Source organism: Ceratotherium simum, chromosome 5, assembly GCF_057802395.1.
Source record: "Ceratotherium simum simum isolate JZ-2026a chromosome 5, ASM5780239v1, whole genome shotgun sequence".
NCBI lineage: Eukaryota > Metazoa > Chordata > Mammalia > Perissodactyla > Rhinocerotidae > Ceratotherium > Ceratotherium simum.
Window position 1 is genome coordinate 89,040,380 of NC_141904.1, and position 142,492 is coordinate 89,182,871.

The window sequence follows — 142,492 nt, forward strand, 5'->3', positions numbered from 1 at the left end:
CTCCGCGGCCTCCCGCAATTCCGAGAGCTACCGCCAGGTGTCGCCGCGTACACCCCGGGACTCGGAGGCGCCTCCGCAAACTCAGACCTCGCTTTGACCTTGAGCGCGCTCCGCGAGGCTCTAGGGGGCGGCGCCCAGAGTGCTCTGGCCCACCTCCTGCAACTTACCTCTGCACGCGCACCCCCACTCTGCCCTTCAGAGGGCTCCCCCACACCTCACACTTAGGTGCCTTTGTGTGTGCTGGTTCCTCTGCCTGGAATGCCCGCTCTGCTTCTCCATCTGGGGAGCTCTCGCCGGACCATCAATGCCTACTGGAGGCAACACCTCCTCCAGGAAGCCTTCCCTGATGCTAGCATAATAGCCCCTCCAAGTGTCCACTGCCCCCTGCGACTTCCTCAACATTGCAGTGACTGTCCGAATGGTCGCACCTGTTTCTATGTCCAACTCCCCACAAGACTGTGAGCTTCTGGAGGCTGGGTAGGGCAATGCAATCAGGTTTTCTGGTTGTTGTTTTTTTTTTTCAATAGACTGTTCTTCAGTGCAGTGTTAGGTTCACAGCAATATTGTGTGAAAAGTGCAGAGTTCCCATATAGCCCCTACCCCAACACATGCACAGTCTCCCCTACAATCAACATCCTCCATCACACGGGCACATTTGTTACCATCCATAAACCTACACTGACAAATCATCATCACCCAAAGTCCGTAGTTTACACAAGGGTTCACTCTGGGGGTTGTACATTCCATGGGTTTTTTGTTTTTGTTTTTTTTTAATTTATTTATTTTCCCCCCAAAGCACCAGTAGATAGTTGTGTGTCATAGCTGCGCATCCTTCTAGTTGCTGTATGTGGGACGCGGCCTCAGCATGGCCGGAGAAGCGGTGCGTCGGTGCACATCCGGGATCCGCCCGGGCCGCCAGCAGCGGAGCGCACACACTTAACCGCTAAGCCACGGGATCGGCCCCTCCATGGGTTTTGAAAGATGTATGAGGAGATGTGTCCACCATTACAGTATCATATCATACAGTCTCACTGCCCTAAGAATCCTCTGGGCTCCACCCATTCATCTCCCCTCACCCCAACCACTGATCTCTTTACTGTCTCCATAGTTTTGCCTTTTGCAGAATGTCATACAGTTGGAATAATACAGTGTGTAGCCTTTTCAGATTGCCTTGTTTCACTTAATAATGCGCATTTAAGGTTCCTCCACATCTCTTCATGGCTTCATAGCTCTTTTCTTTTGAGCACTGAACAAAATTCCATTGCCTGGCTGTACCACAGCTTATGTCTCCATTCACCCACTGAAGGACATCTTGGTTGCATCCACGTTTTGGCGATTATGAATAAAGCTGCCATAAACATCCATGTGCAGGTTTTCGTGTGGACATAAGTTTCAGCTCCTTTGGGTAAATACCAAGGAGGGTGACTGCTGGGTCATACAGTGAGAGTAAGTTTAGCTTTGTAAGAAACTGCAAACTGTCTTTTGCATTGGTGGTACCGTTTTGCATTCCCACCAGCAGTGAATGAGGGTTCCTGTTCCTCCACATCCTCCACATCCAGCATTTGCTGTTGTCAGTGTTTGAAATTTTGGCCGTTCTAATAGGTGTGTAGTGTCTCTCATTTACAATGTTTTAATTTACAGTTCCCTAGTGACATGATGTGCATCTCTGCATCTGCTTGTTTGCCTTCTATATATCTTCTTTGGTGAAGTGTCTGTTCAGATCTTTTGCCCATTTCTACATTAGGTTACTCATTTTCTTATTGTTGAGTTTTAAGAGTTCTTTGCATTTTTTGGATAATACTCCTTTATCAGCTGTCTTTCACAAATATTTTCCCCCAGTCTGTCGCGTGTCTTCTCATTCTCTTGAGCAGTGAGCTTTTGAAATCAGACACACCTGGGTTCACATCTCTGTGTGACCTTAGGCAGGTCACGTGCTGTCTATGAGCCTCAGTTTCCACCTCTGTAGAATAGAACAGAAGCCCTCCCTGCCAGGTTGCAGTGAGATGAAATGAAATCTTAGCAATGCAGAGCCCCCAAGCACAGAGGCTGAAACATGGCAGGTACTGCTTGGTAGACATTGGTGGAACCGAGTCATGTCAGTTCCCTGGGTGGTGCACTTGCACCCACAATTCCACCATTAAAGCACCTGGCTGTCAATGGTGGTCCCATCCATGGCAGGGCAGGCCAGACCAGGTCAGTAAATTTGTTTGCCAGGAAGATTCTTGTAGGTGGGAATTCTTGGTCCCACAGACAGGGCAGAGGAGCAAACCCCAGTGAAACCACAGCCTTGGGGCCAGGAACACACCTGCTGTTCAAAGGAGGGTTGGCCACTCTGCCACAGTCAGGCCACGTCCCCTTGAGGACCAGTCCTTACTCAGTATCCAATGCCCTCCATTCTGGCCTCCCCCAGCCCTCCAGCCTCTCCTCCTGGTACACCCTTCTCTCCAGCCACTCTGGGCCATGGGCAGGGCCTCTAAGGTGGCCCTTGAGTTACCATGGCTCTCCTTGCCACTAGAAACACCTTTCCCCTCTGCCCACCTGCCCAAATCCATCCCTCTCCATTGGTCACAGGCAGAGCTGCTGGGCTGGGGCTGCAGCCACGCGGGGGCACCATTGCCCCACAGATGTGCCAGAACCCGGCCAGAATGTTGGAAGGAGGTGCCTCCGCCCACTGGCTTGCTGAGCAGCAGGAGGGGAGGATGCCCATCTCACAAAATCATGGAATCTGGATGAAATGGAACTTCAAGGACCCCATCCCATGTGCAAACCTTCCAGGCCCAGCTCACACACCTCCTATGATGAGGCACACACCACCTCCAGCCAAGCTGCTTGGCCCATTACAGGACAGCCCCTGCCATGAGAAAAGAGCTTTGCAATGGTCTGAATCTATTTTACAGAGGCCACGAAGTTTTAAGGGGCCGTGGGAGCTACCAAATCAAAAAATTTTAAGAGAACAGCTTTATTTTGGGAAACCATGAAAAGGAGGATGCCTGGGGGTTCCAGAAATGCTCAAAATCTAAAAGTGTATGTGAAATTTCTTAATGTTTCCATGTTAGCTCAAAACTTTTCTAAATATTGTGCCAGCCAAGCAATGGAACATGCGGGTGCCGGGCTCGCCAGACGGGGCCCGTCTGTGGCGTTGCTCTGGCACTGTGTGTGGTAGGCAGACCCCGTCGCCTGCCCACAGGCCATCGGCATTGCACAGCCCTCAGCTTGGGGACACAGCCATCATCGATGGGGACATAGGTTACAGTCGGCTGAGCTGTGCCACCTTTCTGGAAGGTGGCCTGATAAAATGTGGCCAAAATAGGGGCGCAGATACCTGGTAACCAGCAGTCCTCTTCTGGCTACGTGTCCAGGGAAGTCCTACAACAGGCCCCAAGGGCATGAGGACATTCACTGCGGCTGAGTCTGCGGGTCGGTCCCCAGGGGCAGCCCGGGTGGCGTCACCTGGGGAAATGACGGGGCGCCCGGAGGAGGGCTCTGCAGCAGCAGACAGATGCACACAGCAACAACAGCGACAGTTTAAAATGGCGCTGAGTGCAGAGTAATTAAGAAATTGAATGACATCTGTAAACAAGACCGTTAAAGAATTAAAAATACGCGCTTAAGGGGCCTGCCCCGTGGCTTAGCGGTTAAGTGCGCGCGCTCCGCTGCTGGCGGCCCGGGTTCGGATCCCGGGCGCGCACCGATGCACTGCTTGTCTGGCCATGCTGAGGCCACGTCCCACATACAGCAACTAGAAGGATGTGCAGCTATGACATACAACTGTCTACTGGGGCTTTGGGGGAAAAAGGGGGAAAAAAAGGAGGAGGATTGGCAATAGATGTTAGCTCAGGGCCGCTCTTCCTCACACACACACACAAAATACGTGCTCAAGAGTGCACTCTGGGGAACAGAGTGACTTTACACCAGAGAAGCCTGGCAGACACGGCCGGGAGATCAAGGTCCACGTGGACAGCAACACATCACACTGTGGCATGCACCCCGCATGCACCCCTGATACGGTGGGATGCCTCTGGGGTCCTCCCGGAAACCCACTGCCCAGTCTACTCCTGAGAAAGACGCCAGACAACTTCCAGCGGAGGGTGTGTCCACTCTTCCTGACCAGGCTCCTCAACACCACCGTGGACATCAGAATCGGGGAGAGTCCGAGAAAATGCCACCGCCCAGAGGAGCTGTGACCAGCGGGGTCCTGGACGGGATCCGGGGACAGGAAACAACGGTAGGTGAGAACGAAGGCGATCTGAGTAAACTGGGGACTTTAGTTAATAATAATGTATCGATAAGGGACAAATGTATGTAATCACGAAGATGCTCATAGTAAAGGAAACACAGTGGGGGGACAGGGAGGGTGCAGGAACTCCCTGAACTATACCTTTTCTATAAATATAAAAGTGTTCTAAAATTAAAACTTTACTTTAAAAAATACACTCACACTAAACCACAGCACCCGTTTTCTAAAGCTCCTCCCAGCACAGAGATGCACACCTAAGATGCTAGGCTGGAGGCCCGCCGTGGGGGCTGGGGGGAGGATGCGGATATTGACCCAGACCCCAGGGGCAGTGGTGTATGTGACTGCGAGTGCCAGCCCTTTGCCACCAGGTCTGAAAACCAACCCAACAGAAAGGTGAGCGGCCCCAGGCGCTCCCCACACGGCCCTCTGTGCGCGGACACCTGGGCCATCCCTGTGGGTCCCAGGAGGGAGGCCCACATGCTGTGCTGGTGAGCCTCGGCCCAGACCCTCCACTGCAGGGGTGCCATCTCTAGATGGTTCCAGGCTGGCTCTGCCCAGAGAGGGCAGGCAGGCTGACCGAGGCGGGGGGCTGTGCTCCACCTGACACAGGGCCACAAACGGTGCCCTCCCCAGGCCTCGAGAGCAGAGTGCATGCAGAAGAGCAGAGAGCATGGACATTAGCATGTCGCAGTTCTGGTTAAGATGGGTCAGCGAGCTTCTCCAGTCTGATGAGTGAGTCCTTGGCTTGTCCCCAAGATGAGAAAGACCGGGGTCTGGACATGAGACGGAGCTGGAGTGATAAGACTGGTGTCCAAGGGCCCTAATCCCAAGGTGCTAAAGTCCCCAAAGGAATCAACACCTAAAGGGCCTGTCCTCCCCCTATAACCCATCCTACAGGCCTGTGCTCCCCCTATAATCCATCCTACAGGCCTGTGCTCCCCCTATAACCCATCCTACAGGCCTGTGCTCCCCCTATAATCCATCCTACAGGCCTGTGCTCCCCCTATGATCCACAGGCCTGTCCTCCCCCTATGATCCATCCTACAGGCCTGTCCTCCCCCTGTAATCAATCCTACAGGCCTGTCCTCACCCTGTAATCCGTCCTACAGGGCCTGTCCGCCCCCTATACTCCATCCTACAGGCCGGTGCTCCCTCTATAATCCATCCTACAGGCCTGTCCTCCCCCTGTAATCAATCCTACAGGCCTGTCCTCCCCCTGTAATCCATCCTACAGGCCTGTGCTCCCCCGATAATCCATCCTACAGGCCTGTCCTCCCCCTGTAATCCATCCTACAGGCCGGTGCTCCCCCTATAATCCATCCTACAGGCCGGTGCTCCCCCTATAATCCATCCTACAGGTCTGTCCTCTCCCTGTAATCCATCCTACAGGCCTGTCCTCCCCCTGTAATCCATCCTACAGGCCTGTCCTCCCCCTGTAATCCATCCTACAGGCCTGTCCTCCCCCTATGATCCATCCTACAGGCCTGTGCTCCCCCGATAATCCATCCTACAGGCCTGTCCTCCCCCTGTAATCCGTCCTACAGGCCGGTGCTCCCCCTATAATCCATCCTACAGGCCGGTGCTCCCCCTATAATCCATCCTACAGACCTGTCCTCTCCCTGTAATCCATCCTACAGGCCTGTCCTCCCCCTATAATCTATCCTACAGGCCTGTCCTCACCCTGTAATCCGTCCTACAGGGCCTGTCCTCCCCCTGTAATCCGTCCTACAGGGCCTGTCCTCCCCCTGTAATCCGTCCTACAGGCCTGTCCTCCCCCTGTAATCCGTCCTACAGGCCTGTCCTCCCCCTGTAATCCATCCTACAGGCCTGTCTTCCCCCTATAATCCATCCTACAGGCCTGTGCTCCCCCTATAACCCATCCTACAGGCCTGTGCTCCCCCTATAACCCATCCTACAGGCCTGTGCTCCCCCTATAATCCATCCTACAGGCCTGTGCTCCCCCTATGATCCATCCTACAGGCCTGTCCTCCCCCTATAACCCATTATACAGGCCTGTCCTCCCCCTATGATCCATCCTACAGGGCCTGTCCTCACCCTATGATCCATCCTACAGGCCTGTCCTCATCCTGTAATGCATACTACAGGCCTGTCCTCCCCCTGTAATCCATCCTACAGGGCCTATCCTCCCCCTATAATCCATCCTACAGGGCCTGTCCTCCCCCTATAATCCATCCTACAGGCCTGTCCTCCCCCTGTAATCCATCCTACAGGGCCTATCCTCCCCCTATAATCCATCCTACAGGGCCTGTCCTCACCCTATAATCCATTCTACAGGCCTGTCCTCACCCTATAATCCATCCTACAGGCCTTTGCTCCCCCTATAATCCATCCTACAGGCCTGTCCTCCCCCTGTAATCCATCCTACAGGGCCTATCCTCCCCCTATAATCCATCCTACAGGGCCTGTCCTCCCCCTATAATCCATCCTACAGGCCTGTCCTCCCCCTGTAATCCATCCTACAGGGCCTATCCTCCCCCTATAATCCATCCTACAGGGCCTGTCCTCACCCTATAATCCATTCTACAGGCCTGTCCTCACCCTATAATCCATCCTACAGGCCTGTGCTCCCCCTATAATCCATCCTACAGGCCTGTCCTCCCCCTGTAATCCATCCTACAGGGCCTATCCTCCCCCTATAATCCATCCTACAGGGCCTGTCCTCACCCTATAATCCATTCTACAGGCCTGTCCTCACCCTATCATCCATCCTACAGGCCTGTCCTCACCCTGTAATCTATCCTACAGGGCCAGCCCTCACTCTATAATCCATTCTCCAGTCTGCAACCAGGGGAATGTTTGTAAAATGCCAAACTGGCCTGTCACCACTCCCCAGTGCTTCAGCAGCTCCCTGGTGCCCACGGACTAGATCAGGGTCCTATGTGAGGCCACCGCACCCACCGGACCATGCCCTGCCTCCTCTCCACCCTCCAATTGCACATTCACCCCTCATCAAGTCTCCCCCCACACGTAGGCCTTCTCCCATCCCAGAAGCTTTGCACGTGCTGTTCCCTCTACCTGGCATGCCCTTCCCCACTAGCACTGCATTCTGTTGGACTTTTCTTGTTGCATTTGACAGAAAACGCAACCAAACTAGCTTACCTAGAACAGAAAGTAACGGCAGAAAATTCAAAGGTCATGTGGCCTCAGGCCTGGCAGGTTCCGGCTGGTGCTGCTGTCAGGACTGTCTGTCTCCAGCTCTCCACTCTGCCGTTAGTCTCACCGTCCACCTGCAGCAACATGGGGGCAGCAGCTCCAGGCCTGATAGCCCCACAGGTTCAAGGTCAGAGGACAAGAGTGCCACCCCCATCCCTGTATTCCCCACAGAGGTCTCACGGCACCTCATTGCCTCATATGGATCAGGGCCCGTCCTGGAACAATCGCAGGAGTCAGGAAACACTGGTGCTAACCGGCTCAGGCCCAGCAGGCGTGGGATCTGTCATGCAGGAGGGGAAATTCCCAAACAAAAGGGAGGGGCTGTGCTCAGAGACGGACACTTGTAGCTGTGCTGGCAAAACGCAGGAGTCCTCCACAGCCCACCCGTTGGCCTCCCAGCATCCCTATGCCCCTTCCTCCCACTTGTCAACTCTTAAAAACCCTTCCACACCTATCAAGGGCACTCAAAGCAAAGTTGGCCCAGTCCCAGTCTAGGGGCTCTGAGGACGTGAAATGTGGATGTAGCTCCTCACGGGTCAACTACCCTACACCCCACGTCCACGGCAGAAAGAGAAGAGAGAAGAGACACAATAGACCCCTCGTTTTTTCATCCTTGGATTCTTTCACATGAGACCAGTTTTCAAGCTAAGCTTGTCCCTTTCCTTGTAGGATCATAAGGACAGTGAATGTGGGGCCCAACACAATCCAACCTCTTTACTTTTCCTCCCAAGACCCTGGATGGTATGGTAGGCAGACCGCCCCGCTCCTTCATCACCAGGTAACAGGGAGCTCCAACTTCTCAGCCCTCACTTCTCTCTGAGACTCAGCCAGTCCACGTTTAGGATCTACCATTTCTTTTCTTTTTCTTTGTTTTTTTTTTTTTGCAGAGAAAGATTTGCCCTGAGCTAACATCTGTTGCCAATCTTCCTCTCTTTTTTTTTTCTCCCCAAAGCCTCATTGCCTGGTTGTACATCCTAGTTGTAGGTCCTTCTAGTTCTTCTGTGTGAGCCACTGCCACAGCATGGCAACTGACAGATAGGTGGTGTAGTTCCACAACCCAGAAACGAACCCGGGCGGTGGAAGCAGTGAGAGCGCTGAACATTAACCACTCGGCCATCAGGGCTGGCTCTAGGATCTACCATTTCTAACACCCCATGCCTGGTACCAATTTCCACACAGGTTGTTTAGTGGCAAGTGAGAGAAAACCCAACCTAAACTGGCTGCCGCAGTGGGGGGTGCACAGACTCACGCAATCCAAACCCCAGAGCAGACCTAGTCTCTCTCTCCTGGTCATTCCAACCTTTTCGCTTAGATTAGTTTGCAGCAGAGATGAGGTTATGGGGTAAATATCATCTCTTTGGCGTGATTCATTTGTGTGTGTGTGTTAATTCAGCTCTTTCAAAAAATGGCCACCAAGATGGGATTAAACGTGCCAGGACCTTGTTCGGGGAAATGCCCATGAGAGAGAATGGGGAGAGGTCTGGGCGAGGCTGGGAGCATTCCGACCCCGAGGGAAGGAGCCATCTGTCTAAGGAAGGTGCGGCAGGACCATCAGGAGTCCTGAATCCACAGCCAGCCATCAGAGGAGCCCCATGTCTGCCGGGAAGGGGCTGCCTCAGTCTCCCTTTGTGCTCAGTCCCTCACTGGGAGTATCCCGTGGGAAGCGTGGGCTTTCAAAGTCCTTGGTCAGGACACCCCCGTAGGTGGAGGTCTGCCAGGCCGTCCTCACAGCACCCACTTCTCCATGCAGAGTTTGGGGGGCCCACCTCTCTGAGAGGAAAACTCAGAGAAGGGAGATGAGTGGAATGACCCCCAGCTCCTGTTGTGGCAGCTGACCGAGAAGCAACCTCTAGCCCTCATCCTCTCCCTCCTGCACAGTCAGAAAGTCCCTTCGCCCTTGGCCATCACCTCTGCAGGTATTGGGGGCTCACCTGGTGGTCTGACCCCAAGCTTCATTCTGATAGCTGGATATGTGACACCTTGGCAATCGTGCCCGCCTCTGTCTGGGGTCACCACTTGTGTTTGCAGGCACAGTGGGGCAGGCACACCTGAGATCACCCGAGTTCCCCTCATATTCCTCCCCGCCCACATTGGGCCAAAGCAGCCCTGCCCTCTCTGCTGACCAGGGCAATCACCCCGTGGGTATGGGGACCCCACTCCTTACCCACTAGTCCCGGCACGAGGAGACCAGAGAGCCTGGGCAGCGGCTGTACTGTGTAGATCAATGGGACCCTTGCTGTTTTCCCTGGGAAGAGTGTGCCCCCTTTGGGGACTAGGACCTCCAACCCTGAGGAGTCCGTTGTTGCAGCGACAGGAAGAACAAAACCACCCAGTGGCTACTGGAGTGATGGCAAGTGGGGCCACTTGCTTCCATTTCTTGGATCCCAACAGCTTATCCTCCCTTTGGGACATACCTCCACGTGGGATTTAATACACGGCATCCTAAGGGTGGCGCCGCATTGTTTCAGAATGTTTCCCTCCAGCTCGCGCTCTGGCCGCACCTTTAGAAGGCCATTCCCGCGCTCTATGAGGCCAGCTGCCTCTGGGTTATGTGGTGTGTGCACAACCAGTGGGTCCCACGGTCATGGGCCAGTCAGCTCTTTCACTGTGGAGCGGGACCCCCGTCAGATCCTCTGCTGTGCTGGAGGGTTAGACACTGTAAGTCCCCAGATAGTGCTCCTTGCTAAGTGGGCATCTATCCCAGGATGGAAGGGGGCCAATGTAGTCACCTTGCTACCAAGTGGCCAGTTGATCTCCTTGAGGAGGAGTGACGTGTTGGGGCTCAATGTTCATTCTTGTTACATTCAGAGGCACCATGACCTCCATTCATGTGCTCATCTGGAGTGGCCAGTGGTGAAATCTGGCCAACGTTACCCAGCCGAACCATTTTGTCCATTTGGTTGGTCAATGCCCTTCCTTGGGAGATGCTCACTCGGGGGCATTAATGTGCAAAACAGAAATCCTCACGCTTGTGCCCACTCCCACCTCTCTACCCATGGCCTCCACCCAGAGTCCTGTCTCCAATTATCTCACCCTTTTCTTTCTAGGCATCTGAGCAGATGGCACGTCAATGGCCACTACCCAGAAACCTGCATATATTCACGTTGAGCCACTTCTTCCACACAAAGTGTATGACCAGAGCACTGCTCACGGTGCCACCCACCGGGCAGATATTCCCTCCCCACTGTCTTTCAAGGTCACTTCTGAATGTGGCTGTCATGCAGGTGCCGTCCATTTCCAACTGGCACCTGTACCAAGCTGCCCCATTCATTAGCCAAACTTGGGTGTCTTCTTCCTCTTTCCACTGGTTGTAGAGAAACCTCCACATCGCAAAGCGGACAGCTCATTTCTGTGCACCTGCTGTGGGTGACATAAGGGGCTGTGCTACCTGCTCATGGAGCCTCCTCACACCTCTGGCCCTGCTCAGGCTCGATCTGGACATACTACTTCCATCTTATGAGGGACTGCAATGGGCCCACCCAACTTTATCCCTTGGTGGGTCTGACAGACCCAGCTCCTGATGGACAGTTCCGGATGCATGGCCACTTTGTGCAGATGGTCAAGGGTTCAGTCTCCATGAGGGCCCAGTAACATGCCATATGCTGTTTCTCAAAGGGTGGATGCACGGCCTTGCTCTAGAATCCCACTGCACTGTGAGTCCTCCCCGGGGGTTTGCCATGAGCTCCTGCTGCACCTTTTCCCACCACTGACGCTTCCACAGTCAGGTCTGCGTCTGTCTGGCCCAACGGCAGGGCTGTTTGCATCTCCGCCTGGCCCTGCCACAGAGCCCTTTCCTCCTCCAGCCCCCTCAAAGCTGGCAGCCTTCTGTGACAACCTCAGAGTTGGCCATCTTTTCTGTCAGGCTCTAAAAGCCACCCTGGCCGTGAGTTTGCCCCATCCCCCGGGTTCCTTGACAGGGTGTTAAATCCTGTGTCCCAGGAAAGTTCCCCCAGGTCAGTGAAGTCGTGTCCATCCAGACTTTCATTCTGGCTCTGCTGATCAGGCACCCTCAAAATCCAAGCCCAGGAGAATTCCCTGGCTCTTGTCAGTGTCTGCCAGCTAATTCTGGCAATTTGTGGGTATGCAGTCTCCTTCTTTCCTTACCACGCCCAGCACACCTCCTGTCAGGTTGTGCTGGATTTAACCCTAGGTACCAGACCGGCAGCCAGGAGAGGCAGTGAGGGCAGCTCCTGAGGGGCGCCTGCTTCCTTGCTGGGGAGTGGCTCCTACTGCAGCATCTTCCAGCACAACAGAGCCAGCTCTTACTAGGAGAGGGCACGTCTCCCCTGCACCTCCACGGGGTCTCCTCCATTTTCAGGACCCCAGGTTTTCCACGCCAAGGCCCTTAACTTCCCATGACAGACCTTGGCTGAGCAATCAGATGTCCCTGGAGCTCTGTGACTCTCACTGTCAGGTCTTCAGCCGGCCGTTCAGCCCTGTCTGCCATTCCTCTGCAGAAGACAGGCACCTCTTTGTGAGCTGCCCTGAGGCCCTCCGCCTCTCAGCCTTAGCTGTTACCTGCCCGTTAACAGCTCCACGTCTCTCACTCTCTCTCTGCAGGTCAATACACCTTAGCGGTAACCAGCCAATTCTGCTGTCTTTGTCAGCATCATTCCCTCATATTTTTCAGATGCCTGCCTCATTGCACCTGCCACAGCATCCCCTCCACCAGGACATGCTCTCACACCACCACTGGTGAAATCTTTAGCAATTGTGCTGCCCCTTTGTTCCAGGGACTATGAGTGCCCCAGATACCAACCAGGTCCAATACAAACTGTGGACACCAAGGGCTCACATGAGCTTCCCTGGTGGACAGTCCTCCATGTGGATAACCATACATCAAGGCTGGGAGCAGGTAATGCCATCCAGGACTTCCCAGGGGCAGAGTAACCAGAAACTCCACGTTTGGACTTCTCCTGGACTCTGTGCTATATGTCTCTTCTCTTGGCTGATTTTGATTTGTATCCTTTCACTATAATAAAACTATAAAAATAAGTATAGCACTTTCTTGAGTTCTGTGAATTGTTTTAGTGAATTATCGAACCTGAGCCTGGTCAAGGGACCTCTGAATTTGCAGCCAGCTAGTCTGAAGTGAGGGTGATCTGGGAACCCCCAAACTTGTAGCTGGTGTCTGAACTAAGGTGTGATGGTTAATTTTATGTGTCAACTTGACTGGATCATGGGGTGCCAAGATATTTGGCTAAACATTATTTCTGAGTGTATCTGTGAGAGTATTTCCAGAAGAAATTAACATTTGAATTGGTGGTTTCACTACAGTGGCTGCCCTCCTTAATGTGGATGGGCATCATCCAGTCTGTTAAGGGCCTAAACAGAACAACAGGGGAGAGGAAGGAGAGTCAGGCCTTTCTGCCTGACTGTTTGAGCTGGGACATCGGTCATCTGCCCCTGGTGCTCCTTGATGTCAGATCTTCAGATTCAGACTGGAAACTACATCTTTGGCTCCCCTGGTTCTCAGGACTTCAGACTCACTCTGAATCACACCACCAGCTTTCCTGGGTCTCCAGCTTGCACACAGCAGACCGTGGGACTTCTCAGCCTCCATAATCACATGAGCCAATTCCCTATAATAAATATCTTTTATATATATATATCCTATTGGCTCTGTTTCCCTAGAGAACTCTGACTGATACGTAAGGGCAGTCTTGTGGGGATTACTCCCTCAAACTGTGCAATTTGCCAAACTTGGTGTCAGAAGTGGGATTCACTAACTGACCCTGACTCACTGAAACATGTGGTTTGGGAAGAGAAAGGATGAAAGAGTGGGGGATGAGGAGTCTTTGCTTCCCAGGCAGCCACGGGGGCACACGTGGTATAAAAAGGCAGCTGTGCTGCAAGCAGTTACTGGAGGTAAAAGTTAGCAATGGCATTTAGACATAATGTCTCCAGCTCCTGAGGAGTTAGCTCACTGGATGTGTAAGGAAATGCACAGTAACAAGAGGAAGGCAAAATATATAATCTCTTGGTTACTGTTATCTGTAATAGCTAAAATGAAAGTAAGGGAGAAGCAGATCCTGATGCTGGACCAAGATTCTAGTCAGCCGGAACTAGTCACTAGCCTCAGGGCCCCGTGCCAAAGGAACACGTTGGGGCAGATCCTGATGCTGGGCCAGGGTAGATTCTGGTTGGCCTGAGGTACAGCTCCTGGCCTCAGAGCCTCCTCCTTAGGGAAAAGGTTTACTGAGATAACAGATAGCAAAGGTTAGAATGATACATAAGAAAATGGGCAATACAAAGGGGGAAGACAGAGGAGAGAGTCAAGGGACTCACCCCAGCAGGGTGGAAATCTTTAACCAGTAATGAGGAAATGGCATAAATAAAATTGGACCCCTTGAAGAGGTCAAAACAAAGGTCTTAACACAGCAATCTCAGAAGTTGGGTGGACCAATGGAGCCCCTGCTGGTCCCCCAACATTGAAGACCCTTAAAAAGTCTGCCTCATTCACTCCAGTTTGGAGGAATTGAAAAAGCTGGAGGGCCTAAGATGACAATGAGAAATCTGACCTTGAATTGCCTGAGGTGATGGTCTAGAAATGTAATCAAGGCTGACCCAAGGCTGGGGACTCAAAGCCATATGCACACGAATGGATAAAATGGCCAGGGGCTGCAGAAGAGACTTTCCTGGGACTCCTTTTATGGGAGCCCAATGCACTGTGACCCCTGAGTGGGTGAAGTCCTAATGGGGCTACAGTTAGATTGGCAGGATATAGAAATGCAATGGCTGATGGGATTAAGGTGACCGTTTGGATGAAAACTAGAATGTTTGAACAGACTCTATGTGAAGTGGTGACATCGCCTTTACCTGAAATTATTATGAGGATGGACATTGTGTGACTGGGGAGCACTTCCCCTACCTAGCTGTAAAACAGAAAGGATGTAGATCTGTCCTTCAGGCAATATTGATTGGATATGCTAAATAAATACTTGGTGGACAAAATATGTTACAAGACCAGCATCTGGTCAGTTTGTTTGGATTTTGGAGGACATATACTCCACATCTGGAACACTGCTAGCTCCTATCCATAAAACTGCTCAAAAGAAGCCCTCGAGTCCTTATGTAGACTGGGGCTTATGGCAAAAGTCTGTGGGCACCACCCAGGAGTGACCACTGGGATTTGGGACCAGAAGTTTTCCATTTGAGAGACAATTACTGCCTGGATATTGGACTTTGATTGAGACGGCCCTTCTGACTGATGGCCATAAAGTCATCTTGAAACCTGAAATACCCATAATGTCTTGGGTGATGTCGGAGAGACACTCTAATGGGGAGGGCAGTGTCCAGAGGAGTTCCACGATAACATGGAAATGGTTGGTGCAGGAATATGCTACCAGGGGAATATTATGTGGTACTCAGCATAATCACAGGCAGGGAGATTTGTCCCCTATGGCCAATTTTGGAATCACCTGAGGGTCTACCTGAAGAGCTGTCAGATCCTACAGTCACTTGGGAGGTACCCTATAAAAGCTCTTGATTGACTAACAAAGAGCTGTTTGGTTTCTGGGCAGCAGTTTCAAGGTGTATGGACAACATCCTGTTGGAAAGGCTGCCCCCCTGATGGAAGGAGGTAAAAACAAATCAGCTCAGTGGGAGGAATTGCGTGCTATGAAAAACCTATGTTGGTTTTTCACTGACTCATGGGTGGTGGCCAACGGCCTGGCCATATGGTCAGGCAGAAGGGCAATAAAAACCTGGCCTATTAAAGGGATGCCTATATGGGCACATCCTTTGGAAACTACTATGGGGATTTGAGGTACACATGTTGATGCCCATCAGAAGAACCCCCTACCAAGATCAGAAAGTGACTGGAATTGGTCAGTAGGTATGCCGGTGATACCGGCTCAAGACAAGGTTGACATAAGGGGAGCCATATTGTAGAAAAGAAGCTCTATTGTAACTTTGAATGACCTCTGATAAACTAGCCCAGCTGGATCTGCACCCTCCAGGGGATCTGACTGCTCTGTGGATCTTACGACCCCTGCTTGTGCATGTACCTCCCAGCTGCGATAAGATGATAACTTTGTTCTTCTGAGTTCCTTAGGAATGTGATGACCCCGAGCAGAGAGTCTATGCTGATAGCCATCATCAGCTGAAAGATCTGGTGTGGCACTCCCAGTCTGTAACGCCAGAAGGTCAACATTCCTAACCCCCTCCCCAACAACCCACCGGCCTGTATAACTGCTGTAAGATTTGTGCCCCTTAAGATGGTTCTTTTGGACATGAGTTGGCCATCTTCCCTCTTGCTAGCAAGCTGTAATAAAAAGTCCTTTTTCTCCTACCACCTTGCCTCTTGACTATTGGCATGTCTTGCAGCGGGCAGACGAACCCCCTTTCGGGCAGTAACATCAGTGTGCTCCTTTGAGGTGGCCACCTGGGTTCATGAAATGGGTGGACAGTTGCGGCTACAGCAGTGCAGGGATGGTTAAATCTAGAAATACTCCTTTCAACCCTCTGAGGCACAAAATGGCAACAAGAACTCTTCTGTCAACTAGAGAGACAGAAACCGTAGATGGCTATGGGGTGGATTCCCTGGGGGGAAGGCCCTGCCCACAGCTGGCAAGAGGGACCGATTATGGAAGCCCCAGGAAGCTACAAATGGGTCCCGACAAGAAGAGACATTTACTCTGGGATGGGCTTGGCACACCCAGCCTCAGGGTAGATGGGAATGCTCAAGATACGATACGGGTGTAGGCACAGGAGAGAGTGTGCCCATCTGACCACTGAATCACATTTCTTCAGACCAAGGAACACACAGTACAGCCCACAGTGTCCAACAGTGGGCAGAGATACCCTCCTTGGAGTAACGGCTGGATAGAGAATTAGAATGGGCAATTGAAACACTGGTTGTCTAAAATGGGGAGGGGGGAGACAAAGGCATGAAGGGCTGGCCTTCACACCTTCCTGACAGTGTGTTCACACTCAATATAAGGGGGGTCAAGGGACGGTCCCCACTGGACAGATTCTTCTGCTTTTCCAGGTGATCTGGGGAATTGGGGGGAAGCTGTTAGGACTATGCAATTCTTCCCACAGGAGGAGGATGCTGATATGACTATACTTTTTTCTTTTTTTCCCACATAATCTCAACTTTCTTTTTTCCCATCCGATGCAGTGGTCCCAGGAGCAAGGCTGTGACTGTGGTGTGGGAAGCAAGGATGATTCCTAAGCCAAGAAACTGTAACTAGACTTTTATACCTTGATGTCAGAATTCCAAGGGCCTGATGGGGTGGGTGGTGTCTGGGGTGGATGGTACCTTCACCCCATCTGGAAAAATCGGGGTTGACAGTGAATGCAGCTGTACTGCCTACTGTTGAGATGGCCCACTAGTCTGTAACTGTAACCCTACCCTAGAGGAACGGGCGAGGGCTGAGGGGCAGGCACTTGCAAGACTAGTATTGCTGCCTGCAATCCAGACCAGCATAGTGACTGCAGCTTACGTCCCTTCCAAAGATGCATGAATTGGAGCCAAATAGAGAGAAAGAGAATCGTGGCTGAGGGTAGAGGAATGAAAGGGGCATGCAATGCAGGAGATCCAATATTACATTTACCCAATATTACCTTTATATCCCAAGAGAGGCTTGAAGAAAGAAATGATACTGTCTCTTAGCTCGAGTATACCAGATGCCTGAACAGACGAAGCCAAGCCCACTCCTGCTTTGGGAACCTGACAAGGTCGGATGGAAGCAGCCAACCTACGTGGTCTCACCCTGGGAGACATTCCGTCACACGACAGACGACGGGCTGGATGAAGTGCTAATGACTGCGTGGGGCTCCATGCTTATTTTCAGGTTTCACCTACCTACTCCATGTGGACTAGCACTGCCCTTGTTGGTAAGGTTATAACACTGACACCAACGGCCAAGTGTGCTGGAACACTGGCTCACAGCCTCCTCAGAAGGAAACACCAAAGGCAATGACCAGCCTGAGAAAAAACTGGAGTCAGCTAACCATTAGTTCATTTCTATGCTAAATAGTTCTGCGCACGTTTATCATAAGGTACAAAGAGCAGTAGATCAGGAGGTCAAACAAGTAATACTAAATGCAGATACCCAACTAGGATCATCCTGCTCTAAGAAAGCCTTAGCCAGAGGCCAGGGGTTAGCACTCACCTTACCTCGAGACAGGGCTGGGAAGTGAGCTCTCAGGCCCTGGTATGTCCTTGACTGAGGTGTGTCTGTGTGTCTGGGGCAGTAGACACTGGACAGTCTAACAATGTGATTTATGGCAGGGGCTTCGGGACATGCCCTATCAGTTCTGACCGCCAGGAGGGCCTGGACACTAAAGGTCAGCCATGCTGGCAGTCTGGCCAAGCTCCAATAAAAATGCTGCACACCCAAGGCTCCCTGGTTGGCAACACTGTGTGAACTGTCACCCATCACACCAGGAGAGTAACGCATCCTGAGACACACAGAAGCTGGGCGTTCGGACCCCTCCTGGACTGCCCTACACATCCCTTCCCTGAGTTTAGTTTGTGTTCTTTCGTTTTAGTAAAACTAATCGCGAGCATAGCGCTTTCCTGAGTCGTTCAGGTGAATTCACATACCTGAGGGTGGTCATGGGGACTCCAAATGTGCAGCCAGCTGGTGGGAAGTGAAGGTCATCCTGGGGATCCCCAAGCTCATGTCTGGTGTCTGAAGTGAGGGCGGTCTTGTAGGAACTGTTCCCTCAAACTGTAGCTTGCCAGACTCCTTGCCGGCATGGAATTCTAGAATCACTGAAACTTGGAAACTCTAAGGCCAGAAGGAAAATTGTTGTTTTCCAAGAGCCTCTGGGTGAGCGGGCACCAAGCTGGAAGCTTTATACGTGTTGCTCACTCTATCGGCACCGCAGCCCTGAGGGCAGAGCTGTGGGCACCCCCAGCCACCGATGAGGCAAATGAAACCCAGGGAGTGATGTCACTTGCCCAAGGTCCCACTGGGAGCAACCCGTGAGCTGCAGGGAGAATCCAGGACTGTGCAGGAGCAGAGCCAGCTGCCGCCCGCCAGGTGCTACCCCCATCCCTCGCTCATGTCCCTAACCTGCCTCTTGAGTAGAAGTCAATTCCCTGCCCAGTAAGTGATAATGCCCAACAGAGCTGCCAGCTCTGGTTTTCCTAAAAACCAGAGAAATGGAAAGAACAGAGATAGCTGGACCAGTGAGAAGCAAGTCCTTGCTTCTGCCACACACGCCTGGGGATGGAGCCAGTGAGCAGGGAGGGGAGGGAAGAAAAGGCCACAGGAGCCTGTTCACTGGGCCCTCCACGGCAGGCTTATGGCAGCAGATTTTGAGATTGGTTCACGCCTGTTGTTACGAGTTTTAAATAACCATCACATCTTAAAATTGGGAGATTTTACATCAAAATGTAGCTTGGGAACGTGTCTTGAAGAATGAGAACATTTCGCCACAGGGCCCAGGCTCCCCAAAGGCAGCAGAGGTAGAAGCTGGTAGGTATAGCCACACCCCCACACAGGGCATGCATCTGCCAGTCCCCAAGAGGCCTGCTGCTCTCCATTTCCGACCAGCACCCACAGCAGAAATATATTTTACATCACTAGCAAGAGCTGGTGGCACACACGTACGTGCACACACAGACACACGCACTCGTTTGTGAAAACAAGTCTGCACCTCACCAGGTGAAGGACTAACACTGTCTATTCTATTTCTTTTTTTTTTTTTCACTGAAGAAGATTCACCCTGAGCTAACATCTGTGCCAATCTTCCTCTATTTTGTATGTGGGTTGCTGCTACAGCATGGCTGATGAGTGTGTAGGTCCACACCTGGGATCTAAACCCTCGAACCTGGGCCACCAAAGCAGAGCGCCGAACTTAACCACTATGCCACAGGACCAGCCCGTCTATTTCATTTTTTAAATGCTGGCTGCCATCCACTACATTTAACTCAAGACCCATGGAGTCACACACTGCTCGAAGTCTGCAATCCACTGGCTTCGAGAAAGAGCTAAACGAGAGCAGTGGCAACAGTGGGTGCGCATGGGGGCCTCAGACCTGGGTCTGGAAGCCCATGTGAACCTTGGGCATGTCCCTTCCCCTCCCAGGCCTCAGTTTCCCCAGCCCTCCTTCTTTGCCCCAGCTTCAAAGCCCCAGAAACCCACAGCCGGGAAGAAAAGACGAATTCTCTCATCCTACAGGTTCCTGCCTAAGTCCACTGTGACCTGACGTTTTCAGGCCTCAGCAGCAGGGCCCAGCACTGGAGTTCCTGGAGGACGTCCAAAGAGAGAAACCAGCTGACTTCCCGGGGAAGGAGGAGGAGAGGAGAGGGGAGGGGGCTGGAGGAGAAGTAGGAGCGGCAGCAGCAAGGATCCCAGAGCCAGCCTCTGTTCACACTGCGATCCACCCACGCCCACCGTGTGGGGGAGCGCCCGAGTGAGACATCAAGGGAGGTCATAATCAGCAAAGCCCCGCCACGTCCAGGCTGGGACCCGCGACACACACACTTTGCAGAAGTAACAGGGTTTTCTTTTTTCACTTTTTTACTTAATAACCCTTTTGCACTATTTGAATATTTTTTGCAATGTATGTGTACTACTTTCATAATTAAACAAAAAAAACTATAAAATGATTTTTTTTTTAAAGTAAAGAACTAATCACAGTGGAACATGAAATGGAATATTAACTTTGGGGTCAGGTCATCCAGTTGAGTCCAAAAGCCCCAACGTGGTCGCTGTGTTTCCAGTCTTCGGTCACCGTCCGGCCTTTGGTCCTCCTACGCCATGCACAAGACGCCCGCGGGGACCCTGAAAGCTTCCACACACCTCCGGCTGCCAAGCTCCCTCTGCGGGGCGGGGCGGAGGAGAGGCCCAGGAACCGAGTCAGCAAAATTAAGTTAATTGACAGAGTTAGAGTAAAAACCGCCAGGATACCCCGGCCCCACCCACGCGGGGTTGAGCGACCGCGGAAAGCGCTGTGCGGGCGGCGGCGCCGGGACGCGACGGGCGCAGCCCCGGGAGACAGTCGGGCACCTCACACGGCAAAGGCGGTGAAGAAGATGTGCATCTTGGCCAGGAAGGTGGTGACGGAGCCCTGCCGCCAGAGCTTCATCTCCACGTCCAGGGCGAAGTCCCGGGGCTCGCGCACCGCCCGCTGCAGGTAGACGACGCCCGTGTAGGCGTTGAGCCTGCGCGTGCCGAAGTAGCCCTCCTCGTTGCCCTTGGTGATGGTCAGGGCGATGGTGTCCCCCGCGAAGGCGGGCACGGGGCTGATGCGGAAGATGTGCGCCGGCACGAGGAAGCCCGTCTGGAAGCTGAGCTGGTAGTAGGTGATGCGCGCCGGCGAGTTCTGGCACTCCACGAAGTCGTGGCACGTGGCGCGCTCGCACTTCCTGCGGAGGCACGGGGCGTGGTCAGCAGGCGCCGGGCTGGCCTCCACCCTCGCTCTCCCACCGCCGACATCGCCCATCCCAGACGCGGCGCAGGCCTCAGCAGCAGGCCAGCTGGCCTAGGCCTAACGGCCAGCTCTACCCTCAGTAGCCCGGCAGGCTCTGCTAAGTTACCGTAGTCTCTGGGCCTCAGTTTCCTCATCTGTAAGCTGGGTTAACAGCCTTGTGGTTTCATTGGGAGGATGGGGTGAGTACGTGAACACGCAGCGCTTAGCACAGCCTGGCACTGTGTGTTCACAGCTCTCAGTCACCCATGTGCTCCTTCCCTGCCTTCCTCCCTCCTCCTTACCTTCCTTCCTCCATTTTTTTTTACTGGCACACTGCCCATTTACATGGATTCCCTGGCCATGGTGTTTTTATTGTTTTAATTAGTTTTCAAATTCCTTTTCTTCCATTAATTGACTCTACTTCTGAGCCATTTGCTCTTTTGACTTGGGATGGCCTGCCCTTTCCCAGGTGGAAGCCTCTCCAAGGATCAGGGCCCTTGGCCCACCTGGAGCTCGGAGTCACGCCTGCTCCTGAGGAAGCATGGAGACTTGGCCCCACTAGATGTCAATGTCCAGAGAACCTCCGCCACACCCCACGGTGGGCCCAGGCCTCAGTTTCTAAGCACAGCGACAATCTGGTCTCCTCTTGGCGTCTGAGCCACTGTCATCTCCATCAATAAATCACTGTCTGGAAGCTCACTGCTTCCAAAATGGGACACCACTCAGGCACCAGGGCTCTGCAGCTCCAGAGATCATCTGGGCAGAGTTCCCTGAATGGTGTCCCGCAGCACCCAGCCACATGGGGGCCAGGGCAACACAAGGTCGCCCCCAACAAGTAGCACTGCTGCTGCGCGTATACCACACCGTGCACTGTGCCAAACACACACGTTTTCACTCATCTGAGGCTCACACCCATCCTCCAGGGTGACGCCACTATCATCCCATGTTGCAGACGGGGCAGCTGAGACCCAGAGAAGGGCGGTCACCTGTCCAGAGTCACCCAGACATACCCACCTAAATGTCCCAACACACGTGCACATGGACATTCCCCAGGGCAGCGTGTAATAGTGAAAAATGGCAAGTAACCAGCAGGGCAGCCAGGAAATAAATTATGGACACGTCCATGCTGGGAAATACCGTGCAGCCGTTAAAACAAGGCAGGCTTCACGCACGGACGTGAAAGAGAGCTGCAAAGTAGAGAGAGTAAGCTGTGAACACCTGTGCGTGTCCCTGTGCCACCACAGCCGTGTGCGCTTTACGCACAGATAAGAGGGCAGACAGACCCAGCCCAGCCTGTCGCGGTCCTGTGATTCGTCTGGGGGGAAGGGCAAGAACTTTTGCTTTGCGTGCTTTTATTGTCTGAATATTTTTACAAGCATGTATCACTTTTGCGATTATAAAAATTTAAATCCAGAAAATACCTTACAAAGTAAAGTGGGAAACAACTGTATTATAGAAAAAACAACAGTACTTTAAGAAAATGTACGTTTAGTAAAGAAAGGACAGGAAACACGGCAAAATGCCAAGAAGCATCAATAGGGAGTGTGGTCACCGGCCTGCAAGACGGCCCCCGTGTCCTGCCTCCTGGTGTCACACCTTGTGTGGCACTCACCCCTGCCCCAGGGAGCCCCCCAGCAGTGCTGGACTGTGCACCCAGGAGCAGAGGTGATGGTATGTCACTTCCAAGATTAGGTTATGAAGGACTGTCACTCACTCTCTCAATGATCCAAGCTGGGAGGAGCCATGTCACAAGCAGCACCATGGCGAGGCCCATGTGGTGAGGAGCTGAGAGACCTCCTGCCCAGAGCCATGTGGGTGGGCAGCCGGACCTGTGAGACCCTGAGCCAGGACCACTCAGCTAAGCTGCTCCTGGAGTCCTGTCCCTCCAAGACTGTGTGAGATCGTAACTGTTTGCCATGGTAAGGTGCTAAGTGTTGGGACGGTGTGTTGCAAAGCAACAGATAACGTGTGTGTGTGTGTGTGTGTGTGTGTGTGAGAGAGAGAGAGAGAGGGAGAGAGAGAGAGAGAGGGAGAGAGGGAGAGAGGGAGAGAGGGAGAGAGGGGGAGAGAGGGAGAGAGGGAGAGAGGGAGAGAGGGAGAGAGGGAGAGAGGGAGAGAGGGAGAGAGAGGGAGAGAGGGAGAGAGAGAGAGACTGAGAGTTTCTGCGCGTCTTCTTCCCTTCGTTCTCTCCACTCCAGACTTCCCGCAAGGTGCTTCTTGTGCACCATCTGCGGTCAGTCTGACCACACACCTGGCAGCAGGCCTGTGAAGTGCAGGAGGTGGTAGAGGCAGGGGCCACCGCTCACTTGGCCTCTCTGGGCAGCCTGGGATGGGTGCAGGGTCCCGGCCCGAGGCCGGGTGGGGCACTCACGTTTCTGAGACTCGCACGTAGTTGGGGGGACACTCAAAGCGCAGGCAGCGGAAGCCACCCTGGATGTTATAGCAGGTCTCGGCCTCGGAGCAGTTGTGGGTGCCCAGTGCGCACTCATCCAGGTCTGCAGGGAGGAGAGCGGGTGATGGGAGGGAACCCCCACGACTGGAGACCCTGGTGTGAACCACCCCAGCCCACCCTGGAGGCCTGGGTTTCGGAGCAGCTTGTCCTGACCGTGAGAACACAGTTCACAGGTCACCCTGCACCACGCACACCCCTATCCCGTCCCCTCCACCCAGGAAACGGGGACCTTGCTTTAAAATGTAAATCATCTTCTGTCATGTCCTCTGAGGGCTTCCCACACTCCCTCCCAGAAAAAAAAACCCAAGGCCCTCCCTGGACGCCAAGCCCTACAGTACTCAGCCTCTCTGCCCTTCTCTGAGCACCTCTCCTTCCACCTGGCTGCAGTCCCGCTCGACCCCTGTGGTCTGCCCCTGACGGTTACCCCACCTCAGGGTCTTTGCACATATTATTCCCACTGCTGGAACACTTCCCCACATGTTCCCATGGCTGGCTCCTTCTCATCTGTCAGGTCTCAGCCCAGGGTCACCCCTGCAGCACGCCTTCCCTCACCACTCTGCACTGGTCCTCCTCCCCCATCACCTCCCTCCCATCCCACTGCATTCACTGCTTGTCCTCCAGGGAAACACGCCTAAGACACTTCGTATGTCTGTTCTGTTCCCACCTCCCCCCCTTCAACATGAGCTCCAGGAGGGTGTGTCTCTCTCGGCCCTGAGGTGTCCCCAGCACACAGCAGAGTGCCTGGCACAGAGCAGGCGCTGCACACATATTGTTGGATGGAGGTACAAGACCTGTCACTCGCAAATACAGACTCCAAGATGCACAGCCACAAACGGCCCCCAGAAACTGCACAGACATGCTCACACTTCCTGTGCAAATTCACAGAAACAGGCGCACGGCCAAGCATATGCATGTGCACAGGCACACACACAGGTACACAGACACACAAACACACAAGGAGGTATGGATAAATATCTCTGACAAAAGCTCAGAGAAGCAAGCATGCTGGTGACAAGTGTGTGCGTGACCCACAGGATCCACAGGCAACCTGTAAGACAAGAAAGATCAAACAGATGGGCTCCACAGACCCTTTCTGCAGGACCAGCCTCTCAGCTCTGAGAGGGCTGTCCCCTGGGGAAGGGGGCAGGGGCTGTCAGGGGCTGCCCTGGAAGGCTCCGGGTTTTGTTCTCTACCCTCTATACTGGTCCAGTGTAGGGATTTCTCTTCACTCAGCCCTCACACAAGCCCTGTGGGGTGAGGGTCACTAGCCTCCCCAGACAGAGGAGGGAAGCAAGCTCAGAGAGGGGCACAGCCTTGCTCAAGGTCACACAGAGTCAGCAGGGCAGCTGGAAGCCAGGTCTGCCTGATGCCAAAATCTAGGGTCCAATCAAGATGCCAAGCGGACTCCTAACAATAGCAGCCACAATGAGAGTAATAGTAACAGCCAACCTGCATCCCAAGTTCACCATCTGACATCCATTCGATGCTCAGGCCCACTGCACTTATTAACTCATTTATCCTCACACCCCACCAGGCAGGTACGGCTGTCACCTCCAACCCACAGACGTGCCCAGGGCAACACCACGGCAACAGGACAGAGCAGGGCTCAAACCCAGCCTGCTCCAGACTCTGGGCTGTTGGCCACCACGCTCCTCAGTGGCAATATCAGCTCACATTCTTCACCTCTGCAAGCCTCACTCTCCTCCTCTGCAAAATGGGTCATGCTCCCAATCTCCTAGGGTGGAGCAAAGGCGAGTGGGAGAAAACAGGGCCAGAGGCCAGAGCCTGTGGGGCCAGGATGGGCGCGGTCCTCATCCTGCCGATGGTTCACTAACTGCATCCACAAGGAGGGAGGGCCTCCTGCTCCTCATCCTGTACCCCTGGCCGCCCACTCTAGTGAGCAGGAAGTCCTGGCCCTGGAGCCTGGGCGGGGCTGGGGCAGGACCTTGCACGCGGGAGCTGCGCTTGCCATCCACCCCAGCTGGCCCCGATGGAGACTCCCAGAAGCGGCGGGAAGGAGCGCCAACGGCCAGCAGCTGCGGCCTGGCCCCCCGAGCTCACAGGAAGCTGCTACAGGACTTCCTTCCACCCTGGGGTCCATGGGGCCCTCGACCCTGCAGCCTCCCTTGGAGAGCTAGGCCAAAGGCAGAGCCCAACAAGGCCGTACACCCAGGGAGCATCATCGCAACCTCACCGGAGACGGCACGCCGCCAGCCACAACTCAGACGTGCACAAATGGGGGGCAGCGTAGACACTAGAGAAGCAAAGAAACTCTACAGGGCGCAGCCCCCAGAAGAGAGGCTCGAGGGCTTTTGAAAGACCTGGAAAGATGCTCATAATAAGTCAACACGTAAGACTGACAGCATTGCTAAAAGCTAGCTCATATTGAGTGGAATGCTGCTAAGGGCTTTACACACGTTAAAAAAGAAAAAAGCAGGGCTCAAGACTGTTTTCAGCATGATCTATGTGTTTTCAGCACAATATTACATTGTATACATATACTGGCAAAAGGAGAGACTAGAAGGAAATACGTCGGAGAGCGGCAGGTGCCTCTCAGCGTATTCAGCTGTTCAGTCATGTTCTCGAACGTTCCCTGAGCACCTATTCTGTGCTGGGCACACTCCACGTGCCAGCATTCACGGCCCTCCACAGAATGTATGTTCCAGGAGACACGGCCAAGCCCGAATCCCTTCACGTTCTTCTGTCCCTTTTGACTACCGCAGAGGGGCAGGGTGCTACCAGGAGACACTACCCTGCTCCCCCACGGCCATCGCCCGCTCGAGCCGGGAGGGTCAGTGTTTGGCCCAAGTCAGAACAGGACCGGGAAGGCAAGGAAGGCAACTGCTTAGCTTTGAGGTCAGTGACCGCAGACGTGGGTCCTACGGTGACCCAGGAAGTGGACGTGACCAGGCAGAACTGGCATCTCACGCTCTGCCCTCGTCCACCCCACGAGAGCGCAGAGGCTCTTGCAGCAGGAGAGCCTGGACAGAAAGCAAAGGCAACATAGGTGTAGTGGGGCCTCTCCCTCGCCTGACCCCCAGACGGGGCTGGTGACGCAGCAGGGACTGGAGAGAGGGGGCCTGTGCGTCGCTCTGCATCTTGGGGGCGGGCCACAGGGTGGGCTGTGAGGGGTGGAAGGGCAGCGAGCCCCGGGAGAGGATGCCGAGAGCCAGGTGGGGGTGGGGGCTACAGCCAGTCAGCTGCAGGGTCCTGGGGCTGGAGAGTAGCGCTGGGTGTCAGATGTGCCGAGGGCCAGCACAGAGCAGGCGTGTGCCTCCGGCCCAGGGAGCCCTCTCTGGTGTCAGCACAGGCACATGAGGACGTCCGAGCATTCCTCAGACCCTGGTGCTGGCGTGGGCCGGGGAGGAGGGGTCGGGGAGAGACGCCCTCAACGTGAAGCCCCTTCAAGAGCACCAGTCACCGCAGGGGTGACTGAGCTGCGGCAGCTTTCTCAGCTGCTCTCGGGGGAACCGGGCCTCAGTCTCAAAAACGAGACCACGTTCTAGGAACAGGAAGTCATATTTCCCACACAGCTCAGTTTACGGTGGGTAAAATCCTTACCTTTTACAGAGCCCATTCTGATTACTTTTAAATTAAAAATTAGCAGAGGGCTTTGCAGCCAGGGAGACCGAGGTCAGCATCTGTGGGCCCAGCAGGCCTCCAAGTCCATGATTTACCTGGTCTCACTCAGGGCCTTTTAATTTAATTTATTATTTTTTTACATCAACCTACAGTAAGGAATCTTCTGCATTGGGAACTAAGTGCACACACATGGACTGGAACAATCCTAACAGACAACGCTCTCTGATCTACTCCATGCCCACTCCACCCTACCCAGCTGACCCTATGTTGTTGCATGCTAGTGAAAAAGAAAACTGAAACAGCTGGCAGGGATCTAAAATGATCTCAGGGTCCATTTACAGGTAGTGACCAGCAGCCCACGTGACACTGGCCTAACTCCGCCCCCTTCTGGGCGCCGGCTCTGACCCCTGGTGCCCCAGGAACACCAGGACCTGCCTTGGTGGACCAAAGCTGCACCCAGGGAACTGCCAGCTCTCGCCCTGCCATCTGGGGAAGACTCAGGCACGCAAGCCAAGGGGAGGCAGGTGGGCTGGGCTCCGAGGTGCTGAGCGGTCAGTTCTCCCAGGGGGATGCTGGTGCCCCCTCCTGCATCCTGCCCAGGTGGATTCCAGGGCCCTCCACCTTGCCCAGGTGGCTTTCCAGACCCAGAATTTGGTGGCTTTAGTAAATCCTGACGGAAATGAACTTGGGATCATGACTCTACAGCTGAGAGGAAAATTAGATGTCATAGAACCTGGTCCCCATCCAGGGAAGTAGTCCCCTCAACTGCAAATTTAACAAGGGACTACATGTCCCCAATGACAGGGAGCCCCCTTCCTCCTGCGCAGCCCTTCCCTGCCCCACACAGCTCTGACTGGGATCATGTCTTTCTGCATGTACGGCTGGGAAAAGCCTCTCTGTGACTCCTATCCCTACTCCTGGGGGTGCCACCTTACCCTCTGGGTCCACAGACCTGCCTGGCCCCCTGTCCCTGGATAGCATCACTGACACCTGGGGACAGAGACTGCGACCCCTGAGGCTGCTCTTCCTCAGGCTCCTTACTGGACAGGTCTCCTGCCTTTTAGAACCACCCCACAGGATCCCTATCCTGCTCCCAGAGCATGACTCTGAGCTGAGTCCAAGCCTGGAAGATTCTAAGCTGGGTCAAGCAGCAGAAAGACTGTCACTTTCCTCATCCCAGGCATAGACCTCAATTAACGTGGCCACCAGTGGCACTGGCCATTCTGTGCTTATGCACTTGGTGTCTCTCAGGGCCCAGCAAGCTGTGTGAGGCTTTCTGTGCCTGCTTGGAGCCTGCCTGAGGCCCTGGTGGGGCAGGGACCCCTTGCTCACCCTTGCAGGACCTCCCATTGGCCATCATGGTGTAGCCCCGCTCCGGGCATGCACACTGGTAGCTCCCTGGCACGTTGACACAGCGGAAGGTGCAGAGGATGCCGGCGCCCTGAATGCACTCATCGATGTCTGTCAGAGAGAAGGTCAGTCCCTCGTGAACCCCTCATACCCACAGGGCCCAGCCACCGACAGTCAGCCTGTCCCTGCCACAGTCATGGAGTCTACGGGCCCATTTTACAGATGAGGACAACAGGGCTCAGAGAGAGGAAGAGAGTTGCCCAAGGCCACACAGCAAAACAGGACTCCCATTCCAGTGCTCGGTCCCCGGGGCTGCTCCATAATTGTACTATCAGCTGTGGGCCAATCAGGTACCAGACATGGGCCTGGATACGGTATTTCATTTAATCCTTCATCCCGCTGAACTCAGGACAATTATCTCCACTTTACAGAGGAGAAGCCTAAGGTCAGATTTTGAAGGCATTTGCCCAAAGTCACAGAGCCATGAAATCACAGGGCTGGGGCTCGCACTCTGATTTGACGCTAGAACCTGTGTGTTCTGCGTGTCCCCAGCCTGGGAGGAGCTCTCTGGGAGCCTGGCACACGGGGCAGGGGAGACGCACCTGTGCAGGTGTGCCCGTCCTCGGCCAGCTGGTAGCCCTGGCGGCAGTAGCACTGGTAGGAGCCATAGATGTTGGCACACTCCTGGCTGCAGCGTTGGGCCTCGCACTCGTTCACGTCTGCGGGGAGACCGGCCAGAGATCAGTGCCGAGTCCTCTCGGCCCAGGGATGAGGGCCAAGGTCCTCGCCCTCTGGAGCCTGATCTGATTTGGAGAGAGCATTAGTTTCCGCCTCCCCTTGGGGCCACTGGGGAGCCGAAGGTCCAAAAAAGAGCAAGGAGCCTGCCTGGGCAGACCGCTGAGGCAGGGCCAGGGTCGGGCCTGCTGCCAGGAGGAGGCAGCTGTGGGTTGGGCTCAGAGTCCCCAGCAGGGAGCCAGATGCTACCCTCCTGAGCGTCCACAGCACCTGGCACAGACGCTCTGGGCGGGGTCACCTAGGTCCTAGCCAGGACCTCCTCAGGGCGTAGCCTCACCGGCCTGCCCTGGTCCCTGGGGACGGCACCGCAGGGGGTGGGCGGGGGCGGGGGCTGGCGTGTGTGGCCTGTGGGCTGAACACTGTGCATGTGTCACTGAAGGGCCGATTCACAGCTTGGATGGAACGCCCTCTAGACTCTGCCCCCTGCCTGCGGGGACTTGTCTTTCTTTCATCCAACCGAGAGCTGCTGAGCTCTCACAAGGTGCCAGGCCCGCACTGACTTGGGGAGGAGCCGTGAACAAGACAGACAGAAACCTCCAGCGTGGAGCTGACGGTCACGTGTGTGCTGGGAAGAAGCGGGGCACTAATTAAACGAGTGAAATAACTAGGATGTTAGAAGGTGGCAGGTGCTATGGAGAAAGCGCAGAGAAAGGGGACAGGGAGTGAGCCTGGGGGGCTGCAGTTTTGGAGCCACATGGGATCTGGGGGTAGCACTCCGGGCAGGAGGCACGGCGAGAGTGAAGGCCCTGAGGCGGGCGTGTGCCTGGGGCGCTTACTCAGGGAACAGCCAGGAGGCTGGTGTGGTCAGAGCAGAGGGGTGACTGGGGAAAGGGAAGTCACGTCACCCAGGGCCTTGTGGGCTGCTGTGTGATCCATGTCTGGATCCTCAGGACCTCACAGCATATACAGCATTCACACAAAATGATGGAACGCACGAATGAATGAATGAGTGAATGCATACATGAATGAGTGGCTGATTTCCTCTACTAGGCTCTGAGCTTCTGGGGGCCAGGAGCCACACTGGCTCCATCTCTGAGTCTCGAACGTCCACCACAGGTGGAGGAGTAGAGAAATGGCGGCAGGTAGGGAGGTGGGGATGAAGGCACAGGGCCAAGAAGAGAAGGAATGAGCTAGGACTACAGGCAAGGCCTGGGGGTAGAGGCCCCTCCCCACAGCTCTCTGCACGCAGTCCTGCGCGGAGTGGGGCTCGCAGGTGATCACAACACAGAGGGATGAATGAATGAGAGGCAGAAGGACTGCTGTGGGAGCCTGTCCAAATGCTGTCTGATGAAGCCAGGCCTGCTCCCGCTGCCCTGCCCCTAGACTGGTCCTGTCCCATGGGAGGGCTGGCTCTTCGGCCAGGCCAGGCAACTGGGGAGAGGTGCACAGCCCCCCAGGGGTCTCAGGAGACGCCCCTCCCCAGGACGGAAGTGAGGAAAGCACCTCCAGGCTGGGGAGGGCCAAGGAACTGGGAGAGACGGCGCCAGCTGAGCGGGCCTGCGCACCCCACATCCCCGTCCCTCGCCCCCTCGCCCCTTCACTGCACAGCCTCAGGACCTCCCTCCATACCAGCCCCTGGGACCTGGTCCAACCACACCATGAACACACGTGGGGACAGTGTGACAGCCCCTCACATGCCGCCCCCTCTATCAGCCACGGGTGATCCCACACAGGTGAGAACTTGGCCTCAGGTGCCAGCCATGGGCCAGGCCCAGCCTGGTCACACACTTGGTTTAACTCACCGTGTGCTTTTTAAAAGTTTAAATCCATTGGCAACATGTAAAAATCAGCAGATTTTACATAAATATCTAGATTTCTAGCATCTAGAAAACCAAGATCAGGTCACCCTGGACCGGTACTGCTGGGTGGCACCATCTGTGAGTGCTGTGTGGCTGCCACCCCCTTTTGGTGGCCATTGGGCTCTCCGGGTGGCCACGGGCCCTGTTTCAGGTTTCACTTCTGTTCCCTGCCTGGACCCCAAGGCACCAAAACTGTGACCGGGATCAGAACCTACTGAGGGGCAGAGGCTGGGCTGCCATTCCTGCCTGCAAGGAGCTCCCATATGGGGGTGCAGACAATGCAGAGACCCAGCTCCTCTGGTCTGAGATGGCCAGGGTCCCGGGCCCTCAGGGAGGACTCCTGACAGGAAACAGCAGGACCAGCTGAGGGTAGAGGTCTGCACAGGCGGAGCAGTGCCATGAGGTAGGGGTGGTGTGGGTGAAGGGATGAGGGGGTGGCTGGGCAAGGCTTTGGGCTTTACACGGTGGGCACACCTGTGTGGGGTTCAGAGGCTAAGGTCAGAGGTTAGGTCAGCGGTACCTTCGCAGTGCTTGCCGTCAGCAGCCAGCCGGAAGCCGGAGGCGCAGGAACAGCGGTAGGAGCCACGAGTGTTCTCGCAGGTGTGTTGGCACAGGCGTCCAGGCGAGGTCCAGCACTCGTTCACGTCTGCGGGCGGGCGGCAGGCACAGGGTGGGCGGCCCGCAGGGTGGGCCAGGGGGCCTGGAGGCCAACTCCCACCACCCCCAGGTAGAAGAGGGGCTGGGTGGGGAGAAGGACCCAGAAACTCAAAAGGAAAGACAAGGAGGGACCCAGACAGGGCAAGGGAGATGCAAAAAGACCACGGGCAGGGGAGAGAGACTGGAGGCAGAGACTGAAACAGGGACCGAAACAGAGACACAGCAGGGGCCGGAACAGAAGGGCGGAGGCTGAGAGAAAGAGAAGACAAGAGCAGAGTTTAGGTTGGACAGGACAGCAGGGAGGCAGGCAAGCCCAGAGAGGCCTGGGGGTGCACCCAGAGCAAGGCGGAGGGAGGGGCGGGCAGGAAGGAGGAGGGGCTTGCAGGCTGGCCAGGAGAGGGCCCAGGCAGGTGGGCACAGCTCAGCTGAGGCGCAGAGGGGGTCCTGGCCACTGGCCACCAGCCCCCACCTACCAATGCAGGCCCGGCCAAAGGCGTCCCGCTGGAAGCCGGCTTTGCAGTCGCAGCGGTAGGAGCCGGGGAGGTTGTGGCATACCTGGCCCTCGCCACAGTGGTGCACGCCAGCCTCACACTCGTTCACGTCTGCCAGAGGGAGGCAAGCGGGGCACCCTCAGGCCCGGGCTCTCCACTGCACGGGCCTCCCATTGGCTGGGGCACCAGGAAGGCCGGGGCTGGCTGGCAGGCGCAGGGGAAGTGGCTGCCTTACCCACACACTTGGTCCCATCTGGGCTGGCGTGGTAGCCATGCCCGCAGAGCAGCGGGTTCCTCTGGCACGTGTAGGAGCCCACCGTGTTGATGCAGCTGAAACCAGGCTGACACGGCTCGGACAACGACGTGCACTCATTGATGTCTACAGAGGTGGTGTGGGTGACAGGGAGCCCGGCACAGCCCCTCCCCAGGCCCCAGTATCTGGGTCCAGGGCCACACGGGGAGGCGGCTGGTCCTGGGCTCCAAACCAGCCCTGCATAGGGCTGTAGGCTCAGACTGTCCCACTCCTGTGTCCTATGACCCAAGGGCCTTCACCCCAAAACCCAGGATCATCCCACAATCTTCTCACAGCTGCCTCTGATGGAGCAGCTGGAGGCAGAGGTTCCCCTAGAACTTGAGGCTGACTTCTAGGACAACTACAGCTGGTCCCGCCCCTACTCTGCCTTCTCCAAAAGCTGCCCTCCCACCTGGCATCCAGGGTCTCTGCTATCCTCTGTTTCTCCCTCACACACCTCACCCCAGCCCCCTGGGCTTTTCACCATTCCACGTGCCTGGGCACAGCCCACTGCAGGGCCTTTGCACACGCTGCCCCCTACTATTTTCATGGTTGGCTTCCTTACTTCCTCAGGTCTCTGCCCCACTGTCACCTCATCAGGGAGGCCCCCAACCATTCCAGGCAGAGGAGCACCCCTCTAAGTTTTTATCCCCTACTTGGTATGTTATTTATCAAAGCTCCCTTAAATAACTGCCACTTTTATCAATGTGTTTGCTTGTTCAGCCTCTCCCCCTCAGAACCTCTCGTGACAGTGCCACAGCCGCCCACCGCCTGGCACCGAGGCTCACAGCAGGCACTTGGGCAACGCTGTCCGCGAACGCCTCACCGAGGAACTGTCTGCAGAGCCCCCACTTGGCCTGCCCTGGCTGAGTGTCCCAGCGCAGACCCCAGCAGCCTGCTCATGCCCATGACACTGCTGGGGTCACACAGTGAGGAGCCGTCAGGGGGGTGCCTCAGAGACAGCTCCAGCTCCCAGCCTGCCTAGAGGGACCCCCAGAGTCTTGAGAAAGCCTGGAGATAAAGTGAATCCCTCAGTGTCCTCCCTGTGAGATGGCAATGCTCATCCCACAAGCTGTCCTTGTGAGGAGAGGGTGTGTGACAGGCCACGTTCTGACACATCCCTTGTTTCTGTTCACATCTAGCGGTGGCCTTGCCCAGCGTCTGTCTTTCCCCCCTCCCTCTGTGTCATTCTCCCCCCTAGGGTGAGCAGCCTGGACCACGCACACTCAGATGCCGTCAGTCCTGCAGGGGCCTCTGGGCCGGACACGGTCAGCAGCCCTGGGAAGGTGAGGCCTCCGGCTGTAGGCCGGTGGCTTTTCGGAGGGGGTTGAAGAGAGGCGGGGAAAGTGTAAGATCTCAGACCCACGTGGGGACGATGAGGCCAGCGTCTGTCCAACTGCAGGTCTAACCCATGACTGCAGCACAGAATCAGCCTGGAAGGTCTCACGAGCATTCTTTGCAAATAGACATTTCAGTATCACGTGCAGTAAGATAACGTTTTGTGAAACCCGTGTTCCAGTTATGTGTGTCTGTGTGTGTGTGCACACGCACGTGTGTACCAGGTCAAGATATAAAATATATTCCTTACTGTTGGCTAGGTTAAAAGAATTTGATACACATTCACCCAGTCCAGTCCCACAGATGGGTAAACTGAGGCCACAAGAGAAGTAACTCGGCCAAGGTCAGACGGCTCAGGATAGCAAGAGCTTCCGTTTTGCACGTGCCTCCTGGGGCCAGGCCCTGACACGTCCATTCACAGATAGTGACACTGAGGCTGGGAGAGGGAAAAGGCAGCAAGCCAGGCCTCCCTGACCTCTAAAGCCCTCTGAGACCCCCAGGATCCCTCCCAAAGCCCCCCAGGGCTGGGTGGACCCCACTCACCCACACAGTTGCCCTCGGGGTCCTGCAGGAAGCCCTCCATGCAGCGCTGCCTCGCCTGGCAGTAGAAGGAGCCTTTGGTGTTCTGGCACGTGAAGCCCGCCTGGCAGTTGTGCGTGCCCTGCTCACACTCATCCACGTCTGCCACACAGACACTGGGGGTCAGGGGCCAGCAGGTTGGCGGTCCCCTACCCACACATCCCCGCCATGACCCTGACAGTTATGAGGGTCTTCTGTACCACGGGGAGCTGGCATGTGGCCATGGCCCATGTCCAGTAGTGACAATGACATCACCACACTGACCGAGCTCCTCCATGGTACCAGGCACTGTCTCAAGAACTCCGCAATAGATTTATTTCCTTCATGCTACGATGAGCCCCATTGTACACAGTGGGAACCGAGGCACAGACACGGTGCCACAGCAAGGCGGAGCAGTGCTGGGACCAGAACCCAGAGGGCCTGCTCCCAGGTCTGCCTTCTTAACTGCTGCCCCACACTGCCGGGTGGGCAGAAACGGGGACGCATGTTCAAATCCCTAAGGTCACATGTCCAGGCTTCTCGGGAGGTGGCGCTGGCAGCAGCAAGATTTGGAGCTTCCAACGATGGAGGTACCAGACTTGGATGGACCGCACCTGCTGTGTAGCCCTGAGCAGGTCAGTGAGGGGCCCTTACCTCTGCACAGCACTCTACAGTTTACAAAGCACCAGCCCTGCACTGTCACTCATGCTTTGTGCACAGCAGGCACATCAGGCCTTGTTTACTGATGAGGAAACTGAGGCATGGAGCGGAAAGACCACACACAAACAGTAAGTGGCACGGCCGAGACTCACTCACTTTACTGACTGCCAGACCAATGCCTGTGCACCTGTCTGTCATCCATCCATCCGTCCTCCCCTCCATCCATACCCCCACTGGCTTCCAAGGCTTCCACCACCTTCCCACAGCAGCCCAGGCTCTGGGAGGCCCTGTACCAGGTCCAGGCACCAGATGTGAACCAGGCCCAGCACCCCCTCTGAGGACCCCTGGGGGCCTGGAAGGGGACTCCTCCAAAGTCACTCTGCTCTGGTCTAAGATGGAAGCTGCCAGTGCCCTGAGATGAGAAAGGGGCAGGAGGTGCTGAGCATGTCCACAGAGGCAGCACCCCTCCCCAGGCGTCAGGGCTCTTGGAGGGGGGGCTGGCCCTAGATCTGTGTGTGTCCTGTGGGTGCATGTGTGTGTACACACACGTGTGTGCCCAGGGGGCTGGGCTCATCTCTCTTCCCAGCCCATCCCACCCCCGACTCCACAGCCAGCTCTGGGCCAACATGGAATGTGTTAATTCACCTCCCCAAACTCCAGCCCAGCCTCAGGAACACTTCTCATCAACATTTTCCAGGGCTTGCAACAGCTGAGCACTTCTGTAAGTCTCACCTCTTTGGTGACATTCTTCTGGATGTTTTTAGTTAAAAATAAAATGCTTCTCCCATCACAGGTGAAAGACTCCAAACCCTCTCCCTCATCGGGCCTGCCAATCCTGTCCCCTCCTTCCACACTCCAGGCACAGTTGCACCCAAGACTTTCCTTCTGTTCTGTGAATGTGCCAACATCTCTCCCCTCCCAAAGGGCCTCGCACTTGCTGTTCCCTCCACCTGGAACACCCTTCCCAGGAGCTTCTCATCATGTAGGTCTCCCCTCCAGCATCACCACTGCAAGGGGCCTCTTTGGAGCCCCATCTAAAGTAACACCCAGCCAAGGTTACTCCTGCCATCCCTGTTTGCCTGTGTGGCCCCGTCTTCCTCATCAGGTCAGAGACAAGGACACCACACCCCACCCAGTATCCCTGCCACCCAGAGCCCTACCAGGCACATAAAAGGAGCTCAGGAAGTATCTGTTGAAACGGTTCAATGAAAATTCTCCCTCTTCTTAGGAGGCTAGAAAGGGACAGAAGTGATCCTTCTGTGGAGCTCCACACCAGGTACAAACAGGGGAATGGAGGCACAGTGAAGGGAGTAACTGACACCCAGACACTAGCAATAGGAGCAAAGCCAGGAACATACCCTCCTCCCACCAGCCTCAGTCACCCCCTCTGCCCCAAACACCATCATCTGTGGGTTCTTCCCACAGGCAAGGCACTCAATTGCTTAGAGCTGGACAGAAAAGAGAAGGCATGCCAGAGTGGGTCAGGAGGCAGGGCAGGGGCCGGTCAGGGATGGGAGAGAAGGCGGAGGAGGGCCCGCGGGGCAGGAGGCGGGGCAGTGGGGAGAGGAGGCGGGGGCGGGGCAGGAGGCAGGGGCGGGGCAGGGGGAGAGGAGGCAGGAGGCCGGCGCCCTCACCCGCGCACTCGCCGTCCTGGAGGGCGTAGCCCTGCTCGCAGGTGAGGGCCTTGTAGCAGTGGAAGGAGCCCACCGTGTTGACGCAGTGCTCGCCGCGGCTGCACGTGTGCAGGTCCGTCACACACTCGTTGATGTCTGCGGGGAGAGCGAGGCCGTCAGAGGCCGAGGGACGGCGCCTCCCGGGACGGTGGCTCCCGGGACGGTGGCTGAGCGCAGTCTGCCCTGCCCGCAAGGCGCTCGTCACCCAGAGAGTAGCATGGGTTGATGTCCACCCGGCTGTGCATCTCTTCATTCAACAAAGATTTATTGAGCACCTGCCATGTGCCCACAAGCATTGTTCTTGGCACCAGGGGTAAATGGTGAAAAAGACAGAAATCCTTGCCATGGTGGGGACACTAGAGGGGAGGAGGCCAACAGATAAACAAACATAATAGGGAGGGTGGTCATGAGTGGGGGGGGAAGGAGGAGCGGGGAGCTGCAGCGCGGCTGTGCCATTCTAAGTAGGAGGTCAGGGAAGGATCCGCAGAGAACATCTGCCAGGCATTTGAGGAGATAAGAGAATGAGCCCGGTAGATATTTCAGGCAGAGGGGACAGCAGATACCAAGGCCCTGAGGAGGGAGCCTGCTGGGCAAGTTCAAGGGCCGGCCAGGACAGGGTGTGGCTGCAGGGAGGAGAGAAGAGTTAGGAGATGCGGAGGGAGGTGGGAGCCATAGAGGGCTCCGGCAGAGGAGGGAAGTGGTCTGACTTCTTTGTAACAGGGTCCCCTGGCTGAGTGTGAATACTCCAGGGGTGAGGTGGAGGCTGTTAGAACAGGAGATGATAGGGCTCGGACAGCCATCCATGGAGGCAAGGAGAAGCAATCAGGTTCTGGAAACATTGTGCAGGTGGAACCGACAGGGTCCACCGATGGATGAGGTGAAGGTGAACGAGAACAAGGAGCCAAGAGGTCTGCAAAGCTTTTTGGCTGAGCCGTTGGACAGCTGCGGGTGCTAGCACCTGGGGTGGGGACAGCTGGGAGGAGCAGGCTTGCAGGGGAAGGTCCGGAGCCCTGTGGCCATAATGGGTTCGGGAGTCAAGTGGCAGCCAGAGACCGCCTCTGAGTTCATGGAAGGGGCCTGAGTTGAGATACTGATTTAGGAGTGGTCAGCTGCTGAGGTCACCTAGGGGACAGGGCAGAGAGACAAGAGGCTAAGGACTGACTCAGGATGAGCAGCTGGGAATGGGGAGAAGCCGGCAAAGGAGACAGAGAAGGAGCATCGGGGAGTGAGGAGGAGAACGGGAGAGTTCCCCAACTCCGGAACTGCCCCGGGCCAGGTGCTAGGGCTGGGGGGATGGAAGACCCAGTGCTGCCGCCTCCAGGCTCCACCTGCAGGGAGGCACAGCACTCACTGGCTGATTCATTCATCCACCGGACACACAGTAACCGGCACCTGCTCTGTGCCAGGTCCAGCTGGCAAAGTGGGTGTGTCGGCCACAGCCCCTGCCCGCCCAGTAGGGGAGGCAGGACAGGCAGGGTACAGACGCTGGGGAGCAAAGCAGCACAGTCTCTGGGGCCTGGGCCAGAGCACTGCCCCCACTGGGCCCTGCACTGTCAGAGTCACTTCTCTGGAGCGGTGACAACTGAGCTCAGTCTACAAAGATGATGGGGACCAGGTGGAGAGGTGGGGTGCAGGGCTGTGCAGACAGAGACCCTGCCAAACTCACAGGTGAACCAAATGGTGTACAGGCCCACCCTGATTTGGGTGGGCATGGGGATGAGGCAAAGGGAGAGTTCTGGGCCAGCGGTTTCCCAGGAAGGCTTGGCTGGGCAAGATGAAGACTTCTGATTCACAGGCTGGAGTGACGGAGGGAGACACGCTCCCAGGACCCCAGAAGTGCCATAGCCCCGGAGCCCCCGCAGCCTGGGAGGAATCACGGTAATAAATAACAGCCCACACTAATTGAGTCTCCCTAGGGGTTGGATGGTTACAGACACTGCCCTTCCATCGTCCTGCTACACTGTTTCACAGATGAGGAAATAGGTCTCCCAGAGGGGACATGACTAGACCAAAGTCATGCAGTCACACTGCAGCAGAAGGAGGAAACTCAGAGCACCCAGCTCTGAGCCCAGCACCTGGGCCCATCTGCCCAGCAGTGGAGGGGGAGGATGGGGACATGTCCAGGCCGGGCATGGTCCCCAAGCACAAAGAAGACAGACGGGGCTCTAGAGCTGTGCCTTTCCCCACTGCTGCAGGATGGGCCCCAGAGCCGGGCCTGCTCCCCTCCCATCTTCTCACAGCCCAGCTCACCTGGAACACTTTTCCCAGGGGCCAAGATGGTCCTCAAAGGGCAGGGCACAAAAACCAAACAACAAAGCACAGGGAGTCCCCACAAAGGTCACACATCCATTAGAGGTCCTCTGGACTTGGCCCTACCCAATGTTGTCCCACTTTAGCTTACGCACCTCCAGTGATGGGGCGCTCACTACCTCTGCAGGCTGCCTCAGTATAACACATTTGTTGAATCATAATAATAACATCAAGTGCTAGCAAGTTCTTTATGTGGACCAACTCATTTAATCTCCACAGTGACCTTCTGAGGTGGGAGCTATTTCTGTCTCATTTCACAGATGAAGAAACTGAGGCTAAGAGAGGTTAACTGACTTGTCTAGGGTCTTAGAACTAGAAAGTGGCAGAGCCAGGATTTGAACCCAGGCAGTCTGGCTGCAGAGGCCATACTCTTCATCCAGGGACTGGTCTCCCATCTCACCAGCTGGGGCTAATAAACATGCCTGGAGCCAACAAATGAACCGCAGAAGACACCAGTGTACATTTGTGAATGAGTGCTCACAATGAGCAAGTGAACTCATAAGTGGGATGGAAGGACGGAGAGGAGACACTGGTAAGTCTGTGCAGGATGAACAAAGAGGGGAAGACATGAAAGAACGCGAATGGGAGCTCATAAATTTTGCTGAATGGAATGTCCCTTTGCTCTTTTAATCCCAAAACCTGTTTTCTGGCTGCCCAGCAACACTTTTAGCACAAGGTCTTCTCCCTAGGCCACCGGGGAGCCCGCACACCCGGGCATGGCAATCAGGCAGGGTGTCCCGGGAGGGGTGCACACAGGCCCTGGCAGGACCCGCCTTCCCAGACGTACATACATAGACACGACCCAGACACGAAGAGCTGCCCAGCCGGTAACAAGCAGGGTCAGGAGGGCGCATGTTGTGCCGACAGCTGGAGGTCAGGGGCAAACATGTCTGCAGCGGCCACTCAGCCCAGCACCTGGGCCCGTCTGCCCAGCAGTGGAGGGGGAGGATGGGGACATGTCCAGGCCGGGCATGGTCCCCAAGCACAAAGAAGACAGACGGGGCTCTAGTCACGTGCCCTGACTGCACTCTGCACTGTTCCTACCTCTACACCTTTGTTCAAGCTGTTCCTTCCACCTGCAAGCCCTTCCCAATTTCCAAGTCCTAGCCATTCTTGGAGATCAGGCAAAGGCCACTTCTCCAGGAAGGGCGTCCAGATACCACCAGTTGGAATGACCTCTCCCTCTGCCTGTGTCTCTGCTGTAGCATTTCCCAGTCTGCCCCAAGTCTCTGCCACTTTGGGTCTATGTCTGTTCACAAACATGATGTTCCTCTGTGAAAACACTCCTGGCCGTGGGAGAACATCGAGTCCACCCTCCCTGCTGTCCCTGAAGCACGCCTGGAGCCCCAGCCCCTGGTCCATACAGGTACCGAGAGGCAGGAGGAAGAGCCGTTACTGAGCACCGGCTCCATCCACGTGCAGGCCGGGAGCTGGGTACCGGCCCCTGCCTAGTCCTCTAGGCCCCGAGGTTAGAGGTGAAGAAACAGAGGCTCAGAGAGGAGAGCTCCGCTGCTCCGGGTCACACAGCAAATGAACGCCGAGCTGGTGCAAAGCCAGGTCTGCTGGACCCCAGCTCCACTCATTTGCCTCTGGAGGGGACTCTGGGTGCATCTAAGGACAACCGAAGCAGCTGACATCACATGCTCACTGCGCTCTGGGCTCTGTGCTATACCGTACACATATCACATCATCTCCAAAGGAGGACCAATGCCCCTTCTTACAGATGAGAAGACTGAGGCCTGGAGAAGGGAAGTCATTGGTCCAAGGCCACAGAGCTACGAGGGGGTCCTGCTTCAAACCCAGGCCTCCCTGCCTCCAGACCCCTGCCTCGTCTGCCGCCCGCATGTCTGACCTCCTTGATTCAGTGTCCTGGGCAGGTCACACATCAGTTAAAGCTTTCTGACTCTCAGGCACGTTCCCATCAGGAAAGCAGCCTCCCGATGGCATTGGTGGAGAAGCGGGACAGGACACCAGGACACGTAGGAAACAACATGGAGCACTAGGGTGCCGGCTGTGCTGGCAGTTCATATGCAAAGGGCAGGCCCTTTAGCATGTGGCCTCAGTGTGGCGCGCTTGGTGTGGAGCAGAGCAGAGAGCCGTGACGGTGGCGGCAGGCGGGGGCTCTCGCTTACCCACGCACTTCCTGTGCACGCTGAGGATAAAGCCCTCAGCACAGAGCACTGTGTGGTTGACACAGTAGAAGGATCCCAGGGTGTTCACACAGAACTGTCGCCGGCTACAATCGTGAGCACCCAGCAGGCACTCGTCTTGGTCTAGTGACAGCCGCGGGAGGAAAAACAGAAGGGCCGTTAGAGGGGCGTGGCATCCAGTGACATGTGGAGAAACTGAGACCCAGAGAGGGGCAGGGGCCTGCCCAGGGCCTCCCAGCCCATCAGTGGTACCTCTGGGCTTTGCACCCAAGTCTGAGGTTGTACAGTCAAAAGATGTCGGAGCTGGAACCCACTTCCCAGTAAGGACAGGTGGCAAGGTGAGGTGAGACGATAGGCAGTCTGCCCATGGTCACACAGCAGGGCAGGACCAGAGGCTGTCTGCCATGCACACTCTGGAGGCACTCCACTTCCACAGCCAAGGGAGCCACACAAAGGCAAGGGTTGCAAACTTAAGTATTTAAGGGGCCAGGCTGGCAACATAAATGGGAAAAGGGGCACCAGGGGCTCTATGGGCATTGTGGGACCGTGGTGCTGTCCAAAGGGGTTTGGGGGTGTGGGCTCCTTGTGGGCAGATTTTGCAAAGTTTCAAGAGAAACTTGGAATCTAGAAATTAAAAAAAAATTCTTGGGCTTTTTAAACAGGGTAGACACCAGTAGGACTCCCCTGTAGGGCAGGCTGCACCCTCAGAATGTCGGTCTGCAACCTCTGGCCTGGACCCCACAGCCTTTACTGCTGGGGGCCCTGCAGAGGAGGAAGGGACGCCTGCAGAGACATGGACACTGGCCCGTGGTCTGGCTGTGCCAGGAGCCCAACCCAGGAGAGATGCATTCCTCATGTCTTTAGGGCCCTGAGACGTGGGGAGCGAAGCCCAGAGGGCACCGGAGATCTGCCCCCACCATCTGAGAGAAAGGCCCGCCGATCACTGCCATGCTGTGTGCCCTGGGCAAGTCTCCTGCCCTCTCTGGGCACACGGATGGTTTCATCCACATCAGAACATAGTCTCAGCCAAGGGGCAGGCTGGGGGGTTTCAGCTTCTGGCAGAGCTGTGGGCATTTTCTCAATAGACTTAATTAACCCTTTTACCCCCAGACACCCACCAGGGTCACGTCTCCTGAACTTGAACCTCAACTGAAGCGTTCCCTAGACTGTCTACATGCTCCATGTCTGTCCTGCCTCAAGACATGAGGAAGTGCAGTGTCAAGGCTGCTCCTGAGGCGTCATTCACTCTGGGAACCACCCCAGCAGGAGTCGGAGCCAATGCCCCGATTCCACAGCGGGTGGTCCTGGCCCACTGAAGCCCCACTGAGACAACACCTAGACCTAGCATGGTGGCCAGTGTGAAAGGGATAAGCTTATGGACCCTCTTTGGCCCCTTCGTGAATGACAGAGTCAGCTGTCACCAGCACCCATTGTCCCCTCCTTGGTTTCAGTAACAGAACTAAGCACATGCAGTCCAGCTGGGGGCTCCCACTCCCCAGCCTCGCTCTCTCCCCATCGGAGGCAAGTGGGAGGGATGAAGGCCACTTCCAGGGGCAGCCTTACAACCATCTGGTATGCACTTCCCTCCTTCCTTTCTCACACGTGGCCGCAACAGGGACGGGTGATCACAAACCAACTTGGGCAACGCAGACAGGGGCAACCCTCAAGGACAGGGCTGGTCGGAGTGTGATCCAGGGACCTTGTGAGAAACACCAACTCTGGGGCCCCACCCAGACCTCCTGGGTCAGGATCTCGGGATTCTGTGGACTTCTCAGGATCCATGCTGTCACCAGGCCTCCTGATGACTCTGGTGCATGCTGAAGTTAGAGGAACACTGCTCTAGGGAACAGCAGAGCAACAAGATGGAAGGGGCCTGGACCCCTGCCAACCTGTGTGCCCACCCTGAACTGCATGCACACCTGTGCAGGGTGACGTGAGAGGGAACAGCTGTTTAAGCTGCTCTATGTGGGCTCCTCATCACAGCAGCCACACCTGTTCCCTCACTAACACAGTGAGTTTTAGATCCGGACCGCCTCCACCTCCTGTTTGCCCCGTCCCCACTCTGGGGCCCCCACCACAGGCCAACTCATGTTTGCAAAGGTATGAGGACAGCCTCCTGATACTCACCTTCACAGGACACGCCGTCTGCCATGATGGCATAGCCAGGAAAGCAGGAGCACATGGCTGTGTCCCCAATGACGCTGCACACCTGCTTGCAGGGCCCGTTGTCTGGGAGGAAACCACACAGAGACCACCAGGCTCGTCACCCCGTCTCCAACATATAGATGGAAGGACGGGGAGCCAAGGAACCCGACTCCTGGTCCTTTTTACAAGTTCACCTGTTATATCAGCTCATCCACTCCTGGCATGAGCACCATCAGCACCAGTCAGAAAGCAAACCCCTCCCTCGAGTAACAGTGAGGAGGAGTCAGAGAGAGAAGACAGAGGAGGAGGAAGAGAAAGGATGCGGAGAGAGGAGAAACAAGAAAGAGGGGAGGAGAAGAAGAACAAAGAGAACTTTCTACGTGGGACTGACCGCAGTCTCCATGACAGTTTGGCAAGCAAGGATTTTATTCTCTTAATTTTACAGGAACTGAGACAAAACGCTAATTGGCTTGCTTGGGGTCACACACACTCACCCCAGGCTGCCCCCATTCTCACCTCTCCTCTGGCCCCAGGCTGAGCCCCCCCATCTCACCTCCTCAGCCACCCTCTCAGCTCCTCACCCGACCCCAGACAGGCAGGCTAATCACCCCCAGAGCAGAAGCAGTGCTCGGGCAGGGGCTGTCTCGCACCGCCCAGCACTGGACAACTCCCCACCGGCCAGCAGTCCAGACCCGCCCCAGCCCCGGGTACCTTTGCACGTGTTGGGCTGTGGCAGTGGTAGCGGGATGGTGTTGGGGGCCATTTGGGAGGATTCCGGCCTCAGTGCAGACTCCTCTGCTGCCTCCGGCTGCGGGGGGTCACCTTCTGTCCCTGGCAGAGCAGACGGGGGGGGGGGTCACATCTCCAGCCAGGCCTCAGGCTCTCCCAGCACAGAGCACAACTCATACCCTGGGCACCAGGCTGGGCACTTGATGGAGACCGCCTCATTTAATCCCCTCCATTTCACAGGAGCAGAAACTGAGGCTCAGGGAACAATGGACACTGAACAAGATCAAGCCCACAGTGATTTGGGGCAAACAGGGGTGGAGGGGAAGGAGGCAAGAAAGAAGAACAGGGAAGGAGGGGAAAGAGTTTCTAGACTGAAAATGAATCTATCGCTGGAAGCTGGCAGGGAGAAAGCCGTCCCAGATCAGGTGCTGGGACAGCCTCCTGGGCAGCCTGTCAGGGTCTGACCACTACATGCCCAGCTCTGGGGACACACCCCTGTGGCCCGGGTCCTGGTGCTGCGACTGCCCTGCAGATGGAGCTCCAGGAAGGAGCCTATCTGCCCAGCCTCACAAAGCCACACCAGGAAACTCCGCCTCCTGGGTGTTCCAATGTGTGGGGTGGCGAGAGGGGAAGTGCCCCATAGTCCAAATCCCAGGAACGCCATGCTCCCCTGGCAAGATTGGCCCCAGCCCCTGCCCTGCCCCGGCTGTCCAAGCCCTTACCTGGGCGGCAGGTGCGGCCATCATCCTGCAGGGAGAAACCGGGAAAGCAGGCACAGCGGTAGGAGCCCACGGTGTTGATGCAGAGGTGCTGGCACAGCTCCCCCGGGAGGAGCAGGCACTCATCCTGGTCATCACCAGGCAGGCTGTTGGGCAGCTCGGTCTCCGTGCCCAGCGACAGGGCCTCCCGGTTCACCAACTCTGCCTCGGAAACTAGGGGAGGGTCAGAGCTCTGGCCCCAGCACGTGGCTGAGACCACAGGCCCCCAGGAAAGCAGTGCAGGTTCTCATCAGAACCCTCTGTGTGCCTAGCTGAGACAGCACAGACGGATGAAGGATGGACAGATGGATGGATGATGGATGAATGGACGGACGATGTATTTATGCAGGTATGTATGGATGGGTGGGTAGGTGAATGAATGATTGGGTGGGTGGATGAGTAGATGGATGGATGGATGGGTGGGTCAGTGAGTGGTTGGGTGGGAGGATGAGTGGATGGGGGGGATGGGTGGATGGATGGGTGGATGGATGGATGAAGGATGGATGAGTGGATGGACGGATGGGTGGATGGACAGACCCCTAGCAATAAGACTGAACCCCTCAGAGCCAGGTCCAAATCTTCATCACCTGAATCCCCTGCAATATGACAGGGCCAGGCCCACACAAGCCCTCATGAAGCTTTGGCTGAAGTGCTCAATTGGAATCATACTTCTGACTTCGTGACATCAGGGAGGACCTCCCCTAGCAACAGAAAGGGCCCCAAACCAGGGTTCCTTCAGGTCAGGAACTGTCACTCGGGCCTTCTCTAGACGTGTCACCTTGGGCAGCACTAGGTCTCTCCATGCCTCCCGGGGCTGTGGTGAGGAGCAGGTGAGAGTGGGAGAGAAGGCTCCTAGGGCTGAGCTGCCTCGGAAGGCTCTTCATATAACAGTTGTGGGACAGGAGGAGGCCCGCAGCTCCTCCACAATCCTCATCAGCCTGGGGCCTCAGCCCTGCCCACAAGCCCCAGTCAGCTGAGCCCCCCAAGGGAAGAGCTGCATGAAGTCACATCTGAGGAACGTGTTTCATAGTGAGGGCGTTTACATTAAGCTGCAGCCCTATCAGCCCTGGCCTGGTGCCTGCAGGCAGCACCGTAATGGCTGGTGGTCTGGCCCTACGGAGACCTGGCACTGCAGGTGGGCAGCAGATGGACCTGAGCCCAGAGCTCTGCTGGGCACGCTGCAGGCTGGGCAACATCTCTAGGGTTCATGCGCAGCCCAACTTCATCAGCACGTTCCCCACAATGATCCTCCCGGCAGAGGGGAAACTGAGGCTCGGAGGAACAAAGTGGTTTGCCCAAGGTCACCTGAGCAGGACTGGAATCCCTGTCAGTCTGACCCTGGCACCTGTGTCCCCCAAGGCCCAGGTTACCCATCAGTTCCTCACCGGAGGAGAGGAACATGTACCTCTGGCTCTGGACCCTGCCCAGCCCTAGGCCTACCCTCTGATCCCTGAGGCTGAACTTCCTCCCTAACTTGACCTTCTGGGCACTAATCTGGCCTTCACATCAGTGCTCAACCAACCCCCTAGAGCCAACCCCCGCAAGTGGCATTTCCTTGGACTTAAGAGTCTCTGAGCTCAACGTTGGCCTGAGGAGGCTGGCCACTTGTCAACTTGCCCTGGCCTGACCTGGCCCATCCTCCATACACTTGCCCCTGCCCCACCCTGGCGGGAGATCCAGGTATCTGTTGGGCCCACCATGGTGTCCAGGAAACTTTGTACCCATAGGATGGGAGCTCTTCTAGCAGCCCTTCACCCTAGTGCCTGTGGATAGTGGGCATCTTAATTCCCATGCACAGATTTCCACCGTCTTGCATTATGGTGACAGAGATCTGGGTGGATTCAGGCCAGGGCTGACAGGGTCTGGTCAAATCCAGGGCACCAGGAAGCCCAGGACAGAAACAGGAGTCATTAGAGCCAAAAGTCCAGTGGTGGCTGTGCCACAGACCCACTGTGTGCCTGGCGAGAGGCCCTGCCCCTCTCTGGGCCTCAGCTTCCTCCTCTGGCCTGCGAAAATATGGCTGTTGACGGTAACGGGGTGGCAACTCTGAGTGCTTTGTCAGGCACCACTGGAAGCTCTTGACGAGCACCCGTCATCCATCCTTGCGCTGAACGAGGTAAAGAGCAGGACCCCGTCGGACAGATGCAATCACAAAGGCTCCGAGAAGGGCCATGACTCTCTGAGAAGAGCAGTGGAGCTGGCATTTCAACCAGGTCTGCCGGACTCCAGAGGCTAAGAGCTAAGCTTGATAACAGGACCACATCTGTGGCTTAAATTCCCATCCATGAAGTGCCCGGGACAGGCCCACAGGAAATCCAGATGGTCCACTCGGCTGGAGAAAAGACTGGGCTGGTGGTTCCAGAACCCTCTTGGGCATCTGGTAACTTGCTGGTCAAGGCTGAACATGTGGACACCTGCAGAGGTGGCCTGCTGGGGCTTTCATGGCACTGGACCCAGGGCTGCCTGGCCCAGCTATATGAAGGACATCCGCTGACTCGCTGGGACACCCTCATCGGGCTCCAGCTGGCCCGCAGGCACAAAAAAGGCTAATGGCCAGCCCTGGCTAATGGCCTAGAGGTTGGACAGGGCAACTAGAACAGTGACCACAGCACACAGAGGGCACAGGAGGGAGGAGACCCAAGGGACACTGAGGGCTGGAAGCTCCAGGACGTGGCTCCTAACCCTCAGGTGGCAGCAAACGCAAGATCTGGGCTCCACTGGCACTGGGAGCTCCCACACACATGCCTATGGCTGCTCAGGGACAGGCTCCAGGCAGGGGCACAGAGGTGAAGGTCACAGGCCTGATCAGAACTCAAAGGTTTCATGGTCTGGTGGTGAAGGAGAGGCCGACCAACAAACCCATCATTCATTCAGTCACTGCTAGTGACTCTTCTGGGCCAAGTGCAGGGGCAGACACTGAGAATCCAGAGAGAAACGACAGTGCTGGCCTCACGGGGCTCAGCAGGCAGGCGGGCACCGTTTATGAATGCGTTCTCTGTACCAGGTATATCCTGTACCCTGAGGACACAAGAATGGCGTAGGTGAGAGGGATGGAAGACAGGTGGGCGGCAGGGTAAGCAAATGAATGGATGAGTGAAAGGTTTGCTGGCTGGGCCGGTGGGTGAACACATGAGCAGATGGACAGACGAAGGATGGATGGATGGGTGGATGGGTGGTTAGGTAGATGAATGGATGGATGGGGACGTGGGTGAGTGGGTGGGTGGGCAGATGAATAGATAGAGGGACGGATTGTGAATGGATAGATGAGGGGATGGGGGATGAATGGTGGAGTGGACAGATGGATGGATGGAAAAATGGACCGGAGGACGGAAGCATGGGTGGGAGATGGTGAAATGGATGGATGTTTAAAAGAGTGGATGGGAAGGAAGACGTATGGAGTGTAGGTGAACAGAATGGGAGGCGGTGAGTGGCGAGTGGAAGGGTGATGGGTAGCAGGTAGTCGGTAGTTCAGTGGGTGGAATGGATGATACATAGATAACGGAATGAGATCACCACCTCGGAAGTAACAGGGCAGAGTCTACCGCCGGAGGCCACAGAAGAACTCTGTCTAGAGCAGAACTCTTGCCTCAAGCCACAAATAACAGTGCACCCAGCATCCCCACAGAAGGCCAGAAGGCACCCAGCCTTGGCTGGAAGCCCCAACAGCTCTCCCCTGTCACCCAACTGACCCATATGCCCCAGCCCAGGGCAGGCAGCACCCACCTCTCTGTGGTACAGCCTCGGGCTCTGGAGGCCGGCGGACATCGGGCACAATGAGGGGGTCTTCACCCTCACAGCAGGAGAGCATGACGTGGTTGCAGGGGTAGCCCAGGTTGGGGTTAGACTCACACGACTGGCCCTCGGCCCGCACGCGGAGTCCCAGGCCACAGCAGTCACAGCATTGCTGGAGAGAGACATGCCATCACTGCCCACACCCTCACCCCTCGAGCCCACCTGCCTTCCCCACAGCCCATGAGCCTGTGGGACTCACTCAGGGCCCCCAGGAAGCAGCCTGGAGCCAGGCTCAGGGGAGGGGCTGATAAAGGGGAGTGAATTCATCCTTGTCTTGTTTCTTCTGCCCAGTATGTGCTCTCCAAGGGCAGAAGTATCATCCGTCTCCATTTCCCACATCTGGCTCAGAGTAGGGCTAATGTAAGTTTTTTGCAATAATTAACAAATGGCCTCTTGTGAAAAGAACTACAAATTAGCCCCCAGCCACATCCATTAACCCCTTCGTATTTACTAGCAGTCTCCAATTCTACTCAGGCCACCTAAAAGACAGCATTTCCCAGGGTCCCTTGATGTTAGAGATAGCATAGCAGTCATTAGGTGAAGCTTTCAGGAGAGCCTTTAAATGGGGTGACTCAACTTGGAAATACATCTCCCCACCTTCCTCCTTTTTGGAACAGAGGTGAGATCTAGCAGCTATCTTGGGTCATGAGGTGACCTTGAAGGTGGAAGCTACAAGCTAAAGATGACTGAGCAGGAAAATTGAAGCCTGGGTGCCTGCAGATGTCACACAGACCCACTCCTGTGCAGACTGCCTACCTCCAAAAACAAAATCTTTAAATTGTTTAAACTTCTGTGGGAGACTGATTGCAATAATAGCTCCATTTGTTCCCTCTGCATCGTGCCCACTGTCTTTGCAACGTGATAGTGCAGTTCCTCCTGTCAAAAGAGACGGTCTATTTCCCAGCCTCTTGATTGTGCCTCATGACTTGCTTTGGCCAATGGGATAAATAGGATGAGACAGATAGTATGCCAGTTTTGAGCCTAGGCCTCAAAAGGCCTTGCATGCTTCTACTCTCTGAGTTGGAACCCTGCCCAGCCCCTAACTGAACAAGCCCAGGCTGGCCCGCTGGAGGTTGAGAGACCGCCTGGAGCACAGAAAGGCTGTCCCAGCTGCATCCATCCTAGATCATCTAGCACCAGCAGAGCCATCCACTGGTGGCAGACATGTAAGTGAGCCCAGCCCAGATCAGCTGAGCATGGCCCAGGTCAGCAAAACCACCCTGACTCGTGAGCTAAGCCAGTCATAAGCCACTAAGTTTTGGGACGGTTTGTTACACAGCAGTAGCTCACTGACACTCCAGATCTGCATCTCCCCATGGTGAACACAGCTCTTAGTGAAGACCCACCAGGGACTTAGTGGATACTTAGTCTGCATTACCTGGGATCCTCACCACTACCTCCTAAGACATGGCTATTACCCTATTTTATAGGTGGAGAAGCTGAGGCTCAGGAAAGAGGGCTGGTGCAGGGTCAAACATCGAGACACAAATGGAATTCTAAACTTGCCTGCCACCAAAGTCCTTTCCATATACTGGTTACTTTTAGGAAAAACCAACCCCAACGTGACAAAAATCAAAGTCCAAATCTTCTCCCAAACGGCACCCTCCTCCAGAGGTCCCTGTCACAGTCATCCAGGCTTATGACGCTGTGGCTTCTTCAACTCCCTCCCCTTCTCTCCTCCCACGTCTCCTTCTGTGACATTTCCTGCAACTCTTCCACTGCCCTTGTCTGCCCCTGTCCTCTGTCACACAACAGCCCGCTGTCGGCCCCCAACATCTGTTTTCCCTTCCTCCCAGTTTTTAGTGTGCACGTGACCTCTCCAGAATAAAGACTCCGTCCCCAGCCCCCCTAGCAGATAGGTGTGGCCACTGGACTAAGTTCTAGCCAACTCGATGTAAGTGGAAGTACCATCTGTCCTCAGGAGAGGGGCTCCTCCTACACCCATGTTCATAGCAGCATTGTTCCCAACAGCCCAGAGGCAGAAGCAACACAAGTGTCCACTGACAGATAAAGAGATAAACAAAATGTGGTCTATTCTTATGATGGAATATTATTCAGCCTTGAAAAGGAAGGAAATTCTGACACATGCTACAACATGGATGAACCTTGAGGACTTGATGCTAAGTGAAATAAGCCAGCAGAAAAAGGACAAAAAGAAAAAGAAAGCCCTGTGAGGGCAGGATTTTCATGTGTTATTCATTTCCACATCCCTAATGCCTAAAACAGGGCCTAGGTTCAATAAATACTTCCTGAATTAACTTGTCAATATAATAACTGATGATGTTTTCAAGCAGATGAAGGGCCGCCCTGACCCCAGGTGTGAGTGTCACTTCCCAGAAGGAGCCCCCGGGAAGCCTACCCTGGCCCTCAAGGACCTTCAGGCCCAGGCCACGAATGCCACAGGTTGGGCTTGCCTTGTACAGGGAGACGCCACAGGTGTCGATGTCCTCGGCCCCACAGGCCTCGCCATCCTTGGCCCCCACGACGCCAGCCATGCAGCTCTTCTCCTTCAAGTACGACAGGCAGCAGTGCTTCTGGGCTGTCCTGCAACAGAGGCGTGCCTCAGCCCCCTCCCAGTGACCCTCTCCAGAGAGGGTTACAGGCCCCACTTCACAGAGGAGGAAACTGAGGCTCAGAGAGGGGAAGCCCCTGCCCACGGTCCACTGCAAGCAGGGCCAGTTCTGGTGGCAGGGGCATCAGCAAGGCCAGCACATCCCCCACTGAGTGACAGGTTTTATTTCTCGGCTGAACCAAGAAGATTCAGGCCTGGGCCTCACTGGACTCCAGCTATGTGTCCCTGACCAATGAGGGAGGGGGTGAGTGCTCCGAGCCCCCCAGAGGGCCGAGAAGGAGAGGGAGACCCAATCCCAGGAAGGGCTGTGTGGGTTGGCCTGGAGGAGAGCAGCCTCCAGGGTCCCTGGTCACGCCCCCCAACATTGGTAGGGCCACCCTGGGGCAGCTGATGAGCCAACACTCGAAGTGGGGGATCATGGGGAGGTGGAGTTCAGCCCTACTTGGGGACAAGCAGGTCCCAGCGAGGGCTTTCCCGTGATAGAACTGGCTGTCTATGAAGCAGTGACTTTTCCATCACAAGAGGGATGCAAGCACACACGAGAGCCACTTAGCTCAAAACTCCTGAAAGATGCATGCTCTAACTCCTAAGTAGCCCCAGTTGGTGGGATGACAGAGGGAAAGGAAAGGCACAAGGTCAGAATTTAAAAGTTCCTAAAGGAGGCATGTGGCCTGGACATTAGGAAACATGAGGTCTGATCCTGGCCATACTCCCAATAAGCTGTGTGACGTTGGGTGAATCACATCACCTCTCTGAACCTTGTCTTCCTTGTCTGGAAAAATGAGTAGGTTGGAAAAGACAGTGTCCCTGGAAAAAAGAAGGCATGACCTTCTTTGGCTGGTTCAAGTCTTGGCTGACCAAGACATCTTCTGGGCCTGGCACAGGGAGGGCCTGGGTATAAATGATTCCTTTCCTGAGAACATTAGCATCAGAACAAATAATCGGCACAGGCAGCAGAGGATGGTGAACAGCCAACCTTCTGAGACCTCAGGGTAGCAAAGTGGGGAAAGAAAGAGAGCTGAAGACCTCTGGCTCAAAGTTGAGGAGGGAAAACCCATGTGGGCTGAGCACAGCCTCGCAGCAACTGCAGGGTGTGGTGAGAGAAGCACCTACTTGTTCCTAGGTGATAATGATCCTTTAACACTTGCTCCAAATTGTGCCCTCCTCTGATTATGCTCACTAGGCCAGCTATGAATGTATGTGGTTACTTTATTCTGGGGACCAGTCTTGGGCTCTGCACACCTGGAGAAAGCCTGGCCAGGGGCCCACAGCAGCCACATCCGATTGCCCTCACGCACCTGGAGGCAGGTGAAGCACACGCTCACCTTGCACTGCCTGCCCCAGGGGTCAAGGCAAGCAGGGATCTGGAGAAGGCCAATGGCAGCTCTGCCTGCTCCCCGGTGCCCACCCTACCTGCAGACGTCGCCCTCGGCGCCGCTCTCAGGGATTTCCAGACACTCGTCATTGTCAATGGCCCACTGCTGCCCAGCTGCGCAGCACGTCTCAATCAGGTCCTTCGTGGACACTGCGGGTGGCAACACGGCACAGTCACTACCCTGGAGGAGGCGTGCTGTTCCGAGGTGTCTGAAGTCAACAAGCCCAGCAGATGCCGCTGGTGCCCGTCCAGACCCCCAGGACTGGGCAGAGAACTCGCCTGTTGGCCACGAGCAGCTCACAACTGCAATCTTCTCAGGAGAACTGCCTTGGAGGGGAATTTGACCCCAGGGGTCTGGGGCTGGGAGGCTGTGGCCAATCACTGACTGGGGGGCACAAAAGCCTAGCCCCCTGTCTCACTGGGGACAGCTCTGTGGGGCCACTCACTCCAGAGCTCCCTGTGGCATCAGAAGCATTGTTCAGCTCCTTCCCGGGCCTGTCCTGCCTCCCCCTCCCTAGGCAGTTTCTCCAAATGAACCCCCACGTGCACAAGAACCCCTGACTCGGGCTCCATGTCTAAGGAACCCGCCCTAAGACACCAGGACAGGACAAGACATGAGAAAACAGCAGCAGCAGCGAGGGAACTTTAAACTCACGTAGGACAGTGAATGAACATGGCATCTGTGACTGGGGAGGGCAGAGGGAGGCGGGGTAGGGAGAATGTCCTACAACTCAGACTGTACGTTAAGAAATGGATGACTCTGACTACCTTAAAATTAAAATTCTCTATATAATGAAATCCATGGGCAAATATAATAACCCGCTGACAGGTTAGGAGACATTTTTGGAATGCTATCAAGAAAATTTAATAACCTCCTGAAAATTAACAAGAAAAAAACAAGCCCAAAGGAAAATACCTATTAAACCGGAAAAATCAGAGAAAGCGATGCATGCCAGGGACAAGTGGGAACTCTCGTGCCCTGGGAGTAGGAGTGGTGACTGGTGCAGCCAGTCTGGAGGAGGATCTGGCATCACTTACACAATTAACTATACACATGATCCAGGACCCAGCAGTTCCGCTCCTGGGCGGAACTCCAGGGAAGTCCACACCCAGGCCCACAGTGCAGCCAGCATGAGGATGCTCACTTCAGTGTTATTTGTGGGAGGGAGATGGAGGCAGCTTGGGTGTTCACTGCTGGAGGAGTGGATGAACAGAATTTGGGGACGTCCTCCATGGAGGACTCCACAGCTGTCAGAAACAACAGACTAAATGTACACACAACAACAGGAAGCTGGACACATGGACACACAGCACTGCGGAGCTGGGCACGTGTACACTCAACAACGTGGGGCAGCACAGAACAGAGCACTGGGGGGAAAGGAAGAACCCAAGTGAGATCCGTTCACAAATTACAAATATTGCACACCAAATTACAATACACATTTTCCAAGAACACATAAAAGCCAAAAAAAACCCACAGACTAAACAGAAGAGAACTTTTGCCTGTGGTGGGGTGGAGGGATGGCAGTGGGGAAAGTGGATAAAAGGGAATAAAGACATAAATAAAACAAGAGAGAGTCTTGCACAGACAATAAGATTAAGGTGCCAGGAAATGAGGAGTATAAGTAACCCAACCATTTGCCTCTGAGGTCTGAAAATAAACGACATTCAAAGATAAAGCTCATCTAGAACACCTATGTGTATGCCGAAAGGCAGCACGGTGTAATGGAATAACTTGGAGCCTGGGTCCACATCTTAGTGCTGCCATGTATAGCCATTTCTCCTCCCTAAAGACACAGTGTCCTTCTCTGCTATGAGGACCTACAGCTGCACAGCTGCTGAAGCCTACAGGGACCTCTAAATGTCCTTGAGCAGCTCACATAACCTGGCACGGTTGAGGGACAAATACACCAAGGGATGTCAGCAGCCTATAAGGCTCCAGGAACACAGTGAGAGCTCACTAAGAATCATGAGCTTCATCTGCTCAGTGGGCATTTCAAGTCATTGAGCTTTTCCAAATTTCCCCTTCTGTAAAACGGGGAAAAGAAGCTTCAGGAACAACCTGAGGGCTGTTCTGAGGCATCAGGAGGAATGAAAAAAATTCTTGATAACCGGTATCTACCAGAAACAAGTAGCAAATGTCACACCCAATGGTGGAACATTAGACACATGCCCTATTGAAGTTAGAAATATGACAAAAATGCCTACTGACACTCTGTTGTTTAGCATTGTCCTAGAGACACTAGCAGATGTAATAAAGCAAGGAAAAAACGAGGCAGTAGAAATATTAGAAAAGAATAGATGACAGTCATTATTTTCAGATGTTATGATTTCATCTTTCCAGAAAATCCAAAGGAATCAAAACTAACACAGTATTAAAATGAATACTAATTAATAATTATTATTATATGGTGGCCAAAACCGAAATCAACATACTTAAATTAGTGGGTTTCCTATACACCAGCAACAATTAAATAGAAAAGGTAATAGGAAAAAAATCCCATTCAAAACAGAAACAAACCTAGAAATACATCTATAGTAAACATGCTAAATCTACATGAATAAAAAAATTTAATTGTCTAACAGATAAAGCAGTGTACTTTATTAGAAACATACTATGTGTCTGGATGGGAAGATTCAATACCTCAAAGATATCAATTCTCTTCTATTTAATCTACAACTTAAATGCAATCCCAAAGTCCCAACATAATTTGTCATGAAATTTGTCAAGCTGATTCTAAAATTCATCCAAAATAGGAAATGTTTAAGAATACCCAAGAAAAATTTCTGAAAAGAAAAGAAGAACAACATACTTTAAAGTTGTAATAATTAAAGAGACAAGGAGGGGCTGGCCCAGTGGCACAAGTGGTTAAGTGCGCGCGCTCCGCTGTGGCGGCCCGGGGTTCGCCAGTTCGGATCCGGTGCACACTGACGCACCGCTTGGTGGGCCATGCTATGGCAGCATCCCATATAAAGCAGAGGAAGATGGGCACGGATGTTAGCCCAGGGCTTGTCTTCCTCAGCAAAAAACAGGAGGATTGGCGTTGGATGTTAGCTCAGGGCTGGTCCTCCTCACAAAAACAAACAAACAAACAAACAGAGACAAGGAGATCAATGGAACAGAATAGAATTCAGAAGCAGAACTACGTGCATATGGGAATTTAGTATACGATAAAGGTGGCATTCAAACTCAGTGGGGAAAGGATTGAATGTGATGTTGGGACCTACCTCACGCCACACACAAAAATAAATTCCAAAACTCTAACAGCAGTATTATAAGAAAACCTAAGAAAATAATTTTAGGATAAGACAGCCTTCTTCAGAAATAAAATCCTCAGAAGAATGAAACTGGACCTTTATCTCACATCATATACAAAAATCAACTCAAAATGGATTAAAAATTTAAATGTAAGACCTGAAACCGCACAACTCCTAGAAGAAAATATAGGGGAAAAGATCTTTGACATGAGTCTTGGCAATGATTTTTTGGTAATGACACCAAAAGCACCGGCAACAAAAGCAAAAGTAAGCAAGTGAGACTACACCAAACTGCAAAGGAAACCATCAACAGAATGAAAAGGCAACCTACTGAATGGGAGAAAATACTTGCAAGCCATTTATGTGATGAGGGTTAATATCCAAAATATATAAGGAACTCATACAGCTCAATAGCAAAAAAAAATAATTTTATTGAAAGAGAGCAAAGGACCAAAACAGACATTTTTCCAAAGCTATACAGATGGCCAACAGGTATGTGAAAAGGTGCTCAACATCACTAATCATCAGGAAATGCAAATTAAAACCACAGTGAAATAGCACCTCAGACCAGGTAGAATGGCTGTCATCAAAAAGACAAGAGATAACAAGTGTTGGCGAGGACGTGGAGAAAAGGGAACCCTTGTGCACTACTGGTGGAAAACAGTATGCAGTTTCCTCAAAATATTTAAAAAATTCAAAACAGAGCTACCATATGATCCAGCAATTCCACTTTTGGTACTTTTGGGTATTTATCCAAAGGAAAAGCAAGCACTATCTTTTTTTTTTTCTATTTTTTTTATTTATTTATTTTTCCCCCAAAGCCCCAGTAGATAGTTGTATGTCATAGCTGCACATCCTTCTAGTTGCTGTATGTGGGATGTGGCCTCAGCATGGCCGGACAAGCGGTGCGTCGGTGCACGCCCGGGATCCGAACCCGGGCCGCCGGTAGCGGAGCGCACGTACTTAACCGCTAAGCCACGGGGCCGGCCCAACAAGCCCTATCTTGAAGAGACATCTGCACCCCCATGTTCATTACAGCATTATTCACAAAGCCAAGACATGAACACAACCCACGTGTCCGTCAACGGATGAATGGATAAAGAAAATGTGCTATACACACACACACACACAAACATACACAATGGAATATTATATTGTTCAGCCATAAAAAAAAAAAAGGAAATCCTGCCATTTGAGACAACTTGGATGGACCTTGAGAGTATTACGCTTAGTGAAATAAGTCAGACAGAGGAAGACAAATACTGCATGATCTCACTTATAGGTGGAATCTAAAAAAGCCAAACACATAAAACAGAGTAAAGTGGTGGCTGCCCGGGACTAGGGGGGCGGGGGAGTGGATGGGGAGATGGTCCAAGGGCACAAACTTTCAGTTATAAGATGAGTAAGTTCTGGGATCTACTGCACAGCATGGTGACAACAGTTAACAATACTGTCTTGTACACTTGACAGCTGCTGTGAGAGTAGATCTTAAGTGTTCTCACCACACCACCACCAAAAGACGGTAACTCTGTGGGGCAATGGGTGTGTGAACTAAGCTTACTGTAGTAATCATTTCACAACATACATGTATCTCAAACCACCATGTTGTACCCCTTAAACTTACACCATATTATACGTCAAGTGTATCTCCATAAAGCTGGAAAAAAAGAAATCCACAAGCAAAAAGGAAAACCTCCGTACAGCTGACGACATACAAGTGTAAGACACCTGGATGGCAAAGGCAGCACACGCAGCCAGCCCCAGCTACTCTCCCACCGCATCGCTCACTTTTAAATCTCCTCACAGCATTTGTCGCTGGGCCAAATCCTCTTGTTTATTTATGAGCTTACTTTTTCAGTTGTCTGTTTCTTCCTCTACAAAGTCACAGAGTCAGGACTTGAGTCTCTCTGGCCACTGGGAGTGATGCTACCATTACATGCTTAAACATCTCTCATTACACTCTGGGCTCATAAGAGTCTCACCTTGCTTGAATACTTCTGGTGATGGGGAGCTCAGTCCACCCAGGCAGCTCGTGCCTGTTCTGCATAGCTCAGGCTCACAACATCCTTTCTTTTACTGGACTGAACTCTTCCTCCCTAAGCCTTCTCCAGGATTGCCTTACAGAGATTAGGAGGCTGCAACAGATCCTTGGGCCTTAGGCTGACGACACAGGATGGATGCCTCATCAGGATCACAGTAACAGCGAAAATGAACTGAGTGCTATCAATGAGCCAGGTGTGGGTCCAAACACTCTAATTCTCACAGTTATTATGACTAAGTACTGTGACTACGCCTATTTTACAGATGAGGTGGGGACTTAGAAGTCTCAAGCCTCAATTTCCCCTCTGCCCTTCCCCTCTCCAGACCTCAGCTTCCCCACATCTGTCACACAAGCACCTTGATGCAGTTGATCCTGAAGGTCCTTTCTGTGAATCTAACCATCACCAGCCTCAGAGGTGGTTCTGCTTCCCTATGGATTGAATGGTGTTCTCTTCCCGCCTCCTCCTTGATCAGATGCCAGGGTTCAGCCTGCACTTGGCAGATTTCCCCCCATTCTCTCCTGGCCTTTCCCACCTTTTAAGACAAAGGAACTCAGCGCCACCACTTGGAGCAGGAGAGGGAATTAGTAGAGGCCAAGCACGGCCCTGTCTGGTGCTGTCCAAAATGTGGAAGGCAGGGCCAGGCAAAGCCCAACAAGATGTGTCTCCCCTGTCTCCTCGCCCAGAGGGCCCACTCGCCACCTCACCCAGGGCTTCAAGGCTCAGGTCTCCCTCCCTGACCACCCTCTGAGGTCTCCAGCCTCTGTCTCTCTCTGGCTCTTTTGAAGTTCCTGGTCACCAACCTCTCAGAGTTATAGTCCTGGGGCCTCTTCCCTTCTCCATCTACACCTTTGCCCCATCTGATCTCATCCAGTCTCGAGCTTCAAAGGCCTTCTTCACCTCGCCCCTCCTGCACGCCCGTCTCCAGCCTTAGTCCCATGCACACAGTGGGCTGAGGAACCACCACTGGGCATCTCCCTGGCACTCCCACAGCCAGAATCTGTCAGCAATGGGTTCTCCCCAGGTCTTCCCTGTGTCATGTGAGTAAAGGGCCCTCGCCAATCCCAGGACCCTGCCGGGCCAGTTCCTCACTCCTCACCCCCCTCCTCCAACCCATCACCCATGGGGCCACCTCCAAAGAGCACCCGGGCCCACCCACCTCCCTCCCTCGCTCCACCACCATCTCTTGGCCCAAAAGGCTCCCTGCTTCCACTTGTGTCCTCCTCCAGTCCACTCTCCAGATGGACTAGAGGAGAGGGGTGCCAGAATGATCGTTCACAAATACAAATCAGATTGTGTCTGTCCTCGGCCTACAGGCCCCCAGGAGTCCCCGCTTTCTTTACAAAGACCTACACGGTGTGAGCCTGCCAACCTCCCCACGTTATCTCCTTTCTCTGACCCCCTTTCCCACTCACTCTCTCCATTCCTTGAACTCCTCAGGCTCAGTCCTGCCCCAGGGCCTTTGCACTCACTATACTTTCTGCTTGGAATCCTCTGCCTTTTCCCTGTGCCCTGCCCCACCCCCACTGTCCTCAGGGCTGTCCCTTCTCCTCCTTTGGGGCTCTCATCTCCCTGACTTCCTCCACCCCACCCCTCATCACATCACCCTACCCAGTTTCCTCATAATGCCCTGGCCTTCACCAGCCCCAAGTCATCTTGGGGAGCCCTGTGGTCCACGGACTCCAATAGAAGGCCACTGCCCTACAGGATAAAGCAGCCCTCCCTGGCGTGACAATCAGGGCCTTCACAGCACAGCCCAGACTCACGTCCCAGCTTTCACCCCTCTGCCCTAGCCACGCGGCTTTTCCTTGCCTCTATGTCTTTGCACATGCAGTTCCATGTTGGGAATGCCCTTCCTCTACTTATCCAACTACTGAAGGTCCAAATACCCACCCTTCACGAGCCAATTCACATGGGACTCCCTGCCTCCCCATCCGCTGTGCTCACAGCAGCACCCACTTCCATCCCAGGCAGAACAAAGAGCTCCCTCCTCTGGCTTCACTCACCTCAGCGCCTGGTACAAGCTTTTACCATGACGTCACTGTCAGGTGACAAGCTTGTCTCCGCCACCAGACTGGGAGGTTTCTCACAGGCCAAGAATGGGTCTGGTCATTTCAAGGTCCCCAGTGCCCAGCACAGGGCCTGGCACACAGCCGGTACTCGATAAAATCTGGGGTTGGGGTTGGATGGAGCATCCGGGCCCTGGGAGTATATCATCTCATTCAAAGCCCACATCAACAGAAGTTATACGATTATCTTGATTTCCCAGATGTGTCAACACAGATCTGAGAGTTTAAGATATACAGCCTAGGGCACAGGCTTAGGAAAATGAGAAAGAAGAATGCAACCCCGGGCTGGTCCACCTCTCTCACACCACCTTCAGGCAGCAGTTTCCACCCAGTCATAGAGACGCACAGGCGTGGGCACGGGCTGTGGGCAGGGGCGTCCAGTCAGGCCCCAGCCCTCACTGGCTGGGGACGTGGGCAAGTCACTCATCCTCTGAGCCTCCATTTCCTCGCCTGTAAAATGGGCAAATAACCTCTCGCCACCCACATTTCACCAAGTGGGGAGGTGAGAAGACTCCAAGTCTGGCAAACAACAGGTGCTCAGTCAGCAGCAGCTCCCTGCCCCTGGCACACAGAAGGGGTTGGGTGACTACTCTCCAATTAATTAATTAACAAATGAACGAACAGATCAATAAATGGATGGAGGGGACAATAATCCTGCTAGCAGGAGAAGCTGGTGCAGCGGCCAGCAATCCCTCCCCTGCCTTTTCTGCTTTCCTCTGGTTTTTCACGGACTCGCCCATTTCTGTCCACTTTGCCCGAGCTCAGGCCAAGAGGGAGTGTGGCCTTCCTCACCTCCGGCTGTCCTAAGCATTGTGGTCAGAGAGGTGAAGGCCATCACCCACTGTGGCAGCCGCAGCCCTGGCCCAGCGGGCTCTCTCTGGCCTCCTGGGATTAACAGTGACATGGGCCAGCATCATCCTGGCTTCCCAAGGCTCTGCCACGGTCTGCCTCACAGAATCAGGGCTCCAGGGCGCTGCCAGCGTGGAGAGCATGACCTTGACTCTGGCAGGAACACCGCCTCTGACATAACCTGAGTAGCAGACAGAGAATAAGTCCACTTAGAACAACTGCCCAGCATCTAGTAAAGCGGAAGATATGTGAACCGAACAACAGCAGCGACTTCATTCTCGGGTACATGCCCAGGAGAAACAGGCCTGTGGTCTCCACCTGGAGACCCACAGACAGTAGCCCCCAAACTGAAAACAACCCAAGAGTCCAGTGACAGGAGAAAGGGTGAATGAGAAAGGTGGCAGGACCACACGATGTGAAGGAACGCACTGCAACCACACAGGACAACATGGACGCGGCGTACAGACGAGACCTCAGAGGGAAGCAGCGGTCACAGAAGACTGCATATTGCCCTTATAGGAAGTTCAAAAACAGGAGAAAAGCAAAGCAACTGTTTCAGTGGTAAAACGCTAAAGAAAAGGAAGGAACTCGAGCTCACAGGAGGCAAGACAGCGGTAACTGTGGAGGGGGCGGGGTGGGTGGCCTCAGCCTCTGTCTCCGCTGGCTGGCACCTTCGTGGGCGCCCGCTTTAAACGCTTCTTTGACAATGTAAGGCCCATACTCTCTTCTATTCACAAACACTTTACAACAAAAACATTATTGAAAAAAGTAGAATGAGTAGAAAATTTAAGACTAAAGACTAAGAGTCATTTAAAAATGAGACCCAAGTGACATAAGCCAGACACAAAAGGACAAATACTATATGACTCTACTTATTTGAGGTCCCTAGAGTAGTTAGATTCATAGGCACAGAAAGTAGAAGGGGGTTGCCAGGGGCTGGGCAAGGGGAACGGGGAGTTAGTGTTTAATGGGGACCGAGTTTCAGTTGAGGAAGATGAAAAAGTGCCGGAGATGGATGGTGGTGACGGCTGCACAACAGTGTGAATTATGTACATAATGCCCCTGAAGTTGACACTAAACAGTTAAAATAGCCAATTTTATGTTATGTATATTTTACCACAATAAAAAGAAAATAATGCACTGTAGTGCAAAGAAAAAAAAAAACGTGACCCAGCACCTCCTCTTCTAGAAATCAAATCTGCTGACAAACGCCTCCATGGGCATAAACATGCATGTCACGGATGCTTGCTGGAGCCGAATTTGTGACAGCGAAGGTCCAGAAACAACCAAAATCCCACCAACAGGGCAATGATTAAATAATTGATGTTATAGCCATCCAATCTTACGCAAGTGTTAGAAAGAATTAGTTAGATCTTCATGCACTTATACGGAACACTTCCTGAATATACTATGAAGAATTAAAAAGAAAAGGCTCAATGCTGAATAGTATGTATCATAAACTACCACTGACCTTTTTAAAGGGACGTGTGGACACACGTGAAGTATTTCTGGAAGGAGAAGAGAGAAACTGGCCACGTGGTTGCCTCGAGGAGGGAGGTGGCCCGAGGAGGGAGGAAGGAGCAGGCCTTTCACTGTTTACCCCTATCGCATTCTTCTGTGCTTCTTATCGTGCGCAGGTAGTGCCCATTCGAGCAGCTTTCTGTTATAAGAGATTCCCAGACTCCAGGCATTCTAACCTCCTTTGATCACAGGACAATGGGCGCCCCAACAAACCAGCCAGGAGGTGGTGACCCCTCTAGAGAATCCCCTCTCCGGACATTAAAGCCATAAGACTTGTGGCTTTGGAAAGGCTGCAGGAAAATGTCTCCACCTGGCAGGAGGGTGATGAGCGGGCCAACTCCGCCAGGAGCCCTGTTTGGACAGGATGTTTGTGGGGCCTGAGTAAACAGCCCAGAGCATGCTGCAGCTCTGACATGTCCAGTGGCCTGGTATTCTGGGGGGGAGGGTCACCGGCAGGCCCTGGGGCGCCTGGAGTCCTTTGACAATGACTGTAAAGTGCACAAACAAGAAGGGTGCCTGAACTCTGTTTTCCTGCCCCAGGATCACAGACATGATGGCTGAGAAACAGCAGGCGCCCCTGGGTTGAGCCCACCCGCCGGGGCTCACCCAATTCGGCCCCTTAGAGATGCCTTCCTGACCCCCCAGGTTAGGGCAGCCCCAGCCTCCACTGCCTTTTCCAGCACCTCCCACCACCTTGCAACCTTGTGTGTGGGTGTTTACTGTCTGCCTGTCCCCTGCCAAAGTTAGCACCTTGCCCACCTGCTCACCACCCCAGCCCGGCCGAGGCGGTGCTCAACCACTCTTGCTGACCAGCTGGACCTCTGCCCTGGCTGAGCCGCCTGGGGGACCCCAGCTTGCGCCCACTGCATCTTCCCTCCAGCTCTAGGAAAGAGTCCTATCTCCACCCCCATTTCACAGATGAGCAGGCAGCAGCCCAGGGAGGAGGCACTACTCGTCCCAGACCACACCCCAGCCAGGGGCAGCCGCAGGATCCCACTGCAAGCCGTGGGCTCCAGGGTGCCCGCTCCTGAGCAGAGCTTCACAGGAAGCAAGAGGAGTGTGAGGAAGGAGGGCATGAGGAAAGTTCTAGGCCCTCCCTCTGTGTCAGTTATTCTGAGGGAAGCAGGGCCCACTTCTCCTCAGGCTTCCTCCCAAGCCCACTCTCACAGCAGGCTCAACACTGCCCCTCCACTCTGAACAGGGCCTGGGCTCTGGGGTCCCTCTGCCTCCCCTGCACAGTGCCGCCTGGAACCCAGCCTGACCCTTCAGCTCTGCGGCCCAAGGCACCGGCCCCAGGCAAGAGCTGCTTCCTGCAGGGGCCCGGTCAGGGGGTGGCCTCCCCCTTCCACCGGAGCCTGCAGGGGCCGGGTCAGGGGCTGGCCTCCCCCTTCCACCAGAGCCTGCAGGGACCGGGTCAGGGGCTGGCCTCCCCCTTCCACCAGAGCTGCAGGGGCCCGGTCAGGGGCTGGCCTCCCCCTCCCACCAGAGCCTGCAGGGGCCCGGTCAGGGGCTGGCCTCCCCCTCCCACCAGAGCCTGCAGGGGCCCGGTCAGGGGCTGGCCTCCCCCTTCCACCAGAGCCTGCAGGGGCCCGGTCAGGGGCTGGCCTCCCCCTTCCACCAGAGCCTGCAGGGGCCGGGTCAGGGGCTGGCCTCTCCTTTCCACCAGAGCCTGCAGGGGCCGGGTCAGGGGCTGGCCTCCCCCTTCCACCAGAGCCTGCACAGCCCCATCCTGTGGCTCTGATGGGGACTTTCGAGGATGTCACCTCACTCAATCCTCACAACCACCCTACAAGTTGGGGATCATTATCTTCATCTTAAAGGTGAGGGAAAGGACCAAACAAAGATCGAAACTCAGCTCTGCCTGGCCCCAAATCCCAGGCTGTTATCTGTCTGAAACTGACTTGAAAATACTTCCATGTGCTCTATATCATGTGCATGTACAGGTTAACTTTAGCCCAAACCTGCTATTAACATGTGAAGGATCTCAACAAGGATTAACACTTCAGAGGTAGGTACTAAATGCAAGGTGAATTTTGCTATCCTATCTGTGAGGCCTGCAAAAATAGCCATGATTCTTTGCAGAGAGGTGGCATCTCTCTCCCCACTCCCTGAATTGGGGCTGCCTCATGACGACATTGCTTTGATAACAGGATACAGCAGAAGTGAAACCTGAAGAGCCCTTGCAGCTTATGCTCTCTTTCCTGGGACCCTGCCAAGCCACCACATGAACAAAGCAGGGCTCATCGGCTGGAGGATGGGACCATGTGGGGCAGAGATGAGCCACCAGCTGACTAAGGACACATGAGTAAGTCCAGCCCAACTGCCAACCCACCACACTTGCAAAAACTAACACCAGCTGCAAATAATTAGCCAAGAATAGCTCTAATTAATGATGTGTAAGACTTCTACACTCAAATTTACAGAACACTGCTGAAGGAAATTAAGAAGACCTGAATAAACAGAGGGACATACTATGTTCATGGATTGGAAACTTAATATTGTTAAGATGTCAATTCTCCCAAAATTGATCTACAGATTCAACATAATACCAATTAAGAAACCCTACCAGGCTTTTTAAAAGTAGAAATTGACAAGCTGATTTTAAATTTACATGGAAATGCAAAGGACTGAGAATAGTCAATATGATCTTAAAAAAGAACAAAGCTGGAAAACTCCCATTGCCAGGTATCAAAAATTACTATAAAGCTACAGTAAATTGAGACAGTGTACAAAGATAGTCAGCTTGACAATGGAACATAAAAGAGAGGCCAGAAATAGGCCTAGTCATATACGGTCACTGACTCCTGATGAAGGTAGCAGGGGAAGGCAGCAGGGGTAGGACGGCCTTTTCAACACACGGTGCTGGGTCAACTGAGGATGTGCCGGAAAAAAGAATGAATTTTGACTCCTACTTACACCACCCAAAGAAACAAATCTAAATGTGATCTAATGTGAAAGACGAAACAAGTTAAAACGTCTATAATATGACATAGGAAAATATCTTTGTGACTCTGAAGTCGGCAAAGATTTCTTTAAAAGGACACGAGATGCACTAATGTAAAAGTAAATCAATAAATTGTACTTCATTAAAATTAGGTATTTGCGTTCCGCAGAAGACAGCATTTGCAATGCACTCATCAGAAAACATCATCAGGAGAGTGGAAAGAGAAGTCACAGAATGAAATAAGACACCTGTAATTCAACAAAAGATGCAAAATCAGAATACATAAAAAAATCCTACAAATCAACAAGATGAAGAAACCCAATTTAGAAATGGGCAAGTGACAACAAAATGGCCAACAGTAATATGAAAATGGGCTCCACATCGTAAGTTATGAGGGAATGCAAACTAAAACTATAATGAGATACCACCACATATCCACCAGCTTGGCCAAAATGAAAAAGAATGACGACGTCTGCTCTTGGCAAAAATGTGGAGCAACTGGAACTCTCCTTCGTCGCTGGTGGGGATGTAAATTGGTAACATATTTTGGAAAACTGGCAGCATCGGCTAATGCTAACCAAATCCTTTGATGCAGCAATTCCATTCCTGGGTATATATCCAACAGAAATGCATGCCTAAGTCTTCCAAAAAGACTCATACAAGAATGTTCACAGCAACTGTATTCATCACGGCCAAAAACTGAAAACAGCCCAAATGTCCATCCACGCAAGAATAAACTAGGATTATCCCAACAATGGAATAATAAAGAGAAATTTTTAAACATGAACTACTGCTTCATGCAATAACAGGGATGAGTCTCAAACACATTATCTTGATCTAAACAAGCTAAATGCAAACAAAATCAGATGGTACAATTCCCATTATACAAAACAAATCCAAGAACAGGCAAGAGTAATTGATGGTGATAAAAGTCAGCACATGGCTTCCATGGGGGAGGGAGGGTAGAACTGCTGAGAAGGGGCTGAAGAAAATTCTGGATACTGTGAAATGTTTTATATCTGGATCGGGGTGGAGCTGCCTGGGTGTACACATACGAGAAGATTCACTGGCTGTTCCGTGAAGACTCATGTGCTCTACTGCCTATACCTCATACTTGAATAAAAAGTTTTAAAGGGAGTACTGTTGTATTAACCTAGATGAAAAGACACTCCAGAGTGTCTATAACATACTTCAACACAAACTTTTACAGTTATCTATCAGGAGATAGAACAACCAAACATAAACCAAATAACGTCTATTCGCCCTTGATTAGATATTACTTCACAAAATGAGCTATCCAATGCACTTTGGGGACAAGTGGAGAAGAATGAACATGGTCTGAGTATTAGACAGCATTAGGGAATTGGTACGTGTGTTAAGTGGAGGATCATGGTATTTGGTAATATAGGAGAATGTCTTTATTTTTTAGAGTTGCAACAGACAGTGTCAGGATGGAAATGGTTCACACACACAGGTGCACACACACTATGCCTCGAGAAAGAGTGAGCACAGGACAATGATGGGGCTGAGACTTCTTCCCTGAGCCCCCTCCCCTTAGAGCAGCCTCCCTGGGGGTCTGCCCCAGCTGCCTGGTGTCGGCTGGGATTCCAGGTGGAACCCTGGGATATTGGTGTGCTGTGGCTGGTGGAGCCACGGTCATGGGGGGATCTATGGTGGACTTCGACCACGTGTTGGGGCTGTGAGGCCCCACAGCGCTTGGCTTCAGGCTGGTCCTTGGGAAGATTTGGGAGGTGGTAGCTGAGCGGCTGGATGACCTGTGGACAGGACCTACTCCCCACAGCCTCCCAGGGAGCGGGGGGTATGCCTGTCATCAGCGTCTTAATGGGCCATTTCTGTTCACACTTCTCTAATCAATGAAAAGTCGACTCCATGCAAAAAGAGAAAAATAACTTGCACAAACACAGGCTCCTCTGATTGGGAGCAGTGCAAAAACTCTTGACATGCTTAGCTCTGTTCAAAAGGAGTATGTGTGCAACTGGCATCATTTTTAGAAGATGCTGCCCTAGAAAGTCACCAGATATACGGAACCTGGAGGCATACTCTGAAGAGCAAACAGGACCAGCCCCATCCCTGAGGAGGAAATAACTTTCCCAGAACAGGACCCAACAAAGCAATCCTAACACTTGGGCACAGGAGAGGACGGCTCGCATCCTAAGAATGAACCAGTTACTGGAAGGTCCCTCCAGAGTCAGAACATCGCAAGCATCTCTCCAAAACAGAGAGTGTGACCAAGGCTGGGGCCCCATCATGGCCCCTCACCAACTGGCGGCCTTCCTCTTAAAGGTAGAGAGCCATTCTCCCCTCCGCCCAGGCTCCCCCCAGCCCACCAGGCCATGTTTCCCACCTGCTGAGGCTCATGGTGGCCCCAGATCCAAGGGCAAGCCCCGCCTCCCTCCCACACTCCTGGAGGAGGCCTCCACGGACCCCGCCCAGCCCCATCACAGGGCAACTCGGACTTCCAATAAACCAAACCTGTGGACTTCCAGAACTGCACTAGGACACTTGGGATGTCTCCTGTTCCTCCTCAAAAAGAACTGTGAATCCTCTCTCTTTCATTACTAGTTTAAGAAACTGCTGCTACTTAAGAGACTATACTTTCGCTCAAACCCAAGTCTGATGGAATTCTGGTTCTTGGGATAGCTTTTTGCTTTATAAACGAATCTTATAAGTGACTTAATTCTATTTCATTGTTCTTTCCAGATAGTTTAATTTAATTACTAGTCCATCACCTACACATACAGTTTAATAAGAGTTTAATAAGAGAAGACGTTTAACTCTAACGCAGTTACTGTATTTACTGGGCCAGTATTTACTATAAGAGAAATGCAAATATAATTTTATTTTTACCGTAATAAATAGTGACTGGTTAAAAAAATACAGAAATTAAAATATCACATAACAAACTGGACAGGTTTTTTCCTTCTCTGACAGGCAAACAGCAAGCAGGGCACCAGTGCAGTTTCCTGCACAGCCCCGGGGCAGGTGCTGACAGGGAAATCCTGCCTGGAGAAGGCAGTGAGCACCAGATGAGGCAAAGGGGCTGTACTGGCAGGGGCTCTGGAGGCCACAAGTCTGTGACCTCACGCTCCCAGGGTTCCCAAGGGAGATGCCACAGGGCCAGGCTGGGGCCCTTCCAGAACCAAATTCCCAGTGACTCCGCCCAGCAACTTTCCTTTTCTCTTAACCCATAAATACTTGGGATGGTGGCCTCACCAGGCTCCAGCCCCACCTAGACCTTGACCAGTTCTCTTCTCCACCCCCCAATTTACCTCCATCCTTTGTCTGTTCCCCCTGCAGCCTGCAGTGACTGGTGACTCTGAATATTCCAAGTGAAGCAGTGAGCACCATCAGAGGGTCCCAGGAGAGGCAGGTTAACATCCCCATGCCCAAGCGGAGCGGGGACAGCACTCCATGCTGAGAGCCATAAGCTAGGTGAAGGTGGGAGCACGGAGCTAGGAGCCAGAGGACCCTGCCCAGAACCCTGCTCTCCTCCCACTGGCTGAGCGACCTCAGGCAAGACCCTTGGCCTCTCTGTTCCTGCCTCCAGGCTTCAGGGGCCAGGCAGTGATGGATAACGAAATATGAGACCTTCCTCGGGCGCTCACCCACCACCCACCCGCTGCCCACCTGCCTAGTGGGCCAACTTGATGGGGAAGAAACAGAAGCCGTTCTCTGATGGGTTTCCACCTCCAGCCCCGACCTCTGCCCTCAGCTCCAGACTCGCATTCCCACGATGGACGAGGTGTCAGCAGCTGATTCCCCTGGTGTCAGCAGCTGGCTCCAGCACCTCCAGGCTGAGGCTACGAGCAGCCCTCGCCCACTGACCTAGGGTCGCCCATCTCAGGAAGAGCACAGCCACACCCAAGCCTGGGAGGTGGCATCTCGGAGAGACCCTGATCCCCTGGCAGCCACGCCTCCACCAAGCCTGCTTCCTGTCCCCATCTGTCCCAGATCCGCCTTGCACCTGCTCTTTGCTGACAGAGGCTGAACTGGAGGGGCTGCGGGTGGTCCCCTAAGGCCACAGCTCTCCCCAGCGCCTCAGCTCTCACCAGGTTCCCCTTCAGGCCTGGGGGTGACAGCTCCCACTACTGCCAGCCCAGGTGCTGCACCCTGCCCTGCTGGTCCCAACCCCGCCCTCACCTCTGCACGCAGTCCCTTGGCGACACTCTCTTCAGGTGCCCTCTGCATGTGCTGGCTGTACCCCACGCTTTGACTCCACTAGGCAGGAGTGTCTGGGAGGAAAGTGCCCCAGGCTGGGAGGCAGGACTTTGGGAACCCCATCCTCTGAGCCTGCTGTGAGTCTCCGGCCAGCCCCTTACCCACCTCTGGGCCTCTATGCAGTCCTCGCTGTGTTAGGGGATGGAGGGGGACAGGGGAAGTTGGTGCTCTGTGAGTCTAAATTGTGGCAGCAAACTGGTGCCTACTGCATGCTTTATTGGTGTCTTAATATATTTTAATTAGTTGCCAACATTTACGAATTGGGAGCTTTCACGTAAAACTCCGGATCCCAAGCTTTTTTTGGAAAATGCAAAGCTATGGGCAATGCTGGGCCTCCCCACCCCTGGACAACTGGAGCTGGGGAGCAGCTGCCCCGCGTTCAAGGCGCTGTCCCTGGTCCCCACGGCTCCTGTCCCTCAGCTGCTTCACCTCCAGGCATCCGGCTTTGCTTCCCCCGGGCGTGTTTCAAAGGCCTGCTGGTCGCAGCAGGTATGTCCACCCTGGAAGGAGGGTCTTCACCTTTCTGGTTCCCACTGGATCCATGGCACTCGACACAGCTGGTCTAGACCGCATGGCCCATAAACGTGTTATGAATGAGTGAGTGGGGCAGGGGAGAGGGTGGGGGCTGGAGTGAGACAAGGCAGCTTCTCTCATTCCCCCCAACCCCCGTCTCAGGTTCTAGGAGCTCTCTGCGTCCAGGCAGGCAGGCTCTCTGCAGCCAGATTTTGCTCTTTCAGCCTTACCCACCCTCCACCATATGAATCCGAGAGAACCCCGGAATCCCAAACTCTGTGCCAGGGAGGAGTGGGGCTGGGAGCAAGTGCAGAGCTTGAGGCCTGCCAGCCCTGTCCTGAGTGCTGCTTTGCCCCTTGGGGGCCAATGATATGGGGCAGTCCTGGAGCCCTGGTCTGTGGGCAACAGAGACATGACTCCTCATGCTGGGCAGCTGGGCAAACCCAGGGAGGTGGCCGGGGCAAAGGCCAAGAGTCAGTGATCAGCAAACTGCTTCACTGGCCTCAGTGACCTGGGACAATTCACTCAACCTCCCTGTGCCTTGGTCACCTCGTCTCTAAAATGGGCATAATGACAGCCCCCCCCCCCACAGGGGTGTCATAAGGCCTAATGCAGGCTACAGGTCCAGTGACGAGCACAGTGCCGGCCATGTCATAAACACTCCCCCACGTGAGTCCACCCCGTGAGCATGAAGGAGGAGCCAACCCAGCACCGTGTGGAGACCCATGGAGAGGGCCAGGCCAGGCCGCTGCAGGAAGGATCTCAGGACTGGGGCCTTTGCTGACTCAGTGGGCAGGCGCTGAGACAAAAGCCTAAGGCAGGGAGCGAACAGCCAGGGAGGAACCCCACTGCACATCTGGAGGCAGCTGGAGAGACAGAGGCGGGGTGGGGAGCAGGAAATGAGCAGCTAACACCCCCACCCAACCCCACCAGGCCTGGCCCTTTGCTTTTTCACCAAAAGGGACAACTCCTGGCCACAGCAAAGACACACATCTGTTCACTGAAACAAAAACACATCCAAACTCTCACCCCCCAGAGCGCAGTCACTCCCTGGCAGGGGAAGAAGGGGACTCACAGTCCCAAGCAGCTGCTCTGTGCTGACTGACAGTCTCTCTCCTGCTCCTCTCAGGAATCTTGGGGCAGGAGAGATTACTCCCCCGTCCTACAGATGCACCAACGAAGGCTCAGAGAGGGTGAGTTGATTGTCTGAGGTCACATAGCCAGGGGCAGCAGGGGCAAGATTGGCCCTTTGAGGACCAAGCTAGTTCATCCCCAGCATGACTCAGCCCCAAGCCAGCCTTCCAGTGTGGAGACCCTGGAGAAAACAAGGAGGGCCCCGCAGAGCCCCAGTGCACGCAACGGTGACCTCGGCTAGGCAGAAGCTCCCCCCTCAAAGCCCCAGATGCTGCAGGACAAAGGCCCGAGGCCACACCGCCCTGGCCTGGCTTGAAGGAGGTGCAGGCAGGCAGGCAGGCGATGCTGACACTCTCCCAGGGAAGCCCGCAGCACAGAATCCAAGCTCCAGTCTACTGAGGGGCCCGAGATTCTGGAAGGCTCAGGGTGCAGGAGGCCAAAGGGGCTTGGTTCAGCCTCAGGCAAGCTGTATCTGCTGTCGTGGGCTCGGGGTGTGAACAGGAAGCAGCTCAGAGGCCATCGCCCTCCCAGCAGAGCCTCCAGGACTGGAATCACAACACCCAGGGCACCAGCTGTGAGCAGAGCCCTAGTAGGGGACAGACCCCAGCACCTGGTGCCCGACACCAGCTTTCTTCCAACCAAGAACACAGCTCTAGGAGGCAGCTCTCAGGGAGCCCACTGTACAGACGAGAAAACTGGGGCCCAGGGCAGTGAAGCAGTTTGCCTAAGGCCACACAGCTAGTGAGGGGCAGAGCCAGCCTCAAACCTGGGGAGCCTTGTACCTTAGGGAAGCCAGCAGGAAATCCAGGGATGCCTTAAGCATCGGCGGACCTAGGTCCAGAGCTGGGCCCACCACTCACTCGCTGCTGGGCTGTGGGTCGGGCACATGCTTCCCCTCTGGTAGGAAGGGACTCGTTGTAAGGTGGTTTGGGGACCAAGTGAGATGAAGTACAGGCAACACCCGGCCCAGGGCCTGGGGCATATTCACCGCACCAATCGCCCCCCTTCTCCTCCCTTCCTTTACGCACACCCTTTGCAACGCGACTGCAGCAACTCCCATCAAGAGGAGCCCTTGAATTGGGCTGGCCTCCTAACTGGCTGGCAACAGAATGCGGCAAATGCAACAGTTCTGCTCGTTCAGTGCCTGGGTCCAAAAATCCTCACGCTTGTGCACTTCTCATCTCTCACTTGGAACCCTGTTTCTAGGACAAGAACAAGCCAGGGCTAACCCGCTGGAGAACAAGAGAGCACGTGGAGCAGAGACGAGCCACCCCAGTGGAAGTCATCCCTCTTCCCCCAACCCTCCCCCCACCACCCCAAGCAGCTGACCGCAGACACTCACAAGCGTGAGCCCAGCTGACATCAGCTGGCACGGGCAGCAGAGCCCGAGTGGCCCGTGGACTACAGACTCTGTGTGTGCAACAGAGATTCTGTGGTGGTCTGCCACTTGCATTATTGTGGCAATTGAGCATTCAGACTGTGCCTGAGGTGCATCACCAGCAGGAAGGACTGGCATCAGTTTGGCAAGTGGCAGAAAGACCCCCAACCAGCACACAGTGTAGGTGGGAGTGTGGCCAGACTTGCTGGGGAGCCCTTGGCCAAGGTGGGGGGAGAGCAAAACACATGTGCAAATGGAGACCACCCGCAAGACGCTATCTTCCTCTCCCAGACTGGCCAAGTCGGGAACACCATGCTTCCTTTTCTCCTTAGCACTTTTCGCATCTAACACAAATTGTATGTAGTCGCCTGATGCACTGTGCACCCCCACCAGAGTGGAAGCTCCATGAGGGACGGGAATTTCATGTTTAGATCACTGCTGTACCCCAGCACCTATAACAGTGCAGGAAGCCCTCAATAAATATCTGCTGAATAAATAAACTGGGGAAACGGGCATTCACACACATTGCAGGTGTGAGCAAAATCTGGTATACCCTCAAGGGAGGACAAGTTGACATCCACCAGGGTTCTAAATATGCATCCTGTGTCTTCCAAAGCTGTGCACACGGCAGCCAGCACCTCCCAAAAGAAATGTGTGTGGATGACATCAAAAGACTGGTACCAGGGGGTGCACAGCAACAGGCTACCTAACGGCCCCAGACTGGAAACAACCCCAACGCCCCTTGACAGGAGAATGGACAACCAAACCAGGGTCCATCCACACAATGGAGCACCTCTCAGCAACAAAAAGGACCAACTACAGTCCAGGCAACACGGCGAACCTCAGAACACTGTGCTGAGCGAAAGAAGCTGGACGCAAAAGAGAACAGCCTGTATGGTTTCATTTATAAAAGTCTGAGAGCAGGAAACTAACATCTGCTGCCAGAAGTCAGGGCAGTGGGTCCCCAGATCGGGCACTGAGAGGTGACCTGGGCTGTCTCACGATGTTTCATGAGTGCTGTCACACAGGTATGTTCATTTGTGAAAATGCATTATTGAGTGGGATGCTTCTGATGGGTTCTATTAATTATACTTCAATAAATGTTTACACTGAAAAAATAAAGAATGCACATGCACATTGACCCAGGATTCCATGCTGAGTATGGCGTAACGGTGCTCACTGCAGCTTTACGTTTTCATGGCAAAAGACTGGAAACAGCCTGAACACCCGTCAGTAGGACCGTAAATGAAAGATGAGACGTGCATACAGCAGAGCACTGGCTGGGAGAGGAACTCTCCACGTACTGACAGGGAAAAGCTCTAAGAGATGTTGTTAATTGAAAAAACCACAGGACAGAACGGAGCGCGTAATATGCCAGTATTTGTGAAAAATACATGCGCACACCCTCATGCTTGTAGCTGTATTGACCAGAGGTTCTCAAGTGTGGTCCCAGGCCCTGGAGGGTCCCCCAGACCTTTCCAGGGCTCCATGTGGTCCACATTACTCTCATAATAGCACCACCCCATTAGCCGCCTTCTTTATGCTCTTTCTCCCCCAAGTACACACTGGAGTTTTCCAGAAACTACGTGACATGGTGATGATGTCATCACTTTGGTGGCTAATGGAACGTGTGCTTGTGTTTTCTGTGCTTTCTAGAATTTTCTAAAGTAAGCTCACGAAAAGATGATCAACATCGTTAGTCACCAGGGAAATGCAAATCAAAACCACAGTGAGATGCCACTTTACACCCACTAGAATGGCTATACTCAAAAAGAGACAACAAGGAGTGGTGACGTGGATCTGGAGAAACTGGAACCCCCATGCATCGTTGGCGGAAACGTAAAATGGTGCGGCTGCTGCGGAAAACAGTTTGGCAGTTCATGTGATGGTTAAACACAGAGTTACCATATGATCCAGCAATTCTACTCCTAAGTATATTCCAAGAGAAACGAAAACACATGTCCACACAAAAATATGTACATGAATATTAATAGCAGCAGTACTGATAATAGCTAAAAGGTAGAAACACAATGTCCATCAATGGATGAATGGATTAAAAAAATGTGGTCTATCCATACAATGCAATGTTATTCAGCCATAAAAAGGAATGAAGCACTGACACCTGCTACAATGTGGATGAACACTGAAAGCATTATGCTAAGTGACAAAAGATAGTCCCAAAAGACCATATATTGCATGATTCCATGTCCAGGAATGTCCAGAATATGCAAATCCATAGAGACGGAAAGTAGATTGGTGGTTGCTGGGGGCTGGCAGAAGGAGGGAATGGGAAGTGGCTGATACTGGGTATGAGGTTTCTTTTCGGGGTGACGAAAATGTTCTAAAATTAGATTCTGATGATGTTTGCACAACTCTGACAAAAACTCTGAACTGTACACTTTAAATGGGAGGACTTTATGGTATGTGAACAATACCTCAATAAAGCTGTTTTGAAAGAAAGAGGGAAAACACAGTTTTAAAAATTAAAATAAAGAAACCCACGACAGGCCTTGCCTTAGCCCCAGACCCTCACTATGGGGAGCAGCTGTGAAATGCACAGGTTTCCTCCAAGAGACATACACTCTGGGGGAGGCAAAGGCAGGGAGGGCCCAGCTACACGCCACTCAGACCCACTCTCGGCTCCGGGGCCCCCACGGAGGCGTGAGCCCACCCCCTCCACTGGAAGACTGGGGTCCCCTGCCCAGCCCCACTGTGACCTCCAGAAGAGTCCCCTCCCCTCTCAGGACGCCAGCTGCCCTTCCATGACACAGAATGACCACTCAGACTCTCTCCAGGTTGCCACAGGGTGAAACTCCAGCAGAGAATCCACCCCAGCTGCCAAAGTGGCAACTGCCAATTTTCAACAAAAGCCAGCACGCTGAAATTTACATGCAGTCTTCCAACGTCTAAATGTCTGCAACAAAATTCCAGTGCTCACGCCTGGCAGAAAGAAGCTAATAGGCGGACACACGAGAGGTGTGTGCACCACACGAGCTGGACAGCAGGCAGAGGTGGGGCCAACACCGGCCACACCCTCACTCCACATAGGCCCCGCGCCTGAGGCATACTCCTCACCACGGCCTCAGCTCACACCCACGCCACTTTCTCAGTGAGGAAACGGGGGCTCGGGGGGTGATGTCCCAGGCAATGGGTGGGCTTCAGACCAGAGAATCGCCCTGCAGACCTGGCAGAGACACATCCCATTTCAAGGCCCTGGGGGCTGGAGACGAGGAGGGAAAGGGCCAGCTGGCTCACCTGTAACCTCTCCTCGCAGGGCTCTGCCACTGAGCAGGGCCACAGCTCCCACAGGATGACCCCCTCCCCAGCCTGCTCCAGGAGCCTTGTGTTCTTGCAAGAGGGAATTCTGTTGCATAGGACATGGGCTCCCACAGGTCCTGGGCCATGCTTATGGACTCCTCAGACCCCACACAAGTTTTTAAATCTCCCACAGGCCAACACTGGAGAGGAGAGGGGAGAGTCTGCAGGGACCCTCTGAGAACAGGGAGGGTCTAGGCGGGTCCCTCTCTCCTGCCCCCTGGAGCCACTGCCTGGTGATGCTGGGGGGCCTTGGAGACCCATGGACATTGGGAAGGCCCGGTGCCGGCTCCCGAGGCTGCAGAGTGAGGCAGGGAGAGCCCTGCTCCTGCATTCCCCTCACTGCCCCCAGAGGAAGTGCTGCACAACACAAACAAGAATCTACAGCCTCCTGCCTTACACCAGTGGCTCTCCACTGCCCTTGGGACAGGCCCAAATCTTCATCCTGAGGATAAACACCGTTGCCCTGGGCCTGGCCCCTGCCCCTCCCCAGCCTCTTCTACACCAGCCACACAGCCTCCTTTCAATCCAATTCACTCCCTCCAGCTGCAGGGCCTTTTCACATGCTGTGTCCTCTGCCCGGAGCACTCTCTTCTCTCTGCTCCCCACCTACCACTCAGTCCTACCACTCACCCCTTGTGCTCAAACATCACTTCCCCTAGGAACCTTCCCTGATCCCAGGAGGAGTCAGATCCCCCCACACAGGTTCACAGAGCACACGGCCTCATTCCTCGGCCACCCGTGTGCCTACCGGGTTCTTCATCTTCCCCACTTGGCTGTAAGCTCCCTGAGGGCAGGGACTGTGCCGGGTTTCACTCAGCATCACACGTTCAGCACCTGTCACAGCCCACGCTCACGCTGGGCAATCAGAAATGACCATCAGGGAGGAAGACACGAAGAAACGTGAGGGAAACCTGGACCCACCACTTCCTGCACGTCTGTCTGTGGGCAAGCGGCCCGACTCCTCTGCCGTAAACGAAGGGGCGGCTGTGGGGATCACAGGCGATAATATCACCAAGTGTCCGCCACAGTGCCTGGCAGGAGGCAAAAGCACAACACAGTGTTTGCAATTAATATAAAGCTATTTGAGTTTTAAAGTTTCTCTGTTAACCAGAACATGAAAGCTTTCAAAGCCCCCTGCCCTGCAGAATCTGGTTACGGAGGCCCCGAGGAAGAGGCCCCTTTCCTGCCACGTTCCTGGGGCCTGCAGAGGTTTTGCTGGAGCCGTTTCCAGGAGGGGGGCTGCCTCCAGCTGCTCCAGGAACCCCTGGCTTCCTGAAGGCCGCCCTGTCCCAGGGTTCCACCCTTTGTGATGCAGGAGGGCAGCGGGGGGTGGCCCCAGGCTCCCTCCATCGTGCCAGCCCAGCAGTAGAAGGCACGCTCACAAAGCTCCCTGAGTGACAACAGACATCAGACCCTCTCCCTAGCCCAGGGAGCCGGGCACGTGGCTTCCATTAGGCCACATCTGGACATGCTCAGAGACAGCCTGGATCCCTGGCACAGCTCTGGCTCAAAGACAGGACCCCCCCACCAGCAGAGCCTGGGGCAATGGCTGGAAACCTTCTCCAGGCCCCAGGGCTGCCATGGCAACATGGCTGGGGGTCATTTCCGCCCCATGGCCTGCCTCTCAGCAGGCCGTAGGGGGGAGCACTGACAAAGCTACCTCCCTAGCTTCTCCCCACCCCCACAAGTGACCCTCCATCACCAAGATCCCCTCAGCCCCCACTCACAATAGCAGCCAGGGGGGCTCTAAGGCCCCCACTTCCCCAAAGCCGCTCAATCAGGCACCTGACCCCCACCTATAAGGCCTCCCACTGCCTACCCTTTCCATGCTGCAGGCACTCAGTTGTGACCATGAATAAATGTGTGTGCTTATCCACTTAACACCCTCCTCCCCCATTGGACCCCACAAAGGGGAGAGGCTTGTGCCTGCCTTTCCACTGGCACAATCCCCAGCACAGAGAGGGGGCTCCATAAATATCTCTTAGTAAGTGGGTGGACTGAAGAACGGATGGTGACTAACAATGGCTAACATTTTTAATTACTCGGCAAGTGCTAAGCTCCATGCCAGCATTGGACATGAATTAACTCATTTAATCCTCAAAAGAGTGCCACAAGGCAGGGACTTCTCTGCCACTTACAGATGGAGAAAATGAGGCACAAGACGGTAAGCCGCTTGCCTAGGTTACACGGGGACTTGAGCCAGAGCACATGAATTGGTGGGTGACGGGCGGACTCGGGGTAAGGAGAGGAGGGAAGACGGATGGGGTGATGGATAGCATGCTGGCCCTCATTTATCTGGCCAGGGCCAAGCTCCTGGGTCCCGTTTAAATCCACCTACCCCAACTCCTATACCTTCCTTTCCCTGCACATGGAAAAACGCAGCCGCCTGTCCGTGCCCCGCTACGGGTTTGCATGTGCTGAGCCCTCCGCCAGGACAGCCCTGAGACGGAATAAGGGGCCCTCAATCAGGGGCCCCTACCCAGGAGCAGCCCTCATCAAAGGCCACACCCCAAATCCATTTGAGAAAACCCAAGGCAGAGAAAAAACATCTAGGGCTCCTGAGAACAAAGCAATTCTCCAAGATTCCACAGGCCCAGAACCACAGAAAGGCCTTGGCAGCCAGAGCCGGGGGTGGGGGACAGGGCTGCGCCTGCTTTGGAAACCCTAGAGGCTGCGGCCCAAACAGTGCATGCACCAGGCTCCAGAGCCAGGCCCGCAAGCCCTCCCCAGGCACACGTGTACTCCATTACAGCCCTGCCCCGCCCCACACATGCTCCCCACCTCCCGCAGGCTCAGGGCTGGGGGGGAGGAGGACCCTGAAGCCCACTGCTCTCATCCCAGCCCACCAACTCCCACTGCGTGACCTGGAGCCACTAGCCACACCTCTCTGACCTTGACCTGCTCAGCTTAAAATGAGATGCAGCCTACCTCCCCAGTTTATGGCGAAGATCATGTCACAGAAATGGGGCGGCACCTCATGCTCCTCGAGGGTGAATCTGTGCCCTGCCCGCCATAAGTGGGCCAGAAGGACAGCCACCTGGGCTGCAGGTCCCACAGGTCAGGAGGAGCCCGGAGTTCCACCCTTCACTGCGTGTACACAGGCTGTGCACACAGTCGACGCCCAGCAAGAGCTACACTTGACAGATAGGAAAATGGGGCCCAGGCCACACACCTGTGGGCAGCAAGGAGGTGGATGGGAAGGCCACAGAAATCCCAAGGCCCCCTCATGCCCCCTCCTCCAGAAAACCTTCCCAGATACCACCCATACATCCCTCCCTCACAGCCCCCGCCTGTGGACCCGGGCCAGATTGGTCCATTCCCGCCTCCGCAGGCCCTGTTCGCACTTGACACTTAATGAAGGTTTATGGAGTGGATGATACAAGATTGAACGAGACAAAGACTCCCAGCTGTGGGGAGAGATCTCTGACAACTAGACAACGCCCTAGGGCAGGGGGTGGGGGTCAGACAAGACACAAAGATTCAAGGAAGGCTTCCTGGAGGAGGTGCTGCCTGAGGTGCCCGGGATCAGTGTGAGCAAGAAAGGAACAGAGGGGAGAGGACAGCGTAGGGTACTCATGGGATGGCAGGGGAACTAGGGTGAGGTGGTATAGGATAGAGGGGGTGGACAGAGAGCCCCCACTGATTCACTCATTCATTCACCCAATGTTTATAGAGCAGCAGCTGTATGCCAGGCCCTGCTGGAGGCCTTGGGCATAGCAGAGAAGATGACCGATGTGGTCCCTCTGCTCATGGCACTAACATTCTACTAGAGAACACAAGGCTCAATAAGTAACTATGTACTATAATGCCAGGCACCCCTAGGGAAATTAAAGCAGGCTAAGAGGAAGGTGGGCTGCTCTTTCAACTAGGCGGTCAGGGAAGGCCTCTCTGAGGAGGAGACCTTGAACAGAGAGCTAAATGGAGGGAAGGAAGGAGCCACTTGGAAGAGTATTTCAGGAAGAGGGAGTGGCAAGTGCAAAGGCCCTGGGCTGGAAGGTGCCTGGGGATGGGGAGGGTTGCTATGGACTGAGTGTCCATGCCCCCCTCCCAAATTCATGTTAAAACCCTAATCCCCAACGGGCTGGTTTCTGGAGATGGAGCTTTGGGGAGATAATTAAGTCATGAGAGTGGAGCCCTCCTGATGGGATCAATGCTCGTTTAAGAAGAGATGCAAGAGAGCCTGCTCCTCCTCTGCTGCATCTCAGCTGCCATGCATTCTCATCTGCTCATCGTGACCTCACATGGACGTTGTGAGGACACAGAGCAGACCGCCGTCTGCACACCAGGAAGCAGGCTCTCACCAGACACTGGATCTGCCGGCACCTTGATCTTGAACCTCCAGCCTCCAGAACTGTGAGAAATAAATGTCTGTTGTTCAAGCCACCCAGTCCATGGTATTTCTGTTCTAGCAGCTGGAATGGACCAAGACAAGGGTGATGAAAAGGAGGTTCAGGAGGTCACAGGGGCAGGCTGTGCAGGGCATGTGGCCCCTGAGAGGACTTTGGCTTCTCCTCTGAGTAGGTGGGAGCCACAGCACAGTGCTGAGCAGAGGAGGGATGAGAACGACTTGTCTGTTAACAGGACCCCTAGCTGGAGGGGTGGCAGACCCGGTGCTGGGTTCTCACAAGGAGCCCCCACAAGAGACAGTGGCCCTTCTACTGCCACCTCAGAGACCAGGAACACAGCCGTGCCCAGGGGCTACTATCAGGGAGGATGTGAGCAGGCAGCTGCACCAGATCTGTGAAGCTCCCCTCTTCCTGCCAGGGCACCCATGGACCCCAGTGGCCCAGCATGCACCTGAGCTGGAACCCTCCTCTTTGGGGATCCCCCAGCCCTGAAGAGGTATGCCTAAGAGGCCCTCAACCACAGCCCAACCAGGTAGCCCAGCACCCACCTTGACAGGGACCTCACCCCATCACCCACTCTATCCCCAGGAACAGGACCAGGGAGAAAGCTCCATCTCAGAGCCTCCTGCCCCACAGTGTAGTTCCAGCCTGGCCCCACAGACCCAGGCCTGCCCTACCCCAGGCAGCTGTGCAGAGACCCGGGGCAGGGACAGGCCCCAAGGCTGTCTTTCCCTGGGCTGGGTGCCCCTGGAGGAACTAGGAAAGGGGCTTACCTTCAGAGTCACCTCTGGGGACAGAATGGACAGAGTTGGGGTCTGTGTCCTCGTCTGGCCGAGGACGGGGTAGAACCAGCGACTGCTTGGGCCCTTCCTTGGTGGGTGGAAGCAGAGCTGCCTTGTGCGGAGATGCAGTCAGGATGGTATGGGTGCTGGGCTCCACTGGGCCCCCAGGAGAGCTCAGTGTGGCCTGCAACGGGAGGACACTGGCCGTGCTTGATTGTAGAATGGGCCCAGCTCCCTCCTGCCCAGTGCTGCGGGGAGTGGCCTGGGCGTCCGGGATGAGATTCTCTTCGGGTCCTGCCCTGGCCTCTGCCACCTCCTCTTGGACAGGGAGACCAGGCCCAGGTGGGCGTGTGGTGGGTGGCCCATCCAGCCCCTTGGGGCCACCTGCTGCCGGCCGCTCCCTGACCGTCAACTCCTCCCTCTCCTCCTCTCCTTCCTCCTGGCTGTCCTCCATCACTCTCGTGGCTTTGGCCTGCATGGGGGCCGGGGGACCCAAGGCAGTAGCCACTGTGGGCCTGGGGAGGGAAGCCGGCCAAGGGGTGGCCTGGATGGCTGATGGTGGCCGAATCCCGCCTCCCAGAGCAGCTGGGCCCCCTGCGCCAGCCTGGAGCTCGCCCGCCAGGGCCGCCGCAGCTTCCACCTCAGCCACCTCCTGGTCGTAGCTGTAGGGGTCTTCATAGTGTCGCTCAGGGTCACCCTCCTCGGCATCTGAGAAGTTCCCGGTGGAGGCAGCTGGCATGGCCTCAGTGTCTCCATGGCAACCGGGGAGCTGGTAGCAGATGAGCTCGCCCCCGGTGTCAGGACAGTGGCAAGCCCGGCAGGGCGGCAGGTGGATGGTGTGGCCGGCAGCGTACTTGCGGCCAGTGTGGACACAGCCCACCTGGCCACACTGCGGGCAGCTGTCGGCTGCCACCACGGCCTCGATGCAGTTGGGCGGCAGCTCTGGGCACAGCATGAACTGGCAGCTGATCTTGCCGCCACCCGGTGGGCAGGAGCACTCAGTGCTGCCGAAGTCCACAAAGTAGGACTGGCCGGCGGGCACGCGGCCTCGCACAAAGCCGCCCTGCAAGCAGTCGTAGTACTGGTAGCCCTCACAGGCGCAGCCCTGCTGCACGCACGTGGCGCAGCAGGCACCTGGCTCCAGCGCCTCCTCGATGCAGTTCTCCAGCGGCGGGCACTCGACGCCCGTGCAATCCTGCCTCGGAGCGGCCGCACCCATGCTCAGGCCCAAGGCCAGGGCCAGGGCCAGGGCCAGGGCCAGCCAGGCTCCCACAGGTTCCCGGAGCAGCGCCATGGTCCCACAGCCAGCCCAGGTGCCACCTCGAGATGAACAGTCCCCTCTCCTGGGAGGCCCTGGGGGAATCAGAAAGGACACCTGTCAGCACCACACGGGCCAGCACACGTGGACACATGCATCCCCCAGGCACATACACCAGCACACGCACAGGGACACAGCCTCAGCCACCTCCACTCACACGTGTGCACCCCTGTAACACAGCCCACGCGTGCACTCATTCCCACGTCCCCATGCACACGCTCCCAGTCATGTCTACTCGGATGCACAGATGGGGCATCCACTGTCGCTCAGGTGCCACAGGTATTGACAGAGTCGCCAACATGGTCCCACTCAGGGCCGCTGACCCCCACCCTCGTCTGCCTTCTGACACCTACCCTCTGGGTGGGACCCTCCTGCCCACAGTCCCAAACACACACACACACACACTCTCACACCCACACACTCATGCCTGCACTCTCACTCAGTCACACTCACTCACCAAGGCACATGTCCAGCATGCCTGGGGCACTCTGGGTCTCTCCAGCCCTCAGTGACAAGCACCGCAGTCATTCACACACCCCGCACAGTCCTCCACAGTTACATATACTGTCTCACCCACATGCCAGGACACCACGGGCAGTCTTGCACACGCAGTCCCATCGCGTGCACACACACACACGACCACCCAAACAATTTCTCTTCCCCAAAAACCCAGCTCGACCCCCAGCCAGAGGCCTGTGGCTGCCAGCCAGAGGACGTGGTCAGGTGGATGCTGGGCAGGAACAAGCCGCCTCCAGGCCTTGGCATGGCCAGCCAAGTCCCCCACCTGGCCCTCAGACCCCAGGGCTCAGGATCCCCCAACAGAGCCCCTGGACTGCAAGCTTAGCCCAAGGGGAGGCTCCTGACAACCTCCTCAGCTGCCTCAGCAAATGTGACCACCATTTCCAGAACTGTGCTGGACACCCACTGTCCCCAACACCCCCCCACACCCCAAGTCCTGTCTGCTCTCCCCTGTGAACAGCTCTCCACTCTCTCTGCCCCCAGCTTCAGGCTCCCCTCCCACCCACTCTGCCCTCCCCAACTCCACTCCTGCCCTTTCTCTGCAGGCCAGTCTGATCTGAGAGCAGCGGACCCCCACACACCCCACCCGCAGCACCCTGCTGCCAGCCCTGGGCGGAGCCCCCATGCCGGGCTATTGTTTGCACGCACTTTGCTAAAACTGTCTGCTTTTTTTAAAAAGGAGAAAAAAAAGAGGCCAGCCTGGAGGCCAGCGTAGTGGTTAAGTTCCTGCGCTCCACTTTGGCAGCCTGGAGTTCGCAGGTCCAGATCCTGGGCGTGGACCCCCACACTGCTTACAAGTCATGCTGTGGTGGCGTCCCACATAAGGTAGAAGAAGACTGGCAACAAGTGTTAGCTCAGGACTAATCACCTCACCAAAAAAAAAAAAGGGGGAAAAATGACAATGAAGCGACATCTCTAGTGTTTTAAGTGTTTGTCATTTCAAACCTAAAAAATATAATCACTCTTAAAAGTTTCTGATGAAAAAGAGGAAAAGGGAAGCAGAGCAGAGCCCCTGCTGTTTCTAGAGGAAGCAGCCTGGGCTGCTGCCTCCCGGCTGAGCCCAGGGCAAGAGCAGGACAGCACAGCTGGAGCGCAAGGCCCCGTGGCCCCGTGTCCGGGGCAGTGACAGAGTGACCAGCGTCCCGCAGAACAGGAAACCTTCTGCCTCTACTGGCCGGTCAACCAGAACTACGTGAACAGGCCTGTGGGCCGGGCACCCTAGAACGGGGGTTTATCAGCAGGTAAAACAAGCCTTCTGGCCATCCTGGCAGCGCCCGACTCACTAGTGGGGGGAGGCCAGTATAAACCCACGGCCATTCAGCAGATTACCGTATGCCAGGCAGCAATAAGAACAATGAAGAAATAAATGAATGAAAGCACGGAAATGGAACAGGAAGTGACTAGGGATGTGGGAGAGCCTATTTTACAAGGGTGGTCAAGCAAGGCCTCTAAAAAAGTGGCATTTGAGCTCAGACCTGAGTGAAGCAATGGAGACAGCCATCTGAATATCTGGAGGCAAAGTATGTCAGGGGCAGGAACAGCACATGCAAAGGGCCTGAGGCATGATCAGTAGGAGGGGGGTGAGGAACAGCAGAGGGCCACCATAACTGAGCCTGTGAGCAAGGGTGAGTATGAAAACAGCCAGATCAAGCAGGGCTTCTGGCTGTCGTGAGGGCCGCTGGAAGCCCTGGCGCCCGGAATGACCTAACAGGACTCTAGACTTAAAGGAATTTGTCTGGCTGCTGTGTTGAGAACAAGGGAGCTAGGCTGGAGGAGGGAGACCAGGGAGTGGAGCAAGAGACGGCTAGGGCAGTAAGTGTCAGAAGGCAGGAGAGGACGGCAGAAGGGGAGTTATTTTGCAGGTAGAATGGACAGGATTTGCTGATGGACTGGATGGAGTGTGACAGGAGAAGAGTCTGGGACGAGCCAAGGTTTTGGCCCAAGCACCTGGAAGGACAGAGCTGTGGCTTCCAGAGGCAGGGAAGGCTGTGGAAGGAGGGCCAGGGGCCTGCGGGCAGACACGCAGCCCCGGCTGAGCCATGCCGAGTCTGAGAAGCCCAGGGATCACCCAAGTGAAGATGGTAAGGACGCCACCAGGAACAGGTGCCTGCGCCAGGCTCAGAGGCTGCGGTTGTCCCTGGACTCCAACCGACTGGACCCACACATTCCCCCAAGCTGAGAAGCCACCTCAGCAGGGCAGAGGGCTCCATAAAGTGACCGCAATTAGGAATCAGCCGCTGAGAGAACCGGGCCTGTGATCCCAGTGACAATGTCAGTGACCCTCTGCTTGGAGGTGGGGCGGGGGGTACCAAGGCCCTCAATCCACTCTCAACAGTGTCATTTAAGAAAGGAAACCTTTGCAGACCGAGACCTAAACCTTCCTCCCACCTTCCATCTGCCTTTCCGCCCATCCCACACTCACAGGAATAATGCACTCCGAGAGGCAAATATTCCTGCCACAGGCTGGCAGGCTTCTACCAGAGGGACTCTGTCCCCATCCAGCCCTGCCACACCCACCTGGCATTCTCCAAAAGTTGGCCCCTAGTTCTGCTCACCCCCACCGCCCCCAGGGTGGCCCGGCCCTTAGAGCTCCCAGAGTCACGTGTTGCCCACACTCAGGTGATTCTGGATCTCAGGTTCGCCCATCACCCCCATCCCAGGCCCAGAGGGATGACAGCAAACATCAGACCCTGACTTTGTGTGCTCCTCATTTGCTGTGCAACCCTGAGCAAGGCCCTGCCCTCTGTGAGCCTCGGCTGTGCATCTGTATACATTGGAGGGGCTCTACCACACCTTAAGTCATGGCTGCGAGCCCACAGGTGCTATCCAGCCCACGAGTGTGTTTTGTTTGTTGCGCACAGTGGGTTTTTAGTTTTAAATTAATTACTAGCATTTACAAATTGGAAACGTTCACATGAAAATTCAGGTTTCTGACTCCTCTTGAAAACCACTGTGCCCTGGCCACTCTGAGATGTCACACGGCGTATGGGCTCCTGCTCCCACAAGGCCTATGTGGCCTCTCTGCTCACTCACACATGGCTGGGTGTGCCTGAACTCAGGGTCCCCCGGCTCACTTCGGAACTGGGAACCCCACGGGCATTCCCACTCTGGTCTCCAGCTGGGAGAACGGAAGTCTGGGGCCCCCTGCGTGCTGCTCAGAGCACGGTGCTGTCTAGAGGGTGTGTGCCCACCCATGAGGGGGATGGGACCGGCTGGGATGTGTCCAGAGGAGGTGGCCCAGTGGGGAGGAGGCTCACCTGGAAAGGAGCAGCCTCAGGGGACCCTGGCACACCTCCACAGCTGCTCTGATGGGTCCTGGGCCCACGGCGTGCATGTGGGGTTCAGGGCATAGATCTCAGCTCCACGTGGGGAAAGCTCTCTCAGGGTCAGGGACAACCAGGCTGCCGGGGGAGGGCGTGAGCTCCCTGTCCCTGGAGACAAGCAAGCAGGGCTGGAAACACAGAAGTGAGAAGCAGGAGGGCACCATCTCTATATCGCTGCTTCTCAGATTCCAACACGCCCCTCCGGGGGCTCCAACTGCTATTTTCCCACAGCCTCCACAGCAAGCAGCCCCCAAAGGTCCGGCTTCTGCAGAAGGGGACCCCACCCGCAAGCTGAAAAGAGGAGCCGTGAGGGGAGGGGCTAAGGAAGGGCGCCTGACCTCCCCGCAGGGGAGCCCCAGAGCCAGACTGCGGTCAGCCGACAACGACCCTGCAGCCAGGCTGCCCAGTGCCCGCGGGCAGGGTCACAGGGGTGCACACTCCCAAAGCAGGAGCTCACCAGAGACCAGAGAGACGCAAAACAAAACCCCCGTGGCTCTGCCCCACACCCGTCGGACTGGCTGAGCTGGATTATCACTGTTATAGTGCCCGCTGGCCTGAGTGACCACCAGAGCGGGCGCTGTGCAGAGTGGCCCACACGCGTGGCAGATGAGCGCCGAGCTCTCGTGCCCGGGAGCTATCCAGAGACACCCAGGTCACACAGCCACGGGGCCAACGGGGAATTCGTCTGCTGGTAGGAGGGGACGGCAGGTGCAGGCCAGTATGCCAGTTACCTGTCCCACGTCTGCTCTCCGCCCATCTCCACCCTGCTCTGCACCCAACAGGCTGACCTCCTCAAACTGCAGCCCCTGGGCTCCTGCATCCTCTAATGGCAGCCACTGGCAGGAGATGAGAGGATGGGAGAGAGAGATTGGGGTGTTTATTCCCCCCGCTCCCTCCCTCCTTCCTTCGAGGCAGGGTTTGGTGGTGACTGTCCCCCCACCCCCACCAAGGCAACAGCCCGTGAGTGACCCTGCTGGGTTCTGAGAGCTGCCCCTCCCCCACCCCTCCAGGCCCAGGGCCCTAAGGGCTCCCTACCCACCCACCCTCTGAGAGTTGCCCCACGCCCTGTACCCCTGTACGGTCAGCTAACCCTGCCCACACCTCTCTTCCAGGTCTCTCACTAACCACTCCTCCAGTAAACCCTGGGAGGGGTCCCCTGTTTCCTGCCGGGGCTTGACAGACACACCCCCATGAGGACCCCACAGAACTCCAAGTCAACGATTCCGTGTACAAAGAGCAACAAGGATGGACCTAAAAACAGACACTAGGTGAAAAAGGAAAGAAACAGAACAAGATAGAGCCCAACACCATTTGTGAAGTATAAATGCACACACCCAAGGTAAAATATGCCATCTGCAAAACACAGGGAAACAGATACAAACCCAACAGAACTGGACGTCTGCCCATAGTGGGGAAGTGGAATGGTGTGGGGAGCAAAGATAGGGGAATAAACTGGCCAATAAAATAAGAGCGAGACCCCGCAGAGACCCAAGATAACAGTGTGGTACTAGCTGAGGACCATAATTAACTCAGCTCTTAGCTCTCGAGGTCTAGCTGCAAAAACAAAAAGAAGCCTGCGTCCTAAGTGGGCCTCTCTACAAGCAGGAACCCCACCAGCCTCCAGGAGGGTCAGGGGGTGTGAGCCCAGCTCGGGGGCGGCACATGACCACACTCGGCCAATCCGTAACGCTCATCCTCCTCTTCACTGCGATTGGCTGAGGGATGAGCCTGTGACCACGCCTAAGCAATGAGCCTCAGAACTGCAACTGCTCCCAGAGGGGACTGGCAGGGACGCTGAGCCCCCTCTAGAGGCAGGGCAGCTTCCCCTAGGTCTCCGCCAGCACTGGGCCACTGGGAAGGCCTGTGACTCCCTGCCAGAGACCGGGGACTCGAGCCCAGACGTCCACTCCTCCCGATCACAGCACCAGGCTGTGGGTGAGTCCATTCTGGACGCCTCCATCAGCCTGCAGGCCAGGTGAATACCGCCGATGTCCCCAGCCGATGCCATGTACTGCTGGAAAAGGGCCTGACCAAGCCCGCCTAAATTCCTGAACAAATTACGCGGCCACTATTGCTCTCAGCACCAAGCTTTGGCGAAGCTGGCTGTACAGCAACTGGTAACCAGAACCACTGGAACTTAAGTCAGCAGCTAAAAGCAGAGCGTCCAGAAGTGGGACATTCTACAGGACAAATGCCCCCCTTCAGCACATAGGGAAAATGCAGAGAGGACAGGCTGCTCTAGGTTAAAACACAACAACCCAACGCGTGTGGGATCCTGAGGGGACCCGGGTGTGAACCAACCGGCTGAGAAAGAAACCTGCGCTAATTGAGGGACCCTGGGGATGGACTGAGGACCAGACGCCATCGAGGAATAGCTAGGCATTCTGTGAGGTGTGACGGCTGCCAAATGCTGGCATTTTTAAAGATTAATACTTCCGATATCGTCATGTCCATAATATGCTCTAACGTACTTTAGCAAGAAAAACAGTCAAAGGCACTGTGACAAAATGTCAACACTATGAAATCTAGGTGATGGGTGTCCCTTCTTGTCTCCTTTCTTCAGGTTTGCGACTCTCCATAATGAAGAGCCACAAAGATAATCCGCTTTTGGGTGGGAATGAAGGACGGGGAGCCACCGACACGCAGCCTCTGGGGGTGCGTCCAGCCGCATGGGGGTCGTCTCTGACACCCGGGCTGGAGGGCTGGAGCTGGCTCCTGGCGGGGGCAGGGCACAGTCTGGGCCGGCACAGCTTTGGTCTGTGTTCATCAGCCCCCTGCTGTGGGTGGGGGCAGCAGGGATTCTACCGCAGCCTGGGGTCAGGTTCTCAGGGCCATAACCTGAACATGAGCAGGACAGGGCATTTGTTGGGGAGGGCAGCACACTCAGTAAGGGTCTCCTCCCAGGGAGCATCCGCAGAGACAGGTGGCTGAGCAAGCGCACTCTCCCACAGCCCCCACCACAGGGCGTCGGTGGGGGGCAGGGTGGGCGAGGGAGGTCTGGCACACCAGTCAGACGTGCCCCAGGACACTGCTCACACCTCAGCTGCCCTCACTGCTGCTCCCCTCCAGATACAGACACACAGTCTGTATCTGTCCCCACAGTAAGGGGACAAGGCCTCTGATCAGTTAACCGCAGCACCAATCCACAGCAGGCCCTAGATGGAAACCCTCCGGACTCGCAAGGCCACACAGGTCCCCCCAGATGGCCCTGGGGAATGCTGACATTATCAAAAGTGGGGTTTGGCCTTACATAACATCAAGTCACAAGGTATGGAAATTCTTCCCTTCTCCAGTTCTCTGATCCTGATTCTGACAAGAGTGGGCATGCCAGAGCCAGCAAATGAAAATACAAGATGAGCCACTACAGTGAAATTTCAGATAAGCAATTCATAATAGTTTAGTATAAGTATGTCCTGTGCAATATCTGGGACATACTTATTCGTCGTTTATTAAAATCCCAATTTCACAATGTAGGGCACCCTACATTTTTACTGGGCAACTCTAGATAAGAAGAAAGTCTCAGGCTGGTGCCAGGATGGCTTGAAAACTTCTTAAATATTTGCAGGGGATCTCTCTTTTAAACAAGAAGCAACTATATCAAAACACTGGGACTTTCAAACAGCTGGGGATGACAGAGGGAGATAAACATATGAGACACTTGCAGACATACCAGTTACAAACCCATGAGGAGTCAGGATCATCGGGCCTGCCAGCAGGCCCTCTGAAGGCAGCAGGGTCCCCAACTCCTCCCAGACGTCTGCCCCGACGGCTGCCCCCTGCCCCCAATCCAACCAGAGGGCGCACAAACCAGTCACTGGGCCGTCTGCCCATAGACCATGTGTGGGTGGGGTCCATGGGGTGTTTTTGAAATTAGTTGCTGATATTATAACACTGCAATGTTATTAATTTATAAGTAATTTAACATTATAACATTTAAAATCAGAACATTTTACACCAAACCTGGATTCCTAACTTCTCTAGGGAAACCGGAAGGTAGGGCCTGACGGTGGATCCACGCTCACTCTCCAGCTCGCTCTCTGTTGGCCTCACTGGGCTCCCTGCTCTTCTCTATCCTCCTGGGCCCTGGGCCTCTTTTGTCCACACCCAAAAAAGAGAGGCCCAGGGCAAGGGGAGTTCCTGCTCCCTGGTTTCCTGGGTTAGGACCTGCCTCTCCTCTAAGTAGCGGACACTGAGAATTTTGCCCCTTCCCAGGAGCCCACTCCTTCCCACGTGGCCTAGCAGGCCTTGGCATGCCAACCATATCAGACTCCATCCCCACGGCCACACAAGCCACACACCACAGGAGGGAAGAGAGGAGTTCCAGACCGTCTCAGACCGGGACCCCCAGAAGCAGAGCCTGAGATGGGTTCTTGTGTACATGGTTTACTGGGGGACAACTCTCAGGAGAAGGGAAAGAGGGGAGCAGGACAGAGGAGAGGACGAAGCAGGACAAAGACGTGCTCCTGGCTGCAGCCCAGCACCAGCCTGACCCTGTGGGGAGCCCTGCAGCGTGACTGGCACCCCAGGGCTCACCCCACTTACAGGGACATCAGTCAGTCACTGGTCAAGAACCGAGGTGGGGCGAAGGGGGAGGATTACCTCCAGGCATGTGGGGGGAGCTGACTCTCATCAGCCAAGGGCTAGCAGCTGGAGAAGGGCACAGGTGTGAGCCATTAACAGCCAACACCTGGGACAGCTGGGGGATGAGTGCACCTCCAGGTGAGGGAGAACCAGATGGGGCGCCAACAGTGGCCACTGTGTCTGCCACACACACAAACACACACAAGGCAAAAGTGGATAAGACGGTTTGGTCCTAGAAACTGTCTAAAAACCTATCTTTAATTTATAATTTAGCCTGGGATCACCCCAGGCTCAGAAAGGTGAGACAGTAATGTACTGAAAATAGTGTGTGCACACCTGTGTTCATAGCAGCATTATTCACAGTAGCCAAAAGGAGGTGGAAACAAACCAAGTGTCCACCAACAGATAAACAGATGAACAAAATGGGTCTATCCATACAGTGGAATACTATTCAACCCTAAAAAGGAAGGAAGTTCTGGCACCTGCTACAACATGGATGAACCTGGAGGGCATTATGCTAACTGAAATAAGCCAGCACAAAAAGACAGACACTGTATGATTCCACTTATATATCTAGAGTAGTCAGATTCATAGAGACAGAAAGTAGAATGATGGCTGCCAGGGGCTAGGGGACTGGGAATGGGAAGGTGTTGTTTAATGGGGACAGAGTTTCAGTTTTTCAAGATAAAAAAGTTCTGGAGAGGGATGCACAAGATGAATGTACTTAATGCCACTGACCTGTACACTTAAAAATGGCTAAGATGGTCAATTTTATGTTATGTGTGGTTTTACCACAATAAAAAGTAATAAAACATGCACTGTGGAGCCAAAAGTGAATAATCAAAGAGCAGAGAGAGGAAAGGAAAGAATTGCACTGAAGACCCAACAGGAAACAAGGGCTGCTCCTTAGACTTCCCCTTAGTAGTACGCTTCCTGGCAGCCAAGTCCAAAAGGGAAATTCGAGGATGACCCGGCGCTCCTTGTCTGATAAGAGGAAGTCATCCAGTTCACTGGGAAAAATAAACTTGTTCTTGGCACAAAATGTTGGGAGGAACTTTAGCTGTTGATCAGGTTCATATTTAACTATCACTTGCTCAGTGCCAACACAATGCCAAACACTGGGCTGAGAGTTTCCAGAGATGTTTATTTTATTTAGCCATACTCTACAGATAAGGAAACTCAGGCCCAGACAGGGTAAATGATCTGCCCAAGGTCACATCACCAGTAAAAGGAGGCACAGGGATCTGAACCCAGGCCTGTCTGGCTAAGGGAGGATAGCCAGAGTCGTTCAGTTTGCAGATACTCATCACACACCTACTACCTGCCCGCCCCTATTACAGGTACTGGAATGGGGCAGTGACCAGGACCAACCCAGGTCCTGCCCTCATGTGGCCAACCTTCCGGTGGAGGGAAGAGACAAGGAACAAACCAACAAGAAGATCATAAGAGCAGTGTGAAGGAGAGAGACCGGGGACTCGTTTGGCAAGGCTGGTCAGAGCAGGCCTCACATAGAGGGTAACACTTCAGCTGAGACTTGCCCGGCAAAAATGTGGTGGCCATAGGGGCCGGCCTGGTGGCATAGCAGTTAAGTGTGCGCGCTCCGCTTCAGTGGCCCGGGGTTCGCAGGTTAGGATCCCGGGCACACACCGACACGCCACGTGTCAAGCCACGCTGTGGCGGTGTCCCATATAAAGTAGATGAAGGTGGGCACAGGTGTTAGCCCAGGGCCAATCTTCCTCAGCAAAAACAGGAAGATCAGCATCAGATGGTAGCTCAGGGCTAACCTCACACACACACACAAAAAAATGTGGTGGCCATGCAAAGATCTGGGGAATGGCATCCCAGGCAGCGGTCACAGCGTGTGCAAAGGCCGCGAGGCAGGAACCAGGCTGACACATTGTGGCTGGCTCTCAGGGAACAAAGGGAGGAGGTGAGGAGCAAGAGGAGAAAAGGTGGGGGAAGGGAAATGAAAATCAACGAAAGAGAGAAGCTCCAAAGAGGAGAAAGGTCAGTCACCCACAATCAGTGCCCCAGGGAACTCGCTTGGCAAAGCATCCAGGACATCTAGTGGACATTGTTCCAGCAGGGTGCTGGGGCCACCATTAGGTCATAGCACACTGGGAACTCAAGAAGGGACTGCAGACACCCTTTTCTAGAAGTCTGAGGAAGATTCCAGCCACCGAAAGTCCAAAACCAGGTGAAACCTAAACAACATCATTTAGGCAATGCCGACGTAGGAGGCAGAATCAGAAAGCCCAATGGGAGTGGCCCCCATAAATGTCTAGCGGTGGGGGGCTAGTGGGGGGAGAACGGAGACAGGAGGAAGCTCCTGGGTGGGCGTGCCCTCTTGAGCCACCAGGCAGTGGTTACTCGAGGGTCTGTTCAAGTGCACACTGACTTTCATGTAATTTTTCACACGTGTGCTTTTTCACAATAAAAGAGACTTTTTAAAGAAAAGAAAAAAAGCCAATTATAGTAGTCCAGAAAAAGGAAACACAGGCCAGAGAGGGTGTTGGCAGAAGAAAAGGAAAGGAGGGGAAGGATGTGAAAAATAGACACAAATTACCAAAAGGAAAGTGATCAAGTTTGGCTTCCATCTTTAAAGTCATATTTTCCTTCATTTCCTCGTGGGCAAAAGTCTTAATAACCGATGGCACCGTATGCAGACAAGTCTGGCCGTGAAGGAAAGGGCTAGGGCCGAGGGTCTGGAGAGGGGCCGAGGGTCTGGGAGAGCCTGAGCGGGTGCAGGCCAGCGGGGAGCCAGCAGGGCTGAGGGCACAGGTGGGGTGGCCCAAGATCCTCGAGGAGCAGGGGGACAGCGGGTCTCTGAGCTAACCCTGGGTGCAGGGTGTGACAAGCAGTGAGGGTGCCAGGAGCCCCATGTCCTCGCACACTCATCAGCCCCCGGGGACCTCAGAGGGTGAGCTCATGAAAACACTGGGAAAGATCATCCTTCAAGTGGAGCAGCCAGGTTTCTTCCCCTCCCTTCCCTCTCCTCCCTAAAAAAGAAAAAAAACGAATAAAAAGCTCCTTACACCCCGGGTTAGCGCTGACCATGCGTATATGATCGCTAAGCTCATTACCAACACACACAGGTGAAAAATTACAAAGATGAATGTCTGTGACTTAGAATCAACCTGTGAGAAAAGAAAATGTTGCTTTTGGCACCAGGAGGGAGCTGAGATTTCCTTCCCCACAAGTCACGACTCTGGAAAGAGGAAACATTCCTCGGGAGGAGAGATGAGCAACAGGCCTGCCCGCAGCCAAGGCTGAGCTCACGCTCTCCCCACCTGGCGTCCCCTGCCCTCTGCCCGGCCCAGAGGGACGGTGGCACACCCTTGACCGCTCCCTCTCTGTGAGATCCCGAGGCACCCTCTGTCCAGCCTGCCAGTGGTCCTGCCCACCAGGGAGGTCTCTGATCTGCTCTCCTCCCAGCCCTGCTCAAAGCCCTGCATGGTTCCCTACCACCTCTGGCCCCTCTGAGAATCTGAGAAGAGCTATGGATAAGCCACCCCGTCCTCCCAAAAAGGACCACACGGACAAAGCTCAGCAGTGGGCATACGGCAGTTTCTGACCACCCATCACACACTCACTCTCCTGCCCAGAACAGCCCCTGGATTTCATTCCGGGGTCCACACCACTCCAGTGTCACTCCAACCAGTGCTTCCTATTCCTCTCACAACAACGCCTTACTCAGGGATGCAAACCAGGCCAATCTGGGCCCATGAGACCCAATTCAGGTGACATTTTGGGCAAACGGCTTCTCTCTTCCCCACTGTATCAGACATGAGAATGATTTAACATCAAAGATCCCTGAAGCCATCTTGTCATAAGATGGAGACTGTCTGAGGCTGGAACCAACTCAAAAAAAGAAAAGCCAAGGGACAGAAAAAAGATAAATAGAGTCACAGTGATAGCTGCTGAGAACCTGGATCCAGCCATGCCTGAAGCTAAATGAAAAGCTGAACTATGCAATGATATGAACCCACTTTGCTTAAGCTAACTTGGACCAGGTCTTCTGTCACTTGCAACCAAGAGTTTTAACAGATATGTGGGCATATGTCAAAAACTGTTGTGTATCATTTTAGGGGTCTCACAGGGTCCCTGGAGCTCACTCATGGACCCCTGGTTGAAGACGCCTGGCCCGAGGATAAAGTAAAAACTTCTAAAGGTAGCATCCAACGCCCATCACCATCTAGTCCCCACCCATCTTTCCAAACCCATTTCCCTCTGTTGCCCTCCATGCACCCAATCTTTGATAAACCGAAAACTCTGGTTCCCAGCCCCTCATCTTTGCTCATATCATTATCCCAAACCAGGGTGCCCTCCCTTCTGAATCTCTGCACACCCAAATCCCAACCCCTACTTTAAGACTAAGCCCCAGGGTGGGTGGATAATGGATGGACGGATGGACGGTGGGTGGGTGGGTGGCTGGTTGATGAGCGGGTAGACGGACGGGAAGGTGGATTAGTAGACGTGGAAGTGAACTGGTATACAGACTGACGGTTGATGAAGAGATGGGTGGGTGAGCAGATGGCTGGTGGACACATCATGGACAAATGGGTAGGTAGACGGATGACAGACGGACGGGAAGGTGGGTCAGTGGATGGGTGAGTAACCAGCATGTGGATAAATGTCTGACGGAGGGCCAGGCAGGTGGATGGGGAGATGGGTGAGAAGATGCAGGATGGATTGACAGGAAGGTGGGTTAATGGGCGGGTACAAAAGCATGGGGACGAATGACTGAGGGGTGGCTGAATGACTGGGCAGGTAAGGGATCAGCAGACAAGTGGATGCATGGATGGTGGGAGGGTACACAGACAGATGGGCCACTGGATGGGTGAGTAGACTAGGAAAGTTCTCTTGACCCTCGATCAATGCTCTTCCCAGCCCCACTGGAAAAACCCAGAACAAGGCCAACGGTTCTCCTATGGGCCAGCACCTCAGACAATTCCTGACTGTGAAGAGCACGAAAAGCACCGGCCGTGGAGTCAGACTGGCCTGCATTCACAGCCTGGCCGAGCCGCCTCCCGCTGTCTGAGCACAGACCAGACACACTGGCTCTCTGAGCCTCATTTTCACCGTCTGTTAAATGAGAAGCATCGTGTTTTCCTCACAGGGTGCTACGAGAGTAAACAAAAAACTCCCTACAGAGGCTACCCCAAGACACGGCACAGTCAGAGCTGACAACAATTTCCACCCTATTAAAAAAATTGTTCCAGAGCCTAGAAAAAGAAAGGTGCCTTCTCTCATTTTATAAGACTAGGAAAATCCTGATACCAAAAGCAGATTCGGAAATGACAAGAAGAGAGAAGCCCAGGCCAGTTTCACTTATGAACCTAGCTGCCAAGTCCTAAATAAAACATCAGAAAATTGAATCCAGCAGCATATTACAGGGATAATAATAGATTGTGCCCAAGTAGGGTTACCTCAGGAATGCAAGGGTGGCTCAATATTAAAAAATCAATACGGGGGCCAGCCCCGTGGCATAGCAGTTAAGTGCGCACACTCCACTGCTGGCGGCCCGGGTTCGGGTCCTGGGCGCGCACCAACACACCGCTTGTCAGGCCATGCTGTGGCAGCGTCCCACATAAAGTGGAGGAAGATGGACACGGATATTAGCTCAGGGCCAGTGTTCCTCAGCAAAAAAAAAGAGGAGGATTGGCATGGATGTTAGCTCAGGGCTGATCTTCCTCACACACACAAAAAAAATACAACCATTTAAAAAAAAATCAATACGATTCACTAAAAGAAAAATTCTATGTGATTATCTCACTAGATACTGGAAAAAGTATTCAATAAAATTTGACACTTTGTGATTAAAAGGTCTGCAGAAAGTAAGCTTCTCCTGGGGAAGAGGACCATCTACAAGCCACCTGTGGGAGGCCCTCCCTCGCAGGCCCCGAGAACAGGCTCATCATTCCCCCTCCAGAGAATAAACTGGCCTCAGGGGGATTTAATGCCTCCCGCAGAGGCACACAAAGCTGCAATTGTAGGCAGGCCAGCGGAAGACAAACTTTGGGGTCCACCCCTCCACCAGAGCCTCCCAAACTTTGGCCCGGCCCCTTCTCACCCTCCTCCAGCCCCTGGAGTTGAGTCCAGAGGTCCAGTGCAGGGTCCACCTATGCTCAGAAACCCAGCAGAGGCCAAACTGCTCCAGGGAGTGAGAGGAGTCCCCGGGGCGGCCTGGACCCGTTCTCACCCATCTCGGGTTCAGGCGGATAGTCTCTTGCTTTCCTTCTTCCTTCTCCTTTGGATACAAGAGGTATTTTCAAGGGAAGACTCAAGACCAAGAGTGCTTTCCATGAGACATGTGTACACACGTGAGTGAGGAAGTGTGCAGGTATGCGTGAGTGTGGCACTGTGTGTGTGTATGGGAGTTTGGGCGTGTGAATGCATCAGTGTGCCTGTGAAACATAAGTGTGTGTATGTGAGTGTGGAGTGTGTGCAAGGTGTGTTTTAAGTGTGTATGCGTGTATGAGGTGTGAGTGTGCATGTGAACTATAAATGTGTATGTGAGTGGGTATGTGCATGCAACGTGCGTGCAGGCGTGTATGAGTCTGTATAGGTGTGAGCGTGGGACACTGCCAGGGTGTGTGTGCACGCACACATGCACTGGCCGCCCTCCCTGGTGGGTCCCACCCCTTCTGCAGCCCCAGCCGGCAGGTGATTGCTCCCCGAGGCTCCTGACCATTTCCCCTCCCTCTGCCTGGACCATGCTGCCCCTCCCTCCCTCCATGACTTGTTTTCCACTCCTCGGCCACATCCCTGCCCCCACCTTGTCCACAGCGCCAGCAGGGCCCGTCCACTCCTGCAACAACACTTCTCCATCCACCTCGGCGCAGACACCCCGCCGACATCACCATACTCAGGCTCACGCGGCGCCCAGACAGGCACATGTGTTGTCAGCGCATTTCAGGGCCCCCCTCCTCCCCTCCAGCCAGACAAGATGCTCATCAGGGCCGGGGCTGGCAGGTTCCTTCCCACGCTTAGGAGCTGAGACCTTATACTGACGTGTCTGCCCGCTGTCTCCCTCACTGGACTGTGACTCTGAGGCTGGGACCCTGCTCTCCCGCTCAGCCCTGACCCAGGGTCTGGCCCACACAGACACTCAAGATGCTTTGGGTGGGTAGGTGGGTGGAGATGAGTGGATTAGTCAACTAATTTGTATGGCCCAGCACAGGGCTGACACAGAACATGGGATGAGTTATAAATGAGTGTCACCAACACACTCCAGAAGGGCCTTCAGGGATGGAGAAAAACTCACCTGGGGTAGCTGGTGAGTCAGCAGCTAAGCTGAGCACCACAATGGCCATAGGTGCATGTCCGCCCTTCATCCAGACGCCCTCATCTCTCGTGTCCTCCTCTTAGCTCACAATTCTAGGCGGCGGGGGCCAGGGACAGGCAAAAACAGACAGACAGACACAGAGAGAAGCAGAGACTGAAAGTCAAGCAGACAGACAGACAGGGGCAGATAGGAGATGGTGGAGACAGGCAGGCGGGGCTGGCCCCCAGCAGACCAGGCTCCCTCAGGCCTCTGGAAGGAGGCACCAGCCAGGCAAACTCTGTGACTCCCTCAGGCCTTTGCCGTGCCAGCGCCCCAATTTATTTGCACAGCCCTGAAACAGGAATTTCTCAGGGCTGCCAACCGGGCAACCAGTGTGCAGCAAACAGCGGGGTCTGGCCCAGGCTATGGCATAACCCGAGGGCCCCCCCAAGGCTGACAGCTGTCACTGCCAGAACAGAGAGGGACAATAGGCAGGATCAAGCTCTGGACTCCCAGAGATCGGGGTTCAAATTCGAACCCCCTAAGCTGCTGGGCAACTAGGAGCATGTGACCCCTGCGCAGCCATGTTTTCATCTGCACATGGGCCCCATCTCAGCAGCCCCTCACCAACACTGGGAGGATCAGAGAGGTGATGTAAAGACCCCAGCACCACGTCTGGCCAACAACAGGCATTCAATCCATGTTCAATATAGAAAAATCACTGGCCCCAGCTACCCTCAGTCTTTCATAGCTCCTCAAGTCTGCCCATTCCTCTGTTCCCTCTGCCAGGCACACCCTTCTTCCGCTTAGCAAACTCCTACTCATCCCGAAAGATCCAGCTCAATATCCCCTCCTCTGGGAAACCTTTCCTCAGAGTTCACACTTGCCTCTTTTGACCTCCCTGTACTCTGGACACAAAGTTCCTGAACCTTCAGGGTTCACAGACAAGAAGGATGAAAAAACAAGACGTTCAGAGCAAACTCTCAGAGAATAACAGCCTCTGCTGCATCCTTGCCAGTTGGGGGAAGTGTGGTTGGGTTGGAGGTAACCACAGCCACCACCCCAACTCTCTATTTTAACATGAACCACCCCAGAGAGTGAAGAGCTGCTCTCACTCATTCTAGAACATTCTCACATTCCCTTTGGGACGAGTCTGCCGTGTGAGATTGGGACAAGGGAAGAAATGTGCAGGCTGTTTATACAAAGCAGGCTGGTGATGCTATGGGGACCAGTGCCCCATTCTCCTGGTGAGAGAACCCCAATTTTCCTCTGGGGAGCTACCCTCTCTCACCTTCGGCTACGTGGACCACAGGATGGCCAATGAGACTGGTCAGGGACGGTCACTTGACCCAGTCACACAGGCCCACACTGAAGCTCCTGAGCTCAAGGGAGTAGCCTGGAGCTACTGGGCCCCCGGACTGCCCCATGGTACAGCCCACCCGAGAATAACGCAACGTGGAAAATGGAGACACAGTCCTCACGGTATCTGTAGAGCCCCTGATACAGCCACACCTGAAGCTAGACCCCTGCTCTTGTTAGTTCCATGACTTTTTTTGCTTAAGTTGTACTTTCTATTACCTGCAACCAAAAATATCTTTACAATCGTGATGAGAAAGCAAGAATAGCAACTGAGTATTATCTGTCACTAACTTGACTTTAAGAACTTGAACTCCGAGTTTCTGGAGTTGCTAACCTCTGTCTCTGCAGTGGATAACTCTTCAGGCGACAGTCTACTTCACTCAATGCCCACTCGCAGGGAACGGCATGAGACATGCCCCTGGGGCCACTGCAATACATGACTAGCTGACCCCAACCCCTGGCCATAGCCGACTGGCCCAGGGTGAACGTTTTACCCAAGCTGGGCCAATCACAGCTCTTCCCCAGGACTTTTAAAGAAAACACAGACTATCTCTAGTGGAAGAAACTGTGAGCTAGGAAGCCTCCAAGCTGAGCGTGGGCACACTTAAGCCATTCTGAGAGAATCAACAAGGCTCACAGAGAAAACCAGCAACAGAAGAAAGATGGAGTGTGAGATAGTCCTGGTGGCATTGGAGTCCCTAGTTGCAGCTTTCCCTGGGGCCAGTGGGTCCCCAGTTCTTCACAGGCAATGGGTGGGGCCCTCGCGCTCCTGAATGGCCTCAGACATCGAGAAGCTCGAGGAAAGGAGACCCCCTCCAGCAATGGACAGGCCCCCTTCTGAAGCCAGAAGCAGGGGAAATCACTGTGAGGGACCAAGGCAGGTCACAGGTGGGCTTCAGTGCCATGTGCTGACGGCCTTCCATCCCCATCAGAGCCCCTGGGGTCTGTAGCCGAGGAAGGGTCACTCCTCCAACCCCACGCACAGGAAGCCACAGCCATTCCGAGGGGGCGTACCTTGGAATGGCATGTCCTGGCATGTACCTTGGTCAGGCATGTCCTGCCTTGGGGTCACAGTGGGGCATTTCTGGGACAGGCAGCTGATGTCACCACATCCTTTCCATCCCCAGCAGTCCATTAAACTAGTCTCTCTCACTTGTGAGAGGGTAAGGTCAGGACTTAGTTCAAGAAAACACATTCTGGGGGGAGGATAAGAGGACCAGGGCAAACTTTCCCTCACTCCTGCGGCTAATTAAAAGCCCAACCGACCATTACTGTGGGTGTTATTGGTATTACCCATGAGAAGTAACATCAACGGCCTCTGCTCACCTGGGCACTGCACTTTACAGTTTACAAGGCATTTTCCATGTGGCCAGGCCTAGATCCCCACCACTCCCACGGACTGGACCCAGCCTCACCTCGCCAGCACCAGCGCCAGCGCCCTCTTCCCTCAGCGCTGGAGCCCTGGCCCCAGGCCCCAGCCTGCCCCTCCTGGCACAGCCCCAGGCTGCAGGGAGCCCTGGGCTGCGCTGCTTTCACCCTCCAAGGCTCTGCACAGGCGGCAGGAAGGGCACAGAGCTGGGGCGTGTAGGGGATGTCCCCAGCCCCTGTATGAGAACGGGGACCAGCCACTCCCTGAGAACCAGGGACTGGGTCTCCGGGAAGACATCCCTCCTGGAGGGGCTGCAGCCTCCCCTCACAGGCCCGCCCCCACCCAGCAGGAAACATGCCAAGAAAGCCCAGAGAGCGGGAAGGGGTCCCCAGAAGACGCGAGGTGTGCGATGACCAGCCAGAGGCGCTGGAGATAACCACGCACAACGAGGCCAGACCTCAGGGACAGGCAGAAGAGTCAGAGGCCCCGCGTGGGTAATTAGGTCCTCCTTACTCTCTCTTAACCAATCACGATGGCAGAAAACTCTCCTTGGAGCACTGGTGTGCCGTGGACATCTCCCTGACACTTGCCAACCTTCCTTTTTAACAAAGAGGGGACAGGACGCATGGCTCATGGCTGACTGAGGCGGGGAACAGAAGCTGGCTGGATTTAGTCCTGCTGTGTGGTTGTCATCTTTATTTTCATGGGTATTGCTGATTTAGGGCAAGTGATCTTGATTTCTATCTAGTGATAAAAGGTCTCGTTTTAAAAGATGTATAAGGAAAACAGGGGAGGGATTTTTAAAAATATATTAAGTATAATGTAAAGGCACAGGAGGCAGGCAATACAGCAGAAAACGTGACAGTATTATGCTAATTGTCACATTATCAGAAGATGAAGCCAACACCCACTGGCTTTTTCCCCAAGAAAGGGCATAAAGCCCCCATGGGGCCTGCCTTCATCAGCCCATAATCAGACAACAGCCGCCAGGGACCCTGGGGTGCCCACGGTCAGACAACGTGCTCTGCCAGCACCAAGCCACCAGGAGGACAGCTACTATCTCAGCCCCCGAGGACTCAGAAAGTTGACTTAGAAACTGCAGTGACAAGCGGCACTCTTGAGTGTGAGAGAGAGAGAGAGACTGTGTGTGTGTGTGTGAGAGAGTGTGTGTCAGGGGTCAAGGTATGGTTGTGCCTCCAAGGGTTCGGCACATGTCAAGACAAGCCTCGGGGTCCCCGACCTGCTCCATACAGGCCCCACTCCCGCCACTCCCATGCACCCTCAGCGGGCTGCACTCTCTGGCTCAAATCCCTTCCCCAGCTCCCCATCACCCAGACTACAGGCCATAGACCCCTGGGGAGCTGGGGAGGCGTTCTAAGGGGCCCCAAGAGTTCTCTACCAGAATATTTTTTAATGTTGTGTTTTCACTGTGAGAAGACTCTAAGAAGGATAGAATTTTCTGGATCAGCAAAAGCTCACTTGGTGATCAAAGACTGGGCTGGGACTTCAGGGCCAGCATGGGAGCGCCAGGCTGAGGAATGGAGAACTCGGGAGGCTTATCAAGAACTGGTGCTCCCGACCATGAGGCCCGGGGCTAGCCCCGACGCCAAGGATGGCATCTGTGATGAGAAAAGAGAAAAACGACGGGACTCAGCGGAACCTAGCTAACACAAGTTAACCACGCACCGGATACTTGCCAAAAGCGTGCCTGGGGCTTTCCACACCTTCTTCAGTCTTCACACCAATGCTACCAGGTGGGCACTACCACCAGGCCATTTCACAGATGGAGAGGCTGAGGCTAGGAGAGAAAACCCTCATTACCCAGGGCCATGTGACTCAGGCCCCGGCGGGCACACGGGTGCCCTCCCCACTTCCCTGGCCTGGCTGGGTCCTCACCTCACTGTCACCCCACACCTCAGAGCCCTCCTCCCACATTTCAGGCCATTCCTGGGCACGAAATGACAGCAGAGCCAGGAGAGCTGTCCCCAGTTCAGAGAGGAGGAGAACTGAGGCCGTAAGAGGTGAGAAGGCCTGAGGCCAGCAGGGTCTGCTTGAAGGCAAAGGCCTCCTGCGGCTGTCCCGCTCCCTGGCATGCAGGTGCTCCCCTCTCGGCCAGGCCAAGGCTCTCAACGCCCCCCACGCCCTGGGCAGGCAGGCGGCACCACTCCCTCACCAGCACTGTGACTCGGGCGCGGTCGCTCTGGCGGCCCACAATACAGCACCCCCCTCAAAAAGCCAGGCTCCCCACCCTCAAGGAAGGAAATAACCTTTCCTCAAACCAACACTTTCTTTGCAACAATCTCCATATATGAGAAGACAGGGGCATTTTTGCAATGTTTCCAAATTCCAACAACTGTGAGGACAATGGTGCAAAATGACGCATGGCTTGACCCCAGAGGGACCCCAGGAAGGGACCAGCTGAAGGAGGTGAATTAGTGGTGCAGGAGTGCGTGCCAGCAGTACCCCATAATCCAGGGCGGGCTGCCCAGGGCAGGAACTGGAGGTGGATGACCTGGCTCCCACCCAGCACTTCCTTCCCGCTCACTGTGTGACTGTAGGCAAGTAAGCCCCTCTGAGCCTCAGTTTCCCTGCCCTGTCACCCTCTTTGGTCTCTTCCCTGCCATCTTGCCCCCTCCATTCCCACCTCCACACCTGGGCTGCCAGAGGGACTCTTCAACCCTCTGGCTATGTCCCTCCCCTGCCCTGGTCCTGTCCTCGGACCAGAATTTGAGGTCCTCCGTTGTCGGGGTCCAGTCCGCCGTCCCAGCCCTACTTCCCACCTCCCCTCTAACCCACCTCTCCAGGAGAAGCGGGGTTTTCTCCTGTCCCTATGTCTCCCTCGCCTTTCTACCTTCACATCGCAGTGCCAGTATCACCTCCAGGAAGCCCTCCCTGACCACCCCCAGGCTTGGCTGGATGCCTCCCTGGCTCTCTGCGCCTCTGTGCTCTCCTCCTCTGTGCTCTAACCAAAGCATTTCAGACCTGCCTGTGTGCATCCCTGGGGCCTCAGGATGGCCGCGGGAGGGACCAGGGGCTGGCCCACACCAGAGGCTTCTGTGAGCGCTGTGTGTGAGGGAGAACCCAGGGCCCTGGGCGCACGGTCCCGGCACAGAAGTTCAGGGGGCTGCTAATCCAGGACCCCCAACTCCACAAGCCTCGCCCTGGCTGCTCCCAACAGTGCCCAGCCGGGATTCCCGACCCTCCCAAAGGCAGGCCACAGCTCCACTCCTGCCCACTTCCCCAAGGCCCAGTTCTAGCCCCAGCCTGCTGCTTCCCCCTAGCCTGCTCCCCCACAGCAGCCAGCGGGGCCTTGAAAATCTCAATCAGAACTCACCTCTCCCCAAACTGAATCCTCATCACACCCAGAATAAAATCGAAACCCCTTCTGTGGCCCTCATGCCCAGCCCACTCCCCTGACCACCCTCCTTGCATGGGGGTCCTGTCCTCCAGCTGCCCCCGATCATTTGCACCTACTGTGCCCTCTGCCTACACGTCCTACTCCACCCGCATATTGCTCCACAGGGCTTCTCCGACACTACAGAAAACAGCCCACTCCAGTCCAGATCAGCTTCCCACTCCTCCTCAAACACCCGGCCAGCATCACAGTGAGCATCCAATCCTCTCCCGTCTGTATCTCCCACCACAAAGCGAGCTCTCTGGGGGCAGAGGACATTGTCTTGGTTACTGCTTTCTCCCCAGGACAGTCACAGGCACCTAGCAGGTGCTCCACAAATACCTGCTGAATGAAGGAATGAGTGATCTCATGTCCTCGTTCCAACAGCACTGAGAAACAGGGATTACGACACTATTTTACCGAGGCGGAAACTGAGGCTCAGAGGGGTGATCTCTGGCCCAAAGGGAGCACAGTTGTGACTGGCAGAGCTGGGAGCTGAGCCTTGCAGGATGCCAGAGTGGGCACTTCCCCTGGCATCTAGACCTATCGCTAAGCTCCTGGTGGGGCAGGGGAGCCTGTGGAAACAGGCTCAGGAGAGAGTGTGGAGGCTGCCGCGCCCACCCCAGGAAGAGGAGGCAGTCCAATCACAGAAGGAAACACACTGGCAGGAAAAGGGGGAGAGGGGGAGGGTGGGGTTTTTCTTTTGTCCATATGCCAAACTGAGCAAAAAGTGACTTTGTTACCATCTAATGTTAATCACGATAGAAACTTGTGTATACCGTGCCAGGAAGAAGTCAGTATGTTCACAAGCAGGTGGGTAAGGCAGGGAATTTAAAAACCACCCGTAAACACTTCCACTGAAAACTCACAAATGAACAGTCACCCACCAACTGCCCGACTCCTTTCGAATTTACTGTTTTGAACAGGCAATAGTCACCTGGTTCAAAAAGCAGAAAATATAACACACAGTGGAAAGTGTCACCGCGCCCGTGTCCGCCACCTGCACTCCCCTCCAGGTGACCACAGGTAACCAGGGTAACCACTGCAACCCCCTCCTGGTGTTTCCTCCCAGGGTTTGTTTATCACAGACCCGCAAACGAAGTTATATTTCTTATTCAATACTTTACAGGCCACCCAGCACCCTGGTTTCTTCTCTCATGGGACCCTGAAGATCTTTTCAAGAGCCTCCTCGTGTCTCACACCTGCACAACACTCCACTGTAAGGATGTGCCAGCATCTGCTGAACCAGCACGTGTCACCCTGGATCTCAAACGTCTGTCCACAGGCCTGTCCCCGCACCTGCCTGGAGCTCAAGGGCGAGACCTGCCCCCAGCACGGGGCCTGGCCTGGGGCTGGCTCTCATGAACGGTTATCAGGCCGGCCTGGCACTTCTGCCAACACCTCTCCATGGAGTCCTGTAGCTCGGGAGAGTGTCAAAACGGAAATCACATCTCATCGCTCCCCAGATCAAAGCTCCTCAGTAGCTTTCAAACTCCCTGCCCTGCCCCCTTCCACCTCCTCTGCCCCCTCCCTCCCCTCCCTCCCCACTCCCGCCTTCTCCCTTTCCACCCCTCACACACCAAGCAGGGTTCCACCTCAGGCCCTGGGCACTAGCCGTGCCCTCCGCCCAGCACTCTCCCTCACCTCCCCTCTCAAGTCAGACATCCCCTCCTCACACGGCCCTCGCTGCCCGCCTGGATTTGGGTGCCCTGCTCACTTAAGCTTATAGCATTGATACCTGTCTGAAATCAACTACTTCATTTCTTCGTCGCCTGTCTCACCCCACCTCCCCCCTCCAACTAGAGCATAAACTGCATGGGAGCAAAGACAGTGTCTGTGTTGCCCACCATGAGCTCCCTACGCAGACCGTGCCTGGCCCAGGACGTGACTCCCACACTGTGCCCAGGAAAGCCAGGATCCTGCCCCAGCCCCCGCCTGATACAATTAGTCCAGCCGGCCCTAACGGAGGTCGCGGGACTGGCGGGGCACAGTGCCCGGAATCCCCTGGCAGGCTGGAACCGCATGCCAGGGCAAGGCCTTCAGCTGAGGGAGGCCCCTCAGAGTTCAGGAAGCCAGAGAGGGGGGCTATACCCAACCGCCTCCTGGACAGCAGACCCCAGGCTTCCATCCCCACCTCCCCACTTCGGGACCATGAGCACCGGAAAGCCATCAGACAGCACCCACTTTACAGAAGGGAAGACTGAGGCCCAGAGAAGGGAGCGCCCAGCCCTCCACACCACCTGGTGCAGCCAGACCCAGCACCTTCTTCCCTAGCAGGAAAGAAAACCTCCAGAGGTACGAGGAAGAGGCCGGGGGCTGCCCACCATCCCCAAGTCCCATGGGCTACTGAGAGGGCTGGTCCTCATTCAGTCAGTTAACAAACTCCCAGGAGGGCACACATCACGGGGGCATTTAACCTACATGAATTCAGCCACACACACATGGCAAACAAGAGCAGAAAGTCACGAGAACAAGGACTAAGAATAACGCAGTGACTGGCCCACCCGGTGCCACCCATCGAGAGGTCACCCAAGGAAGTGGAGCAGGAGACAGAAGCTGCCTGTTCCTCTGCCTGAGTCCCTCCTTGTAAGGCATCTCATCCACCGAGGCGACCGTGGGCTTAGGGAAAAATGCTCACACTCACGGCCCCCAAATGCAAGGCCAACGCTGACCCTGACGTCCAACAGGACACACCGCGATGTGGGCAAGGGGTCACAGTGAATGTGACCATCAAGACTAGGGCAGGAAACTGCACTGGGCTTCCAGCCCGATTAAAAGGAACCTTGGTGGTCATTTAGGCCACGCGAGATCTTCACCTTAGGCCCTGAATTTAGCTCCACCTTGACCTCTGCACAGAGCGTAGCTTCACTTTCCTCAGTTGTTCCACAAGCATTCATGAAGCACCTACTGTGTGTCAGGCATGGACCTAGCTCAGGGAATTCACCCATGGTCAATGAGAGCAAGTCCCTCCTCCTGTGGACTCGTTGAGAGGGGAGCAAAGAGCTTGGCTTTAGGGTCAGAAAAACTGGGTTGAAATCCCAGCTTTACCCTTTGCTTGCTGGGAGACCCTTTCTGAGCCTCAGTTTCCCCATCTGTAAAACAGGGGTAAGAATGTGGCCTTGCAGGATCATTGACAGAATTTGGGAAGAAAAGTTATGGATTAGGCCTGGCTCGGAGATCACTGCCTTCCTTCCCCAAGGCCACGGTTGTCCCCCTCTGCCCCCCAAGAGCCCAGAAGAAAGTACCTGCCACCATCACAAAGATACCCTGTGGTCCAGGCCCCTGGCGAGCCCCTCAGTGCTCCCATGACTAAGGCCTTCAATGGTCCGAGGCTCATTCAAGGCTTCCCCAGCCATGGGTGAGGGGACTAGCCTAGGCCCACTTTGGTGTGGGCAATGCAGCAAAACCAGCCCAGTTTATACAGTCTACACAGCAGGCAAAGCCAATGCAGAGGCCTACGCAGGCCAGGCAGGCACCAAGAATGCGCAAGCAGGCGGGGTGGGGACTGTGGCCAAATGGTGCTCCTGCCCCAGACCAGGGGCAGCAGGCGGGTGGCACTAGCCAATGGGCATCACACAGGGATGTGTACCCTGAACTGCCAGACCTTGTGATTTTTCAGGAGAAGATAGAAACCTGGACTTTTATGTGAAAGCTGCCAATTTGTAAATGCTGGCAGCTAACTAAATTTTTAAAAATAATAATAACACGGTAAGAGCCAAACAAAACACACAGGGCCACCCACGGCTGGGGCCAACAGGTCTTTGCCACCAGAATAAGTTTCTCTGACTTCATCCATCCCCTGTCCACTCCCTGATCACACAGCCCTAGACACAAGAGGGGAGGATGGGAAGTTGAGGGAGCAAGCACTCGGTCCCTCCTTTCCTTCTGGTGGAGATCTTCACCCCCGTCTGCATGTGGGGAAGGTGAGGCTCAGAGCCCCAGCCATTCAGCCACAAACACATGCCAGGCCCGCTCATCAGGGCTGGCTCTGGGAGGGGCCTGGACCAGCACCCTATTCAAGGGGCTCTGGGTGACGACCAGCACCCAACCCCTTCTTTTCTGGCCTGTCACGGTGACACCTGCTGGCTCAGACCAGCTTTGGACCAGCCCAACTGGCTGTCACAAGCTGAGGTGAGGGTGACAGTAAAGAAGGGAGGTAGGGCACCCTTGCTCCGGAGAGAGGGGTCTCGGAGGGGAAAGGATGCAGGGGGTGACGAGGAGTGGGAGGCTGGCAGAGTCAGGCCCACCTCTGCAGGCTGAGCCCCCTCCCTGAGCTCCCCATACGACCCAGGCCCCACCGAAGGGAGCCTCAGGCAAGAGACACCTCCACCCAACCTCGGCTCCCACACAACTCAGGACAGGAGAGGACTGTGCCCACGGAGGCGGGGAGTGTCAGGGGCACATGGGACTACCAAGTTGTTGGTGTATGTGACTGTGTGCAAGACTCAGGGGGTGTGGGGACCGTCTGTGACTCCAGGTATGTGAGACACACGTGTGGTAGACGAGTGTGTGCTAGAGGGGCACACGTGTTTAACAGACACAACCCTCTGAGAGAGAGGCATGCATGTCTGGGAGACGCCCGTGTGCAAGGCACGTGTGTAGGAAGCATGTGTGCGCAAAAAGGCCGTGTGTGAGAGAAGAGCGCGAGTATGCCGAGCATGTGTGAGCGACGGGGGAGGGGCTCTGACTCTGGGATCGCAGACCAGGGGACTGCGGGTGTGCCCCCGCAGAGTGTGGGGAACTTCTGCTGGCTACTGGTGTGAGCGCGTGTGTGGCAGTGAGTGTGACGGGCGGGGGCGGCCTGGGGGAGATGTGAGCGTGACGGCGGGGGTGGTGCCCCGTCTTCCGCCCTGCGGACGGTGACCGGCCTCGGAAGCGGAGGGCGGCGGGACCCCGGGGGGAGGGTCCCGGACCTGGCGGGTGGGGGCACCAGCCCGCGGCACCCGGGCCCCCCCACCTCGGCGCTGCGCCGGGTGCCCGCGTCTGTCCCGCGGCCGGGAGCGGGAGGCCACCCCCGGCGGGCGGCGCGTCCGCGGGCCGGGACCCGTCGGGGCTCCGAGCGCCCCCGAGCCGGGAGCCTGGCGGGGGGCGGCGCGGGCGAGGAGCCGGGGAGCCGGGAGGGTCCGCGCGCACTCACCACGGGGCGCTCCGCCGTCCGTCCGTCCGTCCGTCCGTCCGTGCGTCGTCCGTCCGCCGGCGGGCCGTCGCGCGTCGAGAGCCCGTGCGCCCCCGGCTGCGCGCGGCGCGGGGCGGGGCCGGGGCGGAGGGCGGGGCCGAGCGGGCCGGGCCCCTCCCCTGACCCCGCCCCCGGGGCGGGGTCTCGGCCGGCCGGGGAGCGGGCCGCGCCTGGCGCCGCTGGCTCATCGCCGCGATGTGCACACCGGGCCCGGAGGTGGCCGCGCCGCGCGTTCCCCGCGGAGCTGTGAGCGCCCCGACCCCTGCCCGCAGCCCCTCCCCGCCCAGGCTAAACTCTGAGCTCCATATCTCGCATTGCTGCCTCAGCCTGGGGGGCTGTGCCTCCACCACCTCAGTCAGCCTGGCCTCAGTGTCGCCACTGGAAGATGGGCCCAGAAACTCTGGGCACGTTGCGAGGGCCTGAGGGGCCTGCGGACAGCACTGCCGAGAGGCCGGCCGGTGTGATCGGGTCAGAGAACAGGCCCAGCCTGGCCCCGGCCTCCCCATCCCCCTCGCTTCCTACCTCGGGGGCTCCCACACTGTGGGTACAGGTCCTCGGGCACACCGTTCCCAGCCCCTAGCTTCGGAGCAGTCTAGGTTTGCTTTTTCCTGGGTCCACACAGCTGCCTGGGACCACTGTGTGACTCCAGCCAAGGCCCTTGACCTCTCTGAGCCCAACCTCCTCATCTCTTGGACGGGTTAACCCCAGCCTGTTGATGGGGACCCATGGAGAACCTCATGGCATGCCCTCAGCACAGGGCCCAACAGGCGGGGAACACTGCCAGTTGTAAGCTCTAAGTGTTAATTACGGTGACTCTGACACCCACAGCTGAGGCAGGGTGGGGCCTCCCACCCCACACTTGCCCCTTTGGCAGACTAGGAGCCTGTACCTGGTAAGAGGCCCCACAGGGAGCAGGCAGGTGGCAGGGGCTAGTTCCCAGGTCCTTTCTCCTGGCCAAGGGCTCAAAATCCCACCCAAAAACCCACCTGAGGGCCGCCCCGTGGCTTAGCGGTTAAGTGCGCGCGCTCTGCTGCTGGCAGCCTGGGTTCGGGGATCCCGTTAGGGGATCCCGGGCGTGCACCGAGGCACCGCTTCTCCAGCCATGCTGAGGCCGCGTCCCGCATACAGCGACTAGAAGGATGTGCAACTATGACATACAACTATCTACTGGGGATTTGGGGAAAATAAATAAATAAAGGTCTTTAGAAACCACAAAAAAAAAAAAAAAAAAACCCACCTGAGCAAAATCCAGCCCTGCTAGACTGAGGCAAGCATTCCAGCCCCAGAGCAGCCCAGGGGAACAGGGGACAGGCCCCAAACCCACCAGGCCCTGCAGGCCTGGACCCTGGCACAGGGACCCTAAACCCCCAGTCCCTTCCCCACTAGCAACTTAGGGTCGCAAAGGCCAGTCAAGCCCAAAGAGAGTCGGTATCCCAGAATTCTGTCCTTCCATCTCGTTGTCTCTCTTTGCCGTCTTCTGTCTCTGTGTCTTTCTGTCTGTCTCTTTTTTTGTTGTAGTAAACCTCTCTCCCTGTCTCTCTGTTGCTGTGAATCAACCCCTCTCCGTGTCTCTCCGTGTCTCAGTCAGATGTCTGTATCTCTCTCTCTCAGGGCGTCTCTCAGTCTCCCCCCCACCCCGTCTCTCTCTCTCTCTCTCTCTCTATGTCTCTCAGTGTCTCCTTCAGACGGTCCATGTCTCTGTCTCAGGGCGTCTTCCCCCACCATGTCCCTCTCTCTCTGTATCTCTCAGTGTCTCCTTCAGACGGTCCATGTCTCTGTCTCAGGGCATCTTCCCCCATCCTGTCTCTCTGTCTCTGTACCTCTCAGTGGCTCATTCAGACGGTCCATGTCTCTCTCTCTCAGGGTGTCTTCCCCCACCGTGTCTCTCTCTTTCTGTGTCTCTCTGTGTCTCCATCTCAGTTGTGATGTCAACCTGTCCCTCTGTCTTACTCTGTCCTTCTTGGTCTCCATTTCCCTCTGACTCTATCCCTTGATCTCTGTGTCTCTCTCAGTCCTGGGGCCACATTCTCTAGGACGCTGGGCCTAGACCAGGCCCTCCAGGACCTCAGGACCTCCAGGACCATCTCTCATCCCTGCCAGGAGACACATGGCCCAGCGGGGGCCACCTCACATCTTTGGGCAGCAGCCATGGGCCCAGAGTGTGCCCCACCTCCACCCGGGGGCCTCACCGTAGCCCAGGACAGGGGCGAGGCAGCCAGGAGCAAAGGCAGAGAGAAGGGAAGCCACTTGCCCAGGGTCACACAGCTGGGAGGAGGTGAAGCCAGGAGGTGTCCAGGGGCTCAGACAGGGCTGGCCACAGAGGAGCCAGGAGGGGATGGAGGGTCCAGCCTGCCCCAGCTTTCTGTCTGACCCTGGGCGGGCCCTTCCCTCTCTGGGCCCCTTTCCCACTGGAGCTTGTTTTCCTCAGGGCCTTTGCACTTACTGTTCCCTCTGTCTGGAATGCCCTTCCCCCAGATCCCCATGGCTGGCTATTCCTTGCACTGAGATATAGCTGAACTGTCACCACGGGAGAGCCCTCCCAGAGACCCCAGCAGACAGCAACTGCCCCTCCCTCAGCCGCTCCCTACCCTCTCTGCTCTTCAGAGTACTTGTCACTAGCTGACTTATTTTTATTCATTATAAATGACCATAGGTGAAATAGCCTGGGTAAGCACTCGACCACATGCCAGCTGTGTGACCTAGGGCAAGTTACTTCACCTCTCTGGGCCTTGATTTCCTCAAATGTAAAATGAACAGAAGAACATCAGGGCCTATATCATGCGGTTGTTGGGAAGATTAAATGAATTAAAACACTTTGTAATTACTTTGCAGTTAAATCAATTGAAGTACTTTGAACAGGGCTTGGCCCCAGGGGAGTGCTCACTAACCTCTGATGAACGAGTGAGTGACAGATTGAATGCTTCCTTCTGTCAGCAGGGAGGCAGCCTGGGGTCATAGAAGGCCCAGAGCTTGGCCTCACTGGAGCCTGGGCCACTCACGGCCCTCTGATGCTGCTCCCTTCCCAGCTACAGGTCAGGAGGAGAGGCGGTGAGCCGAGGTTTGGTCTCCCCTTGCAGCCCGCTGAGCCCCAGGCCTGGCCAGCTTTCCCGGAGATAAAGTGGAGATATTTCGCCTGTCCTCTGTTATCTGAGCTGGAGATGCGGCCAAGGCGGCCGTCCCCTCGGAGCGCTGCCAGGGCTGTTATCGCAGACAGAGTGCACATCACCCACCAGGAATTTAGGGCCCGGGGCCTGGCCAAGACAGGGTTGGAGGAAGTTCCAGGCCGATAAGGCCTAGACAGAACGCTCAGAGGGCAGCAGAGTTATTCACATCAGCGACAGTCTCATCAGCCCCCTGGCGCCAGGGCTGGGGCGGGGACCCGCCTGCACCACCTGGCCAGCCTGGATGGGGAGGAGAATGCTCGCTGGGCTTCCTGGGTCTGCGTCCTCGCTGGTAGCCTCAGGGAGGTCACTGCGCCTCTCCTGGCATCTGAGAATGAGAGTAACAGTGATAATAATCACCCCAAACAACAAGCCCATAGAGTTTGGTAGCACGGGCTCTGTAGCCAAATGGCCTTGGTTTAAAGCCACATCCCCTTTGTGTGATGTTCAGCAGCTCAGCCTTCTGGCCTCAGCGGCGTCGTCTATAGTTCCTGCCTCGGAGGGTTGTTTTGAAGATGCTGAGAGCAGAGTCTGGCACGTGATAAGCCTCGAGTAAATGATTGTTGTCGTCATTGTTAATGGCACCTAGCCTAAACCAACCTGAGCCCGCCATGGTGCCCAAAACCTTCCTGCACCCCTGGGTGCAGACGGCGAGAGCTGCCCACTCGAATGGTGTGCCTGGGACTCCCCACCAGAACTTCTCCTGGGGCTCCTCTGAGAGCAGAGATGACATCCCCTCCTCAAAGAGTGGGCTCTGCAGGGGGCTCACTTTGTCATCGCTCTTGCCTCCCATTCAGCATCTGTTGCAGCCACAATGGGGCAGATCTCTGTCCCCAACTGCAAAGGAGGCTGGGAAAGTGGGTGTCTAGGCCCAGCCAGACTGCTGTGGGGGAGAACTCCACACATGGGAAAGATGTCCAAAGATGATGGGCAGCGATTTTCAGACCGAGGCCCTCCTCACCAGGGGGTGGCCCTACCCGCCATCCTGCTGCCCAGCCAAGACCCGGGGCAGCACCACCCAGACGCGAGCTTCAGCACAGGGCGGTCCTTTAGAATCACTTGGGGACTTTTTCTGAAATACCAGTGTCTACCTTCCACTCCAGAACAACTAAACCTGAGTCTCTGGAGGGTGCAGCTGGACCTCAATACTTTTTTATCCCCAGTTGATTGTGAGGTGCTGCCAAGTTGGAAAACACTGCTTCAGGGCCTCCCTCTGGCCTCCTTCCACCTGTGTCCCTCCCCAAGGACAGACCAAGGACATGTGCCCACCTGGAGCCCACGGCCTCACGCCAGTCCCTGGAACTCCCCACTCAGACGGCCTTGAGCCTCAGGGTCTGTGCAGGACTCTTCCCCTCATCGCTCCCCCAGGGAGCGGACACACCCCAGGCTGAGGGGTGGCCGAGGGCAGCTGCTGGCAGGTGGCGTGAACGGAGCTCAGACATGTGGGCACACGGTCAGTTCTTGGAACCCAGTTCAGGCCCACTCTGGTTTGTACCCCACCCGCCTCTCCAGCCTCTTCGCCCACTCACACTCCCATTCTTACAGCCCAGCATCCTACTCTTCAGCCCAATGAAAAGCCGATTATACACCAGGAACTCCCCACTTCCCTGCCTTTCCATCCACCATGAATGCTGTTCCACCCAAGGCAAAAACTACTAGTCATCCTCGACTCTTCATGTAAGAAACGTAACTGTAGAAACTCACAGAGACCCATGGCTGCCTGGCTAAAGACTACATTCCCAGCCTCCCTGGCGGCCAAGCAGGACCGTGAAAGTCTGAGGCCATTGAGTGGGAGCAGAAGTGTTGTGGCCTCTCCCTTCCCTTTCCCCTTCCTGCTGGCTGAAGCGAGGACCTGGCGGTGGACACAGAGCTGGAGCAGCCACCTTGTATACCAGGCGGAAGTCACCCTTGGGTGGAAGGAGCCCCAGAGCGTCGTGGAGCCACCACACCTGGCCTGGACCTTCACGTGAAGGAGAAATAAGCTTCCACGTGTGCTAAGCCATCATCCTTTAGGGGCTTTGTTAACAGCAGCCTAACCTTTACCTGACTAATAAGCGCCATGCCACTTCAGTAGCTGGCTCAGGTGCTCTGCTAAGAAGTTGTGTGCCAGTCTTCCACAGGAGCTCCTGGTTCAGAGCCCTCCGGGGAGGCTTGTGCAGTCTACACCTGAGGTTTCTGCCCACCCGTGTCCCCTGCTGTGGCTGCCAGCCCCCCGAGTCTCCTCTGCAGAACCCTCTTCTCTCCATTCTGGGTCCATGTGGTTGGTTCACATGAAGCTGATCCTTCCCTCGTGGGTGGGCCCCTGGCCCAGGTGTGGCCTGCTAGAGTATGCCATCCAGGGAAGGGTGTGTGACTCAAGGGAGGGCCCTCTCTATTTAAGGCAGATGGCCCTCATGGAGCCAGGGGACAGAGGCACTCTTCCTGCTGCGTTGCTCAGTGTGGATATGAGCCTGTGGCACTGAAGCCATCTCTTAGGGAAACCTGCTGAGGATGAAACCAGCTCAGAGGAAAGCAGGGCTGAGAGGAGGACAGAGAGAGAGACAGCTTTCTGATGACATAACATTTAGGTGCCTGGTTATAGCTTGGCCTGAAGCCATCTCACCCCTGGATTTTTCAGTTACAAGGGCCAATAAATTCCCTTCGGGGATTTGGCCAATTTAAACTAGGGTTTTATTACTCGCACGCAAGAGTCTTAGCTAATAGCATTTGTTTCATTGAGGCAACATTACCTACCAAGTCTGGCCCTGCACTTACCAGGCCCGCTTTGGACACTGGGGTCAGCATTAGGGATCGGCCCAGACTCTCCCCAAGGGTGCTTTGCCTTATAAAGGGACAAGGATGGGAATAAAAATGAACTCCTGTTGATCATACACTGTGTGCCAAGCATTTTAATAGGCACCCTACCTTGATTAATTCTTAATTTAATGATCAAAACAATCCTAGAGGTGCTAGATATTATTATCCCATTTTACAGGATAAGAAACTGAGGCTTGGTGGCATAGCGAGGGCCCAGCCCAGAGCAGTCCCGCTCCAGAGTCTGCACGCTGTTCCCTGCCCTTGCAGAGGAAGCAGTGGGGCACGTAGTGAGGTGGTGGGTTTCCCAGCCCCAGGGTGTGAACAGGGGCCCCCTGGCAGAGTGGTCGGAGGGGCTGAATTACACGCAATGGGATGTGTGGAGAGAGGAGGTAGGAGGAAGCCGTTACCACTTGTCTTCCGCCCTGGGGTTTCTCTACACTTTCCCGAGCTCTCTGCTTACTCCAGGAAAGCTGCCTGACCTTGCACCCTGGCTGGGAACGGTCGGCCCCTGCCTCTGTGGCCCGGCTCGTGCGTGACTCACCCCTACCCATCCCTCCGCCTGGGGTGATGAAATTTCTGGCTCTTCTGGCCAGACTTGGCCCTTCTGGCCAGACTTGGCCCAGCCTTGCTGTTCGGGCCAGCTCTCCTGGCCGAGGGTGAGGGGGGGTGGCCAGGGGTGCTGAGCTCAGAGGCTGGGACCTCCCTAGTGGGCTGGAAACTAGGCTGAGGGGTCTCAGAGCCCCTTCCCTATTGGAGCAGCCCAGAGAGGGAAGGGATTTGCCCAGGGCCACATAGTGAAGCCCCAAGGGGCTGAAAGGGTCCCAGAACAGTGAAGGCAGCCCAGAGACAGGAGGCCCAGTCCCAGCAAGTCTCTTGCCCACTCTGAGCCTCAGTTTTCCATCCATGAAATGGGAGAGTCTGACTCTGATTTTCATAAACAAGTTAGGAAGTACATATGATAAAACATTCAACACCAGCAAATCCACCTTTCCCAGAGAACCTCTTCCAGCCGCTTTTGTTCTATACACATGTATGTGTACACGTGTGAATGTATGTAGGCGTGAATGTAGGCATGTATGCACACAATCAAATTCTAATGAACATTTTCTTCTGCCACATTTTTACGTGATCTGTTGTGGCCATTTTTCTACATCAAAACGTGTATCTACACAACCACTGTCAATAGCCGCGCAGTGCTCCACCGTCGGCTACCACCAGTCTGTTTACCTGATCCTCCACTCATCGTTTCCAATTTTCTTCACTATAAAAAATGATTTGAAGAATACCCTTGAATCTACATTTTTGGGCACTTGTCCACCTACAAGAAGTTACAAGGGCAAAGGGCAAGTATGTTTTTAAGTACGTTTACTGGCACAGGGCCCCCAGGAAGTTGTACGAATTTCCTCCCACCAAGAATGCGTGAGATGGTTGTTCACAGTCACCAACCCTGGGTGGTCAGCCTTCCCAGTTCTGGTCAATTTGGCAGGTCTCCTTTTACATGTTCAGTGGCCGTTTGTGTTTCTTCTGAGAAGCCCACATACATGCTCTTCATTTTGACGACTGAAGTGTTCACCTTGAGCTTCATAACTGTTAAGAGTTCTTTGTGCAGTAGGAGCGCTGGCCCTTCGTCAGCCACGTACCTGCTGCAGATGCCTCTCCTTCAACTTCGCTTATGTGTTTTTTACATACAGAACTTGTAAAACTTGATGTAGAAAAACTTACCAGTATTTTTCTTTGTGCTTAGAAAGGCTTTCCCCATTCTGAGGCACACCTAGTGAGCTACCTGTATCCTCTTCCCGCTCTGTTTTCATTCGTCCATTCATCCATCCGCCCTTGATTCATGATTGCACTTGAACTAACCCCCAGGCCTCTGCCCCGTCCCACACAGCTGGCGCCTGGGTCCTCAGCACACTGCCTTGCTGCGGGGCAGGAATTTCCAATAATTCCTGGAAACCACCCCCTTCTGGGAATGTGAGGAGAAAACACACATCTCAGTGTAAATAACAGAGTCTGGGCTCTGAGGCTCCAGGGGACCTCTGGTTACCCGACACGGCTCGACCCAACCCCGGGCACTGAAGAGTTTAGGAGAAGGATGACTATGACGGCCATGAGAGTGTGTCCCTCACGTCTCCTGCTCCAAGTGGCACAGGTGACTGTCCACTCCTCTCCATCTGCCTTCGCAGTTGTGCTGAGGCCACCTTGAGCTGTCCCCCAGCTAAAGCACAGTAGCTACTAATGCAGGATCATTCCAGCGAGACCCAGGACTCCCCCAGCAGAAGAGTGGCGAGGGCTCCCCCTCGTCCTGGCTGAAGGTTTCTGGAATTGTGCCACATTCCCAGGTTCTTCCTTCCTGATCCCCCTTCCCTTCCCCTCTTGTCGCAAGAGTCTGAGCTGCAGAGCTTTGAGTTTCTCCCTGCCTTCTCCCGCCTGCACCCCCCCATCCCCCCTGCCAACAATTTCCTTGCACATCTAATCCTATCTTGGCAAAATTCATCTGGACTTCTTGACAGACCCCAACTAATGCAGTGATAAAGATAGTAACTGAAACAGTCACTGTGTTAGACACTTTATGCAGCTCTGATAGGACCATCTGTCTTGCATCCCTCTCCAGCACACTGTGTTCCCACTTTACAAAGGAGAAAACTGAGGCTCAGAGACAGCCGAGCTTGGGTCCAAACCCAGGCTCTCTCCTCCCCACCAGGAAGCCTGGGTGAGCCCCATGGCCCCCTGGAGTCCCGAGCTCCTCAGTCTAGGCCTCCTAGTCCACAGCGTTTCCCCCGCGGCCTCAGTAGGCTCAGTGTTTCCTTGTCCCACTCTGAGACCCTTGGACCTCAGGTCGCCCTGCCGCAGCTGAACCCAGAGGAAAGACCCAGAAACCCGGCTACGGGATGCGAGGGCGGCACTTCCACTCTTAGGCAACTCTAGGTGTTGAGAGAAAAGTCTTTCACATACAGAGAGGTGACTTCCTTCTTGGGCTCCAGCCCTGCCCTCTGGTCCTCCAGACCTTCCTGCTCCTCCTCAGTCAGGGCCCTGAGGCTGCTGTTTTCCACTCCAAGCCACCCCAGTTCCCCCAGTACCCTGTGGCCAACTCGGCCTATCCCTCTCCCAGAGCTGGGCCAGGGGCTGAGCACAGGACCCGGGAGTGGTCTACACAGCCCAGAGAGGAGTTTCACCTTCCACATTTCAACCTTTAGACTTCAGATAATGTGACCCAAGCTGGAGGTAGTTATTTGGGACTCTCTTATTAAAGTGCCAAACACACACAGCCTCCAGGGTCCCCCAGCTTCCAGTGAACACGCAGAGCTACTTGGCTCTATGCTAACCCAAGTGGGTCTGGGAACCATGGGCAGGCCAACCCATCTGTCCTGGGCATCTGCCCTGAGGTGCCCTCTGGTCTCTTTCCAGCCCATCCAGCTCTCTCTGGAGCCTGCCAGGCCTCTTCTTCCTTCCAGCCTCCTCACCAAGGCCCTGATAAGGCAGATAGTGAGGGACCTACCCCCTCTGCAGCACACTCCAGCAGGCTCCAGCCCCGGGAAGCAGTGAAGGTCCCCAGTGAGGTGCGTCTTCATCCTACATCTCCATCTGTCTAGCCCAGGCCTCCTGACATGCTCAGGATATGGGCCCAGTCATGGCTTCACACCCCTGATCTCCACTCACCCTGACCCCTGTCGGAACATGGCCTCAGTGTCTGTCTGTCCATCCACCCACCCACGTGAGGGTGGTGTGGTTATAAGCACAGACTCTGGAGCCAGGCTGCCTGGGTTTGAATCCCAGCTCTGCCACTTACTAGCTGGGTGACCTGGGGACATTCCCTCTTTGTGTCTTTGAGTCCCCAACTGTAAAATAACTGCCGACCTCAGCATGCTGTTGTGAGGACTACATGAGTTCATGTGGCAAGTGCTTAGGAAGCAGCTTGCATGTGCTAAGTGCTCAGTGAGTATTAGCTAATATTACTCACTCGACAGATCTTTCCAGGGCACCCCCTCTGTGCCAGGTACTGTACATCCACTGGAAGTCCAGCAGGAGGGCAGACTCTCCTGCCGCATGGAGCCCACATTCTAGCGGGAGACAGATATGAATCCAGCAGCCTCACAGACAGACAGTAAGGAGCCCCCTGAAGAGGCAGTGCAGGGGAGGGGGGCCAGTGGCTAGCCCCTGGAGGCTGGAGCCAGAATTCCTGGGTCCCAGTGCATGACAACCGGGGGGCTCCTCCCACTCTGGGCCCTGTTTCCTAGTCTAGAAATAGGGACAATGGTGCCTACCCCAGCAGGTTTCGGGAGGCTTAGATGAGTTAACAGGTGGGAAGGACCTCCACAGGGCGAGGCACACAGACAGTGCTTAAGGAAAGTTAGTGGGGCTCCCGGGGAAAGTGAGACAGCAGCTGAGGAGTCCTTTGAAGGAAGTTGTGGGAAGAGATGACTCGGCAGGCCAGTGGACCATGGGAAGAATTTGGTGTTTATTCTGAGAGCAAGGGAGCCATTGGAGGATTTTAACAGGAGCCCTGAGGAGGCTGGTGCTAGAGTCCAGGTGGGAGGTGATGGGGTTCAGACGAGGATGGCGGTGTGGGGAAGAGATAGGACTGGAGAGAGATCGAGGAGAGAGACTATGAAGGCTGGTGTGATGCTGGGACCAGAAGAGGGAGGGGCAGGGATGGTTCCTCAGCTACCAGCTCAGGAGGTGTCACTGATGAGTTGGGGAGGGGTACCCATCTGGACTTCCTGCTGCAAGTCACAGCACGCTTGACTCAAACAGGCTTAAGCCAAAAAAGGGAGATATTGAGTTCCATAATGAAAGAGTAGAGGGGTGGACTTCAAGCACAGCTGGATCCAGGTAGCCAAATGTCCCCAGAAATAAGTTTATCCCCTCTTGTTCCTCAGCTCTGCTCCCCTCTCCTCCATCTCCCACCAAAAACACCTCTTCTGGTGACCAAAACTCCCAGCAGCTCCAGCCCACACCCCTTTAAGTCCAGACAAGATGAAGCACTAGTCCACTGGTCTTAACCTTCTCTCCGATTGGAGGGGCTTAAGTCAGGTGCCCAGACCTGAACCAATCACTGCAGCCAGGGGAATGGGCTGTGCTGATTGGCTCAGCCCAGGTGGTATGCTCTCCCAAATGCGTGAGGGGGTGGGATGAATCTCTAATGGAAACTGGGGGCTGTTCTCAGATGCTGAAGAGGAATCCATGGATGACCCCGACAGGGTGGGTGAATTTGCAGCGCTGGGTTTGAAGTCGACTTTTTCTACATTGGATTCAGACACTGTCAGATAATAGCACACATTTTTAAAACATATTCTCTGTAAAACCCCCAACAGGCACAAGGAGATTTCATCAAGCTCTCAGTGATTGGCTCTCAGCCAAGGAAGCCCCAGCCAGTCCAGCCAATGAGAGCCCAGAGACTCCTGGATCGCAGGGTCATTGCCTCACTCTAGGCTGGGTCCCCGAGGCCAGCACAGCACCGTGGAAGCAACGTGGGTCTGATAGGAAAGCCGTCGCCTGTGGTTGGTGACTAATAATAAAACAAGCAGGTTCCACCCATTGCAAAAATGTTAAGCCAGCAGGAGAGAATGTGACACGAGCCCAGGGGCTGATTCCGGCTATGCAAAAATACCAGAAAGGAGGAGTGTAAAAGACAAGGGCTGCCAGATCCAGAAATCCTCTCTGGGCCCCTCCCCAGTTGCAAGGCCTCCCTAAGTTTCCTTAAAAGCGTTACCACCTCTGTATGTATCCTAAAGTGTTATTTCATTCGGGCTGTTTTTGAACTTGATATGAACACACACACTGTAAATGTTCCTGTTTGCGTTGATGAGAACTCCCGTGTCGGTCCCTGTAGCTGTCCTTCTTTTCTTTTCAGTGCTATGTGATATTCCACGGACTACCTCTACCAAGCCGAGTGAGTCTCCTATCTATGGATGTGTAGGTTGTCTTCTGTTTGGGTTTTTTCCTACTACAAATAATGCTGCTCTAACTCTCCTGGTCCCAGTCTTCCCAGGACATCTGTATCAGTCACCCGGGGCGAGCGTCCAGGACAGGGAAGGCTGGGTCATAGGGTGTGTGCATGTTCAAGTTCCCCGGCTCACGCCAAACTGTTGTTTTGGAGAGTCGGTACCAGAGTGCGCTCCTGCCAGTGCCTCCTTGCCGGCACTCGACACTGTTTGCCCTGTGGGAGGTGTGAAATTGCACCGAGGGGTGGTCTTGACTTATGTGTCCTCGTCACCGGGAGAACGAGCGTCTTGACTCATGTTTGTCAGCATTTCCTCTTCTGTGAAATTTCTGCTCATGTTCTTTTGCCCCTTAAAACATTGTTTTCTTCTTGGCAGTCACTTGATTTCCAAATCACAGCCTGGCCACGTGACTCCCTGCCTTTAAGCCTTCTGTGACTCCCCGGGGGCCGTGGAGTAAAGCCCACGCCCGGCGGCCTGGCCGGCAAGGCCCTACAGTGGTTTGGCTCTGCTCTGCGTTGCCATTCTCAACAGGAGCCGTTTCCTGACTCTCTCCTCTCACTTTCTCCCCTCCCCTCTGCTCCTACAGGGCTTCCTCCACTTGCTCGCCCACATACCCTGCCTGTAGAACCTCTCAGCTCCTGCTTGTGCCGCGGCATCTGCCAGAAACACCCTCCCTCTCCCCGCTGGAGCCACATCCTTGCCTGGCTGCTTCTTTCTCAGCCTTCAGGTCTCAGCTCAAACATCACCTCCTTCAAGGATCCCTCCTGACTCCTCGTCACCTCCACAGACTGTAGGGCCACAGTGCCTGTGTGCTCTGTCTCAAGGCACCACTCCTGTGCCGTAATTGTCAGCAGGCTCATCAGCTTTTCCATTGGACAGCAAACTCCTTGAAGGCCAAGACTGTGACTGTTTTGCTCAGGCTTATATTCCTGGTAACCAGGAGTGTGGCCGCAGAGAGCCAGCTCCCCAAAACTCTCTGTGGAAGGCCAGGGAGGACAGAGGGATGGACAGGGGCAGCATGGGGTTGTTAAAAAAAAAAGTGGCTGCACCAACCCAGACTCCAGACCCTAGGAGGGACCCAGGGACCCCTGGGAACCAACATTAGGGTGGAGGAGGAGAGAACACTGTATTGGGAGTCTGGGAGCTGCGTTCTAGTCGTGCCTCCACTACTGACAGACTGAGCTCTCTGGACAGGGCTCTCGTCCTCTCTGCCTTGGTTTCCCCATCTAACAAAGGGGAGCCCTGGCCCTCTTCCCATCACAGACAGTGCCCTGGATTGCCAGCCTGAGGTCTGACCCACAGTTTCAGGCCCAGGGAACTGGCAGCCCGACCAGACAAAGGGGCCTTGTTCCCGGGTTCTTTCACAGAACCTCCCCCCACAACAGCCTGGCTCCAGCTGAACAAAACCATATGCCAACATGTGGGAGGAGGGGGCAGTGGGCGGGCAGCAGACTCCCAGCGTCTAGCCCTGCCCGGAACGCCAGATGCCCAACTCTGAGGAGAGCTCTCCTTCTAGCTGCCCTGCCGCCAGGCCCTCGTCTGTCTCCCGCGGGGCTGAGGGAGCCGGCGAAGCACGTTCCCTCCTAGTTTCACCAAGGGTCACGCCAGCCCTCCAGGCAGCACTGCTGCCAGGCCCATCGAACAGACGAGGGACTCGGGGCCTTTGGAGGTCATGGCCACAAGCCCTCCAGCTCAGCCAGGAGGGCCGAGGCTGGACCGCACACGGGCAGCCTGGCTCCACTGCTCCGTCGCCCTGAGGCTCCCTGCCCAGGACGACACCACCGTGCCCTCCAGAGCTCTCAATAGCCGACGGGGCCGTCCTCCTCCATCAGACCTCACCCTGGCCTTCCCGTGAGGAGACGGCACAGGAATGGACAGGGATGGGATGTCATCAGCTGGCCTGCTGGACAGCTTCAAGGGGAGGAGCCGGCCTCAACCCCACTCACCACGTCGAGTCCAGAAATCTGATGAGTGCCCACCCCCGGCTCTCCCACCTGCCTGCATGCCAGCCAGCAGAAGGCCTCCTGCAGAGAATTCCAGCTCGAGGCCCCATCCTGCCACCCACCAGCTGTGTGCTTGGGGCCAGGGACTCCCCTCGCTGAGCCTCCATTTCTCATCTGTGAAATGTGGATGCAGGCTACAGGGAAGGGGGAACAACACACGGAGCTTGAAGAAGCTAAGGCTACTCGCCCACTGGATTTGTAGAAGGAAAAAGATGGAAACATCACCTGTGGGCAAGGAAGTGAAGCAACGGGAATCCGTGTCCCCTGCTGGTGGGAGTTTCGCACAGTGCAGTCATTTCAGAAAACCGTGGTGGACATGACTCAAGCTGGACACACGCACGTGCTCGGACCCAGAGGAGGACAGCGTGCGTCCTCCAGAAGCCGAGACAGGACGCTCCCTAGCAGCGCTGTTCCTGATTCCCCAAACTGGAAGCCACTCAAATGTCCGTCAGCAGAGGGGACGGATGAGCATGTCACGGTGCGTCCACACAGCGGAACACCGAATAGTGTGAAAACAAACCACTTATGGCCACACGACGACATGGATGCAGCTCACTGACTCAGCATTGAGCCAAAGAAGTTAGGTGCAAAAGATTACACACGGATGAGTCCATTTTTTATGAAGTTTTTGAACAGGCAAACTAATCTGTGCTGTTAGCAGTCAGGAGCGGGCACCCTCAGGGAGGTCGTGACTGGAAGTGGGCACCGAGGGGACTGCTGGGGGCTGGTCGGGTTCGGTTTCTTGATCTGGATGCCAGTTTCATGAGCATGTATGACTTGTGACAATCCGGCAAGCACACACACTTATGACAGAGGCATGAGAAGTAAATAAAAGCCAGGGCTGTGGGGAAGGTGCAATGTTCATTTTGATTAGGTCTCTAAAGGGACGGCAGAGAGTGGGCCAGGGCAGACGACCTCCGTCCACACCCGCCCACCACCTTCAGCCCACGCTGAGGACTCTGCGCCTCTGTGGTCAGCCGTGCACTCACAGGTCGCTTCTGGCTGCAAGAGTCACCTGGCCACGGGCAGAGCAGCCCAGAGAGCCGCAGGGTTAACGCCCCCAGGAGCAGCCTCACCACTAAGCGGCAGGATTGGTGGGCTAACACCCCAGCTTCCTCAGCCTTTGTCGGGGCAACTCTGAGGTGTGCCCCACACAGTCCCCTGGGGGACCCCAGCTGGCTCAGGCCCCAGTTGCCCCCGTGGGGACTCGGTCATGATCACACCCTTTGTGGCCGCTTTCCCCTTCCCCTCCCTCACACCCTCACTGCTTTCTGGGGTCACCTCCCGAATAAAGTGCTTGCACCCAAATCCTTGCCCCGGGTCATCTTCTGTGTCCCTAAATGTCAGGACAAGAGGGATGATGGAGGGACTGTCCCTATCTGGGAATCAGGAGGAGGGAAGCCAGTCCCAGATCTAATCAGCACACCACGTGTGGCCTTGGGCAAGTCCCCCGCCGCATCCAGCTGTCAGCAGCACAGGATGTGGAGTGAGACTTCTGCTCTTGCAGGAACTAGTGGCCAGGACCCAGAGCTGAGGATGAAGAAGCCCCCAAAGCCTACATTCTAAAGAGAGCCAGAAGCCGATGGGGGCTAGACACAGCCTGCAGCTCCCGCCATCACCCCAGGAACCCTCGCGCCACATCCCACCAGTCTGAATACGTAGACCCCCAGGAGGAGGGCGCACTCAGTCATCACTGGGGCTCTGAACTACCGCTTAAGGGGCAGGAGCCACACTTCCCCTCCTCGAAAAAGCCAAAGTAAAGCCCCCCAAAAGCCGAATCTCTGAGAGGTTGGGTGGATCTGCGGGAAGGCAGACAGGTGCCTCACTCTCAGTTTGGATGTCACCTCCTGCAGTGGGCCAGCGGCCCTGTGTGCAGGGGAGGGTGGGCAAGGCGGAGAGTGGCCACAGGGACTGGTCACCACCATAGAGGGCCAGCTGTGGGCTGTTTTGCGTGTTCCCCACCCTAGAAGGACACCTGGCAATGGCGGGACCACAGCAGCAGGGAACCCTGCTGAGGGTAGGAACTGAGCAGGTGGGAGGGGGTCCAGCTGGGGCCAGGTGCCCACAGATGCACTCATGGGGACGGAGGCCACACCAAGGACACTGCTGGCATTGATGGTGGTCACTGCAACCCAGGAGGCTACAGAGACCAACAGAAAAAGAACAGTAGAGTCAGACGACACCGGCCTCCTTCCTCCCCACGGGGGTTGCTGGATGCAGAAGAGGGCATAGAAGGCAGGGGAAGACAGGCCACACCCTTCTGACCCAGTCCCCAGCCACAGGCCACATCCACCCCCAGGAGCGGAGGGAGGAGAGGCGATTCACAGTCCACAGTGGCCTGAACGTGATTTTCCTATCTGAGCACTCTGGGAACTGCCAGAGATGGCGATGTTCCATTCGGGAACAGTGGGGTCAGCAGAGCTTGAGGGCAGCACAGATGGAAGGAAAGGAAAAACCCTTTCCACTTTGTCCTTCCAGTGAGTTCAGGCTGCTCAGTGAACTGCTGGCCCCGAGTTGGGAAGGAAGAACAGGGGCTACACGGGGCTTTCTGGGGAAGGGGCATGCGACTGTGGCCCAGGTGCAGAAGCCCCCCATCCACCATGCCAGGCCCCCACCCACCGCACAGACTAAGGGGGTCTCCACCTCCTCGGTGACTTTGCCAGCGGCCACCAACCTCACACGTCATGAACCCCGCCTCCAGAACCCCCCAGGCTGCACAGATGGACTCATGCCCACCCAGGGCCCAGGAAGCTGTGCCCCAGCTCCAGCCCGGCCCTCGGTCTTGGTGCCCTGGCCAGTTTAGATGGCTGAGCTGGTGAGCACAGCCAGGGTGGGGGTTGGGGGGAGTGAGCTGAGAAATAGAAGGTTTCCCCCAAGGATGAGTAATGAAAAGTATAGTCCAGTTTCTTCCAGAGACACAGACACAAAAATCCTAAACAAATGTGAACAAACCAAATCCAGCCATCTTTAAGAAGACAATGCATCCCGTGCAAGTACAATCTATCCAGGAACTCAAGCTCGGCTTAACCTCAGAAGAGCAAGTCATTGGGTTCACTACATTAGCAAATTAGAGGAGAAAAACCACACAATCATCCTAAAGGGTACAGAAAAAAACGTGTTCAATAAAGTCAACAGCTCCTCACCAACTAGCACTGGAAAGGAAGTCCCTTCATCTGATAAAATGTATATGTATACACATACACAAAAATTCAATTTCTACAGAACATTGAAGACAGAGCCAGACAAGCCCAAGCTGAATGTGCCAGTCTCATTTCAATGCCAATTTGTTCCTCCAGACCAAGAGTGTGCTCAGCACTTCCTGTGCCAGGCCCATCTCTGTGGCTGAGGACACAGAATGGCAGAAAGTCCCTGCCCTGGAGGAAGCACACACACCCGTTGGCCGTGCAGAGCCCCACCTAGTCCCAGAGGTAGCTGCCCCAGGGCTTTGGGAACAGGTGGGATTGGCCCTGGCGCCCCCACACCAGCCTCCCCAGCCTGCCTTTCCCTTCTCCACACGAATATCTTGGCCATTTTGTGTGTGTGTGTGTGTGTGAGGAAGATCAGCCCTGAGCTAACATCCATGCCAATCATCCTCTTTTTTTTTTTTTTTTTTTGCTGAGGAAGACTGGCCCTGAGCTAACATCCATGCCGATCTTCCTCCACTTTATGTGGGACACGGCCACAGCATAGTCTGACAAATGGTGCGTGGGTGCGGGCCTGGAATCCGAAGCCCGGGCCGTCAGCAGCAGAGTGCGTGCACTTAACTGCTACACCACGGGGCCGGCCCCAGCCATTTTGTTTTTTAACTGTGGTAATTTATACATAACACATAACACACAATTGTAGTAAAATACATGTAATATAAAAATTACCATCTTAACCATTTTTAAGTGTCTGGTTCAGTGGCATTAAGTACATTCACATTGTTGTGCAACCCTCACCATCATCCATCTCTGGAACTCTTTCATCTTCCCAGACTGAAACTCTGTCCCCACTAAACACTAACTCCCCACTCCCCTCCCCCAGCCCCTGGTAACTCCCCTTCTACTTTCTGTCTCTAGGAATCTGACTCCTCTAGGGACCTCACATAAGTGGAATCATACAGTATTTGTCCTTTTGTGACTGGCTTATTTTACTAGCTTAATGTCCTCCAGGTTCATCCATATTGTAGCAGGTGTCAGAATTTCCTTCCTTTTGAAGGTTGAATAATACTGTATTGTATGTGTAGACCACATTTTGTTTATCCATTTTTCTGTTGATGGACACTTGGGTTGTTTCCACCTTTTGACTACTGTGAATAATACTGCTATGAACATGGGTGTGCAAATATCTGTTCGAGACCTCGCTTTCAGTTCTTTTGGGAATATACATCTTTGCTCCTGTCTGTACAAAGAAATATTGCCTCACGCTTTAGGATTCCGGGCCCCTCGCTGCCCAGCTCAGGTGCTGGACTTGGGGGAGAAGACTTGTGCAGAACTGAGGCTTGTGTTCAAGAAGAGGAAGGACGGAGGGAGGGCAGAGAGGTGGCGGGGTGCATTTGTCTGCGTTACCCACACACGCCATCTCAGCTAATCTCATAACAACTCAAATCGGGGCCACAAATGCATTTTGCCTGCCCGGAGCAGTATTTTAAAAATCAGGATATTGCAAGATCTGTCCTTCTGGCTTCTCTTGAAAAGTCAGAGGGTCTATTTGGTCTGCATTCCCACAGCTGGAGCCAAGCGGCAGCCCCCTTAGACAGGGCCTGGACCCTCCAGGTCTCCACGGTTCTCGACAGCCCTTCCTGCCCTGGGCCCGTAAGCACCTGAGTTTGTGATCTTGGCTGGGATGAATCTTCCCATTCTACAGCTGAGGAAAGTAAGGCAGAGAGATTGTCAGTGGCTGAGCCAGAACTTGAACCCAGGACTCTTGGGTTACATAACAGACCTGAATGAAAACTTGACTGCAAATGGTGGCTGGATGCTCGGAAAGAAACGTGGGGACCCATCCACACACCCCGGCCCATCCCACTGCACTCTCAGGACCCCGCCACCGCCACCAGGATGAGTGGCCCTTTTCCCTGTCTCCCCACTCTCCCACCCTGCCACCCCTGCCCTGGTTCACCTGGACCTCTGGACACTGGCACAGGCAAGCTTTTCTGGAAACATGCATCTGCCTGTGGTGCTCCCCTGCCTACAAGCCCTCCTCAGCCCAGTACCTTCAGGATAGAGTCTGAATGCATCAGCCTGGCCTCCAAGGCCCCTGTGAGCTGGTCAGCTATCGTATCCACTCCCCCCGCCCCCCTTCACCTCCCACATCTGCCCCTCCAGCCAAACTGAGCCAATGGGGCACACCACACCGTTCACACCTCTGTGCCTTTGCAGATACTGTTTCCTCTGCCTCGATGCCCTTCCTCCCTGTCTCTCCTGGTAAACGCCTACTCACCCTCCAGAACCCAGCTCAGGCATCAGACCCCTGCCCCTGTGCTTCCTCCTCTACAGCTCTGATCACCTTGTGTTCCTACTGTCTCTTTCTCATCAGACAGAGACCACGTCTGAGTGATGTCTGAGCCCCCGTGCATGGCCTAGGCCTGGCACAAAATAGGGCAGAATGAATAAATAAACAGATGGAGGGAGAGATAGAGGGATGGGGGGCGCAGATGGAGAGGGAATGAGTGGAGAGATGGCAGACTCCGTGGAGGGGACATGCAGCGAGGGGGAGACGGACGGAGGGACAGAGGCAGGCTGGTGGAGGGACGGTGGAGAGCGAGATGGGGTGGGATGGATTTCCTTACCACACTGTGAGGTGAGGCCCCCAGGAGGGGATGGGGGCTTTATCTGCCCTGTGGACCCTCCACAGGCCCAGCACAGGGGCGGGGGTGAGGCAGGAGCTCAGTAAACTGACAGATACAGGCTGCGCGGGAAGCGGTCTTCAGGGCGAGGAATGGGGCCGGTTGCTGGAGTGGATGGGCTGTCCTGAATGACAAGGGCGGGTGGCCGGGCCCAAGGCAGGGGTAGGGCTGGGAGAAGTGAGACACTGAACAGCTAGGAGGGAAGCAGAGCTGGCTGGGCTTGGTGAGCGGGGCATCGAGCAGGAGAGGAGAAGGATCACATCCCTGAAGTTTGGGAGCAAGGACGTGGAGCTGGCTTGGGGAGCAATGGTGAGCCCAGGGTTGGATGTGCTGAGAATGAGGACCGTCCAAAGGGACACCGTCCAGGAGCAGAGTGGAAGCTCAGGAGAGAGCTCTGGACCAGAGCTGGGTTTGGTGTTTCTAACAGAGAGGGTAAAGGAATATGCGGGATTGAGAGAAATTTCCAGAAGATCTTGGTGGAAAAGGCAAAAAGATGGAGGCAGAGCCTTGGGGACAAGAGGGTGAAGCCAGCCAGGAAGAAACCAGAAGGAAAGGGTTGAGTAGGGTGGGAAGCCCTGGAGGAGCCCAGTCCGAGGGGGCAGCAGAGAGTGCGCACAGCGGACATTCAGTCAGGGCTTGTTCCCTACCCTTAGTCCCCCTCTTCCATGCTGTCCTGCCCTTGGGGTCAGAGAAATGATTGCAGAGAAAGGACAATGGAAATGGGGCTTGGGCAGAACAGTCATCATTTGCAGCAACAGAGTGGCAAGGCTGTCCACCAAGCAGAAGTCGCCAAGGGTCATGTTAACAGATATACAACGCGCAGAAAGTGGGAGTATTGGGTGATTTCTGGCAAACTTCTTCTCCCAGCCACACCTGCCTTTGCCCTGTCTGGATACTGCCTGGAGCCTGGCCATTCACAGCCTCAGTTTTGGCCCTCTTACCCACCCCCACTCCAGCTGTGCCTCCAGCACACACCTCACCAGCCTAGCCTTGCCTCCCAGCTCCACATGGGATTTAGAGCCACCTCCTGGGTGGCTAGTTTCTCAGACATAATTCAGCTCTCTCTGTGGATGCTCTAACCCAGTGGCAGACCTAGCGTATTGGACCCTCAGAAGGGATCACTTTTCAAGAGCCCTGTTCTCTGTGTTATTTATGTTATATATTATATTATAATAACAAAATTATTTCCAGTAATAATCACCAAATGGAAATATTTTATGCATGAACAAAAATGTACACTTACCAAGAGAAAGCATATCAATCAGAGTTTGCATTTTTTCCACTGTTTTAAGTTTTAAGCCCAAATAAAAATTCCACATGATCACATAGGAAGAACTGAAGTAACTCAATTGCCGCCTCCTCCATCCTTACCATCACTGTGCAAGCACCGATTATTTCCAATCCGCGGCCGGAACGCAAGAGTAGGCGGCACCGCAGGCGGTTACAGACACCGAGTGCACCTTCAACCGACAAACGCTTCTCAACCACCGCAAACTTCCTCTCCAAACGTGCCCACAGCCGAATCCACCTGTGTCGGGGCGACCGCATGACCAGGCGTTCTCCAATTAAATTCCATGTATGAGACAATGTTTATTCCAAGATACATCATCAAAATACGCTAATTTGATGCTCACATCTGTGTTATTAAAACTTAAAAGGATCTACTGCAATTGTTTAGCGCAGGGAGGAGTATTTTGTCATCGACCTTTTCTTAGAATTTCCAGAGCATGATGATAATAAAAAGCAGACTGCCTTTTGGTGGGGTTTATTGTTGATTTAAATTCTGTATAGCTGATGCACCCCTTATTGGCTGTCTCGGGAGAGACTGTTCCCACCTCACGTCCTTAGCTGTGGGGAAGCATCCCTCCTGCCACCCCAGGCCGAGCCCTCTGACCACCATGCAGGCCCTGTGTCTGGAGCCTTTGTCTGGTTTGCCTGGCTTGGTTCTCACCCTGACTCTGTCCCGCCCGGGGCCACCACCAGGCTCCTGATCTGAGGAGCGACAGGGCCAGCCACAGAGAAGTCCCTGAGGATGAGGACTTTTCTGTCCCTGCCTTATTACCCCAGAAAGACTCTCGTGAGGGTCTCTCTCTCACTTTCCCAGCCCAGATGGCCAGGAGCCCACAGCCACAGGGACGTGACCCAGCAGCCAAGCCCTGCTCCTGCAGGGATGCCGTGCCCGGCAGGGAGCCTGGATCAACCCGTGCCTGCTCTGCCAGACTGATGACCCTAATCCCATGCGCAGACAGGGTCAGCCTGAAGGCCTCCCGCTCACAAAAGGCCTTTGTCCGGCTGCCCCTCACCCCAGCCTCGAATGTGGCCTTCCCCCAGCCAGGGAGGAAGGAGGCTTCCTGTCCAGCACCTATCACCGCCAGGCCCTGTGCCGGCCTGCCCTTGTCCTGCAGCTGGGGAAGATGCTAGAAAGGCCAAGCGTGGGCTCCGGTGTCATGTCCAAGGGGGTTTGCTCCTGATAGCCACACACCAGCTGCACAAATCTGGGCTTGTTCCTGGACCTCTGTGAGCCCCACTTCTTGGACAAAGAATGTTCTACCTCCCAGAACAGATCCCAGAGCAGCGGGAGACCATGTGTCCCTCCCTCTCTGCTGTCTCTCCAACACCCCAGCCTGTTCCAGACCCCAGGACTCTGCTCTCATGGAGCCCTCTTCCCTGCATGGCTCACCCCAATGTCACCGTGTCCCTGATCACGCTGAACAAGCAGTGATCTCCCTCACTCTCTGGATTCTTCCCTAATGTATTTTTCCTCATAACGTTTATCGGTGTATCACACCAGCGGTCCTCAAATATTTTGCTCTCAGGATCCTTTACTAGGGGTTGCCAGCTTTAGTACATAAACAAAAATACAGAATATTCAGTTCAATTTGAATTTCAGATAAGTGACAAATAATTTTTCAGTATATTTATGTCCCAAATGTAGCATAAGACATACTTAGGGGCCAGCCCGGTGGCGCAAGTGGTTAAGTGCACGCGCTCCGCTGCGGTGGCCCAGGGTTTGCTGGTTTGGATCCCGGGTGCGCGCTGACACACCGCTTGTCAGGCCATGCTGTGGGGGCGTCCCATGTAAAGTGGAGGAAGATGGGCATGGATGTTAGCCCAGGGCCAGTCTTCCTCAGCAAAAAAAAGAGGAGGATTGGCAGATGTTAGCTCAGGGCCAATCTTCCTCACACACCCACAAAAACAGACATACTTACATTTTATCTGGCAACCCTATCCTTTACACTCTTCAAAATTACTGAAAACCTCAAAGAGCTCTAGTTTATGTGGGTTATAAATACTGACACTGACTGTATTAAAAACTAAAATGAAAAAATTGTTAAAATACTTACATATTTTAAAAATAATAAATAACACGTTTTTATGAAAAAGAGCTACATTTTTCAAAACAAGAAAATTCATAGGAAGAGTGGCATTGTTTCGCATTTCTGCAAATCTTTTAACGGCTGGCTTATTTGAAGATAGCTGGGGTCCCTTCCCTGCTCCTGCATTCAGTTTTTTATGATACGTGATTTTGGTTGAACTATGAGAAGAGAATCTGGCCTCCCACAGATATGGAGCCAGAAGAGGGAGGAACACTTCAACAGCTTTTCAGAGCATCGTGCATAATGTTCTTTGTTGTAACCTCAAAACTCAGCAGGTGGTAATTTCTTAAACTCCAGTTGCTATGTGGAATCTGAAACCGTATGAATCAAAGTTCGTACTTGGCCACGTGAAAACCCCTTGGTCTGTCTCCACTGTCAATGGCCAGATGTTCTAACGACACACGTGGGTCACTTGGGAAGTACTGGTCCCCGGGCTTCCGAGGGTTGGCGCGGTTCCCCTTCCAGTTACTGAACGCCACGTTTGTTGCTATCGTGGCAGACCTCCTCGGAAAAGTCTTTAAGTATCGGCTCCTGGTGTGGATACAAGTTTTCCAACAGTCTAACTTTCTGGCTCAAATTCTTACAACAATTTAAACAGCAATTTGTTTAAAGAACAATTACTATCAGTTGTTTTCCTTAAAGTTACAGCTCACTTCGTTCATTTGCGGGAAAACGTCTGTGGAATACTCAAGTCTGAGTAACCACAGCTTTGCCGGTCGTTCTTTCAAGTAAACACGGTGCTGCACAGCGAGGCGGCCGGCGGAGCCCACGAACAGTCACGCACACACTGTTCCTGCGACAACCCAGCTATGTTTCGTGTGCACTTCCCACGTCGCCACATAGAACGTTAGAAAGATGTGTACTCAAGGGTGAGGATCAGTCCAATAATCACTTGTACGCTTTCGTGGGACGCACCTCACGTGTGCCTGGTGAAGGACCCAATGGCCGCTGTCACAGCAGTGCTGGGGCCCTGACCCGCACCATAGCCACCATCGTTTGCGTCCTCAGTGCAGACGTCAGCAAGAGAGAAGGGTGAACAGTGTCAGGACGACTACGGAGAGAGATCTGACCTGTGAATCTTCTGAGAGAACCCTGGGGACCACCAGCGCAGACCACACATTGAGAACCTCCATGTTACGTGTATTCATCTGTGTCTCTGCCGCTGGACTGTTCGCTCCACAAGGGTCGGGCTCTTTGTCCCATTTCCTGCTGGGCCCCGGTGCTTGGAGCAGTGCCTGGCACCTGCTCGGTGCTCACCAACACACTAGATGGTAGGCTCATGTCTCCTTAGAACACGGGAGGGACACGCCGGGCCTCCCCTCACTGCCCCAAGGACACATGGCCTCGAGTCTGGAGGACATCCTTCCAGGCATTTTTCCACCAAGCCCCCTCTCACTGCCTCGTGCCAGCAGGGCCCAGAACTCAGGGCGGAGCCTGCTGGAGGGCAGGCAGCTCTTAACAACAAGCCCAGACTGCCCTGAGTACTTCACACTCTGAATCCCACAGGTACCCAGCGGGGAAGCTACTATTATCACCCCATCCTAGAGGAGAGGAAACTGATGCTCAGGGAGGATGTCTCCCTTGGGGCTACAGGCATGCGGACTCCAGACCATGTGTTTTTTTCCACAATTTTCAATACAAACGACTTTTCATCACCCAAAACACAAAATTCACGCCCATCAGCAGTCACTCTCCATGCCCCCCTCCCTCCAGCCCCTGGCAAGCCCTCATGGACTTTCTGTGTATGTGGGTGTGCCTATTCTGGCCATTTCACATAAATGGAATCATACAATACGTGGCCTTTGTGTCTGCTTCTCTCACGGAGCGCAGTGTTTTCCAGGCTCACCCACAGGGTAGCAGGAGTCAGTACTTTATTCCTTGTTATTGCCGAATAACATTCCATTGTACGGATGGACCACGTTTTGTTTATTTGATCATTAATGGACATTTGAACTCTTTCCACTATTTGACACACATTTATTTGCACAAAATTGCAAACCCTATTGCCGCATCTACACCCATGTGAAGGCAGATTATGTCCTTACTGTAGTCATACACAACATAGTCCTGCGCTGAGGCCTTAAACTGAGAGATTGCATGCCACGTTGGACAAAGCATTTTGTTTTTCTTCAGGATTTGTTTTACACCTTTTCATTATGGAAAATTTCTAGCAGAAGTAGAGAGCACAGTATAATGACCCCCGCCCCCCAGCGCCCACCATAAGGCTCCCACAGTTCCTAACCCTGGGGAGAGTCTGCCCTCACCGCCAGCTCACACACTGGCCCCTCTGGGAGTGGGGCTTCCACCCAAGAGCCCGCAGCCCAGAGTTCTGTGGGGCTTTCAGGAAGGGCTGTGGCACTGGGCCTTGCTGGAGGATCTGTCCAGCTGGACAGCTGCCCAGATGTCACTGGCCACCCTGCCAGCTTCCCCCAACTAAAGATTTTGGCCCCGGTCTCAGGCAGCAGTATCTCCGAATTGATACCTTCCCTGTAGAGCTGTCTGGGCTAGCAGGAATGCTGGGGGGCGGGGGCCTCCTTCAGGTAGGGCACAGCACTGTCCCCACCTGGGCAGCTAGCCACCCTTCCTCCTGCAAAGCCTTCCCTGCCCCTGGCCTTGGAATACCCACCATCCAATAAGATGTTCCAGGAACAGCCTGGAAAGAGCTAGGGTTGGGGAGACAGAGGCCCAGGAGAGTTGGGCTCAGGCTGCAGAGGGGCAGACGCTCCTCAGAGAACTCCATCCAGTCTGAGGGGTCCAAAGAGGGAAGACCACCCCATCTCAGCCTAGTGCTGCTTGGGGTGGGGGTGAGAGGAGGAGGGAGCAAGGTGGGGCAGGACTCCCACAGTGCCCTAGGGAGTGTGGGGACAGGGGAGTGCCCGGTGCAGACGCCCATGAGAAGGATGTAGCTGGAGCCTGCGGGTCCCTGGGGGCAGCAGCAGCATCGCCACTGGTCATTTCACAGGGAGGTCCACGGTCTCAGCCTGCTGACTCTCCATGTTCACTTCCCTCTTGTCCCGAAGTCTTCACAAGATTTTCTCAACAGTCCAACCCTGGTGCTGCAGGACCCCAGGGCAGGACCCCCAGCACACTGGGGCCAGGGTGTCAGAGAGAGAAAGGTCGCCCTCACCCCCACCCCAAGGCTGGAAGTCGCTGGTGAGGGAGGAAGGGACTTGGGGTCAAAGTCAGCAGAGGCACTGTGATCCAGCTTCCTCCCACCTGGGAGGCTGGCCCTCCAGGACCAGCCTCAGAGAAGGGAAGGACCAGCTCTGAAGACCACCCAGGGCTGCCAGATCTAGTGACAGGAGGACACTGGGCCTGGGGAGCCCACACCCCCTCACCAAGCTTGAGCGTGCCACCTGCGTCCGCCGGGGTGGGGAGGGGCACCTTTCTCTAAATGTGCTCGAAGGCACACTGAGGTCCAGCGCTGCTCTGGGAGGCCCCACAGGCTGGGGCCTGCTGAGTCTTGCCAGCAGGGATGGAGCTCTGGCTGCTGGAGCCTTGGCCCCAGGCTCGGATGCCTGGCCCCAGCTCACTGGATCTGCACTCTGACTGCCAACCCTGGCCACACGCCCTCTCCTCACCCGCAGCAGGTGCCACCTCCCTCCCCCACCCAGCATTCCCCATGTCCAGCTCCAGCCGTCACAGGGAGCCCCCCAGGTTAGCTTTGTCCCAAGCATCTTTTGGGAAAATATTTGCTCACCGCCTGGAGGCTTAGCCAGGCCCCATTTCCAGTCCTCGGTGGCGAGCACCACTGTTTGTCGGGACCCTGGCCTCAGCCCCTGGCACTGCCTCTGCCGGCAGGGCCCTCTCCATCTCAGCCCAGGAGGCCTTGGCAGAGCTCTGGCAGAGGCTCCACTCTGCCCTCTCTCCTCCCCATCATCTGGCCCGCTTTCCTGGGATGGATCCAAGTTCCCATGGGCAGAGAACCTGTCCCTGGGCTGGCATCGTTTGGGGAGGCAGCCGAGGCCTGGTCTGGAGGCTTCCAGGGACTTGGGAACCAATGCCAGAGCAAACACCGCTTCCCCGGCCTCCTCAGCCTGCGGACAGAGAAGGGAAGGTGGAGGAAGATGGGCACAGAGCACCGACCGCGTGCTAGGCCTTTGGGGTGCACAAGGGCCAAGTTTCACATGTTGGTGGCACTACTTTCTTGCTTCGTAGAAAAGGAAATGGGGACTCAGAGAGAAGATGGGCCTCGCCCAAGGTCACACAGCCAGGAAGCAGCACAGGCAGCATTCGAACCAGGACTCAGTCCCCAGTGCTCCTCAGTTGGCGTCTCCCTGCCTGGGGCCTGGGCCCTGGGCCTGCCCTGACCGGGAGGGAGAGGGCAGCAGCTCCCTTCCCATTAGCACGTAGGACTAGAGGTCAATGGCCTTGGGTCTTCAATTGGCAATGACCCTGGGGCCCGAGTGTCCACACAGTAGCTGCCTTCTCCCCGGGTCATGTTTATCAGGTCCTATAACTGGGCTGCTTCTCCTGGTTCCAGCAGACAGTAACAGGGCCCCATCCTCTCTATGTGGCCCAGGATCCACCTGGCCCAGGACAAGCTCCCCTGGCCAATGTTATAAGTCTCCCCTCCTCTTCCCGAGGGCCCCTGCCCCACTCTGGGGAACACGGGCCATCCACAGCCCAGGAGCTGCTCCTCCCGGCACAGACCCGCCCTGGGTCAGGGCAGGAGGGGAGGGGTGGAGGAGGCAGGAAGGCAGAGACTGCGGGGGAGCTGCCCCCACCACTGGATGCACACAAGTGCCCAGGCACCTTCTTCCCTAAAACAGCAAAGTCCATTTCTGCCTCTCGAATGCCAACAGAAGTACAAGGTCCTGAGTGGCTCCTGGTGTCCAGTGGGTGCTCAGCAAGCGTCGGACCGAGCCCCCCGCCCCGCCGTGCCTCCTGTCCCCTTTGTTGTGGACCTTGAGTCAAAAGGGCACTTGGAGACCAACAGCTCCATCCCCCAGTTTCCAGGCGGAGGTGAAGGATGGAGGGCCACAGAGCATCAGGGCCTGCCCCTGGTCACTGAGCGCACAACCTTGGTCAGCCAGGGGCTGTCCCAGGCCAAGGAGACAGGGGAACCGAGGGGAGGGTGGGGCTGCCAGGGGCTGGGGCTGATGACGGCTCTCTCTTCCAAACAACAGCAAAGAGACAGCCGCCGGACGGGTCGGGACAGTATGTTCCCACAGCTGGGCCCAAGGGAACCTGGCTGACCACACCTCAGCTGTGCTGGACCTGACATCTGCTCAGCAGCCGGCCCTGTCCCCACTCAGGCTTCAACTTTTAACCCTACACAAAGGGGGATGCGACATGGCAGTGTCTGCGAGCCCACAGGTCCACTGTTTCTGTGGCTGATGAGCTGGCAGTCCTTCCCAGAGGCCAGGTGATCCGTCTCCTGCCTCTGGGGGCAGCTCCCAGGATAGAGGAAAAAAGAAGGGGCGGGAGAGAAGCGGGAGGGAGGGACGGAACTTCCACCCACTCCCTGTCTCCTTGGCGCCGGCCTCTGCAGGGGCTGCCACACACAGGAGACGGCACGTAGGCCTCACAGGGCTCAGAGACTGGAAGTGACAGACCTGTTTCACTGCAGTGAGCATCAGCGTTAAGACTAGAACCTTAGCCAGAATGACTTACGATCATAATAACTGTGGCCACTCATTTCTGGAGCATTCACTGTGCACCAGGCATCGTTCTAAGTGCTTTGCATGGGCTTACTTATTCATTCCTCACAGCAAGGCTGATATTATCCCCATTTTACAGATGAAGAAATTGAGACCAGGGAGCTTAAGTCACTCATCCAAGGTCAAAGGGAAGTGGACCCTGGCCAGTGCCGTCCAGTCTACCCCAGTGCTTGTCCCCCGTGGATAGAGACGGTGAAGCTTTTCTGCCCATGCCCGCTAGTATCTCACCCCAAGCTCCCCAGCCTGCCTGCCAGCAGCTCCTTGGAAGCACCAGGTGGAAAAACAATTGTGGCGCTGGCCCAGGGCTGCCAGAGGGGCCCAGGAACCCCCTTCTCCATGCCCCGCCAATGTCAAGCAGCCCTGACTGAAAGACCTGGGATGGGCCTAGAGGGGGCGGGGAACCGGGGGCACTTGCTCAGGAGTGGGAGGGGGTCCCGTAGATTCAGAGGGGGCACTGGGGCCGACCCCTCCCAGAAGTGGTCTCTATCCCGACCCAGTGCAGACAGTACCTGGCCTGTTCCCCCACAGCCTGGAGGGCGGGACGGCCCAATAGGCACCAGCCAGTTTCCCTCATAACCGGAACAACGCGGGAGTGTTTATGGGGCACCTACTAAGTGCCGACAGGCCCTGTTCTGGGGACAGTGCTAGGGGCACAGACTCGATCCCTGCCCCTACTGTCTGGCTGGGATAGCACACAACAAGGTGAGTGGCAACAGGAAAGTGCCTGTCTCCCAACACCCTGGAATCCAAGGAAACCGAGGCTCCGAGAGGTGACGTGCCCCACCACCTACAGGCGCTCAGTAAGGCTGTGACGAGATTCGCATCCCGGGGGGCTGGGCCGTGACCTTGTTCTCAACCTGGCCAGCCGCCACCCTGGTGCCAGTCTCTGCGCATCGAGCACCTCCTCTGTCCTGGGTCATTCCCACGCCTGTGAGACCCTCCCAATGACCCCTCAGGTGGGTGTCAGCACTCCCATTTTCAAGAAGTGGGGACTGAGGCTCTGAATGTGAGCACTTGTCCAGTCATCTCACTGGAAAAGGCAGCACCAAGACCCCACCCCAGACTGCCTGACACCAGAGCCCATGGCCTCCCCCAAACCTCTCCTGCAAACTCCTGGCATTAGAGCTGTGGGAGGGAGGTATCCTGAGCAGGGCAGAGTGGGGTCAGGGCCCGGCCGGCGGGCAGGATCCTCTTGCCGGATGGACAGCTGGGGGCTGGGCCTCGGCCGACACCATCCTTTCCCTTACAGTGACACAGTATTTATCTAGCTTGAACCACACGCGTGTGAACCCTCTAGATAATTTTGGTCTATCCTTCTAACCAACAACACAGTTATAATCCAGCCATTCAAGAGGAAATGAAGTCCACACAATGTCTTCTCTGTGTTCCTACAGAACTACTGTTGCCATCCATGTCCAGGCCACAGCCCAGCAGAGTAAGAAGCCAGGTGCTTGTTGAGATAGGAAATGCTACTTGCACCGACACGAGTGATCCCGAACTGATATTTGGTGATGGTGGTTGTTCTCGTGTCTGCTCTCAACGGCGTTTCTGTCTCCTCTCTTACCGTGCCACTTATTTCTGAGAGCACCACGGTTTGCTCTGGAAAGTGCCAAACAAGCTTGCTGCATCTCATCGGTGACCCGACTGCCACCAATTCAACGATTCTGCTGTGAGCAGAGCTTTGTAATAAAGGGAGCGTATCATGAGAATAAATCCCACCAAGGACTGGGAAGACTGGGGACTCAAGGGCTGAAATCAGGGACTCGGCACGGCACGGCTGCTGGCCCGCACAGCAATTTTGTGCCAAGTAGAGAAAGGCTCCACTGCCTCAGTGCACTTTACTGCCATCTGCTGGAAAACTGTCCTGATGAATCCTCAAACCCGTGATTACTGCGTGAATAGCACTCTTCAGAACTGTCTAGCGCACACCTTGTGCAGCTCCATCCTGACGTCACTAGGATTCCCTCTTTCTCCATCATGTTTTATCTTTTTCTCCTCCATTTTGCTCTTTCCTACCTTAGACAGGCTTTATCTTTGTGATCAAAGCATGGCTGCTCAACCCTCAAGACAAGGTCCATCCCCTCCCCCCAAAATAAGAAGTCTAGCAGAGGCCTCTGGTCCAGCTTGAGTCACTGCGCCACTAAATCACGTCTGTGACCAGGGAGAGGGGATGTGTATCAGTCAGGATGGGCAAGGCTATGCTGTGCAACAAGCCACCTGAAACCTCAGTAGCCTAAACAACAGAGGTTTATTCTCACTCCCACTGAATGTCCACCCCACGTTGACCAGGGGCTCCACTCACCTTGGGCTTTCTGGGCCCCCGACTAACAGATGCTATGACTCAAAATGTGCTCCCGCCATCACTGTGGCAAAGGGAAGGGCACTCGCAGTCGCCCAATGGCTCGGACAGCTTCCACCCAGGAAGATACACCAGCCACTGAGCTCACAGTTCATAAAGCAAGTCTGTGGCCACATCCAACTTCAGAGGGCGGAGAGGGGCAGCCCTGCCCTGGCCTGGAAGGATGGAGCTGGACTAGGAGGATCTGAACTTGAATCACATTCTACTCTTGGGGCAGCAGGGGCCGGAGTGGGGGTGGGCAGGGGACTGTGATTGTCACAGCCTGGGATTCAGGGATGGGAGGAGGGTGCCAGCTGCCCCAAACAACTGTCCAGAGCAGCAGCCAAGAGTTAGCCAGCCCATGGGAGGGCCATGTGTGAGTGAGACAGCATGGGGCAGCCACGCCCAGCCTCTGGACACTGCAGCCAGCAGAAGCCCCCGGGACCCGCAGGGACCAGACTCTAGGCAAGAAACACATACACTCCAGCCCAGGGAAAAGCACATGAGCGGCCCTTCCTGGACTCCACAGGGTTGTTTTAGATGCAGAGCCTCTGTATTTGTCTCACCTTCTGGTTCCTGGGGAGGCTATGGGTGGGCATAGGTGCCAGGTGAGTAAGGGATGACTACCGATACCCCTTGGAGTTGCAGACCCATTTACAGAGGAGGCTACGGCGCTTGGAGGGGTCCAGGGACTTTCCCAGGTTCCTGGAGCTCTTGGGAAACTGAGCACCTACCACAGGCCAGGCTTGTGTCCACGTCTCAGGAGTTCCTGTCTGTCACACAGGCGAGAGAGCACAGAGGTCGGAGCACGGCAAAGCCAGGCCTGCCCATGGCACGCTCAGGATTCCTGGGGGTCATCAGGGGTCGGGGGAGCTGAAGGGAAGGGGGCGCCTTTAAAAGGATGATGGGTCCCACACATGGTCAAGGAACTGGGGGAACTAAGTGGGCGTCTGCCGGCCTGTGTTTAAGGCACATTCCTGAGCTCCTAAAAGAGAAATAAAAGTGTTCCTTTGTCTGCGAGCTGAAGAGACAGCAATATTGTGGTGTAACTAGGACCAGATGGGCTCCAGGAATTTCCAAAGGCCTTTAGCATATTAGACAAAATAGCCTCCCAGCCACACACCATAACTTCGTCTGGCCGCCTGGGTATCAGTTACCGAGACGACTGGCAGGCTGTGCGCGCTGGCTCGAGGGTCCCAGAAGGGAGTGGGCCTCTGGCTCGGCCCCCGCCCACTCCCCCTGCCCTGCCTGGGACACCTTCCCCAGAGTTCCAAGGCCAGGCACATGCCGGGAATCTCACACTCAGAGTCAGAAGGGGGTGGGAAGTCCCAGAAGCTGCCTAGCCAGATGCCCCTGATGCACAAACCCTCTGCCACCACACCTTCCGGGAGGGGAGGTCATGCCTCATGGGACACCCGGAGGTGGGGCGCCTACAGCCGGCTAGGCGCCAGGCGACAAGCAGGTGGAATGGGTGAGCGGGGGAGGGTATCCTGCTGGGAGACCCTGGCGAGCCACCGACCCCCCTGCACCCACTCTCCTCCTCTGTAGACACAGTTATGTGAGGACTAAGCCCTGTACTCAGACCGTGCCGGCGGCCACTGGGCTGACCTTCAGACAGCTCTGGCTCTGAGAGCGTCCTGCCTCATTGCTACCAGAGTACTATTATTAGCTAACATTGATTGAGCACTTGTCTATGCCAGGGCATCTTATGGAGGAAAAGAGTGAAGCTCAGGGGGGTGATTTGCTCAATCAAGGCCACACAACTAGTGATGCAAACCCAAGCTCTAACCACTGTGGTACACTGCCCCCCCCAACAGGTCCCAGCTCCCTGGAGCAAGGCCCCTGTCCGTGCAACAACAGATCAGATGGTGAGCCATGAGGGTCCCTCTCACACTCACCCTCTGGACCCTAATTCTTTCCCCCAGAGACACAGCAGGCCTGGGGCCTGCCCTCAAGAAACTTGGGGTCCAGTAGGAGAGGAGACTCGGTCTGTGTCCCAGCACAGGTCCCGACCACAGCATGTGTCCAGAAAAGAGTGGTGGAATCCCTGAATACTGTTCTGCAAGCTAAGTGAAAGTGGAGGCTGGCAGCTTAGGCGATGTCAACAGCCGGGCCCTCGGTATTGCTAAGAGCTGTGGCTCCAGCGCCGTAACCAGATCCACTCATCCCCACCACCACTCTCTAAGCCAGCACCAGTGCCATCCCTGTTTCACAGATGGGCAAACTGAGGCACGGATTGCCTTCGCTTGCCCAAGGTCACACGGAGAGTAGGGGTAGGAGTGGGACTCGAATCCAAGGTTCTGGCTCCTGGGCCGGTGCACATACCCACCACGCTAACCTGCTTCTGAAAGGGGGCCCGTCTCAGGACAGGCAGGAGTGCCCCCTAGGTTCTGGGTGAGATTTCCAGCCAGGTGTGGATGTGA

At 55.1% G+C, this 142,492-nt stretch overlaps 1 protein-coding gene across 4 annotated transcripts; it reads right to left on the reverse strand.

Moving 5' to 3' along the window:
* Positions 1-19,882: 19,882 nt before the first annotated feature.
* FBLN2 (fibulin 2) lies at positions 19,883-108,981 on the reverse strand. 4 transcript variants are annotated; one of them, XM_087431587.1, is made up of 18 exons: positions 108,921-108,981; positions 80,645-82,006; positions 52,302-52,413; positions 50,731-50,860; positions 48,248-48,428; positions 44,489-44,698; positions 43,749-43,868; positions 43,020-43,121; positions 40,875-41,015; positions 36,394-36,528; positions 34,085-34,222; positions 32,147-32,290; positions 31,894-32,022; positions 31,284-31,409; positions 28,772-28,888; positions 28,152-28,280; positions 23,157-23,280; positions 19,883-20,741 (listed from the first exon to the last, which is right to left on the reverse strand). In XM_087431587.1, the coding sequence occupies exons 2-18, from the start codon at positions 81,945-81,947 to the stop codon at positions 20,384-20,386; spliced, it is 3,699 nt and encodes a 1,232-aa protein (XP_087287713.1). In that variant the 5' UTR covers positions 81,948-82,006; positions 108,921-108,981; the 3' UTR covers positions 19,883-20,383. The 4 variants fall into 4 exon arrangements, with proteins under 4 accessions (XP_087287713.1, XP_087287712.1, XP_087287714.1 ...); XM_087431586.1 differs by lacking the exon at positions 108,921-108,981 and adding an exon at positions 97,662-97,771; XM_087431588.1 differs by lacking the exons at positions 40,875-41,015; positions 108,921-108,981 and adding an exon at positions 97,662-97,771.
* Positions 108,982-142,492: the final 33,511 nt, after the last annotated feature.

Bases quoted from the DNA above. Each gene is read 5' to 3' on its own strand.
- FBLN2 (XM_087431586.1), bottom strand. From the start codon at position 97,731: ATGAAGGGCGGACATGCACCTATGGCCATTGTGGTGCTCAGCTTAGCT. The intron at 31,410-31,893 runs GTAGGTGGGGGC...GCCCGCCCGCAG, and splicing joins CTTTGGCCGGGCCTGCATTG to ACGTGAACGAGTGCTGGACC. The intron at 23,281-28,151 runs GTGAGCAAGGGG...TCCTCCCTGCAG, and splicing joins CAATGGGAGGTCCTGCAAGG to ACCTGGATGAGTGCGCACTG.